Genomic DNA, 144,179 nt, shown 5'->3' with positions numbered 1-144,179 from the left:
AAACTTCCACTTTATATTTTGCAAATTTTTCATTTTAGATTGTTAATGAACATGTACTGATTTTAAAATTAGAATAGGTAATATATATTAAAGATAACATGTATTTTATTTAGAAGTGAATTGCATGTTTTTTTTTCTGTGGAAAGGGTGGCTTTGAAAAGCCCTATAATAAACTTGTGTTTCTATAATGAAAAACAAAAGCATGAACTCATTCTTCAAGTTTATCTTTTCATTCTATTTATTTGTTCTGTTTCTGAATTGGATTTCTAATTGTTGATATATTTTTAAAGTCACTTTGTCCAGTCTCATTGAAAACTGTGGCATAACCTTATGTGGCTGTCTCACTAACAGTACACATTGATGAAGAATCTATCATATATAAGTAGACGGATTTTTTTTTTTAAATCAAAGATTATCTATTTGTAGACCTTCTAACTTTTACACACTGAATTACAGCCAGCTAATTGATAACATTAGCCTGATTAATTTCCCAGTCAGTAGGTGTGCCGTGTGTTCAGAATAAATTTCATTTAATTATTAAAATCAGCAGTTGAAGGGTTATGTGCCATAGGGCTGGGGATAAAAAGTTAAATTAAACATGGTCACAGACTGATATGTTTTGGCTGTGTCCCTACCCAAATCTCATCTTAAATTGTAGCTCCCATAATTCCCACGTGTTGTTGGAGGGACCCTGGTAGGAGGTAATTGCATCATGGGAGCGAGTCTTTCCCATGCTGTTCTTGCGAGAGTGAATAAATCTCATGAGCTCTGATGGTTTTGTGAAGGGGAGTTTCCCTGCACACACTCTCACGCCTGCCACAGTGTAAGATGTGACTTTACTCCTGCTTCATCATCCACAATGATTGTGAGACCTCCCCAACCATGTGGAACTGTGAGTCAATTAATCCTATTTTCTTTATAAATTACTCAGTCTTGGTATGTCTTTATTAGCACTGTGAGCACAGACTAATACAGTAAATTGGTACTGGTTAGTGAGGCACTGCTGTAAAGACACCTGAAAATGTGGAAGCGACTTTGGAACTGGATAACAGGCAGAGGTTACAACAGTTTAGAGGGCTCAGAAGACAGGAAGATATGGGAAAGTTTAGAACTTCCTGGAGACTTGTTGAATGTCTTTGACCAAAATGCTGATAATGATAAAGTGACTCTTGTTATGATTTAGCAAAGAGATTGGTGGCATTTTGCCCTTGCCCTAGCGATCTGTGGAACTTTCAACTGGAGAGAGGTTATTTAGGGTATCTAGTGGAAGAGATTTCTAACCAGCAAAGCATTCGAGGGGTGATTTGGGTGCTGTTAAAGCATTCAGTTATATGTATCCACAAAGATATGGGTTGGAATTAGAACTTATTTTTAAAAGGGAAGCAGAGGATAAAAGTTTGGAAAATTTGCAGCTTGATGGCATGATAGAAAAAAAAAAAAAACAATTTTCTGATGAGAAATTCAAGCCAGCTGCAGAAATTTGCATAAATAATGAGGAACCACAAATTAATCATCAAGATATTGGAGAAAATGTTTACTGGGCATGTCAGAGGTCTTCACAGCAGCCTCTCCCATCATAACCCTAGAGGCATGGGAGGAAAAAATGGTTCTGTGGGCCGGACCCAGGACTTTGCTGCTTTGTGTAGTTTTGGGACTTGGAGTCCTGTGTCTCAGCCATGGTTAAAAGGGGTCAACATTCAGCTCAGGTCATTGCACCAGAGGAGACAAGTCCCAAGCCTTGGTGGCTTACACATTGTGTTGGGCCTGCAGGTGCACAGAAGTTAAGAATTGAGGTTTGGGAACCTCCATCTAGATCTCAGAGGATGTATGGAAATAGGTGGATGTCCAGAAAGAGGTGTGCTACAGGGGCAGAGTCCTCAGGAGAGCTTCTACTAGTGCAGTGCAGAAGGGAAATGTGGGGTAGGAGCCCCCACAGAGAGTCCCCATTGAGGCACTGCCTGGTGAAGCTGTGAAAAGAGGGAAACCATCCTCCAAACCCCAGAATTTTAGATCCACAGACAGCTTGCACTATGCACCTGAAAAAGCTGCAGACACACTCAATGCCAGTCTATGAAAGCAGCCAGGAGGGGGCTGTACCCACAGGAGTGGAGCTGCCAAGACCATGGGAACCCACCTCTCGCATCAGCAAGACCTGGATATGAGACATAGAGTCAAAGCTTTAAGCTCAATTTGGAGCTTAAAGATTTGACTGCCCCGCTGAATTTCAGGCTTTCATGGGGCCAGTAGCCCCTTTGTTTTGATCAATTTCTCCTGTTTGGAATAGATATATTTACCCAATGCCTGTACCTCCATTGTGTCTAGGAAGTAACTAACTTGGTTTTGATTTTACAGGCGCATAGGTGGAAAAGACTTGTCTCAGATGAGACTTTGGACTGTGGACTTTTGAGCTAATGCTGAAATGAGTTAAGATTTTGGAGGACTGTTGGGAGGGCATAATTGGTTTTGAAATGTGAGGACATGAGATTTTTGAGGAGCCAGGGATGGAATGATATGGCTTACCTGTGTCACCACCCAAATCTCATCTTGAATTGTAGCTCCCGCAATAACCACTTTTTTGTGGGAGGCACCCGGTGGGAGGTAATTGAATCATGTAGGTGAATCTTTCCTGAACTATTCTTGTGATAGTGAATAAGTCTCATGAGAACTGATGGTTTTATAATGGGGGATTCCCCTACATATGCTCTCTTGCTTGACACCATGTAAGACGTGCTTTGCTTCTTCTTCACCTTCTATCATGATTGTGAGACCTTTGCAGTCATGTAAAACTGTGAGTCAGTTAACCCTCTTTTCTTTATAAATTATCCAGTCTCAGGTATGTCTTTATTAGCAGTGTGAGAATAGAATAATACATTGACCATAAGCAGCTCATAAAGTTCTGGTTCCAGAGATATGTTATTTAAACATTATATTCTCAAGTGCTGAATGCCTTATTTTACTATGATATATGTATATTATTGTTAAAACAATTTATGCATCACTATTTTACACAATTATATTGAATCTACTGTGTCTGTCAGTGTCAACCTCTACAAAGTTATAAAATGAACTATAGAATATCTCATTCATTTAAATTACTAAAAAACTAGAAGGGTACAAAATATTAAAAATACACATTTCTTATTTAGATGCTTTTACATGTGATATAGTTTTATTGAGACACAATTCTTTTTTACATTTTTTATATATTTTTTTATTTTTTAAAATACCTTAAGTACTGGGGTACATGTGCAGAATGTGCAGTTTTGTTACATAGTTATATACATGCCATAGTGGTTTGCCACATCCATCAACCCATCACTTACGTTAGGTATTTCTCCTAACGCTCTCCCTCCCCTAGCTCCCCACCCACCAACATGCCCTAGTGTGTGATGTTCCCCTCCCTGTGCCCATGTGTTCTCATTGTTCAACTCCAAATTATGAGTGAGAACATGTGGTGTTTGGTTTTCTGTTCTTGTGTTAGTTTGCTGAGAATGATGGTTTCCAGCTTAATCTATGTCCCTGCAAAGGACATGAACTCATCCTTATTTATGGCTACATAGTACTGCATGGTGTATATGTGCCAGATTTTCTTTATCCAGTCTATCATTGATGGGCATTTGGGTTGGTTCCAAGTATTTACTATTGTGAATAGTGCTGAAATAAACATATGTGTGCATGTGTCTTTATAGTAGAATGATTTATATATCTTTGGGTATATACTCTGTAACGGGATTGCTGGGTCAAATGGTATTTCTAGTTCTAGATCGTTGAGGAATCACCACACTGTTTTCCAAAATGGTTGAATTAATTTACACTCCCACCAACAGTGTAATAATGTTCCTATTTCTCCACATCCTCTCCAGCATCTGTTGTTTCCTGACCTTTTAGTGATCACAATTCTAACTGGAGTGAGACAGTATCTCATTGTGATTTTTGATTTGCATTTCTCTAACGACCAGTGATGATAAGCCTTTTTACATATGTATGTTGGCCACATAAATGTCTCCTTTTAAGAAGTGTCTGTTCACATTCTTTGCCCACTTTATGATGAGTCTGTTTGTTTGTCTGTTTTTCTTGTAAATTTGTTTAAGTTCTTTGTAGATTCTGGATATTAGCCCTTTGTCAGATGGATAGATTGCAAAACTTTTCTCCCATTCTGTAGGTTGCCTGTTCCCTCTGATGATAGTTTCTTTTGCTGTGCAGAACCTCTTTAGTTTAATTAGATCCCATTTGTCAATTTTGACTTTTGTTGCCATTGCTTTTGGTGTTTTAGACAGGAAGTCTTTGCCCATGCCTATGTCCCGAATGGTATTGCCTATATTTTCTTCTAGGGTTTTTGTGGTTTTAGGTCTTACATTTAAGTCTTTAATCTATCTCAAGTTAATTTTTGTATAAGGTGTAAGGAAGGGGTCCAGTCTCAGTTTTCTGCATATGGCTTGCCAGTTTTCCCAGGGTCATTTATTAAATTGGGAATCCTGTCCCCGTTGCTTGTTTGTATCAGGTTTGTAAAAGATCAGATGGTTGTAGATGTGTGGTGTTATTTCTGAGGCCTCTGCTCTGTTTCATTGGTCTATATATTTGTTTTGGTACTAGTACCATGCTATTTTAATTACTGTAGGCTTGTAGTATAGTTTGAAGTCAAGTGGTGTGATGTCTCAAGCTTTATTATTTTTGTTTAAAATTGTCTTGGCTATACGGGCTCTTTTAAAGTTCCATATGAAATTTAAAGTAGGTTTTTTCCAATTCTGTGAAGAAGGTCAGTGATAACTTGATAGGGTTAGCATTAAATCTATAAATTACTTTGGGAAGTATGGCCATTTTCATGATATTGATTCTTCCTTTCCATGAGCATGGAATGTTTTTCCATTTGTTTGTGTCCTCTCCTATTTCCTTGAGCAATGGTTTGTAGTTCTCTTGAAGAGGTCCTTCAAATCCCTTGTAAGTTGTATTACTAAGTGTTTTATTCTCTTAGTAGCAATTGTGAATGGGAGTTCACTCATGATTTGACTCTCTGTTTGTCTATTATTGGTGTATAAGAATGCATGTGAGTTTTACACATTGATTTTGTATCCTGAGACTTTGCTGGAGTTGCTTATCAGCTTAAGGAGATTTTGGGCTAAGATGACGGGATTTTCTAAATATACAATAATGTCATCTGCAAACAGGAATAATTTGACTTCCTCTTTTCCTATTTGAATACGCTTTATTTATTTATCTTGCCTGATTGCCCTGGACAGAACTTACAATACTATGTTGCATAGGAGTGGTGAGAGAGGGCATCCTTGCCTTGTGCTGCTTTTCAAAGGGAATGCTTCCAGTTTTTGCCCATTTAGTATGATATTGGCTGTGGGTTTGTCATAAATAACTCTTATTATTTTGAGATACATTCCACTGATACCTAGTTTATTGAAAGTTTCTAGCATGATGGGCTTTTGAATTTTGTCAAAGGCCTTTTCTGCATCTATTGAGATAATCATGTGGGTTTTGTCATTGGTTCTGTTCATTTGATGGATTACATTTACTGATTTGCATTTGCTGAATCAGCCTTGCATCCCAGGGATGAAGCCAACTTGATTGTGTTGGATAAGCTTTCTGATGTGCTGCTGGATTTGGTTTACCAGTATTTTATTGGGGATTTTTGCATCGAGGTTCATCAGGGATATTGGCCTGAAATTTTCTTTTTTGTGTGTGTGTCTCTGCCAGGCTTTGGTATCAGGATGATGCTGGCTCATAAAATGAGTTAGGGAGGATTCTGTCTTTCTCTATTCTTTGGAGTAGCTTTAGAAGAAATGGTACCAGCTCCTCTTTGTACCTCTGGTAGAATTCAGCTGTGAATCCATCTGTTCCTGGATTTTTTTGGTTGGTGACTATTAACTACTTCCTCAATTTTAGAAATTGTTGCCTGTTATTGGTCTATTCAGAGATTCTACTTCTTTCTTGTTTAGAATTGGGAGGGTGTATGCTTCCAGGAATTTGTCCATTTCTTCTTGATTTTCTGGTTTATTTGCATAGAGATGTTTATAGTATTCTCTGATGTTAGTTTGTATTTCTGTGGGATCAGTGATGATATCCAATTTATCATTTTTTAATTGCATCTATTTGATTCTTCTCTGTTTTCTTCTTTGTCTGGCTAGCAATCTATCTATTTTGTTGATCTTTTCAAACAACCAGCTGCTGGATTCATTGATTTTTTTGAAAGGTTTTTCATGTCTCTATCTCCTTCAGTTCTGCTCTGATCTTCCATGTGATATGTTTCACTGAAAGAAAAAATGTTTAAGACTAACAGTGTAATAACTTGGCCATTACTTATTGACTTTCCTGCTATATAATCTTTCCTTGATCAAAATATTGCTATACATGTGGTTCATTTTCATCATTAATTTAACAAAGAAAAAAAGAATAAAATTCTATGTAAACCAAAGCATTGAATTCTTAAAAGTTACACCATAGAGTAGTGGAAGAAATTATGAGTTAATAATTTTCTGACCTTGGCATGGACAAGTCCTTTCTAGCATAAAAGTATGAGCAGAGTGGGGAAAGAAAGGGCAAAATACAAAAGCTGAATATTGTTAGGTTTGATTACAACCTAATTTTAAATTACTGTATGTTAAAATGCACTATCAAAATGGAAAGCAAACATTCTGCTGATGAAGTCTGTGAAACATATTCCGTATATAAATGGTTAATACACTAGTAGGTAAACAAAGCTTATAAATGCCTATGAAAGTCACATGAAGGACAGCATTTGTAGTAGAGATTTCCATCTAGAAAACTGCTGCAACTATTAGATGAGAAATAGCAAGTTCCTGAACTAAAACAGTAGAAATGGAAATGGAAAGCCAGCAGGATCTGTTGTTTGATTAAAGTGCAGGCTAGAAAGGGAAGTATCGAGATATAGGTACTGGCCGTTTACCTTTAAATCTACCCAAATCATATGGTATAGTATAGGTTTCCAAATGTACTGTCATGTCCTCATAAAATAGAGTATGCAAAAAATTAAGCAAAAAGAATTTCATGTCATTCCAAAACCACTCACATCCAAATCAATGTTTAACCATAATAACTTTTTCACAAATGGTTTCTGTAGTATGCACATCTAGCTAATTTAGACTAGTACTTCACGTCAACACCTGTGGTTTTCCCTTTAGGTACACTGCCAGGCTTTTCGCTACACTGATTGTCATCAGGGTAATTCCTGTTCCTTGTCCTTCTACGCATTATTATCCTGTCTGCCAGTACTCTACCAAATTAGCAATCAGCAACAGTTTTTCCCAGCACAAATTATGTCTTATGTCCCACTTCAATTTCTATCCTTTACCACCACACACACGGTGTTGATAAGTTTTGTGTTCATATATGACCCTTTCACCACCCATTTCATTATCTTGGCCGTCCTTTTATGATTTTTCTGCTCACTTAATCAAACTAGCTTACATCAGTGAATATCATTTTTATTTTTACTGATAAAAGGGTCAAATTTATAAAATATGCCTCTTCTAGATTTAATTCCTATTAGGTATAATATATTTTATTTGTATTGTTAACATTAACTGAGTGAATATCTTTATTGATTTACAAACATGTTCATAATATGTTGCTGAGTGGGGAAACAAAATCATGCAATTATGACACATTATTTAATTTTTGTTTTATGCACACAAATACACAAATGTTCACCAAGTCTAGAAAATAAAATACCAAAATAGTAAGAGATGTTTTATCTTGTAGGGGATATTATGGATTTTTTTTTTTCTGTTTCGGCCTATCTACATTACCTAATTTTTCATCAAAAAATGGACATTATTTGTAGAACAAAAATCTTAAAATGAAGCACTGTAATAAAAGCAATATAGAGTTCTTTAGAGACTTAAGTTTACTAACATGGAGAAAAACTGATCTTATACTTCTTTTTTCTTATCTTTCTTCATAGTTCTGTTGATTGAGGAATAGATCTGGAGCAAATTCTGAAACTTTCAACTACTCTAGACTCCATACATTTACAAACTGCTTAAAAACAATCTTTTTTTTCTTTTGGATGTATTCCAAATGTGTTTGTGCGTGTGTGTGTGCGCGCGCGTGTGTAACATCACTGTTTATGCATGTTTGCGCAGTTATTCCTTATATACGGCATGCTTTATTTTCCTCCTCTTTCTGAGGTATGCCACAACACATCATTAAATTTTTAAAAAATTCATTGAACATTGAGTAAAAATGTTTGAGTAGTCTTAAAATGTTAACTATGTTTTGTCAACATGTACCTAAATAAATTTTGTAAAACTGGTTCAAAGATCAAAAACATGATTAATTTAGCACATACTGACACTTTTAAAAATCTATGTATCTCATTACTTAATCATAATTTGCATGACATGATCAGTATCTTTAGGTAATGAAAAGTTTAGGTAATGAAAAGTTATTATTTGTAGAATAAAATCCTAAAATTTTAAAAAACAAATTGAAGCTGTGTAATAAAAGTAATATATAGTTTCTTTAGAGACATAAATTTGCTACAATGGAGAAAAACTGATCGTGTGCTTCCCTTTTCTAATAATTTCATGCACATTTCCTAATTGATGAATAGGTCTGTTGTATTTTAATTAAAATTATCTAATGCCTTTTCCAGGGAATGGACTCAAGTTAATAGATTTATCATTTCTAAAGTTGTACTGTTTCTAGTAGACTTGTATTTAGTTTTCTCCTGAAAATCTGTATATGCTGTTTCATAGTTCTAGGTTTCCTCACCCATCCTTCTATTACATAAATATAATAGTATTTAAATAATTGTTGTAATGGGGAAATGTTAGAGCTTTGAAAGTAAAAATTCTGATATAATTTAAAAACAATTTTGTATCAAATAATTTATTATAACTGCTAATAAGTAAAAGAAAAATGCTCAATATGAAATGCATGTTAGGCTGTCTGTGTTCAGGAAATTGACTTAGAGAGCTGGGTCACAGATTGAAAAGTCATAGTTGGTGCTGAAAATATTAAGGGAATAAGGGGTTTTTCTCCATTAGCAAAATAGTGGTAACATTTAAAGAAACATAGCTTTTGATAATTTGGAACTAATGAAACTAGAATATGATTACATTTGTTTACTGCTAAGTATCCTTCCATTAATTATTGGTCAGTATTCAAAATAATTAGCACTTCCAGAAGATAGCAATCATGAGCAAGAAGAAAAGAGTAACTGCTTATATGACATGGAAGTTCCAATTCACAAATAAAAACTAAGCCAACCATCTGGATATTTCTAAACACCCAAACATCATCTAAGCAAAACATACAAATAATATGACCTAAACAAAAATTTTTTAAATGTATACTTTTCATCGAGTTGATTCTTCATTTCACAGCATATCCATTGTGTCTGTCCTATGTGTTAAAAATTGGAGTCATGAGATACTTCCTATTCCCTCACATTCCTGATCTTACTTCTTCTCTCTTTCTGGTCTCATTCACTACCAAAGTTCAATCGATCACCCACTATTGTCAATTCCAACTCAAAAATAATCCTCAAACCCTTTTAACTGAAGTTATCTGAATCCTGGAACTCCTCATGTCTTACCTTGACTGTTTCAAGAAACTTACAACTGATCTTCCTGCCTACAATATTCATTTTTTCCAAATTGTCTTTCACACTTGCAATAGACATATTTGCAAGCACATATTTGATCATCAAAGATTGTTTTTTATATTATCCTATTTTATTTATGTAATATTACATTGAAGTCATTTATTTTTACTTATCTTTCTCACTAGACTCAGCTCTTTAAAGGCACTGAGATTATGAATTATTTGCAATTGTCTCTCTAATGCCTGCATCTTAGTAGGCTCTCAGGAGTTTTTCTATGAATGAATGAACAGGCAATAAATTTCATACCTTCATGACTTTGCATGAATTATTCCCACTCCTGCAAAGCTTTCCTCCCTCTTATTGTGCTTATTTCTCCCTATTTCACTATAGCCAAGCTTCTTCTCATTTCAGGGCATTTGACACTTTCTTCCCTTCTGTGATGGTCTTGCCCTCAATTCCCATCTCTATAATCTACCTACATCTTTACAATTATTCAAATATGATTTTAAATGTCATTTCTGCAGATAGGACTTCCCTGACTATCAAGTCCACAAGACCCTGCCTCACCAAAATAGTCTTTCTCACAAGAACTTGTTTTTATTTAAAGATAAATTACTACAAATTTAATTTAAATATTTATTTTTAATTTTTAGAATTAAGAAGTTACTGTATTCCCACAGTATACTATAAGCTCCACTAGAGCAGGAGTCATGGTTTGTTCACTACTGTATGGTTACTCAGAACACTACTTGGCTCATAGTAAGCACTCAACAAATGTTTTCAATAATAAATATATGCATAATCGCACAAACGAATAAAAGCAGTTCTAGCCTCTTGACCAATGGTTTGTAGGCCTCAACTTAATCTACTAAAAATGGTAAATATACTTTAGACCTTTTTTTTTTTTTTGCCTAAGGAAAGGTCACATCCCTACAAATTAGCAAGTTGGTACTTTCTAGTTTCTTGTTTTCTTATCAGTTTCTCTTTTTTGTTACACTTGAGAAACCCTGGAAAAGAAGATGGAGGGTGGCCTACGTTTGCCTGAAGTAATGAAAGGTGCTAAAGAGAACATAAATAAAATGATGCAGATTATCTAAGAAAAAGGAATAGGCCATCAACTTAGATGACTGGAAAGCAGGATATCTCAAAAAGTATGCCACAGAGCAGGAAAGAGGTAGGTGTATGGCACTGAAGTAGTACTACTCCACTGGTAAGCTTAACAGAATAACTATTCTAGAGAAAGGAAGGGATGTCTCTCAAGTAGGTCACCTACTCTTCATGCTTAAACACATGAATATCAGTTATACAAACACTTGCTTCTTCACAGTAATCAGTGATCAATTTTAAATAAATTCTGTTCATATTTATCTCTTTTCAAATGAAAATAAATATTTTACCTGCTGTCATAGTCTCCAATGTGCATAAAAGTGTAGAGTATCTGAGAACTTTTTCTACTATTTTAACGGCAAGGGCAAGATTGTAGCTGGGATACATACTAAAGGTCAGTTGGACACAAAGATGGCAGATGTATAGCAGGGAACTACTCAGTTTCATGCTGCATTTCATTGTAAATTAATATCTTAACAATAATTTTTAATTATCTTCTTGGCACTGTCTATTTAAAGGTATCCAAGAAATTCAAATTAATTTTGCCAAGCTTTTGGTGAATGATTCTATTGGCTCTAGTGCAAAATCCAACCAGGAGGTGGCTCTTTTAGTAAATATAAACAGCTTTCAGGAAATAAACACTATTATTTTGTGGTGACTTTAAGATTTGCTTTTATGAAAATATTTTATACAAAGCAATTATGTAGTCAAAAGTGCCATTTGTTTTATTTTGAATTTTAAAACCAGCCAGCAAACATGGACATGGAAATGGCATCTATCTAATAGGAGTGGCCAGGAACTAGTTACTTTGGCTAGTTGAGTGTTTTGTTTAACTAAGAAGTTTCATTTCCCAGTCAACTAGATTTTGCTCCCAGAAGATCCAACAGCAAGAGAACTTGGGACTTCAGGGATAATGGTGGGTAAGCCCAGTCCTATGAGAAACATTGAAATAGGCCAGATATGCTTCTGTATATCTAAAGCTTAAGCCCCAAATGAGGGAACAAATCAGAATACAAGTATGCTAACAGTAAGAACAAAGAAAAGACAGTGACTACTGAGATTAGTTTTTCAAGAATTACAGCTTGTAAAATTACCTTCATAACATGGTAATACAATGCAGTTCTTAAGAGTGTAATTTTAGATATAGGAATCGAGAGGAGAGAAAGGGTCGTGTAAATAAAATTTTCAAAAACGTTTTCTTAAGCAGGTAAGATTTGTGATGGGCCTGAAGTAATGAGGGTAGTAATTGCTTGGACGAGTTGCAAGTAGAGAGGGTGACATTTTGGTAGAAAGCCCGCTTGAGCAACATTTTGAGGAATAGGAAGAAGACCAGCAAGAGCTGGTGATAGAGAAAAATGAGAGATAAAACATTAGAAGTTTTCAGAGAGCATCCATCTCTGAACAGAAAATCATAGACTAATTTTAAAGTGCAGAGTACTCTGTGGGAACCACACACATTCATCTCTGCCTGTACCCTTGAGAAGTATGGCCAGACCCACTCACTCTTGATGCTGATGTGCGTTACGTGACAAAAGCAAATGCAATTTTCTCATTTTGGAATTCAATAGAACAGTCCTGGATGCTGTTATAAACTCGAGATGTATCTTTCAAGTGAGTGAACTTGCCATCAGCAGAGCAGTAGTTGCTGTTTGAGAAAAAAAAAAAATCGAAACCAAAAAGGTCACTTGTTCTCCAGCCCGTTTCTCCTGCCCTGTAGTTTCCACCTCCTCCTCCCTGCAGCCCAAATAAAAACAAAAAACACTAAATTTACTTATATATTGATGTGGTAGGTCTCTAGGTGAAAAAAAAAAGTATCAGTGGTCTAAGAAAATAAAATACAGAGTATAAGCTGTGAAGGGCAACCTGTTTAGCTTCTCTGCTATAAGGCACACAGTTAACGGCATGGATTTTGAATTTTTATATAGTAGTCATTTATTTTCAACTCATTTAGATGTTTTAGCAGAAAACTTCTTATTTCTTATTTTCGTAAAGTTTTCTTACACAGGCTTGCTCCTTGTTTGAGTGAGACTTTTATCGCATTTCAACTTTCAATGATACCTCGTTTTCTTTGGAATAATTCTCAAATTTCAAAATGGAAACCTTTAAGAAAATATAAAGCATTCAGCATGCATCTGTAGCCGTATGTATTTCATAAGACCTGTGTTTCCCACCAGTCAGATCTGAATTTTTGCATAATGCTTCATGACTTAATTATGACAGATAAGGCAATGAGAAAGGCTGAAACCAGAAGACAGTTCAGAAACAAGCCATGACTTACCCTGTTGGGTGAGGGGTCAGAAGAGGGCGCCACAGCCTTTAGGAGCACCTCTGTCAAGCTCGTGCTAACCCTTTAAGTAGGAAGGCAGTCAGAATGATGAAACCACATTATTATTGTTTTAAAATAATTATTGGCTGTTCCTGTGTAGGCAGTTACAGGAAACGTTTCCTCAGAAGATGGAAATAATCATGCTTGAAACATATTTTACTATTTTTAAAGTTTCTACCTCTAACTAGAGTTCTCAATGCAGTTAGTGTTTAAAGATGGGAAGTTCCAATCTTTTGTCTGTGCCTAGCTAATAGAGAAATACAAAATAAAAATTCTCAAGCTTAATTATTGTTGTTATTTTAACCCAGAATACCAGAGATTAAAGGTGTCTTAGTGATTGTATTCAACTCTTTTATTTGATAGCATGAGAAACTGAGGCCCTGAGGAGCTACACATTGAGTGTCGATAGAGTTGGAAAAAGATTCCAGGATTCTAAGCCTTTTGTGATGCTTTTTCTAATATAGCAACTAGTAAAACCCGTAACAATTTATGTCTATGGTGGCAATATATAGAGGAATTTTTCTCATCAGTTAGTGATTCTTAATCAAGCATTTATGGATGAAATAGCATTTACATAGAATTATTTTAAAATACTTCAGTAAAAAGTGGGAGGAAGGACAGATAAATACAACAAGATTTGAAACATGTTCTTAATCACTGAAAGTGGGTTAGGGTTCACTACACCATTCTCTTCATTTGTGTGTGCGTTCAAATATTTCTATAATAAAAAGCATTTTTCTGTTTTTTGTTGTTGTTGTTGTTGTTTGTTTGTTTTTCTTTTTTGGAGGTCTTGTTCTGTCACCCAGGCTGGAGTGCAGTGGTGCAGTCCAGTCTTGGCTCACACACTGCAAACTCCATCTTCTGGGCTAAAGCAATCCTCCCACCTCAGCCTTCCAAGTAGCTGAGACTAGAGGTATGCGCCACCATGCCTGGCTAATTTAATTCGTGTTTGCATGTGTGTGTGTATAAAGATGAGTTCTCAAGCCCAGGCTGGTCTTGAACTCCTGGGTTCAAGTGAACTTCGCACCTAGGCCTCCTAAAATGCTAGGATTACAGGTGTGGGTCACAGCTTTTGGCATAAAGAGCATTTTCTGAAAGTAATATGTGTTAAGGGAAAGAATATGTAACAGGAAATTAAACCATTATGTATAGATTATGTATAATCTATGGATTTAAAATATCTATGATTATGACCATAATAAATATTTTTAAATAAAAGATTTCTTAATACCAATAAAAGTTTTATAAATACGCACCTGCTAAAGAGAGTGTGCCTTTTCACAATACTGTACACTGCCATGTGCAAACTTGAGGCCTTTTGTTTTTGAGAGAAATATAATTAAGTTCACACTGTGGAAACTAACTTTATTATTTGCACTGTGTTGCAAGATTCCTTCAATTTTATTCAGAAATATAAACATATCTAGGGTGGATGTGTATGTTTGTAAATACAGGTGGATACTTCTCAGGTGCAGGTGGGATACTTCTCAATACAGTTTGATTATGTAGCAATTGATTTGAGAGTGTGTTTCCAAAACAATTTGAACATCATCTGTGCATAAAAAATCTTCAAGACGAACCAATCACCAAGAAGCAATTCCTTTATTGTCATACACACATCTAGATACGCAGACGTGGAATGCTGATGGTCATCAAAAAGAACCAGGGGAGCATCAGTTAAATGGATTCAGGAAGGGAATTTGAGACTCTGGCTACAGAAAAATGTACTGAATTATATTGGATAAAGGTGATATATTTTAAACACTTGCAAACAAGGGCCATACGTGCCTACTGGCTGTACAACACAGATGACAACTAATAATTTTTGTAGCAAAAAGCTAACTTAAAATACAGAAGCAACCCCTCCCCCTAATTAATGAATTAATAAACAAAAAACTCTGAAAGCTGAAAATTTAGGGGTTGGAGAGGATCATACTGTGCCAATCATTTTTCTAACTGTTTCTCTGTGATTTTTCTGCTTCAGAAGACCAGATAGGAGAGTGTTTTCACTTCATAAAATGCAATGAGCGTCTCACTTTCCAAGATTAAATAGATAATTTGGCTTAAATCTACTAACACCCCAATACACTAGCATTGTTTTTTTTTTTTTTTTTTTTTTTCTACAAAAGAATAGGGTTTGGTACATTTTTTGGTAATTTTTGTTTTGGTAATTTTTTGTTCCAATTTTCATATTTCATAAATTCATATTTGTGTTTCTTGGTACATAAGGAGCAATATACCAAGAAAAGAATTAGCTCCATGGTACACTAACCATTTGCAAATAATAGTTCTTCCTATAAAGGTTTGCTCTCTGTTTTTGAAGGAAGTTTCTGGGCAAACAACATTTTGAGAAAGAAATTCAGATATGGGGAAGGAAAGATCATGGGGAGCAGGAGGCTTTAAGAAACTCGGCTTGTGCATGTGATTTACACATGTTGAAAAGTACGAAGATTAATGAAGCCAAGTGCATGGAAGATAGAAGAATATCAGATTTGAATTACAATTGGGTTACCCACTTGGGAGTCAGTTTTAGATTGGAGCTAGTATGAGGGAATAGGGCCAAAATATGAAATCTTGGATACGCAAAAGCTAAAATAAGATTGATGGATTTAGGAATTGTGTTCTATTTGGAATAAATGCTTACCTTAACTTCCTTTATGGACCACTGCAATTTTGGTTTAAAAGAAAGGATTATCACTTTAAAATTATCTTGTAGTGTTGGGAGTGCAAGCATTCTGTAAGTACTAGTGGAGAAGGAGGTGTTGTGTGGGAAATGAGAGAAAGAGGGGAAAAACTGATGTCCAAAAATAATATGGTACTTAGAAAGAGAATTATATTGGCAGTCAGGAGACCTGTATTTTAACCACAGTACTGATATTAACTTTATAGGCTACTGTAAGAAATTTCCTTTTCTCTCTGGGCGTTTGTTTCCTGATGTAATCATTTAAGATGATTATACTAAATGGTATAACCCTTTATAATTCTGCAATTCACGTTAAAGTTATTTGGAATCATTTATTGCAAATTTTGCTTGGCTTTGACTAATGTTCACTTATACCTGATAGCAACTAATAAAGCTAACACGTTAATATAAATTTTAGTTGGAGTCTCCTGCTACCATTCTAATCTTGTTAATGCTAAATGAAGGTTACACTTGATCTTGAAGCATTATACTGAGCACAACTTCTCACTGCCTGCAGCTGGAGATAAAAGTGGAGTAACTATACGTGATTGGGTTATTCACTAAATCCAGAAAAACACAACCTGGAAATGGCAGATTTGGAGTAATCTCCGGCATTAGCTTCTTTTCTTCTATGTTCTAAACTCCTCCTGGGTTATTATGGTTTCCAGTTAAAGCCTGATGTTCCTGTCCTAGTTGGCTTCTCTGCTGTCTCCTTCATGGATCCCTGAGATTTATGCAGCTGTTAGGGAAGTGATCCGTTTTTAGATATCTCTTCTGCCTATAGAGATTATAGACTTTGCACATCTGAATCCATCTATCTCGAGACTCTTTCCCCGGTCCAACTCTGTTCATCTCTTGCCCTATATTTTGGTTCCTCTCTTTAACTCACTATTAACATCTTACATCAACACCCCCTGTAACTGGCACTACAGGTTCAAATATGCCAGTAAATTTAGCAAGGAAAAATTATATGCCAATCTACTAAGCCCCAAGCAATAGCTCTTCTTTATAAAAAGCCACTAATGCATGACTTGTCTCCATGAGCTATATAGTAGGTTGGTGCAAAAGTAATTGCAGCTTTTGCCATTAGAAATAATAGCAAAAACCGCAAATACAACCAAATAGAAAAGAGATTGTCTTTCTCACATAGTGAAACATTCCTGTGACCACATCAATCTCATTTCTGCCAGGCCTTGCTGTGTAATTTCTGAAAAAAAAAAAAAAAAAAACTACCCTTTCTGAGAAATAGAAGTTATTTTCTATATATTCCAGGGACATAAAGCAAATTTAGACCTGACCCCGCCTGCCACAATTGGTATATGTGATTATTTAGCAGATTTTTGGACAAATACCTTATCCTAATAATTAACTTATTACTATTTATAATGTAATCAATTTTATTTCTTTGCAGTTACTATTATTTCTTGATGTCAGTTGTTACTTTTTTCCAAACACATAGTAATATAATGTTTCCTTCCAAAAGAAGTTAAATAACTTTAAATAAAATTTAAATTGCCTAAGTTAAAAAATATATGCATACCACTATACATATTAAGTGGTGATAAGCAAGTATGAAAAAAGCATGCAGGAGGTACAAAATGATTAAAATTTGAGAAATACAAGACCAGATAACCTCAAGGTTGCCCTTAGATTTTGTGATTTCATCAATTGTGACTTAATGAAGAATGAAATTATAAAGTTATTTTATCTCTACCTCCTTCTTCTCCATCTTCCACTCAGTGCTATGTGTTTTAGTACTGAGTCCTTACTTATTCCAAAAGTGTCAGCTCTGTCTAAGTCATTTTCAACAAGAGTTATTCACCTTCCAAATGAAAGAGTGTCTTCCCACATAATTACATTGCTCTTCTTGGAAATCACTGCAACAAATATATTTTTTAAAAATCTATTTTAAAATATACCTTTTTGGTGTCAGAACTTTAAGACAGACAAACCAGGCATTCTCATTTCACTATAAATGCTCATCTAAATGCCATCTTCAGCTGATGGGTAGAGTAAGCCTCAAATGATCGCCTAAAATCTGGGGCCTCATGGTTGTTTTACAAGCTGGGACATAGATTCTCTACTATTGTGGAATGTGTGAACCATGAATGGTAAGGATCCATTGGAGCATCTGAAGTTCAAAATAAAGCTAAAAGAAGAAGCTAATGTTCCAAACAAAAGATCCGTTATGGCCACCATGCAGAGGCAATTCCAAATGTCCCTCAAAGAAAGCAGGGCCGGGCTTGTGACTCATGCCTGTAATTCCAGCACTTTCGGTGGCTGAGGTGGTGGATCACCTGAGGTCAGGAGTTCAAGACCAGCCTGGTCAACATGGTGAAACCCCATCTCTACTAAAAATACAAAAATTAGCTGTGCATGGTGGTGCACACCTGTAATCCCAGCTACTCGGCAGTCTGAGGCAGGAGTATGACGTGAACCCGGGATGTGGAGGGTGCAGTGAACTGAGAACGCGCCACTGCACTCCAGCCTGGGTGACAGAGCGAGATTCCGTCTCAAAAAAAAAAAAAAAGAAAGAAAGAAAGCAGTGTACCAAGATTCAGTATTTTAAAAAATCCCTTAGGGTTTATGACACCCACCTACCTTTGCTTCACTAGGGTGAATGGAATTCTTTAACACTTCGCTCAGGAATCTATGATTTTTCAACCCATGTCAACATTTATCAAGGTTGCGTTTTTGTTGGATCTTTGAACAATAGAAATGAATGAGGGTCTTTTACATGTGAATGGCACCTCTACTTTTTTTTGTTTGTTTGTTTGTTTTTGAGACAGAGTCTCACTGTGTCACCCAGACTGGAGTGCAGTGGCACAACCTCGACTCACTGCAACCTTCACTTCTTAGGTTAAAGTGACTCTCCCAACTCAGCCTCCTGAGTAGCTAGGACTACAGGCACAAGCCCCCATGCCACACCCAGCTTTTTTTTTTCTTTTTTTTTTTTTGACAGGGTTTTACCATATTGGCCAGGCTGGTCTCGAACTCCTGATCTCAAGTGATCTCCCTACTGCCTCGGCCTCCCAAAGTGCTGGGACTACAGGCATGAGCCACCACCCTGGCCCTAGTACCTATAATTTTATTTACTTCTTAAGTTTCACACAACCTAGGAAGGTAGGCAGAATAGGTACTAGTATCCTTATTTAGGAGAAGACAAAATTGAGAACTAGCCAGAGAGGTACTTGTGATTTATATTTTACATTAGAAGCAGAGTAGGCGGCATAACTCTAGAGCTAAGATATTTTGGTGTCCTATGAGATCCTAGGTTCTATCTGGACTAGTTTGTCACTGGAAGTAGCACTAGAAAGGGTTTTAGAGAATACAACAAAAGGTAGAGGTAATAGTCCTGAACACTTCCTTCAATGTTCAGATATATCTTGAAAAGCATGCACAGTCTCATTCTCCCAACCTAACCTGAAAACTGAGCACCTCTGGAAGAAGCTTCTTTGCTATCCTGGTGTAAACTGGTAGAGGGAATCCATCTGAGGTTTATATAAGCAAAACTTTTGACCTACCTAGTTTGAGAATATGACTAAATAGACCATTGCACACTATTTTGTTTTGTTTTGTTTTCAGATGATGAAACCTCAGATTTTCACTTTCAATAACATATAATATGGCAATAAATTCCCTCCAAACATTGATAAAGCCAGAAGAGTTAAGAACAACATATTTTCAGCTATCCTTTTGTCTCTTATCAAAACAGATTCTAGCATATCACTGGTAACCAAAGGAGAAAGAAGACCAGGCCAGAATTAGAGATTTAGGAATCATCAGTATTGAGGTGGTAGTTGAAATCATAAAAGTAAATGTGTCTAGCATGAATAGGCAGCATGAGGAGAACAATAATTGCCTGGGAAGTAATATGGGGAAGAACAATATTTAAGTGCTGAGCAGGGGGGGAGTTTACCCAGAAAAAGAGAACAAAAGGAAATAGACAAAAGGTAGCAATATCAGTATAGCTACTTAAGAAAACTAAGGAAGCAAAGCTCCAAAAAGTGGTGATGAACAGTGTAAACCACTTTAAAAACGTCATGAATAACGATGACTTGAGGAAACATCACATTATATATTAATTGGGAAGCCGCTAGTGACCATCAAGTGAGTATTTTCTTTAGAAAATGTTGAAGCCAGGTTTTAAGAGACAGAATAAGAATATGGATGCAGTGGGTAAAGGTTATTTTAGATGTTTGGGTATGAAAAAATATGACAAAATTATGATAATAATTTTAGAAATTATCAGTGGAAAAGAATTTCACTATGTTTAATAATTTATAAATATTTCTTACCTTAGAAATCAAAACACAATGATAGTTTGATGAGGCAACATGGTAAATGTAACTTACATTTGTCTGTTTTTAAGCGAATAAACAAAAGCACTTAAGTGTGTGCTTTTTGCATTTAGTTAGGAGAAAAGAGAAATGAGTTCATTGACACCTTGGGGTGGCATAGGATTGTATATAAAAATATTCTTCCTTTCATTTCCCACTAAGACTGAGTAGTGCCACCCACACTGTTCTTTTACTCTGGGGACATCTTTTCACAGTTCTGATGGTACCATTTTAAAAAACCTTCTGAATGTTCTAGTTATTTCTGTCACCTCTTGATGACTCTCTATTTGCCTCTGTTTACAAGTTTTAGTGAAAAAGGAGGTTAAGTGAAATAAATGGATCAGTGCTGATGTGACTAATCAGTAGTCTAGAAATAAAAAATAGTTATTTCCAATTTGGCCCCGGTATCTTAAATTTCATTAACAAATCCGTGACTTTGCATGTGTATTCATATAGAGTGTATACCTCTTCTTTAATTTTTATTTTTTGCATAGCAGCTTCTCTCTGTAGCGTTCAGTGATGAGGATCTCAAAATAGCCACCTATTCATATGAGGACCTAGAGAAAGTCTGACTAACACAATTTGTCCCCTATCTCACACTTTCTCTTTCCTCTTCCTTGTATTTCCCTGACTTTTTGGGGGGTTAATTCCCAAGTTGAATCATAGTCTTTCAACGCCTGCCAGTTCCAATTTCTCTTTAAGTGTGACTGAAATCTGAATTCATGCAATCCCCAATCTGGGGTGAAACATGTTCATGGCCTGGGCAAATGATCAGGTAATATTTCATAGGCAGCAGTGAGTATTATCCAAGAATGTAAGGCATTCATGAGAAGCCTGAATTCAGCTTAGCTTGAGTTTTATAAGTGGAGACTTCAGGGATTTCTTGGCTTTTCCTCATTAGAAAAATATATATGTTTCAAATCACTAGTAATCCCCAAATGCAACTTATGGGCACTTGTTTGTTGAAAACCATTTCCTATTCAAGGAACTCAATACTTTCATTTAATCATAAAATTTCCCACCATCTGTAAGCCTCTTATCCTTCATTTTAAAATTTTCAGTAATTCTGCTTCATGTGTAGATAGTTGGTGATGTATTTCAAGTGGTAATATTGATGTTAAATAACTTTTGCGTTATTTCTAAGATAATGATAATCATATTACATTGTTATGCCATTCAAAATCTCATGCTGCCACATCAGAAGGGGTGACCACTATTTTCCACAGGAAATATTCTAAACACTTTATATGGGAAACTTAATTTGTTCAATAAGTACCCTTGTATCCACTTTCACGGTTTACTTATCCTAAAGGCAAAACTCCTTGCTGACGGTCAGGCTCTTAGATCTGCTCAATAAGAATCATAGCTCAGCTACTAAGTCCTTAGCACCTATATGCAGGCCCAAGACTGCAACCAGAAGAAATAATAAAAAGAACTCTGCCTTAAAACCTGAGATATTTCTTTGTCCCCTTTATTTATACCAACTTTATTTATACCAACTTTATTGACTTAGATGTGCCTATTATTGAGTTTTTGTTTAACTGATATTTATGTCATACCACCTTTCAAAAATATTCCTGCTTTCTTGTCCCTTAGCCACCATTTAAATACTATCAATAGATAAACAAGAAAAGCCTCAATCGTTTGTGATAATTTCTCCTTGCAATTAAATAAAGCAACACAAGCAAGAAATGATAAACAATAATAAAGTCGGCTCATAGACAAGGCCAAATTATTCTAACTACTTTGTGCATTTCATTTATGACTAAGGTGAGTGAGAGGACTATCAGAATTGCCTATCTTTAGACAGTTTTGGTTTCTCTGTTTCATATGTTTTACTATTGTATTTGTATAGGGAGTATTCAAAGGAAAACACTGTTATGCTTAGTTTACACATTTCCAATATCCCAAAGTTTACTCAGAGAGAGTGACAACATTAAAACTTCTCTGAAAGAAGAATCTGAGGAAAGTTGACAACATTTTGCTTATCAAAGATTTTACTTACAAATGCAAACATATGCCCATTTGTGGAGATTCAACTAGCTGGGGTAAGATTCCTTGAGCACAACAGAATACAGAAAAAACTGGCTACATAAAGAGTGCCTTAATCTGTCTAGAACAAATGGTAATCCACCAACTAGCTTGCCTGTGAATACAAATATTACAGTTAAATCCCAATTCTAGCAAATTAGAACAGAAGATCATGGATGCCAAATTCTCTCCACAAACCAGGAAATAATAACCAAGGGAAAATGAACCTTGAGTATTTGGATAAAATAGTATTCTCAAAAATCATTTGAAGCATGTTTTTCCTCTGTTTAAGGAAATGCAATCTAAAGGAACATCTAGATCATTCATTGTTTTAACAGTCAAAGACTAAGCAAGAGGAAGAGTCTCTGCTGAGTTCATTACAAAAGGTTCATTCTCTTGTCAAATTGCAATTACTTTTAAAGCCACCCCACCAAAAATATCCCCACCATCTTAATTCCCACCCACCTACTCACTAACATAGAACAGCATCTCACAAAAATATCTAGACACTTAGGAGAGGAAAAGAGTGGGACTGGTTCGGCATCCACTTCTTTCTACTGGACTATGAAACTTTCTTTCCATTTGCTAATTATAATGGTTGAGAACACAGACTTCGGTACCAGACTGATGTCAAAATATGTCTCGGCTCTCTTTCTTAGCAGTGTGACTTTTGGCAAGTCATTCAACACCTCTGTGCCTCAGTTTCCTCATCTGTAAAATATAATAATAATAGAAACTAATTCATAGGGTTATTATGAATATTACATTAATTGAAATATGTGTTTGTTATTTTAATGCATGTAATCCCTCATCATGTACTCTTTGTGACTTGGGTTTCATCAAGGCCAAGAATATTTGTCTGGTTGGTTACATTGAAGTTCAAAGCAATCCCTAATATGAGGAACATTCGTATGCATGCTGTGTTCAAGTGGGATGTATAGAAATTAGCATGGTTTGTGTAGTGGATGTACACGAATCCCTCTTAATTATATGTGTGTTTTTATGTGTGTGTGTGTGTGTGTGTGTTCATACTTTTTTGTTATGGCTATAACTGAAATTCCTAGGCCAATTGACAAGTGTGGTTTTTTTTTCACAAGAGTAAATTTTTAAGATTATTATTTTTCTTTTTCCTTTGTATGGAAACTTCTACTACATTGTTAGTTTCCTATGTTCTCAGCAGACAAGTGATTTCAAACCTAATTTAATTCGATTATTTTCTTTAACTGTTGCTGGTTCAAGTTCAAAATTAAAGCACAGCTTTGTGGGCTGTGAATTTCATTAACTTATGTTCTAGGTTTCTTTCAGTGCCCACACAGACTCCCACACTCTATCGCCTTCCCCTCTGAGTCCCCAGGGACCCACAGCTCTGTTTCAGAGAGAAAAAAATAAAAAGGGCTTGCGCTTTCATTTTACACTTGTGAAACAGCCAACTTCAAACCACTATTGCCCCACCCCCACTCCCGAAAGCCAAGGATGAAAAAAAGTCACTCATTTTTTGTCTGCTTTTGCCTTGTTTCATATGGATCAAGTTGGGTTTGTTTAGCTTTGAAACTCCTAATGTTGCATTACTGCTGCATTACTGTTCGTTGAACTGCTCCCACCCCTCTGTTCTGTTGCACACAGACAGGAAGGTAGATAAGCCATGCCTGTTAGACACATGGTAAAACAGTTTACAGCTGCTGAAGCCAAAGCCTGCATTCTTGTTCAAATGTGGTTAAGCTGGGAAACTGAAGTGTGGGTGTCTATGGAAACAGTCGCTCAAGAGATTATGAGATGAGACATAGAGAAACCAATTTGTAAAGGGGATATGCTAACTCCATCCTCCTCCTCCACTTTGTGCTTATCAAGTGGCAGTACAGACTAGGAGGGCCACCTTCAAATTTTCCTTCAAACACACTTAGCTGCTGTGTTACTGCTTTTCCCTTGGTGGAATACTTTGGTTCTGAGTGCTCAGGGCTATAAGCAGATTTTACTGGCTGCAGGCTTCGGAAACCTACCTCTCTCCACAAAGACACAATCCCTCTGACCATCATCCTTTCAAAGCATTGACTCCAAACTTATTTGGTGGTGCAAGGAGCCTTCTGAATTGTAGAATGGAAAGAGCATTAGTGTTACAGTTAAGAATTTTTTTCTCAAGTCCTAATTTAGCCAATCATTAGCAGTAGCTAAGGGAGTTATACAGACCATGGAAGTCAGACTGCCTGGGATCTTAATCTCAGCTCTGCAAAATAGTAGTTATATAACCTTAGGCAAATTACTTAACCTCTTTTTTACCTCATTTTTTTCATCTATGAAATAGTTACAGTAATAGGTCCTATACCTCACAGGGTCATGTGAGAATTTAATGAAATAATACATATACCTCTTCCAAGATAAGATGGTAACATTTTAATAAGTAAATGTTATATTCTTCCTCCATCATCATCATCATCATCATCATTTCTATATTACTATCTGGGGAAAATCAAACAATCTTGCTTCTCCTTAGTGAACTTAGTTATATGTTGATTATCATGACCTATGGATGCTGTGAAAATTTCAAAATTTACTGGTTCCTAGCAAACACAGTAGTCTCTGAAATGTCATATGAACTAAAGCATGATAATAATTTTTTGTTGATTATTATTAAGTATAGAAGCTAGCAAGTGACTACATGCCTTTTTTTCTGGAGTGAAGTCAAATCTAAAAGTGAGAACACAAGCACTTATTTCACAGTTCTTTTGGTAAAATGAATCCTAGTTATCCCCTTCATTGGCATTTCTTCCATGATTCTTGCAAATTTACCCATTAGATTCCAGAGACAGTCATGTCTTCAGAGAATCAGTTCAGATCTTCTAGAGTATACAGGACTTGGCTGAAAGATCTTTTGATCTTGGCATGAAATATCAGAGACAATTCTAAGATGGGTTTTCTTTAGGTGATTTGATTAAATAAGCCTCTGCATTATCTATGAAATCTCAAAAAAAATTTAGAAACTTTGTAGACTCTTCTTGATTGTCCTATTAATTCAATGGTCATGGTTTCTCTGTAGGCATTCCTTCACCAGAATAGTCAAAAGATCCTGAAATTAAACTCTAATATCACAGCTTTTTACAGTCTGTGGATGGGGCTCGAAGAATCTAAGCTTTTTCTTTTTTTGTAGTATACTTTTGTCTATTGACAAAATGAGCTGGATGTGTGTGGACTTATGTTTTAATGTTTGACTCAAGTGAAACTTTGATTGTTCAAAGTTCCTAAAAAAGGTGACTTATCATCATCTTCATGATTACTTGCACAATTGTACATAAGGCTTCACTGCCAAGATCTAGGGAAAGGCATTACTTGCCGTCATTTCTTCTTATTCAACCTTGTGCAGCTAAGAACAAAGAGGACCAGTAGCTATGTTGTATGGTCCATGGGAGTTTTTTATTTTTTTTAACTATAATTTTTTTATTTTTATTTTTTGTGGCTATATCATAGATGCATATATTTATGGGGTACATAAGCTACTTTGATACAGGCATACAATACAATATGCAATAACTACATCAGAGTAATAGAGTATCCATAACCTCGAGCATTTATTCTTGCTTTGCATTATACACACCCTAATTGTACTCCTTTAATTTTCTTAATGCACAATAAATTATTGTTCACTGTAGTCACCCTGTTCTGCTATCAAATACTAGATTGTATACATTCTATCTAACTATACTTTTGTGTCCACTAACCATCCCCTCTTCCCTTTTCTACCCTCACTACCCTTCAAAGCCTCTGGTAACCATCTTTCTACTGTCTATCTTCATGAGTTTGTTTTGTTTTTTAGCTCCCACAACCAAGTGAGAACACTCAAAGTTTGTCTTTCTGTGCCTGGCTTATTTCACTTAATATAATGTCCTCCAGTTTCATGTAGTTGCAGATGACAAAATCTCATTATTTTTGTGGCTAAATAGCACTCCATTGTGTATATGTACCACATTTTCTTTACCTGTTCATTTTTTGTGACACTTAGGTTACATCAAAATCTTGATTGTTGTGAATGATGCGGTAATAAACATGAAAGTGTAGATATCTCTTTGATGTACTGATTTCCTTTCTTTTGGGTATATAGCTAGCAGTGGGATTGTTGAATCATATGGTAGTTCTGTTTTTAGATTTTTTTTTTAATTTAATTTTTGTGGGTACATAGCAGATATATATATATATTCTTTGACCCAGGCATACAATGTTTAATAATCAATCACATCAAGGTAAATGGGGTATCCATCACTTCAAGCATTTATTCTTGTTTAACAAACAATCCAATTATACTCTTTTAGTCATTTTGAAGTGTATGAGTAAGTTATTATTGACTGTAGTCACCCTATTTTGATATAAAATGCTGGATCTTATTCTTTCTAACTAATTCTGTACACATTAATCATCCCCACTCCATCCACCACGCCCAACCTCTCACTACCCTTTCCAGCCTCCGATAAATGTCTTTCCACTCTCTATCTCAATTAGTTCAATTATTTTAATTTTTAGTTCCTACAAAAATGTGAGAACATGTAATGTTTGTCTTTCTGTGCCTGCCTTATTTCACGTAACATAATGATCTTCAGTCCTATCCATGTTGTTGCAAATGACAGAATCTCATTCTCTTTTATTAATGAATAGTACTCCGTTGTGTATATATATCATATTTTCTTTATCTGTTTGTGTGCTGATGAACACAGGTTGATTCCAAATCTTGGCTATTGTGAACAGTGCTGCAACAAACATAGGAGTGCAGATACTGTCTTCTTGTACTGATTTCTTTTTTGTTGTTATATACGTAGCAGTGGAATTGCTGAATCACGTGGTTGCTGTAGTTTTATTTTTTTGAGGAACCTCCAAACTGTTCTTCATAGTGATTTCCTGTGCTTTGGATAAAAGCCATTTTAACTGGGGTGAGATGATATTTCTTTGTAGCTGTCATTTACATTTCTCTGATGATCAATGATGTTGAGCACCTGGTCATGTATTTGTTTGCCATTTGTATGTCTTTTTTTGAGAAATATCTATTCACATCTTTTGCCCATTTTTTAATCAGATTGTTAGGTTTAGGTTTTTTCCTATAGAGTTGTTTGAACTCGTCATATATTCTAGTTATTAATCTCTTGTCAGATGGATAGTTTGCAAATATTTTCTCCCATTCTGGGGGTTGTTCCTCACTTTGTTGACTGTCTCCTTTTCTGGACAGAAGCTCTTTAATTGATATGATGCCATTTGTTCATTGTTTCCTTTCTTGCTTGTGCTTGTAGGATATTACATAAGAAATCTTTGCACAGTTTAATAACCCGGAGAGACTCCTCAATTTTTTTTAGTAGTTTCACAGTTTGAGGTCTTAGATTTAAATCTTTAACCATTTTTTATTTGATTTTTGCAAAAGGTGAAAAATAGGGTTTTAGATTCATTCCTCTGCGTATGAATATCAGTTTTCCCAGGACAATTTATTGGAGACTGCCCTTTCCCAATGTATAAATATTCTTGGCACCTTTGTTGAAAATGAGTTCACTGTAGATGTATAAATTTATTTCTGGTTTCTCTATTTTGTTTCATTAGTTCATGTCTGTTTTTATGCTAGTACCATGCTGGTTTAGTTACTGTAGCTCTAGAGTAAAATTTCGAGTCAGTTAATGTGATTCTTCCAGTTTTGTTCTTTTTGCCCAGGATAGTTCTGGATATTCTGAGTATTTTGTGATTCCATATAAATTTTGGGATTATTTTCTCTATTTCTGTGAAGAATGTTATTGATATTTTCATGGGGATGTCATTGAATCCATAGATTGCTTTAGGTAGTATGCAAAGTTAAACAATACTGATTTTTCTTTCAGATTTTCAAAATAGCCTTTATTCTTAAAAAGTTAATATGTGCATTATAAGAAACTAAAAAACACAAGAAGCAAAGAACAAAGTTATTCACAATCACCAGCAGTTTACGGTTTGCCATGTCTTTCTAGGTCTGTGTATATATAGATAAAACATTCAATTTTATGAGATTGAGGTTGTATAGTATGTGCCATGCTTTTTCACACACATGAATATTTACCAATTCAAAATTCCAGACCAGGTGCAGTGGCTCACACATGTAATCCCAGCAATTTGGGAGGCCGAGGCGGGTGGATCACTTGAGATCAGGAGTTCGAGACCAGCCTGGCCAACCTGGTGAAATTCCATCTCTACTAAAAAGACAAAAATTAACTGGGCATGGTGGTGCATGCCTGTAATCCCAGCTACTCAGGAGGCTGCAGAAGGAGAATTGCTTGAACCTGGGAGATGGAGGTTTCACTGAGCCAAGTTTGCACCACTGCACTTCAGCCTGAACGACAGAGTGAGACTCTGTCTTGAAGAAAAAAAAAAAAAAGAAAGCTTCCAAAGCTATATGAGAATTTTGATAACCAAGAATACACTACACCAAGTCAGTATGTTAGAAAAAAGATATTATCCTGCCTTTCTTGAAACAAAAATTTTATAGAAAGCAAAAATGGCAGCATGCCTCTAGATAAAAATATTGGTAGAGTTCTGATTAAAATACTTCATTCTCTTAATGCCCAATTTAAGATAAAACATAAAACAACAGAATACACTAAATATGATGTTTCTAAGATAATTTATTAGCAGAGCTAATTAGTTCATTAAAACATTATCAGAAAGATATGTTTCCATTGAATTACTTAATGTATTTTTATAGTACAGCCCAAAGAGATTAACATATATCAATGGCTATCATCAAAATGTTAATATGAACACATCTGCATACTTCTCTCTCTTTATGCTTACTTCTGTCCCTCTATTGTCTATCTAATAAAGAAATCCTGACATACACTTCTCAGAGGTAGTTTAACAATTCTATGTCCAAGATGCATATTTTCTATTAAATATAACAAAAAGTTATTTACAAATTGGTTAATTCACTAGCTCTACTTTTTGTCATACGTTTTCACTCAGGACATTCAGAAAGATTACATGTTGCAATAATGTACTTTGTCCACAATAAACATAGGAACTTTGCTAAAAATGCTAATGTAGACCTACGGTTATCATCTAAAACCATCTTTAGATATAGAGTTACTACAGGAGAGATTTTTCCTTCACGCTTGATCTTCTCCATCTTCCACCATCCCAGTGGCTAAGTATGGGACTATGTCTAACTCCAAATGGTAGGCTAATGAAGTTTACTCCCAGAAGACGGGTCTTTCTAAAAACTAACAAAAGGACATTTCTAAATGGATTTTTTTTTTTTTTTTTTTTACTACTCTACTTTTAACATACTTTGAGCATTGGGAATTGTTTATCTTTTAAAACACAACAATATTAACTAAAATGCACATATAGAAAAATGGTTAAACCATTTAAACTAATCTAACTCACAGTCACAGAATCCTTCTCCTTGCATGCTTTCTTTTTTTTTTTTTTTTTGAGACGGAGTCTCGCTCTGTCGCCCAGGCTGGAGTGCAGTGGCGCGATCTCGGCTCACTGCAAGCTCCGCCTCCCGGGTTCACGCCATTCTCCTGCCTCAGCCTCCCGAGTAGCTGGGACTACAGGCGCCCACAACCGCGCGCGGCTAATTTTTTGTATTTTTAGTAGAGACGGGGTTTCACCGTGGTCTCGATCTCCTGACCTTGTGGTCTGCCCGCCTCGGCCTCCCAAAGTGCTGGGATTACAGGCGTGAGCCACCGCGCCCGGCCTATGCTTTCTCCTCCCTCCATCCACCACCTAATGAACAGCTAGCTTACTCTTCAAAACATCAAATTTAACAATTTCATTTCCAAAAACAACCACTCCTAGGAAATTAAAAAATGCATAAAAGGTGTTACTTTAGCCCTCCACTTTAACCTATGTTAAATATCTAGAAAGGCTATATGTTTCTAGAAAGGCTATATGTTTCCAATAGCACTTCAGTTTTCCACTAAATACAGAGTAGCACTATTTAGTGGAATAAATGTTGCACATGTATAACACAGGCTATAGTTTGAAAATGTCTTCTAAATAGAAACATCCTGGCCTAGACTCTTTTCCCTTCCCACTTCTATCCACCCAATGGACAGGAATAATCATCTGTAATGCTTAGAGGGGATTTTTAACAATTTCACTTATGCAAGTGCTTTTAAGAACAGTCTTTCCTATAAATTTTAACACAACATGCACTAGATGTATTAATTTACTTACTCTACTTTTGTCATACACTGGCAACCTCTTTATTATTTGTATGTTGCAAATTAGGACTTATTTGTGTATTTATATACACTATATACACAACACAGTAAAACAAATGCAGACATAAGGGACAATGGTCGATCGTGCCTCATCATAAAAACACTAGTATAAAGCTCTTTGTACTTTCTTCTTCTTCCCAGGAACAGCACAAACATAATAATGTATACTTCTCTGAGAAATGGCTTCATCAATTTTCAAATGACAATATTTCATATGAATCAAAATGATATCTACACGATGTGTTCTTTACTGACTCTAATCTTAACATATTGTGTGCATTTCTAAATATCTAGAAAGACTAAAGTGAACATTTAGAATGGGAGAACATTCCCCCTGTTCTCTGTATGAGAATTTCTCCCATACAGAATGGGAGAAAATTGTTGCAATCTACCCATCTGACACAGGTCTAATATCCAAAGTCTACAAGGAACTTAAACAAATTTACAAGAAAAAAAAAAACACATCAAAAAGTGGGCAAAGGATATGAACAGACACTTCTCAAAAGAAGACGTTTATGTGGCCAAGAAACATGAAAAAAAGCTCATCATCACTGGTCATTAGAGAAATGCAAATCAAAACCACAATGAGATACCATCTCATGCCAGTTAGAATGGCCATTATTAAAAAGTCAGGAAACAACAGATGCTGGCAAGAATGTGGAGAGATAGGCATTCCTTTACACTGTTGGTGGGAGTGTAAACTAGTTCAACCATTGTGGAAGACGGTGTGATGATTCCTCAAGGATCTAGAACCTGAAATACCATTTAACCCAGCAATCCCATTACTGGGTATATACCCAAAGGAGTATAAATCATCCTACTACAAAGACACACGCATATGTACATTTATTGCATCACTATTTACAATAGTAAAGACTTGGAACCAACCCAAATATGGAATACTATGCAACCATAAAAAAGAATGAGTTAATGTCCTTTTCAGGGACATGGATGAAACTGGAAGCCATCATTCTCAGCAAACTAACACAGGAATACAAAACCAGACACCACATGTTCTCACTCATAAGTGGGAGTTGAACGATGAGAACACTTGCATGCAGGGAGGGGAACGTTACACACTGGGGTCTGTCGGGGAGTGGAGGGTAAGGGGAGGGAGAACATTAGGACAAATACCTAATGCATGTGGGACTTAAAACCTAGATTATGGGTTGACAGATGCAACAAACCACCATGGCACATATATACCTATATAGCAAACCTGCACGTTCTGCACATGTATCCCAGAATGTAAGGTAAAATTAAAAAGAAAAAAAGACTAGTGTTTCAAATAAAGACTTAAGTTTGTCCACTATATACCGAGTGGTTTTGAATAAATGACACACTTATAACACTGGTTACATCGGGTGTCTTCTAAACAGAAACATTCTAGTATAGATTCCTTAATTTCTTCCAACTTTTCTTCACAACCAACCCAGTGGATACAGGCACTTGTGTCACTTAGAGCTGATGTTATCATTTCATTTCCATTTCTTTTCAGAATACAATCTTTCTATGAATTTTAAGACAAAGTGTACAAAATGTGTTAGTTTACCAACTCTATTTTCATCATTTATTGGCAACCTCTTTAATATCTACAGAGTAGATATTATAATATTAGGAATCATTTGTTCAGTGTATATACAATATATACAGTATACCAAAAATAAATGAAATGAACACAACATACAGGGTGATAGATAAACTTAAATTTTCTAGTGCACACTAGCAAAAACACATTTTTCAATATATTTCCTCCCACCTCCCTCAAGTCAGTGAACAAGTACAGAGAACACACTGTTCACAGGGTTGGTTTAACAATTCCACTTTCAAACAGAGTATTTTCTATCAGTTTTTGTTTACAAAAACTGTTATCCTACTACTTCTAATTTAAATACATCAAGCACTTCTAAATATCTAAAATGGATAAATATTTCACATTGACTTGTCCACTATGTACACAGCACTGTAAAACTATATGCGTACAACAATGGTGATAATATGAGGTGTCTTCTAAATATGACCATTTTGGCCTTGAGCCATTCCCCCTTCACTTCTTTCTGTCTTCAAACCAGTGGGCAAGTACAAGCTTAAGAGTTATTGAACAAATTCATATCCAAAAGTCACTTATGGAGGACAAGCTTTCCTATGAATTTCATCACAAAATGCGCAAAATGCGCTGACTTTACTAAGACCTTTGTCATACACTGGTAAACTCCTTAACATCTAGAGACTAGATATTGCAAGATTAGGACTCATTTATCAATTATATATACTATAAGCACAAGCAAAAGAAAATGCACAAAACATATTGGAAAATGGTGTGTGAAAATGTCCAAATATGAACACAACCATATATTACCTTTTGCAGTTTGTTCTAAACAAGTATAGACGGTACTATACTGCTCACAGAGGCAGTTTAACAATTTGAATTCCAAAAGACAATACTTACTATGAATTCTAGCAAAAATATATTTACAAAGTGATATTTTACTGCCTCTACATTTAATATATGTGAGGCACTTCAAATATCTAGATAGACTAAATGTTTCAGGTAAGATATTAATTTGTCGACTATATACCCAACTTTCTTGAATAAGCTGCACACATGCAACAATAGTTATAATTTGAAGGAGTCTTACAAATATGAACATTCTAGCCTATAAACCCTCCCATTTTCATCAACCCAGCAAGTAGTAGTGCTTAAATTTTCAGAAGACATTTTTTCCCCTAGGAATTTTAAATCAAAATACACAAAATATATTAGTTTACTAACTCTACTTTGGTCATACACTGGCAACCTCTTTAACATCTAGAAAAACAAGATGTTGTAAATTGGGGCTTGATTTTTCTTGATATATACTATTTACTCAAATAAGTAAAACAAAATGCACAGATATAGGGACAATGGTTAAATTTTTTTTTTTTTTTTTTTTTTTTTTTGAGACCAAGTCTCACTCTATTGCCCAGGCTGGAGTTCAGCTGCACAATTTCAGTTCAATGCAACCTCCGCCTCCCAGGTTCAAGGGATTCTCTTGACTCAGCCTTCTGAGTAACTGGAATTACAGGCACCCACCACCACACTTGACTGATTTTTTTATTTTTAGTGGAGACAGTGTTTTACCATGTTTACCTCACTATAAGCACACTGGCATCAAGCTCTGTGCACTTCCTCCTCCTTCCTCTTCCCCGAACTAGTGCATAAACATAATATGTATTACTCAAGAAGTGGTTTGGTCATTTCCCCCCAAAAACAACATTTCATGTAAATTTTAACAAAAATATAATTACAAAATATGTTATTTTACTGCCTTTAATTTTAACACATATAAGGCACTTCAGAATATCTAGAAAAACTAGGTATTTCAAAAAAGTATTTAGCAATGTCAATCATATATACAGTAGTGAGGAATAAAATGCACAAAAAAACAATGGTTGTGATATAAAAATGACTTCTAAATATGACCAATCTGGCACACAACCACCTTCTCTTCCTCCTCAAGTCTTCTGCTCCATGTCCACTGAACAAATGTTGACATGTCGCTTCTGGTGTTGCTTTCAGAAATGGTCTAACAATGCCATTTCAAAAATTCATTCTCAAAAGACATTTATTTTCTATGAGTTTTTAAAAAATGAGAATTTACAAGATGCATGATTTTCTCACTCTACTTCATCATAAGTCGGCAACCTCTTTACACCTAGAAAAGTAGATGTAGCAAATGTTTTCTTTTAAAAGGTTTGGGTGAAAGTTGAGAACAACTTTTACATATTATATACACAGGCCTTCTATAAACAGCCAGTAAATCTTTGCAAAGAGGGTTGGGGCATTTCCAATTGGCCAAATGTGGTATGTCATTCTATAAGTTTTCTCTTATAAGACAATGGTCTGGTAGAATGAAGACCCACCACCCAACCGCCTGCTGACCATTCTACCTGTGATCGTCTGGGAGTCCACTCACCTTCCTAGCCCATTAATTCCTTTGTTCCTTGTCATCAGGACTATGTAGGTCTCGCCCAATTGGGACAAAGCAGTCATGCAAGGACTCGGATCCCCAAGGCTCCATGGCCTAAAGAGGTGGGTATATTTGTATCCATAACCCACCTTCTCAGGCCCTCCAAACCCTAAGGGTCCCTCATGGCGTCTGGGCCACCACTAGTCTTCTCACTCCACCACCACCCAAAGGCACCTAGTTTTTGACCCACATCCTTGTCGTGTTCTAGATAGTAGAGGTAAAGCTCCCAGAATTTCCCCATTCAGTTTGATACTAGCTGTGAGTCTTTCATGTATGCTGTTTGTTGTGTGGAGGTATGTTCCTTCTATTCCCAGTTTTTGGAGGGTTTCTATCATGAAGGGATGTTGAATTTTATGAAGTATCTTATGAGCATCAATTGAATGGATCACATGATTTATTTCTTCATTGTATTTATATGGTGTATCATATTGATTGATTTCCATATGTTGAACCTTTCTTGCATTGTAGGGAGAAATCCCACTTGGTCATGATGAATGATCTTTTCACTTTGTTGTTGAAATTGATTTGCTAGTATTTTGTTGAGGATTTTTACATTACTGCCCATCAAAGCTATTGGCCTACAGTTTTCTTTCTTTTGATGTGTCTTTTTAGAATTTAGGTATCAGGGTAATATTGGCCTCTTAGAATAAGTCTGGAGGTATATCCTCCTTTTTTGTTTTTTTTTTTTTTTTTTGGAATAGTTTTTGAGTAGAATGGGTATTAATTCTTCTGAAATATTTGGTAAAACTCAGCAATGAAGCCATCGGGACTCAGGCTTTCATTTGCTAGAATTTATATTATCATTTTGTCTCATTACTTGTTATTTATTTATTAATGCTTTGGATTTCTTTATGGTTCAATCTTGGTAGTTTGTATTGTCTAGATATTTATCCATTTCTTTTAGGTTTTTAGATTTATGAGCATATAGCTACTCATAGGAATCTCTAATGATCGTTTGATTTTTTTTGCAGTATCAGTTGTAATGTTTCTTTTTTTGTCTTTCATTTTATGTATTTGGATCTTCTTTTTTCTTAGTCTGGTGAAGATTTGTTGATTTTGTTTATATTTTCAAAAAACAAACTTTTAATTTTGTTGATCTTTTGTATATTTTTGTTACAATTTCATTTATTTTGCTCTAATCTTCGTTTTTTTTCTACTAATTTTCAGTTTGCTTCACTCTTGCTTGCCTAGTTCTTTAAGATGCATGATTTTATTGTTTATTTGAAGGTTTTCTACTTTTTTGATGTAGGTGCTTTTTACTATAAACTGTCTTCTTACTACTGCTTTTGCTGTGTCTCATAGGTTTTACTATATTGTGTTTCCATTTTCATTTGTTTTGTTGAAATTTTTAAATTTCCTTCTTAATTTCTTCATTGACCCATTGGTCATTTAGAAGCATATAGTTTACCTTCCATGTGTTTGGTTAATTTCTAAATTTCCTCTTGTAATTGCTTTCTAATTTAATACATTGTTGTCAGGGGAGATGCTTGATATGATTTCTAATTTTTGGAATACTTAAAAACTTATTTTATAGTGCAATGTATGGTCTATCCTTGAGAATGATCCATGTGCTCAGAAGATGTTGTATTCTGCAACCATTGTATGAAATGTTCTATAAATGTCTATGAGGTCCATTTGTTCTATAATGCAGAATAAGTCTGCTTTTTTTTCTTTGTTGATTTTGGAAGGTCTGGATGGTCTGTCTAATGCTGAAAGTAGAGTGTTGAAGTCTCCCGCTATTATTGTATTGAGGTCTATCTCTCTCTTTAGCTCTAATAATACTTGCTTTATGTATCTGAGTGCTCATGTTGGGTGAATATATATTTATTATTGTTATATTCTCTTACTGAATTGACTTCATTATCACAATATAATAAATTCTTTTACTTTTCCTATAGTTTTCATTTTGAAATATACTTTTTCTGACGTAAGTATAGCAAATTCTGTTCCTATTTTCTTCCCATTTGCATGGAATATTCTTTTCCATCCATTTATTTTCACTCTACGTGTGTCTTTATAGGTGAAGCGTGTTTTTGTTTTTTGTTTTTTGTTTTTTTTTTTTTGGCAGTGGATAGTTAATTCTTTTATTTTTAATTATCCATTCAGCCACTCTATTTCTTTTGATTGGAGAATTTAGTTCATTTACATTCAGTGCTATTATTGATAAGTAAGAACTTACGCCTGCAATTTTGTTATTTGTTTTCTGGTTGTTTTGTGGTCTTCTCTTCCTTCCTTCCTTTCTGTTCTTTGTGTGAAAGTGATTTTTCCCTGTAGTATTTTTTAATTAATTTCTTTTTATTTATGTGTATCTCTTGTAGGTTTTTTTGATTTGAGGTTACCATGAGGCTTGCAAACAATATATTATAACCACTTATTTTTAAATTATGACAACTTAACTCTGACCTAAAACAAACTAAGAAACCAAAAAGCAAGCAACAAGAAAACTATTAAAAATTCTACACCCTAGAACTTAAAGTATAATAATAATAATAATAAATAAAGAATGAGAATCACACACAAAAAAATTCTACACTTTAGCTTTATCCCCCTACTTCTTAAAATTTTGTTGTTCCTGTTGATACCTTTTTATACTACATCTTAATAAGTAGTTGTTATTATTTTGAATAGATTTATCTTTTAGTCTTCCTACTGATGATACAAGTAGTTTGCACAGCACAATTACACTGGTATAATATTCAGTATTTGGCTGTACATTTACTATTAAGAGTGAATTTTGTACCTTCAGATGATTTCTTCTTGGTCATTAACATTTCTTTATTTCAGACTGAAGAACTCCCTTTAGCATTTCTTGTAGGACAAGCCTGGAGTTTATAAAATCCCTAAGTTTTTGTTTGTCTGGAAAACTCTTTATTTCTCTTTATGTTTGATGGATATTTTTGCTGGATGTGATATTCTGGGATAAAAGTCTTTTCCTTTCAGCATTTTATATATGTCATGGCGTTCTCCAGGCTTGTAAGATTTCCACAGAGAAATTTTCTGCCAAATGTATTGGAGCTCCCTTAAATGTAGTTTGTTCTTATCTCTTGCTGTTTTTAGAATCCTTTTCTTATTCTTGACCTTTGGAAGTTTGATTATTAAGTGTGCCCAGTTAGTCTTGAGTTAAAACATCTTGGTGTTCTGTAACCTTCTTGTACTTGAATACTGATATCTTTCTCTAGGTTTGTAATGTTCTCTATTATCTTTTTGAGTAAATTTTCTACCCAGAGCTCTCTCTCAACCTCCTCCTTATGACCAATAACTCTTACAATTTGAAGCTAAATTCCAGATCTTATATGCATGCTTCTCTCTTTTTTATTCATTTTCTGTTGCCTCCTCTATGTTTTTTCAAATAGACTGTCTTCAAGTTTCTGAATTATTTCTTCTGCTTAATTAGTTCTGCTGTTCAGAGTCTCTGATGCATTTTCAGTTTGTCAAATAAATATTTTAGCTCCAGAATTTCTGCTTTTTTTTTTTTTTCCCAGAGTCTCGCTCTGTTGCCTAGGCTGGAGTGCAGTGGCGTGATCTCGGCTCACTGCAAGCTCCACCTCCCTGGTTCACGCCATTCTCCTGCCTCAGTCTCCCGAGTAGCTGGGACTACAGTTGCCCGCCACCACACTCGGCTAATTTTTTTGTATTTTTAGCAGAGACAGTGTTTCACCGTGTTAGCAAGAATGGTCTCGATCTCTCTACCCTTCTCGGCCTCTCAAAGTGCTGGATTACAGGTGTGAGGCTCCGCACCCGGCCAATTCCTGCTTGGTTTTTAAAAATTATTTCAATTTCTTTGTTAAATGTATCTGACAGGATTCTGAATTTCTTATCTGTGTTATAAGGAATAACTTCCTCAAAACAACTATTTTGAATTCCCTGTTGGAAAGGCCACATATCTCTGTCACTCCAGAATTGGTCATGGTTCCTTATTGAGTTTGTTTGATGAGGTCACGTTTTTCCATATAATCTTGATGTTTGTAGATGTCTGCCAATGTCCAGGCATTGAAAAGTTAGGTATTTAATGTAATTTACACAGTCTTGACTTGTTTATACCCATTCTTTTAAAGAAGGTTTTCCAAGTATTCAAAAGGAGTTGACTGTTGTCATTTAAGTCTTTGGTTACTGAAGCCATATGTTCATTAGGGGGCACTCCAAGCCCAGTAATGCTGTGACTTTTGTAGACTCATAGACATACCATCTGGGTGGTCTTGGGTAAGATCCTGGAGAAAGGGGTGGAGCAAGATGGCCGAATAGGAACAGCTCCAGTCTCCAACTCCCAGCACGAGCGACACAGAAGACCGGTGATTTCTGCATTTTCAACTGAGGTACTGGATTCATCTCACTAGGGAGTGCCAGACAATCAGTGCTGGTCAGCTGCTGCAGCCCGACCAGCGAGAGCTGAAGCAGGGCAAGGCATCGCCTCACCTGGGAAGTGCAAGGGGGAAGGGAATCCCTTTTCCTAGCCAGGGGAACTGAGACACACAACACCTGGAAAATCGGGTAACTCCCACCCCAATACTGCACTTTAAGCAAACGGGCACACCAGGAGATTATAGCCCACACCTGGCTGGGAGGGTCCCACGCCCACGGAGCCTCCCTCATTGCTAGCACAGAAGTCTGTGATCTACCTGCAAGGGAGCAGCAAGGCTGGGGGAGGGGCGCCCGCCATTGCTGAGGCTTAAGTAGGTAAACAAAGCTGCTGGGAAGCTCGAACTGGGTGGAGCTCACAGCAGCTCAAGGAAACCTGCCTTTCTCTGTAGACTCAACCTCTCAGGACACGGCACAGTAAACAATAACAAAAGCAGCAGAAACCTCTGCAGACGCAAACGACTCTGTCTGACAGCTTTGAAGAGAGCAGTGGATCTCCCAACATGGAGGTTGAGATCTGAGAAGGGACAGACTGCCTGCTCAAGTGGGTCCCTGACCCCTGAGTAGCCTAACTGGGAGACATCCCCCACTAGGGGCAGTCTGACACCCCACACTTCACAAGGTGGAGTACACCCCGGAGAGGAAGCTTCCAAAGCAAGAATCAGACAGGTACACTCGCTGTTGAGCAATATTCTATCTTCTGCAGCCTCTGCTGCTGATACCCAGGCAAACAGGGTCTGGAGAGGACCTCAAGCAATCTCCAACAGACCTACAGCTGAGGGTCCTGACTGTTAGAAGGAAAACTAACAAACAGGAAGGACACCCACACCAAAACCCCATCAGTACGTCATCATCATCAAAGACCAGAGGCAGATAAAACCACAAAGATGGGGAAAAAGCAGGGCAGAAAAGCTGGAAATTCAAAAAATAAGAGCACATCTCCCCCGGCAAAGGAGCGCAGCTCATCGCCAGCAACGGATCAAAGCTTGACGGAGAATGACTTTGACGAGATGAGAGAAGAAGGCTTCAGTCCATCAAATTTCTCAGAGCTAAAGGAGGAATTATGTACCCAGCACAAAGAAACTAAAAATCTTGAAAAAAAAGTGGAAGAATTGATGGCTAGAGTAATTAATGCAGAGAAGGTCATAAACGAAATGAAAGAGATGAAAACCATGACACGAGAAATACGTGACAAATGCACAAGCTTCAGTAACTGACTCAATCAATTGGAAGAAAGAGTATCAGTGATTGAGGATCAAATGAACGAAATGAAGCGAGAAGAGAAACCAAAAGAAAAAAGAAGAAAAAGAAATGAACAAAGCCTGCAAGAAGTATGGGATTATGTGAAAAGACCAAATCTACGTCTGATTGGGGTGCCTGAAAGTGAGGGGGAAAATGGAACCAAGTTGGAAAACACTCTTCAGGATATCATCCAGGAGAACTTCCCCAACCTAGTAGGGCAGGCCAACATTCAAATCCAGGAAATACAGAGAACGCTACAAAGATACTCCTCGAGAAGAGCAACTCCAAGACACATAATTGCCAGATTCACCAAAGTTGAAATGAAGGAAAAAACCTTAAGGGCAGCCAGAGAGAAAGGTCGGGTTACCCACAAAGGGAAGCCCATCAGACTAACAGCAGATCTCTCGGCAGAAACTCTACAAGCCAGAAGAGAGTGGAGGACAATATTCAACATTCTTAAAGAAAAGAATTTTAAACCTAGAATTTCATATCCAGCCAAACTAAGTTTAAGAAGTGAAGGAGAAATAAAATCCTTTACAGATAAGCAAATGCTTAGAGATTTTGTCGCCACTAGGCCTGCCTTACAAGGGACCCCGAAGGAAGCACTAAACATGGAAAGGAACAACCGGTACCAGCCATTGCAAAAACATGCCAAAATGTAAAGAACATCGAAGCTAGGAAGAAACCGCATCAACTAACGAGCAAAATAACCAGTTAATACCATAATGGCAGGATCAAGTTCACACATAACAATCTTAACCTTAAATGTAAATGGACTAAATGCTCCAATTAAAAGACACAGACAGGCAAACTGGATAAAGAGTCAAGACCCATCAGTCTGCTGTATTCAGGAGACCCATCTCACATGCAGAGACATACATAGGCTCAAAATAAAGGGATGGAGGAAGATTTACCAAGCAAATGGAGAACAAAAAAAAAGCAAGGGTTGCAATCCTAGTCTCTGATAAAACAGACTTTAAACCATCAAAGATCAAAAGAGACAAAGAAGGCCATTACAAAATGGTAAAGGGATCAATTCAACAGGAAGAGCTAACTATCCTAAATATATATGCACCCAATACAGGAGCACCCAGATTCATAAAGCAAGTCCTTAGACACTTACAAAGAGACTTAGACTCCCATACACTAATAATGGGAGACTTCAACACTCCACTGTCAACATTAGACAGATCAACGAGACAGAAAGTTAACAAGGATATCCAGGAATTGAACTCATCTCTGCAGCAAGCAGACCTAATAGACATCTATAGAACTCTCCACCCCAAATCAACAGAATATACATTCTTCTCAGCACCACATCGTACTTACTCCAAAATTGACCACATAATTGGAAGTAAAGCACTCCTCAGCAAATGTACAAGAACAGAAATTATAACAAACTGTCTCTCACACCACAGTGCAATCAAACTAGAACTCAGGACTAAGAAACTCAATCAAAACTGCTCAACTACATGGAAACTGAACAACCTGCTCCTGAATGACTACTGGGTACATAACGAAATGAAGGCAGAAATAAAGATGTTCTTTGAAACCAATGAGAACAAAGAGACAACATACCAGAATCTCTGGGACACATTTAAAGCAGTGTGTAGAGGGAAATTTATAGCACTAAATGCCCACAAGAGGAAGCTGGAAAGATCTAAAATTGACACTCTAACATCACAATTAAAAGAACTAGAGAAGCAAGAGCAAACACATTCAAAAGCTAGCAGAAGGCAAGAAATAACTAAGATCAGAGCAGAACTGAAGGAGATAGAGACACAAAAAACCCTCCAAAAAATCAATGAATCCAGTAGTTGGTTTTTTGAAAAGATCATCAAAATTGACAGACCGCTAGCAAGACTAAAAAGGAAGAAAAGAGAGAAGAATCAAATAGATGCAATAAAAAATGATAAAGAGGATATCACCACCGACACCACAGAAATACAAACTGCCATCAGAGAATACTATAAACACCTCTACGCAAATTTACTGGAAAATCTAGAAGAAATGGATAATTTCCTGGACACTTACACTCTTCCAAGACTAAACCAGGAAGAAGTTGAATCCCTGAACTGACCAATAGCAGGCTCTGAAATTGAGGCAATAATTAATAGCCTACCAATAAAAAAAAGTCCAGGACCAGATGGATTCACAGCTGAATTCTACCAGAGGTATAAGGAGGAGCTGGTACCATTACTTCTGAAACTATTCCAATCAATAGAAAAAGAGGGAATCCTCCCGAACTCATTTTATGAGGCCACCATCAACCTGATACCAAAGCCTGGCAGAGACACAACAAAAAAAAGAGGATTTTAGACCAATATCCCTGGTGAACATCAATGCAAAAATCCTCAATAAAATACTGGCAAACTGGATTCAGCAGCACATCAAAAAGCTTATCCACCATGATCAAGTGGGCTTCATCCCTGGGATGCAAGGCTGGTTCAACATTCACAAATCAATAAACATAATCCAGCATATAAACAGAACCAAAGACAAGAACCACATGATTATCTCAATAGATGCAGAAAAGGCTTTTGACAAAATTCAACAGCCCTTCATGCTAAAAACGCTCAATAAATTCGGTATTGATGGAACGTACCTCAAAATAATTAGAGCTATTTATGACAAACCCACAGCCAATATCATACTGAATGGGCAAAAACTGGAAAAATTCCCTTTGAAAACTGGCACAAGACAGGGATGCCCTCTCTCACCACTCCTATTAAACATAGTGTTGGAAGTTCTGGCTAGGGCAATCAGGCAAGAGAAAGAAATCAAGGGTATTCAATTAGGAAAAGAAAGAGTCAAATTGTCCCTCTTTGCAGATACATGATTGTATATTTAGAAAACCACATTGTCTCAGCCCAAAATCTCCATAAGCTGATAAGCAACTTCAGCAAAGTCTCAGGATACAAAATTAATGTGCAAAAATCACAAGCATTCTTATACACCAGTAACAGACAAACAGAGAGCCAAATCAGGAATGAACTTCCATTCACAATTGCTTCAAAGAGAATAAAATACCTAGGAATCCAACTTACAAGGAATGTAAAGGACCTCTTCAAGGAGAACTACAAACCACTGCTCAGTGAAAGAAAAGAGGACACAAACAAGTGGAAGAACATACCATGCTCATGGATAGGAAGAATCAATATCGTGAAAATGGCCATACTGCCCAAGGTTATTTATAGATTCAATGCCATCCCCATCAGGCTACCAATGAGTTTCTTCACAGAATTGGAAAAAACTGCTTTAAAGTTCATATGGAACCAAAAAAGAGCCCCCATCTCCAAGACAATCCTAAGTCAATAGAACAAAGCTGGAGGCATCACGCTACCTGGCTTCAAACTATACTACAAGGCTACAGTAACCAAAACAGCATGGTACTGGTACCAAAACAGAGATATAGACCAATGGAACAGAACAGAGTCATCAGAAATAATACCACACATCTACAGCCATCTGATCTTTGACAAACCTGAGAGAAACAAGAAATGGGGAAAGGATTCCCTATTTAATAAATGGTGCTGGGAAAATTGGCTAGCCATAAGTAGAAAGCTGAAACTGGATCCTTTCCTTACTCCTTATATGAAAATTAATTCAAGATGGATTAGAGACGTAAATGTTAGACCTAATACCATAAAAACCCTAGAAGAAAACCTAGGTAGTACCATTCAGGACATAGGCATGGGCAAAGACTTCATGTCTAAAACACCAAAAGCAACGGCAGCAAAAGCCAAAATTGACAAATGGGATCTCATTAAACTAAAGAGCTTCTGCACAGCAAAAGAAACTACCATCAGAGTGAACAGGCAACCTACAGAATGGGAGAAAATTTTTGCAATCTACTCATCTGACAAAGGGCTAATATCCAGAACCTACAAAGAACTCAAACAAATTTACAAGAAAAAAACAAACAACCCCATCAAAAAGTGGGCAAAGGTTATGAACAGACAGTTCTCAAAAGAAGACATTCATACAGCCAACAGACACATGAAAAAATGCTCATCATCACTGGCCATCAGAGAAATGCAAATCAAAACCACAATGAGATACCATCTCACACCAGTTAGAATGGCGATCATTAAAAAGTCAGGAAACAACAGGTGCTGGAGAAGATGTGGAGAAATAGGAACACTTTTACACTGTTGGTGGGATTGTAAACTAATTCAACCATTATGGAAAACAGTATGGCGATTCCTCAAGGATCTAGAACTAGATGTACCATATGACCCAGACATCCTATTACTGGGGATATACCCAAAAGATTATAAATCATGCTGCTATAAAGACACATGCACACGTATGTTTATTGCGGCACTATTCACAATAGCAAAGACTTGGAATCAACCCAAATGTCCATCAGTGACAGACTGGATTAAGAAAATGTGGCACATATACACCATGGAATACTATGCAGCCATCAAAAAGGATGAGTTTGTGTCCTTTGTAGGGACATGGATGCAGCTGGAAACCATCATTCTTAGCAAAGTATCACAAGAACAGAAAACCAAACACCGCATGTTCTCACTCATAGGTGGGAACTGAACAATGAGATCACTTGAAGTCAGGAAGGGGAATTTTACACACCGGGGCCTATCATGGGGAGGGGGGAGGTGGGAGGGATTGTATTGGGAGTTATATCTGATGTAAATGACAAGTTGATGGGTGCTGACGAGTTGATGGGTGCAGCACGCCAACATGGCACAAGTATACATATGTAACAAACCTGCACGTTATGCACATGTACCCTAGAACTTAAAGTATAATAATAAATAAATAAATAAATAAATAAATAAATAAATAAATAGATAAATAAATATAAAATCAAGATATATATCTCAAAGGTAAAAAAAAAAAAAAAAAAAAAAAAAAAAAAAGGATCCTGGAGAACTTTCTGAGTTACAAGGCACTGTCTCTTATTGTCTTCCTTTACATTTCCCCAAACAAATGGAGTCTCTCTCTCTCTCTCTCTCTCTCCATGATGAGCCACCTGTAGTTGGTTGGGGGGGAGGGGTGGTGGTGACACAAACACTCCTGTGGCCACCACCACTGGGACAGTGCTGAGTCACAGTTAAAGCTAACGCAGTACAGGGTCTCACCCACAGCCTGTGGCAACTATTGCCTGGCTACCATTAATGTTTATTCAAGACCCAAAGCTCTTTAGTGAGCAGGTGGTGAAATCTGCCAAAGCAAGGTCTCCCTTCAGGGCATGAGTTCTCTTCTGGCTTTGAGTGGGTCTAGAAATGTTGTCCTAAAGCTTTTGGCCTGAGTTTGGGGCTTCAGGGCTCTATAGGGTTTTATCTTACTATGACTCTGCTGGTTTCCAAGTTGCAAGACAAAGTCTTCTTTACTCTTCCTTATGCTTTCCTCAAGCAGAAGGTGTCTCTCCTGGAGCTATAAGCTCTGCTCCCTGGAGTTGGGGGAGAGGTAATGCAAGCACGTTCTTGGCCACCATAGCTGATGTCTCACTGGCTCCCATGTATCCCAAGCCCACTGGCTCCAATCCCAGTACAACACCAGGACTTACCCAGGAATTTTGGTTCTTGTAACCTAGACTTCCTTTCAAATTTATTTAGGACCCCAAAGAACTTTAGTCCATGGTTGTGGGGCTAGATGGAACTCAGGTTCTGACTGGTAGGATGGATGATTCCCCACTGGCTAGGTCTGGTCTGAATGCTCCCTCGATGGTTACCAGGTGAATTCTGCTCTGGGTTTGTTGCCACTGTAACATGGCAACACTGAATTCCAAAGTAAAGTCTCACAATCACTTCGCTCTCCCTCCCTCAAGCACACAAATTATCTCTCCCAGCGCCATATGGAACTACCATGGGATGAGGGAGGGACAGTGTAGGCAATTCAAGACTGTCTTTTCTACCTCCTCAATGCCATTTTGCTTAATATGATGTCAAAACTATGTATTGCTATAACTCACCTGTATTTTGGTTCTCATTTATGTGTTTTTCCTGTAAATAGTTATTCAGTTTCGTTTTTCTGTGGGGGGACAATCACTGGAGGATTCTATTCAGTCATATTGCATTGCCTTTTACTGTAGTGCTTTTTGTTTGTTTCTGTTTAAAAGTGTTGCACTGTATCGTGTTTATAGAGTGCTTCACTAGAAGTCACTGTGAATATTCTCATTCATAAAAGTTAACTGGGCCGGGTGCGGTGGCTCATACTTGTAATCCCAGCACTTCGTGAGTCTGAGGCAGGTGCATCATTTGAGATCAGGAGTTCGAGACCAGCCTGACCAACATGGTGAAACCACATCTGTACTAAAAATATAAAAATTAGCGGGGCGTGGTGGTAAACCTAGCTACTCAGATAGCTGAAGCAGGAGACTTGTTTGAATCTGGGAGGCAGAGGTTGCAGTGAGCCGAGATCATGCCACTCCACTCCAGCAAGACTGTCTCAAAAGAAAAAAAAAAGTTAACTGACAGAAAACCTATCCACATATTCTCAAGCAGCTAAAAAGACATGTTGGCAACCCTTCCAAGGATTAGATTGTTTTTCCACCCTCAACATGATACTTTATTTGCTTCTCCAGAATATTTCTGTCTCAGAAAAAAGAAAACGAACTACCTTGCATTTCCAATGGAAACAGCTTGTGGAATGTTAGAAAGAATGAGTAAGGCAGATTCACTGTTTTACCCACGTACACAAATATAAACACTTGGGGAAGGTTTCTCATCCAAATAATTTTGAAACTTCCAAAACTTTTACTCATGTCTGAAAGCTGTGCTCACTAATAATATCTTGCCTTTTGCTATAGACTTACTGTTAATGTTTCCTCAAAATTCTTATGTTCAAACTTGAATTTCCAATGTGATGTTATTTGGAGGTAAGCCTTTGGGAGGTAATTAGATTTAGATGAAATAAAGAGGGTAGTGCCCCATCATGATGGGAATATATATATATATATATGTGTGTGTGTGTGTGTGTGTGTATATATATGTGTGTGTGTGTATATATATGTGTGTGTGTATATATATATATATATGGAAGACACCAGGGGCTTTTCCTTCTCAGCCACGTGAGAATACAATAAGAAGACAGCTGTCTGCAAATCAGGGAGTGGGCCTTCATCAAACTGAATCTACTGCACCTTGATTTTGGACACCATAGCCTCCAGAACTGTGAGAAAGAAATGTCTATTGTTTAAGCTACACAGTCTATAATATTTTGTTATAGCAGCCTAAACTGAGACATCCTTACATGCTGATTTTAATGTTTTACACACACATACACATACACACACACATACAACAAAACAACAACAAAAAGGAGGAAAAGTATTGTTTAGATTATTTTATACTGAAGGGACGGGACAACTAAAACTCAAGCGAGTTTGGAAAATTGCCTAAGGTCATACAGCCAATGGTGAAAGAAATGTTACCAGGTCAGTAAGGGTAGGAATAATCTCTGTTTCAGATATCAGTGCCTTCTTTAGACCTGAAGGTTAAAGATAAAAGTGAAAGCCCCAGATGACTTAAGCCATAGACTAAAGAGAGAGATACAGACACAGAAGAAAAGAGGGAAGAAGAAGGGAAAATAAACACAAATGCAGGTGGGGAAAGAGGCACATGCATTGAAGAGTTAGAAAGCCAATGGTCATGGCCTCAGTCAGAGTTATCCCTCTGGCATTTAAATACATATTTCACCTTGATCACAGGCTATCCTATCGACTGAAAATCCTTACAGACCTAGTACCCCTTATATATGTACATTTTTGCATAACAGGCAACTTTCTTCAAACTACCATCTATTTCATAAAGTAAATAAAAGCCAATCTCAATGAAACCTTCTTCAGTGATAGATAACTTCTATAAGAATGCGGTCCCATTGTTAAAAAATGTTGGTTTTATATTGTAAGCTGAAAACGATCTCCACCTAACTTCCAGATATTGATCCTATTCCTTCCTTCTAAAGAATCAGCTTCCTCCACTCTTACACATGACAGCCATTTTTTATATGAGAACAGCAGACATGCTTTTCTCTCCCCTTCTCCAGCATCAAAGTTTTCACTTCCCAGGATATTCATCATTGGTATTATAATATATTCTTCATGAAGTCTGCTTTCAGCCCCTTACTATGATCACATTTCTCTGGATGCTTGAATTTATTTAAGTCTGTCATTAAATGTGACATCCAAATTTATCTGACTAACATGAAGTGGAACAAGAATACCAGATTCTTAAGTATTTTGCTAGCTTCTGGATAACCACATTACACTGTAGAGTTGTCATACTCAAAGTTATTCCTTAAACATGAGTTGTTATCAAGCCAGCTATCTTCATATCAAACTTGTACAATTATCTTACTGAACCTAAATGTAGTATTTACATTAGTTAAAATTTGTTTAGTTTTTGTTTTTCCATATTTCATAATATTTAAATAATTCCAAACTGATTGGTTCCTGTTTCACAAATACTTTTAGCAGGCATTGTTATTACAGAATAATTAGAAGTATTAGATTAGGGAAAGGAAAGTAGATGCTAATGCAGAATCATGAAATTACAGCTGATGAAAATTTTAAAAAGAAACACTCCAAAAATCAAACATAGGAATTAAAGAAGCAATCTTAGTCCTTAAGCATTCACTGTAGGAGTAAAGGGCCCTACATACCTCATGGTGTTTTGCTGTATTTATAGGTCACACGGTAACAGGTTTGAGCCATTAGGACAGCCTTCTCTTATGTTAACTGTCCTGTATTAAATAAGGCAATAATATAACAGTCTTGGCAAATGGCCTTGCTTAAAAATATTTTAGTGCCTCTAGTGGGTTGAATGGTGGCCACCAAAAAGATACGCCCACATATTAATTCCTAGAACTTGTGAGTGATAAGTTATTTGGGAAAAGGGGTCATTGCATATGCTATTAAATTAAACATTTAGAACTGAGGAGATTATCCTGGATTATCTCAGTGACAAGTATCTTTACAGGATTAAAAAAAGAGGAAACATATACATAGAGAAAAGGGCAATATAAAAATGGAGGCAGAGAGTGGAGTACTTTAATGAGGCTGTGAGCCAAGGAATGCTAAGAATTGTGGGAATCCATTAGAAACTAGGAGAAATAACCATGGAATGGACTCTCAGCTAGAACCTTGGGAGAGAGTGCAAACTTGGAGACACAGACTTTGAGTTTGTGGCCTCCAGAACTATGAGAGAATTAATTGCTCTTGTTTCAAGCCACTGAGTTTGCGGTAATCGGTAACTCCCTGTCTAGAAAACTACTATAGTGCTTAAAGTGCTAAATATCACTACCTGGCAAATTTATTTACAATGCAAATTGTTTAAAACTATATAAATGAACAATTATAGGTAAAGAATCAATATAATAATAATATGAATTACACAATCTGAACAACATAGTATCATTATTATTTTAACCAATAAAATGAACTTACTCAACATATAATGAAACAATATTTACTCATTTATCTGTGCAACCATTTATCCATCTATACATTCATCAGTTTAGCCCACCATCCAGTCAGTATTTATCTAAACATTGTTGAGTTTAACTTTAAATGAAAATTATTGCATGCGTTTATCCATCAATGTTGTTGATCACAAACATATTTTATAGGTTGTGATAATTTCGATCACCCAGATGCTTGCAAATACCTGAATATTAAGAGTTATGTAGGGCAGAGCAAGATGGCTGTGCAGAAGCCTATACCATTCATCTCCCACAAGCAGGAAAACCAAATTTTAACAACTAACTACACACAAAAAACACCATCACAAAAACTAAACACCAGGTAAGCACACACAGTACTTGAGTTTTACTTCATATCACTGAAAGAGGCACTGAAGAGAGTAGGCAGTCACTCTTGAATGGCCAATGTCACCCTTTACCCAACCCCTGGCAGTAGCCACATGGCAAGAGAGAATCTACCCTTGTGGGAGGGAGAGTGCAGCAAGTAGGGTACTTTACATTCAACTTAGGGCTACCCTGTCACTGCAGAGAGAAAACCTGTGCTAGGCTCAGCAGGCACGCACGCACAGAAAGTACATTTTGACTAACCCTAGCCAGAGGAGAATCACCCATCTCAGTGGTCAGAAGCTGAGTTTCTTGGCAGGTCTCTTCACCACAGGACAAAGTGCTCTGGAATCCTAAGTAAACTTGAAAGGCAATCCAGGACACAAGGACGGCAATTATTGGGCAACTAATGGTGCTGGGTTGGGGTTAGAGCCAGTGGACTAGGGTGACATGTGACCTAGAAAGAGAGCAGATGAGGTGACTAAGGGAGTGCTTGAGCCCCACATTCCCAACCCTATGCAATGCTTCTAGCAGTAAGAAAGGTAATTCCTTCTTTCTGCTTCAGGAAAGGAGAGGGAAGGGTAAAGAGGAAAAGTAAAGAGGACTTTGTCTTGCATCCTGGATATCAGCTTAGCCACAATAGGACAGGGCAGTGGGCAGAGTTGTGAGATTTCCCTTCCAGGACCTACCTCCTGGATGACATTTCTAGACACACCCTTGGTCAGAAGGGTGGAACCCATGGCCTTGATGGGAAGGGCCAAGTCGTGGCAGGATTCATCAACTGCTGACTAAAGAACCCTTGGGCCATGAATAACCAGCAGCAATACACAGATAGTACATGGACTCACTCGGCACCAGGTAGCACTCTGTGGGACTTGGGCTCTGGGACACGCTTGCTTCAGGTGTGACTCAGCACATTCCCAGCTGTGGTGACTGTGGTGAAAGCCTCCTTCTGTTTGAGAATAGCAGAGAGAAAAGTAGCAGAGACTTTGTCTTCCACCTTAGGTTCCAGTTCAGCCATAGAAGGTAAAGAATTAAGTGGGATCTTGGCACTTAGGTCCAAGCCTAGACTCTTGGACAGCATACCTGGACCTCCCCTGGCCCATAGGGAAGCACACTGCCCTTAAGTGTGAGTCCCAGGCCAGGCAACATTCATCATAAGCTGAATGATAAGCTCTTGGGCCACATCACTGGTGGCCTGGGAGAAACCCCCATTGGCTGGTGGTGGTAGTGACCAGAGAGAGAAAGAGAGACTCCTTCACCTGTGGAAATGGGTGAGTAGAGTGGGAAGGACTTTGTCTTGTGGTTTGAGGGACAGCTTAGCTACAGTAGAATAGAACAACAGGTAAATTTCTAATGTTTTTGACTCCAATCTCTGGCTCCCAGACACCATCTCTGGACACACTCAGGTCCTGGGGGAACTCACTGCTCTAAAAAGAGAGATACAAACATCGGTGGCTTTGCCACCTACTGATTGTAGAGCCCTGCAATCTTGAATGACTATAAGTAGTAGACAGGTAGTGGTTGCAGTGGGCCTTGGACAAGCTCCAGTGAAGTGTTGGTTTCAGTTCTGAAGCCTTGGACAAGACCCAGTGAAGTGTTGGTTTCAGGTCTGAAGCAGCAAAGTCCCAATAGTGCTTTGCACATGGCTGCTTTTTTCCCCCCACCCCCATTTTCATGCAGTTCCAGCACAGAGATACTCCATTATTTGGAAGAAAGTAAGGAAAAAGTACAAGAGTCTTGGCCTGACAATCAAGAGAATTCTGGATCTTATCCAAGACCACCATGGTTGTACGACTATGAGTCTTGATACAGTTTGGTTGTGTCCTCACCCAAATTTCATCTTGAATTGTAGTTCCCATAATCCTCATATATCATGGGATAGGCGAGGTGGAAATAATCGAATTATGGGGGAGATTTCTCATATCCTGTTCTCATGATAGTGAGTTAGTTCCCATGAGATCTGATGGTTTTATAAGGGGCTTCTCACTTCACTGGGCACTCATTCTCTCCCATGCCATCCTGTGAAGAGGTGCCTTCCACCATGATTGTAAGTCTCCTGGGGCCTCCCTACCTGTACATAAATGTGAGTCAATTAAAGCTCATTTCCTTATAAATTACCCAGTCTTGTGTATGTCGTTATAGCAGCATGGCAACAGACTAATACAGTAACTTGGTATCACATAGAGTGGGGTGTTGCAATAAGGATACAAAAAATGCAGAAGCAACTCTGGAACTGGTTAACAGGAAGCATTTGTAAGAGTTTAGAAGGTTCAGAAGAAAAAAGAAAGATGTGGGGAGGTTCGTAAATTCCTAGAGACTTGTTAAATGAGTTTGACCAAAATGCTGATAGTGATATGAATAATGAAGTCCAGGCTGAAGTGGTATCAGATGGAGATGAGGAACTTGTTGGGAACAGGAACAAAGGTGACTCTTGTTATGCTTTAAAAAGAGACTGGCAACATTTTTCCCCTTCCCTAGAGATCCATGGAACTTTGAACTCGAAAGAGATGATTTAGCATGAAGGGCTGTTGAACTATGTCAAGGCCTTCTCTGCATTTATTGAGATAATCATATGGTTTTTGTCTTTGATTCTGGTTATATGCTGTATGACGTTTATTGATTTGCATATGTTGAACCACACTTGCATCCCAGGGATGAAGCCCATTTGATCCTGATGGATAAACTTTTGGATGTGCTGATGGATTTGGTTTGCCAGTATTTCATTGAGGATTTTTGCATCGATGTTCGTCAGGGATATTGGTCTAAAATTCTCTTTTTTTGTTGTATCTCTGCCAGGCTTTGGTATCAGGATGATGCTGTCCTGATAAAATGAGCTAGGGAGGATTCCCTCTTTTCTATTGATTGGAATAGTTTCAGAAGGAAAACCAGCTCCTCGTTGTACTTCTGGTAGAATTCGGCTGTGAATCCGTCTCGTCCTGGACATTTTTTGGTTGGTAGGCTCTTAATTATTGCCTCAATTTCAGAGCCTGTTATTGGTCTATTCAGGGATTCAACTTCTTCCTGGTTTAGTCTTGGGAGGATGTATGTGTCCAGGAATTTATCCATTTCTTCTAGATTTTCTAGTTTATTTGCATAGAGGTGTGTAGAGTACTCTCTGATGATAGTTTGTATTTCTGTGGGGTCAGTGGTGATATCCCCTTTATCATTTTTTTATTGCATCTATTTAATTCTTATCTCTTTTCTTCTTTATTAGTCTTGCTAGTGGTCTATCAATTTTGTGGATCCTTTCAAAAAACCAGCTCCTGGATTCATTGATTTTTTGGAGGGTTTCTTGTACCTCTATCTCCTTCAGTTCTGCTCTGATCTTAATTATTTCTTGCCTTCTGCTAGCTTTTGAATGTGCTTGCTCTTGCTTCTCTAGTTCTTTTAATTGTGATGTTAGGGTGTCAATTTTAAATCTTTCCTGTTTTCTCTTGTGGGCATTTAGTGTTATAAATTTCCCTCTACACACTGCGTTAAATGTGTCCCAGAGATTCTGGTACGTTGTGTCTTTGTTTTCATTGCCTTTCATGCTAAAAACTCTCAATAAATTAGGTATTGATGGGACATATCTCAAAATAATAAGAGCTATTTATGACAAACCCACAGCCAATATCATACTGAATGGGCAAAAACTGGAAAAATTCCCTTTGAAAACTGGCACAAAACAGGGATGCCCTCTCTCACCATTCCCATTCAACATAGTGTTGGAAGTTCTGGCCAGGGCAATCAGACAGGAGAAAGAAATAAAGGGTATTAAATTAGGAAAAGAGGAAGTCAAATTGTCCCTGCTTGCAAATGACATGACAGTATATTTAGAAAACCCCATCGTCTCAGCCCAAAATCTCCTTATGCTGATAAGCACCTTCAGCAAAGTCTCAGGATACAAAATCAATGTGCAAAAATCACAAGCATTCTTATACACAAATAACAGACAAACAGAGAGCCAAATCATGAGTGAAATCCCATTCTGAATTGCTTCAAATAGAATAAAATACCTAGGAATCCAACTTACAAGGGATGTGAAGGACCTCTTCAAGAAGAACTACAAACCACTGCTCAAGGAAGTAAAAGAGTACAAAAACAAATGGAAGAACATTCCATGCTCATGGATAGGAAGAATCAGTGACATGAAAATGGCCATACTGCCCAAGGTAATTTGTAGATTCAATGCCATCCCCATCAAGCTACCAACGACTTTATTCACAGAATTGGAAAAAAAAAATCTTTAAAGTTCATATGGAACCAAAAAAGGCCATGCATTGCCAAGACAATCCTATGCCAAAAGAACAAAGCTGAAGGCATTACGCTACCTGACTTCAAACTATACTACAAGGCTATGGTAATTAAAACAGCATGGTACTGGTACCAAAACAGAGATATAGACCAATGGAACGGAACAGAGCCCTCAGAAATAATACCACGCATCTACAACCATTTTATCTTTGAAAATCCTGACAAAAACAAGAAACGGGAAAAGGAATCCCTATTTATTAGATGGTGCTGGGAAACTGGCTAGCCATATGTAGAAAGCTGAAACTGGATGCCTTCTTTACACCTTATATGAAAATTAATTCAAGATGAATTAGATACTGAAATGTTAGACCTAAAACCATAAAAACCGTAGAAGAAAACTTAGGCAATACCATTCAGGATATAGTCATGGGCAAGGGCTTCATGTCTAAAACACCAAAAGCAATGGCAACAAAAGCCAAAATTGACAAATGGGATCTAATTAAACTAAAGAGCTTCTGCACAGCAAAAGAAACTATCATCAGAGGAAACAGGCAACTTACAGAATGGGAGAAAATGTTTGCAATCTACTCATCTGACAAAGAGCTAATATCCAGAATCTACAAAGAACTCAAACAAGTGTACAAGAAAAAAACAAACGACCCCATCAAAAAGTGGACGAAGGATATTTTCAGACATTTCTCAAAAGAAGACATGTATGCAGACATCAGACACATGGAAAAATGCTCATCATCACTCGCCATCAGAGAAATGCAAATCAAAACCACAATGAGGCACCATCTCACACCAGTTAGAATGGCAATCATTAAAAAGCCAGGAAACGACAGGTGCTGGAGAGGATGTTGAGAAATAGGAACACTTTTACAATGTTGGTGGGACTGTAAACCAGTTCAACCATTGTGGAAGACAGTGTGGTAATTGCTCAAGGATCTAGAGCTGAAAATACCATTTGACCCAGCCATAACATTACTGGGTGTATAGCCAAAGGATTACAAATCATGCTGCTATAAAGACACATGCATGCGTGTGTTTATTGTGTCACTATTCACAATAGCAAAGACTTGGAACCAACTCAAATGTCCATCGGTGATAGACTGGATTAAGAAAATGTGGCACATATACACCATGGAATACTATGCAGCCATAAAAAAGGATGAGTTTGTGTCCTTTGTAGGGACATGGATGCAGCTGGAAACCATCATTCTCAGCAAACTATCACACGGACAAAAAAAAAAAACACTGCATGTTCTCACTTATAGGTGGGAATTGAACAATGAGAACACTTGGATACAGGAAGGGGAACGTTGCACACTGGGACCTGTTGTGGGGTGAGGGGAGGGGGAAGGGATAGCATTAGGAGATATACCTAAAGTAAATGTCGAGTTAATGGGATGGACACACCAATATGGGATATGTATACATACATAATAAATCTGCACATTGTGCACATGTACCCTAGAACTTAAAGTACAATTTAAAAAAGAAAAAGAAAAAGATAATTTAGGGTACCTGGCAATGGAAATTTTAAAGCAGCAAAGTATTCAAGAGTAAGCAGAACATCAAAGTTTAGAAAATTTGCAGCCTGAAGATGCAATAGAAAAGAAATACCCATTTTCTGGTGAGAAATACAAGCCTTTGCAGAAATTTGCATAAGTAAAAAAGGAGCTGAATGTTAATCACCAAGACAATGGGGAATAGGTCTCCAGGGAGTGTCACAGACCTTCGCCTATCCAATCATAGGGCCAGAAGCCTAGGAGGAAAAAATTGGTTTCATGGACTAGGTCCAAGTGCCTCCCTGCTCTCTGCAGCCTTGGGACATGGTGCCTTGTGTCCCAGCTGCTTCAGCTCCAGCTGTGGCTAAAAGGGGTCAAGGTACAACTGAGACCATTGCTTCAAAAGGTGCATTCCCCAATGCTTGGCAGCTGCTACATGGTGTTGGGCCTGCCAGTGCACAGAATACAAGAATTGAGGTTTGAGAACCTCCACCTAGATTTCAGGGGATGTATGGCAATCCCTGGATGTCCAGCAGAAGTCTGCTACGGGGTGGAACACTCATGAAGAACCTCTGTTAGGGCACTGTAGAAGGGAAATTTGGAGTTGGAGCCCCCACACAGAGTCTCCACTTTGGCACTGCCCAGTGGAACTGTGAGAAGAAGACCTCTGTCCTCCAGACCCCAGAATGGTACAATCTACCAAAAACTTGTACCTTGCACCTGGAAAAAGCAACAGACACCCAGTGCCAGCCCCAAGATTATTTATTCCACCAACATCATGTCACAGATGGCAGAACTGAGGTCCAGAGAAGGAAAAAGACTTTCACAAGACCATCCCTTAAGATGGTCACAAAAATACTCGGTGGCCTTTATTGTCTCTAAGGCAGAAAATACCGTGGTTCCCAGTGTTTAATTTTCATAATCAAAATATACTCCGTTCTTATTTTCTGCTGGACAGAAAACTGAACATTACAGCTGTGGTATATGTGCTTGGTGTAAAATGAAACTTTTAACTACTCACAGCATCTGTAATGATGCTGGAGTTCCAGCTCTTAAGCTTGTTTGCTTCTATTTCTAGATGGCAATAAAACATAGCTCACAGGTCATGTGTGTGCTCTGACAAGTGGCTTCAAGCCCCAGGTGGACATACATAGGGTTTGCATAATTTTCTAGCTCAAATGATTGTGGAACAATTGATTATGAGGCATAAAAAAAGAGAGCATAGCCACATATAAGATTACATGGTTTACTAAGGACATAAAAGACAACAGATACTGTTGGGTGAGATAGGAAGATGAACACTGGGGAGGGATAACCTAAAAGCCCTGATATTCTAAGGGTCTTCTCGTGTGTGGGAAAACCTGAAAGAAGCCAGGCTTAAGATCAGGTCTGACACTCTCTAGCTCCTTTATGCCCTTCCCATTATAAGATAAAAATGATCTCATAAACTCCATTAATCTAAGGGATGGAGAAAAATGTGTTTCTCTTTCGGGTAACTAACATTAGCAAAGAGACATCTGGTCCAGAACAAGAGGTAACTGAATGAAATGGCTCCCTAAAATGAATTTTAGGCATAAGTGAATGAGATGTTTGGAGACAGGGAGATTTATTTTAAATTGACTTTGAGGAGAGACAAAAGACAGCTTTGTTTGGTGTAAACTCCAAAGTCAGTATGTTCCAGGGAGAAGAGATAGAGTCATGCTTGCAAGCATATGTCTTTTTTTCCCCCCTTACTATTGCACTGCCCACTCCTTCCCCTGCCGCTTCTGCCACAGCTGTTGAGGTAATATCAAAGAAGAAAGCGCTCTTGTCTAGTGATCATAGTAATACAAGCACAGTGTACGTTGATAAAAATTTTAATCGTGAACACCGGCATATGGGAATAGGGTGGCCAGGTGATTTGTGCTAAATCAAATAATTTTTTCTTTTAGTTTTCTGAATAGTAAAACAAAACAAAACATAAGTAAATGCTTTTTATTATTATACTTTCAGATTTTTGTGATCAATTTCTCTTTCATATGCACTCAGAAAGGGCATAGGAAAATTAAGCTTTAAGTTTCTTCTATTGTAAACTATTTAACAATCTATGAAAAAGGTATTATTTAAAGAAACACAGAGATATGTTTGTAATTGTGATATAATTCTATTTTCCTCTAATTTAACCATTTGCCAAGAAAATGATCAGCTATTAGAATTAACTATTCAATTTGAAACCTATGGATATACATGAAGGAGATATATTTCTGCTTAAATAGCTGCTTAACTCACTGTACCCTGGTGACTTCATATTTTTGTGATAATCCTATGAGTTGTAAGTATTTTATCTTCCTGAGCTAGTGTAATTGAAGTGTTTATAGCTCCTCTTGATTTTGTTTCCCAATTTGATGAAAATATTAGAATTCTTACAATGTGAAAAAAAAACAAAGAAGTGAACTTACTATTTTTCAATGTAAATATAAAGAGAGAATTGGGCCATTCAGAAATAACCTAGGTAATACTGGTTAGTGATTAGTTAAGTGCCAAAACAAAACAAAAGCTAAACTCTATCATCTTACTGTCTTTCCTGTTACAAATGCCATAATGTTAATTTCATGAAGACAAGGTTCTGGTTTTAGGGTTTCTCGTTTACCTCTGTAGCCTCACTATCTAGAGCACTGTTAGGCTGAGAATAGGTATACATTCAATAAATATTTATTGAATGAATATGGAAGAAGTAGTCATATCAGGCTGTAGAGAAGATTTTTAAATGAGAATATGATGAGGTGGCTGGCAAGATGGCCAAATTGGAACAGTTCAGGTCTGCAGCTCCCAGCGAGATCAATGCAGATGATGAGTGATTTCTGCATTTCCAACTGAGGTACCTGGCTTATCTCATTAGGACTGGTTAGACAGTGGGTGCAGCATAAGCTAAAAATCTTGAAAAAAGGTTAGAAGAATCACTAACTAGAATAACCAGTGTAGAGAAGAATATAAATGACATGATGGAGCTGAAAAATACAGCACGAGATCTTCATGAAACATACACAAATATAAATAACCAAATTGATCAAGCACAAGAAAAGATATCAGACATTGAAGATCAATTTGAAATAAAGTGCCAAGAGAAGATTAGACAAAAAGCAATAATAATGAAAAGAAGCAAACAAAGCCTCCAAGAAATATGGGACTGTGTGAAAAGACCAAACCTATGTTTGATTGGTATACCTGAAAGTGAGGGGTAGAATGGAACCAAGTTGGAAAACATTTCAAAATATTATCCAAGAGAACTTCCACAGCCTAGCAAGACAGGCCAACATTCAAATTCAGGAAATACAGAGAACACTACAAAGATACTCCTCGAGAAGAGCAACTCCAAGACACATAATCATCAGATTTAACAAGGTTGAAATGAAGGAAAAAATGCTAAGGGCAGCCAGAGAGAAAGGACAGGTTACCCACAAAGGGAAGCCCATAAGACTAACAGAAGACCTCTCTGCAGACCTAAAATCCAGGGTAGACTGGGGGCCAATATTTAACGTGCTTAAAGAAAAGAATTTTCAGTCCAGAATTTCATATCCAGACAAATTAAGCTATATAAGCAAAGGAGAAACAAAATCCTTAACAGACAAGCAAATGCTGAGATATTTTGTCACCACCAGGCCTGCCTTACAAGAGCTCCTGAAGGAAGCACTAAATATAGCAAGGAAAAAACAGTACTAGCCACTGCAAAAACATACCAAATTGTAAAGACCATTGACACTATGAAGAAACTGCAACTAATGAGCAAAAGAACCAGCTAGCATCATAATGAAAGGATCAAATTAACACATAACGATATTAACCTTAAATGCAAATGGGCTAAATGCCCTGATTAAAGACACAGACTGGCAAATTGGATAAAGGGTCTAGACCCATTGGTATACTCTATTCAGTAGACCCATCTCACATGCAAATACACACATAGGTCCAAAATAAAGGGATGAAGGAAGCAGGGAAAGAAAAAAAAAGCAGAGGGTGCAATCTTAGTCTCTCATAAAACAGACTTTAAACCAATAAAAATCAAAAAAAGACAAAGAAGGGCATTACATAATGGTAATGGGATCAATGCAACAAGATGAGCTAACTGTACTAAATATATATACATGCAATACAGGAGCACCCAGATTCATAAAGCGAGTTCTTAGAGACCTACAAAGAGACTTAGACTCCCACACAATAGTAGTGGGAGACTTTAACACCCCACTGTCAATATTAGACAGATCAATGAGACAGAAAATTAACAAGGATATCCAGGACTTGAACTCAGCTCTGGACCAAGTGGACCTAATAGACATCTACAGAATTCTTCACCCCAAATCAACAGAATATACATTCTTCTCTGCACCACATTGCATTTATTCTAAAATTGACCACATAATTGGAAGTAAAACACTCCTCAGCAAATGCAAAAGAATGGAAATCATAATAAACAGTCTCTCAGATCACAATGCAATAAAATTAAAACTCTGGACTAAGAAACTCGTTCAAAACCGCACAGCTCCGTGGAAACTGAACAACGTGATCCCGAATGAGTACTGGGTAAGTAGCGAAATTAATGCAGAAAAAAAAATAAGTTCGTTGAAACCAATGAGAACGAAGACACAACGCACCAAAATCTCTGGAACACAGCTAAAGTAGTGTTTAGAGGGAAATGTATAGCACTAAATGCCCACAGGAGAAAGTGGGAAAGATCTAAAATTGACACCCTAACGTCATAATTAAAAGAACTAGAGAAGCAAGAGCAAAGACATTCAAAAGCTAGCAGAAGACAAGAAATAACTAAGATCAGAGCAGAACTAAAGGAGACAGAGACATGCAAAACCCTTCAAAAAATTAATGAATCCAGGAGCTCGTTTTTCAAAAAGATTAACAAGATAGATATACTACTACCCAGACCAATAAAGAAGAAAAAAGAATCGAATAGACACAATAAAAACAAGATAAAGGGGATATCACCACCAATTCCACAGAAATACAAACTACCATCAGAGAATACTATAAACATCTCTATGCAAATAATCCAGAAAAAAATGGATTAATTCCTGGACACATGCACCCTCCCAAGACTAAACCAGGAAGAAGTCAAATCCTTGAATAGACCAATAACAAGTTCTGAAATTGAGGCAGTAATTAATAGTCTACCAACCAAAAAACCCCAGGACCAGACAGATTCACAGCCGAATTCTACCGGAGGTACAAAGAGGAGCTGGTAACATTCCTTCTGAAGCTATTCTAAACAATAGAAAAAGAGGGACTCCTCTCTAACTGATTTTATGAGGCTAGCATCATCTTGATACCCAAACCTGACAGAGACACAGCAAAAAAAGAAAATTTCAGGCCAATATCCCTGATGAACATTGATGCAAAACTCCTCAATAAAATACTGGCAAACTGAATCCAGCAGCACATCAAAAAGCTTATCCAACACAATCAAGACAGCTTGATCCCTGGGATGCAAGGATGGTTCAACATATGTGAATCAATAAACGTAATCCATCACATAAACGGAACCAATGACAAAAGCACATGATTATCTCAATAGATGCAGAGAAGGCTTTCCATAAAATTTAACACCCCTTCATGTTAAAAACTCTCAATAAACTAGGTATTGATGGAATGTAACTCAAAATAATAAGAACTATTTATGAGAAACCCACAGCCAGTATCATACTGAATGGCAAAAACTGGAAGCATTCCCTTTGAAAATCAACACAAGACCAAGATGCCCTCTCTCACCACACTCCTACTCAACATAGTTTTGGAAGTTCTGGGCAGGACAATCAGGCAAGAGGAATAAATAAAGGGTACTGAAATAGGAAGAAAGGAAATCAAATTGTCTCTGTTTGCAGATGACATGATTGTATATTTAGAAAACCCCCATGGTCTCAGCCCCAAATCTCCTTTTTTTTTTTTTTTTAATATATATACTCTTTTATATTGTATTTATTCTTGTAGTGGTGGTATCACATTGTGATTTTAATTTGTATTTTTTTTATTATGAAGATGTAGTTTACTGTTTTTAACATAATTAGGTATCTAATTTTACCAGATTACTTTTCTGCTTCTATTGAGATGATTATATAAATTTTCACTTATGTGTTTATTAATGTAGTGTATTACACTGATAGATTTACAAGTGTAAAAATGTACCCTTGATTTTCTGAAGTAAATGGCTTAGTCTTGGAGTATTGCTTTTTTAATCACTGAATTCTATTGTCTAGTATTTTACTTAGGATTTTGAACTAGATTGATGAAAGATATTGGCCAGTAGATTTCTTTTCTTTTCCCATTCTTGTAGGGATTTGGCATCATGGTAATGTAATCTCCATACAAATAGGTAGAAAGTGTATCATCCTTATTATCTGGTAGATTTTGTATAATATTGGTGTTTGGAAGAATTCACAGGTTAATCTATTATAGTTTGAAATGTTCATTATGGGAAAATTTCTTAAATTGAATTCATTTCTTCATGGGATTTCAAATAATTCAGATTTTTAATTTATTATTAAGTCCGTTTGGTAAGTTGAATTTTCAGAGAATGTTTTCATTTCATTCAAATTTTCAAATTTATTGGTTTAAAATGTTTCATATTCAATTGTTATAGTTTTAACATTTAAATGATTTATACTTATGTCTAATATTCCTAACATAGGTAATTTGTGTTTGCTTCTTAAAAGATTAGTCTTCCTAAGAGTTTTTTTCAGTTTTATTAAAATTAAATAAGAACAAATTTCTGATAATTTCCAAATATCCTTAAGCTGGTAAGCCACTTCAGCAAAGTCTCAGGATACAAAATCAATGTGGAAAAATCACAAGCATTCCTATACACCAATAATAGACAGAGATCCAAATCATCAGTGAACTCACATTCACAATTGCTACAAAGAGAATAAAATACCTAGGAATACAACCTGTGAGGGATGTGAAGCAGCTCTTCAAGAAGAACTACAAACCCCTGCTCAAGGAAATAAGGAAGGATACAAAGAAATGGAAAAACATTCCATGCTCATGGATAGGAAGAATCAGTGTCGTAAGAATGGCCATACTGCCCAAAGTAATTTAAAGATTCAATGCTATTCCCATCAAACTACCATTGACTTTCTTCACATAATTAGAAAAAAACTAAATTTCATATGGAATCAAAAAAGAACCTGTATAGCCAAGACAATCCTAAGCAAAGAAAAAAGCTGGAGGCATCACGCTACCTGACTTCAAACTATACTACAAGGCTACAGTAACCAAAACAACATGGTACAGGTACCAAAACAGATATATAGACCAATGGAACAGAACATCGGCCTCAGAAATAACACCACACATCTACAACAATTTGGACAAAACTGGACAAAAACAAGTAATGGGCAAAGGATTCCCTATTCAATAAACGGTGTTGGGAAAACTGGCTTGCCATACGCAGAAAACTGAAACTGAATGCCTTCCTTACACCCTATACAAAATTTTTCTCAAGATAGATTAAAGAATTAAATGTAAGACCTAAAACCATACAAATCCTATAAGAAAACCTAGGCAATACCATCCAGGACAGAGGCATGGGCAAAGACTTCATGACTAAAGCACCAAGAGCAATGGCAACAAAATCCACAATAAACAAATGAGATCTAATTAAGCTAAAGAGCTTCTGCACAGCAAAAGAAACTAACATCAGAATGAACAGGCAACCTAGAGAATGGGAGAAAAATTTTGCAATCTATCCATCTGACAAAAGGCTAATATCAATAATCTACAAGGAACTTAAACAAATTTACAAGAAATAAAAAACTTCGTGAAAAATTGGGCAAAGGATATGAGCAGACACTTCTCGAAAGAAGATATTTATGGGCCAACAAATATATCAAAAAAAGCTCATCATCACTGGTCATTGGAGAAATGCAAATCTAAACCAAAACAAATTTACAAGAGAAAAACAAACAAACCCATCAAAAAGTGGGCAAAGGATATGAACAGAAACTTCTCAGAAGACATTTATGTGGCCACCAAACATATGAAAAAAAGCTCATCCTCACTGGTCATTAGAGAAATGCAAATCAAAACCATAATGAGATACCATCTTAGGCTGGTTAGAATGGTGATCATTAAAGTCAGGAAACAACAGATTCTGGAGAAGATGTGGAGAAATAGGGACACTTTTACACTGCTGGTGGGAGTGTAAATTAGTTCAACCATTGTGGAAGACACTGTGGGGATTCCTCAATCATCTAGAACCAGAATTACCATTTGACCCAGCAACCCCATTGCTGGGTATATACTCAAAGGATTATAAATCATTCTACTATAAAGACACATGCACATGTATGTTTATTGCAGCACTATTCACAATAGCACAGAGTTGGAACTAACCCAAATGCCCATCAATGATAGACTGGATAAAGAAAATCTGGCACATATACACCATGGAATATTATACAGCCATAAGGAAGGATAAGTTCATGTCATTTGCAGGGACATGGATGAAGCTGGAAACCATCATTCTCAGCACAATATCACAGGAACAGAAAATCATACACCACATGTTCTCACTCATAGTGGGGGTTGAACAACGAGAATACATGGACACACAGAGGGGAACATCACACACCAGGGCCGTTGGGGGGTGGGGAGTTAAGGGAGGGATAGCATTAGGAGAAAAACCTAATGTAGATGATGGGTCGATGGGTTCTGCAAACCATCATGGCACGCATATACCTATGTATCAAACCTGCACATTCTGCTCATGTATCCCATAACTTAAAGTACAATAATTAAATGAATAAATAAATCCAGAACAGTAAAAAAACTAATAATGGTTTGTTCTATTGGGTTTGAGATAATCCTCACAGAAACGCAGATGTAGGAAGTAAAACCATGGCCCAGAGATCAATAATAATTTAATGTAGTAATATAGTAATTCAAAGCATTCCTTTATGATCTTCCCCGCCCCAGAGTCCATGATCCTTCAGTCTGTGAGGGTTTTCTTCATTAACCCAAACAGCCATCAATGCCCACTTCTTGACTTCTAAGCATAACATGGCATAGGGGCTCAGATAGAAACTTGAAAAAAAAAAAAAAAAAAAAAAAAAGAATGTGATCAATGATAGGGTAAATAATTTAGATACAAATATTCTGTTTCTCTCCTGGCCCTATTCCCATTTAAGGAATATTGTGTGGAATTAGTACCTCTAAGTACTCATACAGTTCTGGTAGTCTATGGCTTCCTGTACCTGTAAAACTTCCTGTACCTGTAAAAGGGTACAAAGTAGGAGTCATCCCCTAAGGAAAGTAACAAAGGTAGAGGTATGAGTCCTAGTGGTTGTTCCAATTCAACTATCCACAGTCCCCTAGGGGATTTAGAAAGAAACTAGGAGAATGAACATGTGGCCTCAAATTTTGCAGCAAAATTCTTTGCCAAGTCAAAGGGTTCTAATATGAATATCAAAGTTCCAACTTCACATATGGAACTAATAACTATTGGGTAGTAGGCTTAGTACCTGGGTGACAAAATAATCTGAACAACAAACCCCATTGACATGACTTTACCTATATAACAAACCTGCACATGTACCCCTAAAACTAAATGTTTAAATAAAATAAAACTTTAACACACAGAGACACACACACACCACCAGAAACTTCCAATGCCCTTGCATACAGATGTCTCTTTGTATCCTCAGAGCGTTTCCATAAAGCGGAGAGGAATAGTGGTAACAGAGAGTTAAATCATGAATGAACTCCCATTCACAATAGCTCCAAAGAGAATAAAATACCTAGGAATCCAACTTACAAGGGATGTAAAGGACCTCTTCAAGGAGAACTACAAACCACTGCTCAGTGAAATAAAAGAGGACACAAACAAATGGAAGAACATACCATGCTCATGGATAGGAGGAATCAATATCGTGAAAATGGCCATACCGCCCAAGGTAATTTAGAGATTCAATGCCATCTCCATCAAGCTACCAATGAGTTTCTTCACAGAATTGGAAAAAACTGCTTTGAAGTTCATATGGAACCAAAAAAGACCCCACATTGCCAAGACAATCCTAAGCCAAAAGAATAAAGCTGGAGGCATCATGCTACCTGACTTCAAACTATACTACAAGGCTACAGTAACCAAAACAGCATGGTACTGGTACCAAAACAGAGATATAGACCAATGGAGCAGAACAGAGCCCTCAAAAATAATACCACATATCTACAACCATCTGATCTTTGACAAACCTGACAAAAACAAGAAATGGGGAAAGGGTTCCCTATTTAATAAATGGTGCTGGGAAAATTGGCTAGCCATGAGTAGAAAGCTGAAACTGGATTCTTTCTTTATTCCTTATATGAAAATTAATTCAAGATGGATTAGAGACTTAAATGTTAGGCCTAAAACCATAAAAACTCTAGAAGAAAACCTAGGTCCTAGGTAATACCATTCAGGACATAGGCATGGGCAAGGACTTCATGTCTAAAACACCAAAATCAATGGCAACAAAAGTCAAAATTGACAAATGAGATCTAAGTAAACTAAAAAGCTTATGCACAGCAAAAGAAACTACCATCAGAGTGAACAGGCAACCTACAGAATGGGAGAAAATTTTTGCAATTTACTCATCTGACAAAGGGCTAATATCCAGAATCTACAAAGAACTCAATCAATTTTACAAGAAAAAAACAAATGTCATGTTTTTCTCTGGAATGTCTACTTCCTCTTCAGGTTTTAAGGATATTATTGCTGGATATACAATTTTAGGGTAAAAGTGTTTTTTAATTTGATTTTTTTTCCTCCTCCAGCAGTTTAAATATATCATGCCACTCTCTTCTGGTCTGTAAGGTTGTCACTGAAAAGTCTGTTGTCAGGTGTTTTAAATCTTCCTTGTGCAGCATTTATGTCTTTGATCTTGCTACTTTTAGGATCATTTCTTTACCCTTGTTTTTTGGATGTTTCATTATTAAACATTTTGAAGTAGTCTTATTTGGGTTAAATTTGCTTGGTGTCTTATGACCTTCTTGTACTTGGATATTGATATCATTCTCTAGGTTTATGAAGTTCTCTGTTATTATCCCTTGGAATAAACTTTCTACCCCTATATCTTTCTCTATGTCCCTTTAAGGCCAATTACTCTCAGTTTTGCTCTTTTGAGCCTATTTTCTGCATCCTGTACACATGCTTTATTGTTTCTTTTTTTTGGTGTGTTTTCTGACTTTGTATTTTCAAATAGCCTGTCTTCGAGTTCATTAATTCTTCTGATGATTGATTATGTTATTGAAAACCTGATGCATTCTTCAGTATGCTAATTGCATTTTCAGCTCCAGAATTTCTGTTTGATTCTTTTAAATTATTTGAATAACTTTGTTAATTTTATCTGACAGAATTCTGAATTCTTTCTTTGATTTTATCTTGAATTCATTTGAGTTTTCTTTTCCACAAGACAATTATTTTGAATTCTCTCCTGGAAAGGTCACATATCTTTGTTTCTGCAAGATTAGTTCCTGCTGGTTTATTTAGTTCATTTGGTGATGTCGTGTTTTCCTGAATTATCTTGATACTTGTGGATGTTCATCTATGTCTGGACATTGAAGAATTGGGTATTTATTGTAGTCTTCACAGTCTGGGCTTGTTTTTACTCATCTTTTTTGGGAAGGCTTTCCAGATACCCATAAGGACTTGGATATTGTGATATGAGCTGTATCTGCTTTGTAGGACATCCCAAGCCCAGTAGCACTGTGGTTCCTGCAGGGTCATAGAGTTGCTGTCTTGATAGTCTTGGAAAATATCTGAGAGAATTCTCTGGATTACCAGGTGGAAACACTTGTTTCTTTCCTTTAATTTCTCCTAAACACTCTCTCTGCTGTGAGCCACCTGAAGTTGGACTGGAGTGACACAAGAGTCCTGTGGCCACTAGGGCTGTGCTGGGTCAGATCTGTAGCTAGCACAGCACAGCACTGTATCTTATTTGTGGTCTGCTGTAACCACTCCCTGTCCCATGAGTATGTTCAATCAAGACCATGGGGCTCTACAATCAAAAGGTGGCAACACAAGCCAGGCCTGTTTTCCTTCAGGGTGGTGAGTTCCCCCAGTCTCTGAGCAGTCCAGAGGTGCTGCCTCAGAGTCAGTGACTAGATTCAATAATCTTAGAAGTCTACCTGGTATTCTGTTGTACTGCAGATGAGCTGGGATTCAAACCACTAGATACAGTCCTTCCCACTCTTTTCTCCCCCTCTCAAAGGCAGAGGAACCTCACTCAATGGCCACTACCACCATAGGTGCATGTAGAGTATTTTGAGGCTACAGTTAATGTTCCCTTAAGACCCAAGGGCTCTTAAGTCATGCTGCTTGACCTGGGACTTATATTCTTCAGTGGAGTGAGTTCTCCTTTGGCCCAGGGCAGGTCTAGAAATGCCATCCAAGAGCCAAGTCCTGAAATCAAGGACCCCAAGAGTCCACTTAGTGGTGCTTTATTTCTCTGTGGCTGTCCTGGTACCTAAGGCTTGACAAAGTCCCCTTTACTTTTTCCTCTGATTTCTCAAGCAAAAGGAGTCTTGTCCCATAGCCACTACAGGTGTGAATGTGCTGAATCTCTCCCGAGACCAGCAAGTCTCAGACTCTCACCCAAAGCCATCAATATGTTACCTGAGTATTTCTGTTGGTTATTCAGGGCCCGAGAGCTCTTCACTTAGCAGATGATGAATACTGTTAGAATTGGGTCTTTCCCTTCAAGTCTAAGGGAATGGGAGAAGTAGAAAATTACAGTTTTAGTACACAATTAGAGTTAAATTTGTGCAAATTAAAAAATAAATTGTTAAGACTCTACAATGTTAAGTACAATCTCCATGGTAACCACTAAGGAAATATAAATAAAATATATATATATATAAAAAAAGAGAATAAAAACATGGCACTACATTTAAAAACTACTAAAAACAAAGGAAGGCAATAATGGAATAAATGAGAATCAGGAAAAAATAACAAAATGGCAAGTATAAGTTCGTCTCTATTAGCAATTTGTTTACATATAGATTACATTTTCTAATCAAAAGGCATAGATTAGATAAATGCAAAAATAAACACCATCCAACTATATGCTGTTTACAAGATACTCACTTTAGATCTAAGAATTTGTTATAGGTTGATAAAAAATGATGCATTTACATTTCTCTAATGATCAGTGATGACGAACTTTTTTTATACATTTTTTGGCCACATAAATTTCTTCTTTTGAGAAATCTCTGTTCAAATCTTTTGCCCACTTTTTGACGGGGTTGTTTGTTTTATTCTTGTGAATTTTTTAAGTTCCTTGTAGACTCTGGATATTGGACCTTTGTCAGATGGGTAGATTGCAAAAATTTTCTCCCATTCTGTAAGTTGCCTGTTTTTGTTTGTTTGTTTTTTTGTTTGTTTCTTTTTTCTGTGCAGAAGCTCTTTAGTTTAATTAGTTCCCACTTGTCAATTTTAGCTTTCGTTGCAATCGCTTTTGGTGTTTTCATCACGAAGTCTTTGCCCATGCCTATGTCCTGAATGGTACTGCCTAGGTTTTCTTCTAGGGTTTTTATGGTTTTGGGTTTTACATTTAAGTCTTTAAACCATCGTGCGTTAATTTTTGTATAAGGCGTAAGGAAGGGGTCTATTTCAGTTTTCTGAGTATGGCTACCATCTCACACCACTCAGAATAGCAATTATTAAAAAGTCAGGAAACAGGGCCTTCCACGGTGGCTCATGCCTGTAATTCCAGCACTTTGGGAGGGCAAGGTGGGCAGATTACTTGAGGTCAGGAGTTTGAGACCAGCATGGTGAAACCTCATCTCTACTAAAAATACAAAAAATTAGCCAGGTGTGGTGGGGCATTCCTGTATTCCCAGTTACTTGGGAGGCAGAGGCAGGAGCATTGCTTGAACCTGGGAGGCAGAGGTTGCAGTGAACCAAGATTGTGCCACTGCACTTGAGCCTGGGCAACAGAATGAGATTCCTTCTAAAAAAAAAAAAAAAAAAAAAAAAATACCCTTTGACCCAGCAATTCCTTTACTGGGTATATACCCAAAGTGTTATAAATCACTCTGCTATAAAGACACATGCATACATACATTTATTGCAGCAGTATTTACAATAGCAAAGACATGGAACCAATCCAAATGCCCATCAATGATAGACTAGATTTTTTTTTTAAATGTGGTACATATACACCATAGAATATTATGCAGCCCTGAAAAAGAATAAGATCATATACTTTGCAGGGACATGGATGAAGCTGGACGTCATCATCCTCAGCAAACTAACACAGAAACAGCAAACCAAACAATGCATGTTCTCACTCATAAGTGGGAGTTAAACAGTGAGACTACATGGACAGAGGGAGGGGAACAACAGACATGGGGGCTTGTTGTGTTCTGGGAGGCAAGGAGAGGGAGAGTATTAGGACAAATACCTAATGCATCTGGAGCTTAAAACCTAGATAGCAGGTTGATAAGAGCATCAAACACCCATGGCACATGTATACCTATGTAACAAACCTGCACATTCTGCACATGTATCCTGGAATTTAAGTAAAATTAAAAATAAATAAACAAATAAATAAATATTTTAAAATAAATAAATAAAGATGAAAAAAGGTAATCCACAGAAAGTATAGAGTGAGCTGCTGTGACTATACCGATATTAGTAAAAATAGACTTTAAGTCACAGTTACAAGAGAGAAAGAAGAACATTGTATATTAATAAAAGGTCAATTTACCAAAAAATGTCATAATTATGAACAAATATGCACCAAACATCAGAATTCTGAAATATGTAAAGCAAACTTTGACAAAATTGAGGGGAAAAATAATAAGCTGTACAATAATAGCTGAAGGGATGAATGTCACAATTTCAGTAATGGATATAACATCTGGTCAGAAGATCAAATAAACAATTTGAACAATGTTATAAACTAACCATATTTAACAGATATATCCAAAAAGCTTCACCCCACAATGGCAGAATACACATTTTTTTGAAGTGAACGTAGAACATTCTCCCAGTTTAGAACTTATGTAAGGTCACAAAAGAAAGCTTAATATTTTAAAAATATATTACATTTAACCAAATATTTTTACTGATTACTATAGAGTTAATGTAGAAATCAATAACAGAGTGAAGGCTAGAAAATTCAAAATTATGTGATAATTACAAGACATACTCTTGAACAACCAATGAGTCAAAGAATAAATCACATAGAAAATGAGAAAATATTTTGAGACAAATGAAAACAGAAATGCAATATATCAAAACTTATGGAATTCAGAGAAAGCAGTGTTAAGAGGGGATTTATAGCTTTAAATGCATGCATTATAAAAGAAGAAAGTTATCAACCAACAACCTTAATGTAAACATTAAGGAAGTAGAAATAGAAGAATAAACCAAATCTAAACCTAACAGAGAGAATGAAATAATACATATCAGAACAGAGATGAATAAAAGAGAATAGAAAAGCAACAGAAACATTGTGAAATCAAAACTTGGCTGTTCAAAAGGATCAGCAAAATGAATAAGGCTTTAGGTATATTGACTAAGAAAAAAAAAGATAAAATATAAAAAGAAGTAAAATCAGAAATTAAAATGGTGACATTGCTACCAATTTTACAGTAATAAAATGGACTATAAGAGAGTACTACGAACAATTATAAGTCAAAAAGTTGGAAAACCTAGGTAAAAAGTCCAAATTTCTAGAAGCACACAACCCACCAAGAATAAACTATGAAGAAATAGATAATCTGAACAGGCCTACAACCATCACAGAGATTGAATCCATAATCAAACACCTCACAACAAAACAAAGCCCTGGACCATATAGCTTCACTGGTAAGTATTACCAAACATTTAAAGAAAAATCAACATGGATTTTCAAGAAACACTTCCAAAAAGTAGAAGAGTAGGGAATATTCCCTAACTCATTATATGAGGCCAGCATTAACTTGATACCAAAGCCAGACAAAGTAATTATAAGACTGAAAACTACTGAGAAATAATCTTTGTGAATATAGGTGTAAAGTTCTGCAACAAAATATTAGCAAAACATACTCAGAAACATATTAAAAAGGTTATACACCATAAAGAAATAGGATTTATTCTGGGACTGCAAAGGCAGTTCAACACACAAAATTCAATTTTTTAACCAAAATGATCTACTGGTGCAATTGAATCCCTAAAAAAGCCCCAATGGCATTTTCTGCAGAAATAGAAAAATCTATGCTAAAATTTAATGCAATCTGGAGAGAATCAAACAGTCACAACAATCTTGATAAAGAAAAACCAATCTGGAAGTCTCACACTTTCTGATTTATATATATATCAAAACCACAGTACTCAAAACAACATGCTACCGGGATGAAGACAGACAAATAGACCAATAGGCTATATTAGAAACCTCAGGTATAAGCTCTCATGTATATGATCAAATAATTTTAGACAAGGGTGGCAAGAACACTCAGTGGGGAAAGGACAGCTCTTCAACAAATGGCTTTAGAAAAACTGGACATCTACACACAAGAGTGAAGTTTGATCCTGATTTTATATAATATTAATATGTAAAAATAACCCTAAATTGATTAAAGACCAAAACATAAAATCCAAAACAATAAAACTCTTGGAAGAAAGCCTAGGAGAGAAGCTTTATGATGTTAGATCTGGCAATGATTTCTTACCATGACATGGAAACTATAGACAATAAAAACAAAGATGGTCAAATGAGACTACATCAAAACCAAAAATTCCTCTGCATTGAAGGACACATTTAACAAAGTGAAAAGGCAAACTATAGAATGAAAAATATTTTAAAATCATATGTCTGATAAGGGATTATTATACAGAACATAACAAGAATTTCTACAATTCAGCACCACCACAAAACTTGCTTTAAAAATGGGTATAAGACTTGAATAGGTGATATACAAATTGCCAAAAAGCATATGAAAAGATATTCAACATCACTAATCATCAGATAAATGCAAATCCAAACCACAGCAAGATATCACCTCACATCCCTTAGAATTACTACTATCAATGAAACAGAAATAGCAAGGGATGGTGAAAACGCAAACAACTTTACTGTTGGTGAGACTGTAAAGTAGTGCAACTGCTACGAAAAGGAACATGGAAATTTCTCAAAAAAATTTTTGTAAAAAATTACCCTAATATTCAAGAATCCTCTTTTTCAGTATATATCCATTTTGAGTACATATTGAATACATATGAAAGAGGTTATTTTCACAGCCATATTTATAGCAGCTTTATTTACAATACTCAAGAGGTAGAAGCAGCCCAAACGTCCATTGATGGATGAATGGATAAACAAAATTTGGCATAACCATACAATTCAGCCTTTTAATGGAAGGAAATCCTGTTACATGCTATGATATAGATGAATCTTGAGGAATTATGCTAAGAAAAATAAACCAACTACAAAAAATAAATAAATAAATAAGGTATAAATCCACTTACATGAGGTATCTAAAGTAATATAAGTCATGAAAATGGAAAGTTGATGGTGGTTAACAGGGACTAGGGGAAGAGAGAAATAGAGAGCTGTTGTTCAATGGATATAGAATTTTAGTTCTACAAAATGAAAATATTCTGGAGATTTGTTGCTCAACAATGTGAATATACTTATAACTCACGAATTTTACACTTAAAAATGGTTAAAATTATGCATTTTATGTTTTTACCCATAATTCAATTTGTGTAAATATAAATTATTGTTGTTACATGCCTCTTCAACAGAATAAAGGAAAAAAATCACATGATAGTCACAAATGATGCAAAAAAATACATTTGGCAACAGTAACTACCCTGTTATTATGAAAACATTCAACAAATTAGGATTGGAAGGAGACTGTTTGAACATAGTAATAGCCCTACATAAAAATACCACAACTAACAACATGCTCAGTGTTGAAAAATTGACCGTTTTTGTTCTAAAATCAGGAACAAGGATGCATTATTTCCGTGCTTCTATTCACATAGTACTGGAATGTCTAACCAGAGCAATTAGGCAAATAAATAAAGAAATAAATGGCATGAAATGTGTGGTGAAAGAAGTAAAATATCTGTGTTCAGAGATAGCATAATTTTATACATAGAAACCCTAAGTATTCCACACAAAAAAACTCCAAAACTGTTTAAACTAATAAATTGAACCATAGTGGCAAAATCAACATGCAAAAATCAATTTTGCTTCTCTATATTGCCAATAAAACATTCAAAAAGTCAATTAAGAACAATTATTTTTACAGTAGCATTGAAAAGAAACATTACTTAGTAATAAACTTAATCCAGGAGGCAAAAGGCTTGTACACTGAAAAACAAAACAAAACAAAACAAAACATTGGTGCAAGAAGTGGAAAAAACACAAATAAATGTGTAGACATTTGACATTCATGGATTGAAAGACTTATATTGTTAAGTCATTAATACTAGCAAAGCAATCTACAGATTCAGTTTGATCCCTATTAAAATGATGTATTTTGTGGAATAGAAAAATCGAATAGAAAAATCAAAATGTATCAAATACCTTAATGTAAGAGCTAAAACTATAAAACTATTAGAAGAAAACACGAGGTAAAGAGTCACAACATTGAACTTGGCACTGATATCTTGGATATGACACCAAAAGGACAGGCAACAAAATAAAAATATGCATAAATTTTATTTTATGAAAGTTAAAAATTTTTGTGCCTCTAAAGACACTATCAACAAAGTGAAAAAGCAACCCACAAAATGAGAGAAAAATATTTGTATAACATATGTCTGTTAAAGTTTTAGTTTCCACAATATATTAAGAACTTCTACAACTCTACAGGAACAACAACAACCCAGTTAAAAATGAGGGAAGGCCTTGAATAGACACTTCCAAAGAAGATATATAAATCGCCTATAAACACATTAAAAGATGGTGTCAACATCAGTAATCATCAGGGAAATGCAAGTAAAAGCCACAATGAGATGTCCCTTCACACCCATTAGGATGGGGATTATGAAAAAAAAAAGAAAAAGAAAATAAGAACAGTTGGAAAAGTTGTGGAGAATTTGGCACACTTTTGAAAATGTAAATGGTACATCATTTACAAAAACTGTACTGTGCTTCCTCAGAAAATTAAAAATGGAACTATTTTATAATCCATCAAGTCCATTTCTGAGTATGTATACAAAATAATTGAAAACTGACTCAAGCAAATATTTATTCATCAATGTTCATAGCAGCATTATTCACAGTGACCAAATGATGGAAATACCCCAAATGTCTACTGACAGATTAATAAATAAACAAATTATGGTATATACATGTAGTGGGATATTATTCAGCTTTAAAAAGCAATGAAATTCTGATACATGCTACCATATGGATGAATTTTGGAAATATTGTGCTAAGCCAAACACAAGAGGATAAATATTGTGTGATTCCACTTATATGAGGTACCTAAATGGACAAATTCATAGACACAGAAAGCAGAATTATGATTACCAGTGGCCAAATTAAGGAGGGTATGGAGAATTATTGTTTAATGGATGCAGAGTTTCAGTTTGGGATGATAAAAAGTTCTGAACCTGTATAGTGGTAATGGTTGCACAACAATATTAATGTGCATCATGTCATTGAATTGTACACTTTGGTGTAGTTATAACAGTAAGATGAATATTATACATATTTTATCACAATAAAAAATAGGTATAAGCATTTTGAAACATTCATTTGACGAACATTTACCAAAATGCTATTTTATGCCAGTCACTATGCTAGGTAGGTACTTCATTGAGAATTAATGGTCAGTTGTTATGAGTATACAGCTTGGGATCCAAACCTGATTCTACCACTAGCTAACTCTGTACTTTAGTAAATACTTTTTCCTCTATGAGTCTTAGGTTTTTAATTGTAAAATAAAGAAGTTTGATAAAACCAGACTTAAAATTTGCATGAGAATAATTCAGAGTACTTGGTAACATACCAATTCCTTGTCCCTATTCAAGGGATCATGATTTGGGGAAGGGCAGTCTTTGAAATAAATTTTAAACAAGTAGCCCCAGAGCATTCTGATCCTGGTAGGTTACAGGCCACACTTTGACAAATACTCTATCAGATAACCTTAGGATTACTTTACCTCTAAATTCATATGAATCAATTTCATCCACCGTCAGTCCATAGTTTCAGAAACTTCCCATCAATCACCTATTTTCTTTAGAGTACCATCTCTATTTTGTAACCTGCTACCACTGTTAACAAATTCATATTCATTAGCAGGGACTACTTCATCAAATTAAATAAACCTGAGAGATCTGGCACCAAGACAATGAGAAAGCACAACAGGGCATATAGCAGGGCCAGGGTTACAAAACAGCAATGGACATCTGGGAAAGCAGAAAAGGAAAGCACCAATTACAATGAACAATTATTTATTAGACCTTTCTCCCATCAATCCTATCCTGGATAAGTGAGATATAAAGACTTATTGAAAACCCAGTCTTTTTGATGTCTCCCACCTGAAAAAAAAATATATGATTTTAAAAAAGACAGAGTTTGAGTTAAGAGCAATGTTAAGTTTTAGGGAACCAAACGTTGGAATATCTTGGAAGACAATACTTCCAATTAAGTTCCCAGGACAATGAGACCCATTGGAAGGTTTTTGTGATATATTTAGACAGGGAATATATTTTTGATGATTTAGCTAGGCCAAAAAACTCTACCTCATATTTAGATGAGTATTTATTAGTGTTTTATCTGAAAACAGAGTCAATAGTCTTCATAGTTTCGATAGGTCTTAAGTTATTCTCTATATATATGCAGATTCTCTCTGCTCCTGCTAAGTCACCTGACCGCAAATAATTCCTTCTCCTATCACTGGTTGGGATCAGGTGTGTGTGTGGTGAGGTGAGGGCAGAATAAAAGAAAAATACAAGAAGGAAGGAGGAAAGGAAAGAAGGAAGGAAGGCAGGAAAGAAGGAAGGAAGCCAGGAAAGAAGAAAAAAGGAAGGAAGGAGGGAAGGAAGGAAGGAAGGAAGGAAGGAAGGAAGGAAAGAAGGAAGGAAGGAAGGAAGGAAGGAAGGAAGGAAGGAAGGAAGGAAGGAAGGAAGGAAGGAAGAGAGGGAGGGAAGAAGGAAAAGAGAAGCAGAATTTCCAGTGGTAAAGGAGCTCAAAGTGTAATACTTTTACTTAGTGTGAAATTTTCTGTTTCTCAAGGGAAAGGGGGTGACCATTTACATGCCAGGAATCTCACGGAATTGACGCCATCTACAGGACAATGGTCCTAAAGAGGAAGTGACTCACCAGAAGAGGAGGATTGAGGGGCAAGTTCTAGTATTCACAGAGGCACAGTAAGCTTAACCCTAGAGAGTTTAGTAACAATTTTTCATTTAGTGGATGAAGGCAGTGTTAATAAGTGCCCAAGATACAATCCATTGCTATTTTGTCTATACAATATGTTATTTCAAATTTGTGGCCAAGTCTCCTTGGAAACTAATTTCTTTGGGGCACTCAGCCCAGGCTTGAGGACTCATGATAACTTTAAAGCGCTAATAGCCAAACATGAGTCCCATCGTTGCGCCCTTTTAGGTCTGAATTGGAATAATTTACTTAAGATCTGTGGAACAGTGGTTCCCAAATGCCAATCACACAAAAACTTTCATATGAATGGGAAAAATATAAACAATATAGTGAGTGTTTCTGCAAGGCTAAATGTATTGTATTTAAACAACTTTTTTTTTTTTTTATTCTGAGTTTAGGCTCTTTCTTTAGGGAAGGTTGAGAGATTAAAATGCTCTTTTTAAAATAAAATAATGGTGATAGTCAATGTACCTGGTCAGTAATTTGCTTTATCATAACCTACTTGGCAAAATACAACCTTATGTCAGCCCCTCCTACTTTTTCTTTGTGAAACGTTTTTTGTACTGTGAAATCGAAGTCTGGGGATACTTTTGCAAGGATGATCACTGATTTGCCTGAATATATTCTAAGAATTTGAGAATCCTTACTTCAGAAGGAAATCAGAGGCAAACACAGTAGTTCTTTGCATTTCCTTTCCATAAACTGTAAGGGGGCAGGTATGCATTGCATCTTAAGGTGGCAATGATGACACAAAACACTAAACTCTGAAATGCCTGATTTGTGAGTTTTAACAGCACTGCCTAACTTTCTATTGGTATTTTGCCATCTGGAGTAACTTCTTGGTTTCCATAAGCAGCGAAGACATAGAGAACAGGAATATCTTTACTCCCACACATCACAGCATATAGAAAACCTTCAGTAACAACTTCTGATTATACAGGTGATCAGATAATTTCATAAGACCACAAACCTTGAATACTAGAATGGTCCTTAGACATTATAATTCTGTAATTTGAGCTAACATATAAATAAACTGAGGCCCTGAAGACAGTCAGTGGGTTTTTCTAAGCATAAATAGTAAAGCTGTTAATTGTGATAATAGCAATTCAGAAAGATTAGTTTATTGGGCCCAAGTCAAAAGCGTTATATCAAATAAAAACAAATTATACATGATAGTTTAAAATTTTAGTTTTTTGTTTTGTTTTGAGACAGAGTCTTACACTGTTGCCCAGGCTAGAGTGCAGTGGCGCAATCTCGACTCACTGCAAGCCCCACCTCCTGGGTTCACGCCATTCTTCTGCCTCAGCCTCTTGAGTAACTGGGACTACAGGCGCCCGCCACCACGGCCGGTTAATGTTTTGTACTTTTAGTAGAGACAGGGTTTCACCGTGTTAGCCAGGATGGTCTCGATCCCCTGACCTCGTGATCTGCCCTCCTCGGCCTCCGAAAGTGCTGGAATTACAGGTGTGAGCCACCACGCCCGGTCGTGTTTAAAAATTTTTTAAATTTCAGTTTGAATTCCTGTGAATAAGAGGTTTTTAGTTTTTTGTTTGTTTGTTTGTTTGTTTGTTTGTTTTAAAGTAGTATCACCTCATTTGCTCAGATAAGCCTGTTTTTTACTACAATGATCCAGATAACTGGTGCAAATCTATGTTAGACTAGACTCAGGCTTGAAAGAAGAGATAGAAAGGGAAAAAATTCCTAAGACAACTTACCCTCAGGATCATAGACTCAAGACCCACTTTAATAACATCTTTCTTAACTTCATTTTAACCTTTATGTAACCTCTTTAATAAACAGATGAAAATAGTCTTACATCCCTCTTTAATGTCATTTATAGTTTAAAAATAGATTAGGCTGGGCGCACTGGAGCATGCCTGTAATCCCAGCACTTTGAGCAGCCGAGGTAGGTGGATCACCTGAGGTCAGGAGTTCGAGACCAGCCTGACCAAAATGGTGAAACCCCGTCTCTACTAAAAATACAAAAATTAGCCAGGTATGGTGGCGGGTGCCTGCAGTCCCAGCTACTCGGGTGGCTGAGACAGGAGAATTGCTCAAACCTGGGAGGCTGAGGCTGCAGTAAGCCGAGATCAAGCCACCGCACACTCCAGCCTGGGCAACAGAGTGAGACTCGGTCTCAAAAAAAAAAAAAAAAAAAAAAAAGAATAAATATCATGATTAGAAATGAATAAAAGTAATACCAATTTTAGAAAAAAATTTTGTTTTTACCTTAAAATATAAATGCATATATAAATATAAATGTAGTCTTCTCTTAGAATCCACGGACAATTAGTTTCAGGACCTCCTCCCAGTGCCAAAAATCAAGGATACTTAAGTGCCTTATATAAAATGGCATAGCATTTCATATAACTCACACACATTTTTCCATATATTTTAAATCATCTCTATATACTTGCAGTACCTATTATAAGGTAAGTACTATGTAAATAGTTATACTGTATTTTTATTTGTCTTAATTTTTACTGTTATATTGTTATTTTTACTGCTTTTTTCCTCAAATATGATCAACACATGGTTGGTTGAAACCAAGGATGCAGAAACCACAGATACAAAGGTCGACTGTATAGTTAAGTTTGACCCTGTGTAATCTAGATGGTAAGCTCCCAGTACCTAACTAGTACTTGCCATTAACTGATGCTCAAAAATATTTGTTTATGGATGAATGAAAAATACATGAAACCGTGACAGAAAGGCCAGATTAACATGTGCTGAGAAGTAAATGCGTTGTAAAGAAGCAGAGACAGCCTTATTAAGCAAGCTCTGTAGTTATTATCTTTACATCCTGTTGCCTAACACAAACCATGTTACATGGTACTTATTTAGTATTTAACTATTTGAGTAATTAACTAATAAGAAGAGTGGACATCAACAACTTTTTCTATCATAGTTAATGTTGAAAATATAACATAATGTAGTTTATCATAAATATGAAGTCTATTGCTTAGTTTTATATTTAAGTGCCACTTAACAATAGTGATACATTCTGAGAAATACATCCTTTGGAAATTTCATCTTTGTGAGAACATCATAGAGTGTACTTACACAAACCTAGATGGTATAACCTACTATACATCTAGGTTATATGGTATCGCCTATTGTTGCTAGGCTATAAATCTGTATAGCGTGTGATTGACAATATCGTGGGCAATTGTAACACAATAGTAAGTATTTGTGTATCTAAGCATACTTAAACAAATCATTGATCAAAATTTTGTTATATGGCATATGACTGCATTTTCACAGCCAGAAAGAGAAAAAAGTACAGCTCTGCAAATGATATACATTAGATATATTATATTACTAGGCATTCCTTTTCTAAATATCTGTATTTCTCTAGCAGTTTTAATGATCCTCTCTCTCTCTCTAATCTCCCAAACATGCATTTTTGCACCCATCTTTTTCATACACCCATTTTAGAGGAATCAGCTTAGTCATTCCCAGAGGTCTCTCTAACTGAAAATCTAAAATACAGCCAGTGACACAGGTTGTGATGAGGTTAACCAGCAGACAAGGAAACTGAAAAGGGCTTAAGCCTCAATCTCATCCTATTCTGACTATATTTGTTTTCCCAAACTTCTCTTTAGGGGTGAACTCCTCATCATACTGCTAAGTAAAATTCAAATTATCTTTTCAGAGCTGTTACATACAAGCTACTGATTTGGGGTTAACTATCTCATTAATGATTTGTTAGCAAATAATCACCATGTTTAACTCAGAGGCTGAACTGGGCAGTGGCGTTGGTAGTGGTGAGAATTTCCTTGTCCCCACCAGGTCAGGTTCAGGCCTCAAATCCTGTAATATGGTTGGTAACAGGAGAAAAACTGAAGTATTTTGTACTCACTCAGAAATAAGGGGTTAGAATTATAGTTGGTAAAGAACAACCTAGACTGTCATTTAATTTCTACCTTAAGTCCAGCATTGACTGGATTTTTTTGTAATGATTTTTACATGCTTTTGGCTAGGTCCCATTGGAACAATAACCAGGCTGGAAGGATTGGTAAGGAAGTAATAAATTTCTCTCCTGGGCAATACCTTCGAGAAAACCAATTTTCTCTTTCTGTTTGGGTTTCTGTGTAATATTGGCAGGTAAATCATGATGATTTTCCTAAGCTGATTCCCCAGAACACAATTTTGGCTCAGGTATGGGCTTTAATGAAATCATGCTTAGACAGTTTTAAAATACAAACACATGTGACAGCTTAAGACCAAGACAAATGACTCATTTTCATTAAGGGGATATTACATTTTTAAGGTACACAAAAGTCAAGTATGCTTCTATTTTGAAAGACTAGTATTTTCATCCAGAGCTGTGCCTTTTGCAAAGAAAATCAAATTTTGTTTCTTAGCACTGAATCAACTGGTAGAATTTACTTAGACTACTAGTTACTGGTTAAACTACCAGTTTCATCATGTTTGTTTCATCCATTGACTTCAGTAATCTATTGGCAATGGCAATGATCAAATAAATTAACTCTTTTAATTTTTGCTCCCTGTGTTAGAAAGACTGTTTACCTAAGAAAAAATATAGAAGTTTATTTATAACAACCTCTCTGCTGGCTTTAACCAACAGATAAATGGGGATGGTCTTGCTATTCTTAAGTCCTACTTAATTGAGAGTCAAATATATAGTAATACTGAGATTAGCCTGCTGTGACACCAATTCTCTGACACCAACTGTGTGCCCTATAATTCAGTTGAATTCTGACACTAACTACCCAGATTTAATGCAGAGCCCACAGGAGCAAGTCCTTCACAAGACCACTACCACCTCAGATGCCAGCTGCAAGTTTCAGATATGCCCAAGCCAATTACGCTTCTCCTTGGTAGTCTACAAATTTAGGGCTTTCTGTAACCTCCTTGGGTTAAATAATTCACTAAAATTACTCACAGAACTCTTAAAAGTGCCACACTGTGATTACCATTTTATTATAAGTAATAAAAATGAACAGCTATATAGGGCAAGGCCAGGAAGTATCCTTAGTGCAGGAGCTTCTATCTCAGTGGAGACATAGTGTGCCAATCTCCTGGTATATTAATATGTTCTCCAACCAGGAAGCTCCTCTGAGCCTTGATGTCCAAGATTTTATCTGGGTTTTATTATGTAGGCATGATTGATTAAATGACTGGACATGTGATTGAACTCAATCTCCAGCCTGGACAAATTTACTAATCACATTGTTGGACTTTCTGGTGACTAGCCCCCATCTGGAAGCTATCTAGCTGCCCTCTTTCCCTTGAGTTACTTCTTTAGCATAACAAATACACTGTTATCACTCAGGAAATTCAAAGGGTTTTTTAAATTCTATGCAGAGAACTATGAGCAAAGACCAGACATATTCTTTATTATGCCACAGAAACACAAGGAGGTACATATGACACAAAAAAAGTTGAACATATTTCCTCTTAGATATGATTTGAATGGCACCTGAAAATTTTGTAAGACCTTAGGTTAGCACCATGAATCTGAACTGTTATTGTATGCTATGAACCATAAACTATCAACTGATGTAGCATTTCATAGGAGTGCTGGATAACAGATTTCTGCTTGTTTAGATTTATTATCTATGTATGCATTCAACATACATTTTTTGTATGTTTACTATGTTGCAGGTAGTGGGCTAGGCATTGCAGACACAAAATGAACAAATCTAATATTCAAGTGGGGCAGACATACAATAAACAAATTTTAAAAATAATTACAAATGAAAAGTCATGAGGGAAAAATTCAAGGTAATGTATTAGAAGTAAACTTGTGCCTCTAGGGGTGGGGAACTCTTTAGCTAGGGTGTCAACTTTGAGAACTGAAGGACTTTTAAAACTGAAGGAAGAGACAAGACAGCTATTGGAAGAACATTCTAGGCAGAGGGAGCAGTTACTGTAAAACACTTTTGAAGTGATTTTAATTCCTTTGAGCAATTAAGTTTGGGGGCAGTGCTATGCTGTATATCTGAGTTGACTCATCCATAGGAGGTTAGAAAGGGAGTGTTGCCTCCTCTCTGGGGACAGAGCGAAGAAAGCGTAGGTGGGACACCGACCAATGCAATCATTCCATATGTCCTCGTCTTTGATTTCCCAGCTTGCTGATATTAAACCTTGTTCATACACTGCCAGGGCACCACTATCATCATATTTTCTAGAGGCTACTACTCTTTTTGCTGTAAGTATAGGTGATATTGGATGGTTTGGATAACCAAACAGGGGAGAAAAGGTGTGGCTTTATTAGAGGAAAGTGGTGGTTTTAAAAAATGGAATGAACATACTAAGGTCTACTGGAGTTTGCAGTTTAGATGGCATCTTTAGGGCAAATGACATTGCTGGTGCCTTTGACATCCCTAGAATGATAGGGACACACTCTGTCCCCATATTTGTTCTTCATTTCTTCCATAATAAAGTAATATCTAATAGCATATGGCCACCTGAATAATGACTATAATTTCTAACCTCTCTTGCAGTTTGGCAGGGCTACATAGCTGATTTTTAGCTAGTAGTTTGCAAGCAGAAAAAATATTCACAATTTCTTGTCATCCACTTAAAGGGAAGAGGCATGCCTCCTTTTCCCCATTTCTCAGTCATACTAGCTACAATGTCCATGTGATAAGATATGATTAAAAGAAAACTTTACACAAATCAAATTTATCAGAGTTTGAGCAAAGAGCAATTTGTGAATTGGGCAGCACTCAGAAACAGAAGACGTTTAAGGAGTTTTGCTTTAGTAGTGTGAGTAGCAAGCTTTTATAGGTTGAATGTGGAAGCAAGGTAAAGAAATCACTTGATTGGCTACAGATAGGAATTTGCTTTATTTGAGGTTGAAAGTCCCTAGTTATAGGGTTTTGGCAGTTTCTGATTGGTTAAGTTTAAACTTCATTTTGCTGTTACATTGAGCTTCACTTTGCTTATGTAGGAGCCCAAGACACTAGAGCCATTTCTGCATAAGGATCTCTCATTTATTTATTTATTTATTTTAATTTTCAAAAATGTTTGCAGATGGCCAGTCGTGGTGGCTCACGCCTGTAATCCCAGCACTTTGGGAGGTCAAGGCAGGTGGATCATGAGGTCAAGAGATCGAGACCATCTTGACCAACATGGTGAAATCCCATATCTACTAAAAATACAAAAATTAGCTGGGTGTGGTGGCATGCCCCTGTAGTCCCAGCTGCTCAGGAGGCTGAGGCAGGAAAATCGCTTGAACCTGTGAGACAGAGCTTGCAGTGAGCTGAGATCATGCCACTGCACTCCAGCCTGGTGACAGAGCAAAACTTCATCTCAAAAAATATACATATATATGTTTGTAGGTACACAGCAGGTGTATATTTTTATGTGGCACATGAGATGTTTTGATACAGGCATGGTATGTGTAATAAGCACATCATGGAGAATGGGGTTTCCATCCCCCCAGGCATTTATCCTTTGAGTTACAAACAATCCAATTACACTATATAAGTAATTTTAAAATCTACAATTAAGTTATTGTTGAGTATAGTCACACTGTTGTGCAATCAGATAGTAGGTCTTATTCATTCTGGTTTTTTTTTTTTTTGTACCCATTAACTATCCCCACCCTCCCCAACACCACCCCCATCACACTTCCCTGCCTCTGGTAACCATTCTTCTACTCTCAATGTCTATGTGCTCAACTGTTTTGATTTTTAGATCCCACAAATAAGTGAGAATATATGATGTCTGTCTTTATGTGCCTGGCTTATTTCACTATAATGATCTCCATTTTCATCTATGTTGTTGCAAATGGCAGAACCACATTCTTTTTATGCTGAATTTTACTCCATTGTGTTTATGTACCACATTTTCATTATCCATCCATCTATCGATGGACACTTAGGTTGTTTCCAAATCTTAGCTATTTGTAAACAGTGTGCTGCAACAAACATAGGAGTGCAGATATCTATTTGATAAATTGATGACCTTTCTTTCAGTTATATACCCAGCAGTGGGATTGCTGGATTTTATGGTAGCTCAAGTTTTGCTTTTTTGAGGAACCTCCAAACTCTTCTCCATAGTGGTTGTACTGACACCACTATGTACATTCCCACCAACAGTGTATGAGGGTTGCCTTTTCTCCACATCCTTGCTAGCATTTGTTATTGCCACTCTTTAAGGAAAAAAAAAACCTCATTTTAACTGGGGTGAGATAATATCTGCTCATAGTTTTGATTTACATTTCTCTGATGATCAGTGATGTTGAGGACATTTTCATATGACTGTTTGTCACTTGTATGTCTTCTTTTGAGAAATGTCTATTCAAAATTTTTGCCCATTTTTGAATCAGATTATTAGATTTTTTACTATAAGGTTGTTTGAGCTCCTTATATATTATGGTTATTAATCCGTTGTCAAATGGGTAGTTTGCAAATATTTTCTCTCATTCTGCGTGTTGTCTCTTCACTTTGATGATTATATTCTTTGCTGTGCAGAAATATTTTAACTTGATGTGATCCCCCAATTAATTTTTTAAACAGTATCTTGCACCATTTAGATTAGAAGAATACCCAAGAAATGTTGGTGTTACAGTACAGAAGTCTATGTCCAAAACATCTTGCAAAGAAAAGCCACCATGCTGGCTAATACTTTTCCATGAAAGAGAAATATATTTGTATGTAGTTTAAGCTACATTTCTGTTAACCACAGTTGAACCCATAGCCTAACTAATCCATTCTTGTCAGAAGAAATTGAAAGGTAGAAAATGTGTAATGCTTGAGGGAAACTTTATAGAAGTCTACCCACCTATCTATGAGCAGTATTCACAGAGTACAAATAACTATCACATAAGCTTCAGAAACATTGCAGAGTGCACATTTACATAGATGCATTCTAATACTACTCTATGAGTATTGTTTAGTGGACCATTTTTACTACAATGTGGAAATGTAGTCTGTTAACATTGGTATTTTTATATTCAGTGGAGCTAAGTCTACTGGACTCCTTCTCATGGGAGCCATAATTTGGACCAAGGAGACCCTGAACTGAATTCAACATTAGTCTTCATTACATTTCTGCAGTAGAAGAAACACCTACCTAAAAAAAAAAAAAAAAAAAAAAAAAAAAAAAAAGACTCAGGTTGATAAATGATATTTTCTGAGTTTAAACTTGATCAGATTAATCAAAGGGAAATTCTTCTACTTTTCGGAATTTAGTGTTTGATGTAATTACTGAATACATCTAAAATCAGTTTTATTCTTCGGCACCTTTTGATCATACATTAAACAGTTCATTTAAATGATACTGTGACTTACTACAGTATTCATAGATTAAATTATATAAGGGGAATGCACTTTAATATAATCTGGAGTAGGGGATTAGATGCAGACATAGAAGAAAGAAGACTGGGCCATGTGTTGATATTGCTTGAATTTCAATAATGGGTGTTCATTGTATTTATTGTTCTTCTTATGAAGATGTTTGAAGTTTCTCATAGTAAAAAGTTTACCGAATTACTTTTTTCATAGTATTATCTCCTTATATACATTTTAGTAAAAAAGTTAAACTCGTTTAATGACAGAGGGCAGTAATGTGATTTCAGAACATTTTTAAGCTGAAATTATGTTATTATGGGTTTTACTTTATGCAAAGATGGTGTGGGTAATTTATAGTATGACTGCTTCCTCTATGCTTCCACGCCAGTGTCATAACTTGAACCATCATTTCTTCAAACTCTTTTTGTTTATTTTTGTCCTTTTATTAGAGTAGCATTTTAAAAGATAATGAATGTTACAAGTCTTCTTACAAGTTGTAGATACTCAACATTGCTTAGAAATGTCTGAAAAATCTCACTATTATGGGCCAGAATCAAACTTCAAGAACTCTTGCTTAAAAGTAAATGCTGGAGTCAGAAGGGGAGGCCTAATGACAGCCTTCCCTATGGAGCAGTTGTTCTATTATTCTTTAAAGAGATACAAGAAGGCAAGTGGAAGGTGTTGAATAGGGCTATGCCTGTAGCTGAATCAGAAGATATGCATTACAGTAAGAAGTAGGATGAAGATAATTATTCAACAAACAATAGAAACAATATAGTATTGGCATATTTATATTACTTGAATTATTTGGCAAAATGAAGTAGTGGTTAAGGCTGAAGAAGTTCTGCAGAAGAGGAAATGGTCTGTGAAGTTCAGTAAAATTACAATTCGCTCCCCCCATCCCCATACCACATCCTTTAATAACTAAGAAATAAGCAAGTGAAAATAGCCACATTTACTTGAGAGTTTATCTCATAGGCCTTCCTCCCCTACCTCCACCACTCCATCAAAATATGGTGGCAAAGACAGTGAAGTTGTTTCTGGACAGACTTCAGGAGGGCACAGAAGAGGTCTCTATAAAATGTGAGGGCATTTGAAGCATGGGGCATGTCTGGTATCTATATCCCATTATTTTATTCAGGTTTACCAAAGCATCAAAAATTCTTCCTTGGGAAACCCTTCACCACTTCCTAGGAAAATATTTTTGCAACAGCCAAAATGTGTAATTCCTAAAAATTTGGTTATTATAGAAGATATTTGGGGTCTTGGAAGTGCTAGGGATATAGGTGAGATGATGAGGGAGTTACTGAAGTAGAAGAAAGAGAGCCAGGCTGAGGAAAGGGTCAGAGACAATTTTCCTGACTTTACACATTTTTTTTGTTTAAGTAGATTTGTTTTGAGAACAGCACGGGGGGACAGTAGAGGATGAGATTTTATTTTCCCCTGACAATCCAGAGAAAAACTCAGACTGCCACATCTTAACAACCCTTAAGACTAAGAAGAAAATATTCTCTCTGTTCCATCATTACAAATGTATTGCTTTAAGTAGTTCTCAAAAACTTGGTCCACAGTGAAGATGGGGAATAATTTTTAGCAGAATATGAATATAAAACGTCTATCTATGGACGGAGTGAGTGGAAAGAGTGGGATAAAGTTGGGGATGTGGCTTATCTTTCCTTTCAAGAATAGACTGCACCTCTAAAAGAGAGAAAAAGCGAGAATAGAGTCTTAGGGGACTTTTATCCATGCATGTGAGAACACTAACAAAGATCATCAAGTCTATCAGTGTGTTGAAAGAAGTGACTAAGTACACATTGACTTCTGGACGCAGAAAATTTCTATGCAATTACAAAGATAATCTTTATTATTAAAATGAATATTATAAGTTATAGCCATAAATAAATTCCAAGTGCAACATTTTCACAGTATCTTGGGAATAAAATCAAAATGGGACATAAAATGTAAGTTGCGCAAGAGTTCCACAGATGCACCCTCTCAGCCCAAGGCAGCTTGTTCTGTTGATCCTGGGGCAGATGGCTTCTCTTTGTGGAATTATCAGTTAATAGAATTGGCTGCTTAACTGAGTGACAATGAAAACATATAAACCATTTGAATTCAATAATAATAATAATAATGACAATATTTTTACATAGAAATCACTACATATTCAAAGTTTTTCTTATTGGAATACTTATGCATTTTTGAATCAAAATTCAACAACTTTATATAGGAAATGTGGAATTATTTATCTTGAAGTATACGTTACTATGGTTGAGGGTGTTTTCTCTCTGCACCACAATTTCATGGAACCCAGAGAGTGATAAATGAGAAGTCTGGAGGAAAGATAAGCCATGGAATGGAGAAGCTCAGAGAAGAGGCTGCTGTCTGGATCGTAGCTGCAGCAGTACTCCTAAATTAGTAAGCTACTAGTTTAGACTTTCCCCTGAAAGTCAGGCCCAGTATAGGAAAGGAGAGTGGCAAAATGAAAAGAAGATGAGCAGACATCTGAGAAACTGATAGCCATGTTCATGGATACATTTCTTAATTTCTTAAAAGTCAGCATTCTCATTATGGCAAGCAAAGTAGGTGTTTGCTTACTATATACAATATGAAAGGCAGTGCTGTAGGACCCACTTTCTTCAAAATATCTTTCCCTCCAGTCTGTCTGCTTCAGTAGGTATTAGCCCTCCACTGAAAGTCACCACTTTGGTTTAATGCGTAGTCCTAAAGCCTGGAATTCAGATATTTCTGGGTAAATTAATATTAAGCTAACATTAGCTATTAGCACCATGGTGTGAATGAATTGATCAGGTTGCTGCCTGGGAGAGCAAGGGAATCAAGCAGAAGACAAAACATATTGATGGGATCGGGGGTGAATAAAGTATATCAGAGCACTGAATACAAACTTAGATGAGCAGACCTGGGGAAAAAGGGTGTCCTCAGCTCAGCAGCATAAGAACACTGAATACTTGTTCTTTTTTGGAATGATGTAAATGGGCTGCCTAACAAATGGGTCCTACCCTCAACCATTCTTCTAAGAAGGTCAATCATCTCCTGAAAATATTTTCCTTCCTCTTTAAAAAATATGTAATCAAAGTGAAATCAATATGTTAGTCAAATCAAATCAATCATCTTCCAAAGTGACCTTAAGAAGTGTAATTCATGCTAATCGAGACAATAGTAAGCACAAATGGTGTAGATGAGACTCTCACATTACAAGTACCCAGTTATTTCACAATTCCACAAAATTGTTACTTGCAATCCTATTACAACACTAAATTATACTAAAAAAAAAGACACTTTAAAGCAAAGAGACAAGACACAGTTATAGTCACGCTATTTAAAATACAATTTAACACTTACTGAAAACTTATTTAACACATCAAAACATATACCTTACAATGAATTGTTAGAAGACACATAGATACACTTGCTAGCAGCACAAAGTCAGTTTTCTAATAGGGTATTATCTTAATAACAACATATGTGTAAAATCAACACTTGTCCAAAGAAAACTTTAGAAAACCTTCCATCAGTCTAGATATTAGAATTCATTTTGATGTCACCAGTTTTCCCCTGATGTATTAGTATCATAACTGTATGCCTGAAACAACCCCTTTCCTCTAAATATGATAACGCCTTTGATTGGGTTCTACATTCCTTCTGTGAGACATAGAAGTTATCTTCATTATATAGCACACAGATTTTAAGTAGAACTTTCTTAAAGTTACAGCTTTTTGCTAAAACATGTTTCAAAATATTATCATACTTACAACCTAAGATTTAATTATGACTAATATCCTGGGTCTGTTTCCCGCAAAACAGTACCAAACAGGTAGTAGGCAAGTCATTGGCCATTGGTTGCCCAAGGCTGACCAAATTAGTCTTCTATACATTTTTCAAAAGGTAAAATAACTGCCTTCCCTAGCTGCTAAGAGCTAGACTTTGGAGGCTTTAGAATGGTATGTCTGGGGCAAAGCTAGACCAAAAAAAATCAATGTGGATTCTAGGGTCCATGTGACTGACCGCAATATGTATGCAATGATGGGGCAGAGAGACTTACTCTGGCTTGGGTAAGTAACTTGGCAGTCTAAGCTAAATGTCCTTATATTAGAGTAAGAAATAAAATGTGATGAGAATTTTAAAAGGATTAGCCAACTTTGCTTCATCTTTTCATTCTGACCTAGGTTTAATGATTCATTAGTGCACTACTTCTTCCATAGGCTCAGAAAGTGCAGGAACCTGTCAACATTACCTCAATGTATCTCTAGAAGCATGATTAAAAAATTCCTCTACTAGGCAGGTCCATACATCTCCAGAAATGTTCTTTAGAAAAAGTGTAAGAGAGCCAGAACTGTGATTGTCACCTTTCTGCTTTCTCCTGGGCTTAGAGGCCATTTGAGTCACCTTGTGTGGACTTTGACAAACTACCTGTCCTAGGTAGATGCAACACGGCATCTTTTATAGTCACAGAGGGTTATCATAGGTAAATATGTATATTGTTCTTAGTTTAAATATGCCAGAGGCCTGAGTTCAGATTTTCATTCTGTGAACGGGTGTGACAAATAATGTTTCATGTTGACACAAAAATGAAGAAAACAGCTATTTTAGTCTTCAAACTCTGAAACGGAATCACACTTGAGAGATAAAAATGATCTTATGTTTACAACATTTTCTTTACACAGGGTAATATATCATCCATCCCACTAAAATATAACCAAACATACGAAAAAGGCATGTAAACTGTGATTACTAATATAAAAAGACACCTACATCTCCTCTGAATATAAAGACTCAGTATCTGCTGTAACAAAACTGAATGCTTATGGTGGCTCCAAGCTAATACTCTTTTTGTGCCTGAGGGTCACAGGTAAAAGTACTGACTAGAGTTGAGAGCATATGTTTGTAGGATGTCACAGAAATTTGATATTTTAAGATTTACAGACTTGATGAAAAATTACTACATGGATATGTCAACATCAATAATGGTGGATCATAATGCTCCACATAGGTCCTGCTTTGAAGAAGTGAATTCCCCACAGCAGTAAAATAGAGCAGAACTGAAAAGCTGTGTTTTTTTGTGAGTTCTTCCCCGTGGCTTGGGTATTGCAGATATGTTCTGAGGTACTTGCATTTCAGGTCATATTCAGCTTGGTTTTTCTTTTAGCATAATTCAGTTGTCACAGTGGAAGCTGTATGGTTACTCACAAAGGATTTTGCATGGAGTTGGATGCTGTCATGCAAATCTTGTCTTGAAAGCCGTCTTCGGAACTCATTAGTGGAAAAGTAGTATATGACTGGGTCAAGACACGAATTCAGACTAGCAAGACACAATGCCACAGAATGAAATATTAGAATCACCCTTCTGGCTAGGCAGCTTTTAATTTCATTGGACTTCACCAGGAAATCTAAAGGAAAACTGAAATGATAAGGTGCAAAGCAAATTAGGAATACCCCCGCACAGGTTAGAATCATCTTCAAGGCTTTCTGTTTCTCTCCAAGATCTTGGGCCATGGGATATTTATCTTGCAGTGATAAAACCGTCTTCCAGGTACAATACAGGACAATCAGAAGCGGAGTTACAAACCCAATCAACTCGCCAATGGTCATCATAACAACGGACTGGGCCAGGTTGACATTCCTGGTAGGAAGATCCACAAAGCATTTGGTCCTATTGCCAGGGGTATCATCACTGGTTCTGAGGAGTGGGAAGAGTACACAAGCAAGGCAGATGATCAGCCAGCCAGCAATGCTGATGTACAGGTCATATTTCTGTTTGCAGTCATGGAAGCGAAAGGGATACATGAGAAACCAAAATCGTCGCACACTGATGCAGACCAAGAAGTAGATGCTTGCATACATGTTGACATACTTCAGGTAGAAACAGAACATGCAGAGACCAGGCCCAAATGGCCAGTCATGATTCAAGTAATAAAAGATCCTCAGTGGCAAGGAAAGAACTTGTAGTAAGTCAGCAATGGCTAAGTTTATCATAAATATCACAGCTCGTTTTGTTTCTTTCATATAACCATAGAATACCCACAGGGCTAATATATTCCCTATGAGACCTGGCACAAGAATGACAGTGTATGTCACTGCATAAATAAAGTAACGAAGATCTGTATTGTCTCCATCTGGCCCGGTACATGTGTAATTAGCAGGCATGATTCTCTCTAGAGAAACTATCTTTGCCTAATGGTGGTTCAAAACCTAAACTCACAATCAACTGCTGTTCCTTCCAAAAGATTGCTTGCCAGTGGGTTGGAGATACCAAGTATAAAATAACCTTCCTTTTTTTTTTACCACGTCAGCCTGAGTCTCTACATATTATTCAAGGATTTTTCAAAGAACTATCTGCATTTTTTATTTAGATTTCTCTAGAGTAACTACATGAAAGTCTAGTGTACAAGCACAGATGACAAGCTGTTACAATTTCCCTCTTGTTTATTTTAAGGCCCTCTGGGACATCATGAGAGCTGATTCTCTCCCATTTGGAAAAGGAATGTACCATATAGCAGTTCCTCAAATTCCTATATGATGATAGCCTTCTCTTTACAGGTGTCTGGCAGGCCGTTTTTCTTTTTTTGGCTCACATAGAAGAAAGGATTGCTTTAGTGCACAATGAGTCCGCCACTCTTCAGGGATGATTAACTTGGAAAGATCAGCTTTCTGGGACTTTTTCAGCTATATGTCAAAATCTAAAAAGTAGGAAACAAAGGCAGAGCTGCAAGCAAAATAAAATAAGTCAATTATTTCCTGGCCCAGCTTTGAAAAAAAAGAAAAGCCTATGTTCAGAAAAATACTCTAGTTTGAATGAAAAATTCTTATGTAAGGGAAGGGTATATGGTGCAGTTTCTACAAGGCACTTTATAATCACAGAAAAATATAGCTTGAAAGAACATGAGAAGTAATCTAGCCCCTTGTTTTATATAAATATATATATATATAATTTATATAAATATAAATTAATTTATATTAGTAATATAAATCAAAATACATGAACGAATGACACTTGGGAGCTTGTTACAAATTCAAAATCTCAAGCGTCACCCTGGACCTGATGCCTCAAGATCTGTGTTTTAACAATGAACTCAGATGATTCTTCTGCGTGTTAACATTTGAGAAACTATGATTTGGATTACTGCTTTACTAATCTTACTGATTATCTGAATCATCTGGGGAAGGTTAAAAAATAAAATAAAAGCTTCTGGGTGTTTCCTCCAGAGATTCTGATTGAGTACTCGTGGGGTACAGTATGCCATTTGTATCTTTTCAAAGCTCTCCATTTGGTTTTGATATAGCGAGCCCAGCATTTGTCCTTGAACCATCATTTGATCAAAATCATTCCTATATGTCTAAAAATAAGTGGACAACCAGCTTCTCTTTAAATAATCCCATTTACTGGAGTCATTTATTCACCTCTTAATTACCTGAGACAGCAGATATAGCCCCAGAACAGAGAATCAAAATCCATAGAAAGTTGACTCAGTTGGGTCTATGACCCTTGTTCTGAGGTAAATAAAGTTTAGCTTAGGTGACTGGATAGTTGCCCCAAGGCTACTGAAATCTAGGAGGACTTAACTAACTTTAAAGATATGTGTGGGAAGAACAAAAATGAAATGGGAATTATGAAACATCCTGCTTTGAATGATCAAATCCATGTGGTTTGAAGTGTGCTTCATTGAGCCCCCGAACAAATTATTATTGTTATTTTATTTCAATTTCATGGTAAGTGAAACAGCACATTTTGTTTACATTTTAGGTTGTGAAGCCCTGTCCAGAAACCATCCCATCACAGGTAACAAGCAACCACTTGCTCAAAATTCAACTTTATATTACAGTCTGGTTAGGTGCACACTTTATTAAGCCCAGAAAAAGCAGACCTAGTGTGCTGCAAGTGACTGCAAATGATGTGAAACTGAATAGCTCTGTGCACGTATATCAGAGGAAATTGTACCATTATGACACATGAGTAATCACAAGTTCTGGACAGAAGAGAACAGAACAATTTCCTCCTAATTCTGATCAGCACACAGGCAAATCTCAGGGCTTCATTTTTATTTTTGAAAATCTTCAAAGTAATAAAATGCTTTCAAAAGTATTTGCCTAGTTAGTTCTCCTAGGAAATTCACCAGTTTTGCCCTACTGAGTATTCTATCACTTTTTTTAAAAAATCAGTTTTAAAGAGAGGTGCTCCTGGATGTCACTTCAAACCAGGCTCCCAATTTATCTTAGCTTCAACATCTACAAGTTCCCCCAGGTCAATTTCATGAAGAGAGGAAACACATATGTGTAGACAGACAATACAGTTATTGTGAACATTGCCTTTTTGCCAGGAAGTTATTTTACTTAGCTAAGTCTAAATTTCTCTGCTGAGATCTGAAAACCATTTCCTCTTAATCAGACTGCATTCTGTGTCTCTGCTCTGAGAAGTACTCTTTTAATTACTTGGAGACAGCAAGAAGGTTGTTACTCAGCCTTACATCACCAGTCATATTGCCTTTTCTCATATATCTTAATTTGTGATCATTTCATATTCTGGAGAATAGGGAAACCAACTGGTATTGAGGACCCCACAGGCTATTCAACCTGTACGAAAATTAACAAGACCTTTAGCTACTATTCGCTTCCCTGCCCCTACCATCCATTGGGAAAAAAAGAAAAAAAAGTTAGGCTGTGTATTCTTACACTGCTTTTACCTCTCAGGGTCTATTTTTATTCTTTCCCTTTTACTTAGGCAGGGTTTTTCAACATTTGGCACCTAGGCTAACTGGAGTGCTTATTAAAGATGTGCATTCCCAGATGGACGACTGAATCTTATTTGTCAAAGAGTAGAGCCAAATGATCTACATTTTAACAAGCGTCACAGATAACCAAATTGGACAGCCTTAAAATCCGAGAATCTTCATTGAGTGATAAAGGGCAATACCAAAACCAGTTCAGTTATTTTGTTAAGCTACATAACCAAACTGAAGTTTTTGCGGGAATTCGCTGTTTTCCTATCTTCATTGCCTGTGTTTTTGACTTTCTCTCTGCTTAAATTGCTCTATACCATCCTTACCTGTTGAAATCCTGTCTGTCCTCCAAGGCCACTATCTTAAAATGCTGCCTTCTTCATGAGACTTTTGTGATATCTTGCCTAGTTGTGATCATATCTACCTGTGAACTCCCAAAGCACTTTGTGTCAGAAATATGTCCCTTTCTTATTCATTCCACAAAATTGTGAGCAGCTTGCCAGCAAAGACAGTGTTTTCATGACCATTATAATCTTTCACCTCCAAAGTGCACAGCTACTTTACATGTAGAAGAAACTCAATTAGATTCAACTAAATTTAGGTCTAAGTTTAGATCTAAACCAGAGCCTAATGTAATAAGAAAAACCCTTTAGGCTGGGCACAGTGGCTCACACCTGTAATCCCAGCACTTTGGGAGGCCGCATCTGGCGGATCACAGGATCAGGATAGAGACCATCCTGGCCAACGTGGTGAAACCCCGTCTCTACTAAAAATACAAAAATTAACTGGGTGTGGTGGCGCGTGCCTGTAATCCCAGCTACTTGGGACACTGAAGCAGGAGAATCGCTTGAACCCGGGAGGCAGAGATTTCAATGAGCTGAGATCGAGCCACTGCACTCCAGCCTGGCAACAGAGCGAGACTCATTTCAAAAAAAAAGAAAGAAAAGAAAGAAAGAAAGAAAAAGATCCCTTTAAGTCTATACATACTATGGTCTTTTGCAAACAATATTATACAGCCCCATTTTGTTGACTACTGTTTAACTTGTGATTCATAGTGGTTCGCAAACCTTGTTTATCTATACACGGTTAAAAGACTAGTGAAAATATTAAATCACTTATGATGGATACTATGAAACACTGAGCAGACAGTTTAGGATTACATGTAGCCAAATATCTGGCTGGCTATCAGTGTCTTCTGTTTTTAGTACTCCAGGTGTGTATACTCCAGCTCTTAAGAGACAAGTCACAATTTTACAAAGTTCCATTTTACACATTAAATTTCAAATATTTCCACTTAGTTGAAGTGATGAGAAGATCACAAGTTAATATGTTACAGTGGGAAAGCTGTATGTTTCCTGTTCTCCGTGCTGACAGGGCTGTGGGGATTTTCCTCCAGCTTTTCTGAATGTTCACCTTGTGTCTCAGAGAAAACATGAACATTTGGACAAGAAACAGGATTTTTAAAGGAAAGTTATGGGCTTCCAAGCTTACATAAAATAAACTAAGGTCCAAGATAATCAGATTCTTCTGGCCCCTTTCACTTTTTTGCAGTCCTCTTGCAATTTTCTCCTTGAGAGTGTGCCCTATCCACTATTCCACACGATTAATAGCCTGTGAAAAGGGAGGAGTAAACCAACCTTATGGGGTCTGGTAGAAAGACCAAGCATGGAATGGAAAATGAAACCAGTTATCAAGGTCTCACTCCAGGCTCTGGCCAGAATTGTTGGTATAGGTAGCTACCCCATATGGTGTGATTTTAAGGGACTGAAAATCCTTATTTTAAGAAGAAGGAGGGTAAACATTCTTTCCTACTTGGTTTGGGCCCAATTTCCTTTTTGCTTGAGGATAAGCCTTTTGTCCTAGAGAGTTTAGGCTGCAAATGCCAGACTCACACCTTTAAAGATGGGGCCCAGGAACTTAAACCTGGCAAGCTTTCCCTGGAAATGTCAGTGCTTCACACAAACTAAGAATTTCTGGAGCATGTACAATATATCCCAGTAGATCCCAGAGCTTTTGCATCCTTGGCCTCTGTGCTCAGTTACTATATCAGCTTTTTGTTTCTTTTTGTCTTAGTGCTTCGTTTTATTCCTCCTCATTTACTTGTTCTTTACTTATATTTGGGAGTCATTTTCTTCACAATATATTATCCAATATATTATTTAAAATTTCATTTTAAAGAACAAAAAATAATACAGAAGTCTCTAAGCAGACATTAGGGTTTTCAGAAACTTTTAGAAATAATCCTAATTAAAATGATTTAAAATTTTAAAATTTAAATATTAAAATACAAGTGACAAAAACGAATTGTTGGCCTCTCAGTAATTACTCTATAAAGTGCACACAGAGCTTTCAGAAAATACACACAAAAATATGCCCATGAAACATTTTGTATATCAATAACTACACAATTAATTTAAAATACGGGTATCTCATTCTTACATTTTAAATGACAGACACTAGATTCTGTCCTTAGATTAAGTTTTGAGGAAGGTATGGATGAGAGGTGCAAAACATTGACCACTCTTATTACAGATGATTGAAAATAAGCCTCCCTTAGTGGCACAGTTTTATCTTTTGCTAGACTTGTATTAATTTTCTGGATCTTGGTAGCATGTTTCCTCTCCTACTCCTACTAAACAGGATTATGGTTCGTTGTTTCTCAATTTTCTACCATTTTTCCTATACTTTTGATTGAAAAATCAAAAAATTGATTTTCCTATCATCAATTAGGCAAGACTTTGGAAGAATTCACTTTATCCCTCAATTCAGAAAATAAGCCTCCTTTGTCATTGAGCAGTAACGACATGCAAGGAAGCAGTATTGTGGGCCTATATTTCTCCTTCCCGTGTCATAACCCTCCTGATTAGTAGAAACAAACCAAACATTTTGGCAACTTGTGGTTCTCAGAACTATCCTTTTGATTAGTAACACTGGAGTGTCATTAAAAATAAAGATGTCTGGAGTCTTTAAGTAATCTTCCACCAGTGATGACAACTCTATGTCTGGCACAAGCCACCTGGCTTTAGTGGAAGCAGAAGGTGACACATAATTTCTAATGCATCTCCTACATGGTCTTTTTCTTTTGTAAGCTACTACAGTTGAGAACAGAGCTATAATTGTAAAATGTTAGAGTAGTAGGAGGTACCCTGGAACTATCTCCAAAGGAAGGTATAGGGGTGTGGTGGGGGCGGGGAGAGATTCCTAGATTAACCTTAAAGACTTGTGGTAAATCTATTGTACCCATGATCCAAGTGCCCAGGTAATAACATATTCATTTGGAGCTCACTCTACTACAAGTCTATAATAAGGATGCTCCAAGTATGAAATATCAAAATCAAATAATAATGTAGGTCCTCATTAGAACTGTTGTCACATTTTTCTCAGATAGCATCATATATATTTATTGGAAGGGAGTGGTGAAAACCATTCATATGGGACTATTTCATATGACTCCCTCTGTTCTTCCCACAATAATCTTTTAGGTACTAGATTCACAAAGGCCCACACATTTTGCTCTCCTGTACGAGATGTATAAAGTGTCCTAATGATAGCAGACTTCATCCCAAGTCTTGCCTGAGATCATGTGGGGCCCTAGAGCTTAATGTATGGACAATATTTGAATGGAATGGTATATATTTGTGTCCGCTGCACAATATTCTGTTACTAAATAAATTTTCAGTAATTTACATTATTTGCAATATTTGGTTCATTTTTGGAGACTCTTTATTTCATAGGATAAAAAGTAATACAATTTGATGTTGGGATCTAATGAAGGAGGACTGGCAGGTCAATGTTGTCTGCTTTTGTTTTTTGGCTTTAAAAACAGAAATATATTATCTCTTCTTTTCTTGTAGTCTACAGTTTTAGTTAAAAAGTATCTAGGAAACTGAGAAAAATCCCTTCTTCCCAATCTTTCCAGATGTTCTTGCAGAAAGACAATGGACCTCCATTCTGGATTAACTCAAAGGACACAGTGTTGTCTCCTACCTAAAAGTAATAGACTAGTAAATATCCTGCTGGCAAAAGTAAACTTTCTGTACCTTTTTAGCATAATATCAGTAACACTCAGCAGTATTTCAGAAGGCAAAAACAAATTCACGTTTTCTCTTTTTATAAAATTTTGACAAGAGCAATCGCCCTACTTACTTTTTAATACGTTAAATAGCAAGATTTTCTTATTTTAGACTGACATATTTCTGCAATTGCCTTTATCAGATACAGGTTGAACTATCTTATTAAGTTGTGTAAAATCTTTCAAGTGTCCACACTACAATGGCCTAAAAAATCTAACATTCTAAGCCTTGTTCTGCCTTATAGCCTGATTTATTATTACACCTTTTCAAATGCCCTAGGCTTCCACCATGCCACACTGTTCTAGCATACAGCATGTACCTCAATGTCTCTGTCTGACTGTCTGACTTTAACTTGAACATCCTTATTTTCCAGCTTCCCAGCAACACTTTATCACCTTGATGGGTGGGAAAATTTTGATTATCTAATAGGAGATATTTTGATTATCTAATTTCTTCCCATAAATCTTCCTTGAATCATTTACATTGGAATTGGCCCTTCTTCCTTTAAATTCCCATAGCATCTTGCATGTACCTGTGCCATAGCCTGATATGGTTCAATCTCTTTAATGATGTAGATAGTTGTCTACACAACCACTAGATTGTAACCTCTTTGAGAGTAGGAACACTGTCCTATTAATTTATGCATTCCTTGTAACAATTAGAATAGTTCTTTACTAAATGCCCATTAGTAGATCTTTAAGAAACACCTGTTAAACAGATACTACATCTGCATGTTTACAGAATCATTATTTTAAATTGTCCAGTTCTGTATCATCTTTGCAGTAGAGCACTTAAAGGCCATTCAAGTTATAAAATCTAAAGGCATATTTAGTAATTGTTAGCTATTGTTTTATTTAATGATATTGGCCACTGAAAAACATTTACATTTGAAAATCCCAAAGTCATTTTTTTAAAAACTTTTTTTAAAACTGATAATTGCATTCAGATTTTTTGTCTTTACACGCTTGTCTCTCCTCTCCTCTCAAGCTTATCTGCCGGGAAATTTGCTCTTCCTTACTGGTAACCTGCCAATGGATAAAAATAACTGCTTTGAACACTGCCCATTGAACTGATTAGGATTTCCTGCATGGTTTCCCCCAAATAATCACAATGTGTTCATTTAAGTGTTTGTGAAGCAAACTGAAATAACTTTAGTAACAAGCAAAATAAACCACCTCCTTTGCAGCAACAATGACCCCTCTAGCTTCATGTCCATTTAACCTTTAAAAAAATCTTCCAGCTAGAAAATTACCATCTTTATCTGCAATCCATGAGCTAAGGCAGAGTACACAACTCAAAACACAGTTATTGCCTCATTTAAAAATCTCAACTCTTGTGGAGATACATTTATGCAGCCACATCGGATTACAATCAAAGAAAGTAAAAACGAAAGCAAGTCAGTTAAAAAAAAAAAAAAAAAAAAGCATCACCTCCTCTCCACACACATGCACCAAAATGGAGTAGACCACACTTCTTTGTGGCAATGTAGTGCTATTTTTATTTTCCCTGTCATAGCTTGCTGCCTTCATATGGCAGGAAATGACAAGTCCCTGCCCACCATAGCTAAAGGACTTGGCAAGTACCCCCCCAAAAAAGTTGAACAGACACTGGCCTCCAAAACCTGCAGTTTAGAAAAAAATAATATTTTTAAAATTAAATGTACCTGCTGGTTTGCTCCCTTTTATTTGTGCCACGGGCTAATTGTTTATCCCCTACATCATTATTCACTCAGAGAATAAGGCTAGATTCCTGAACACCAGTGGCCCTATGGAATTAATTTGGGCTAGGGTGACTTTATATGTAAGTTAAGCATTGGCTTGCTATTTACTTATATCTAACTTCCTTCCCTTAAATATATGGTGTGAAAATCTAAACAGAGAAAGTATTTCTAAACCATAACTTATGACCATAAATAAAATAATTGTTAATGATGTTATTTGCAATATTTGGTTGCTTTTTAATGATTTTATTTCATTAGAGTGAAAACTAAGCAACTAGCCAATTCTTGAAATTGATTTAAATCAAGTTCAATGTATTTTTTGCCTGTTTCTTTTGTAAAATTTAAACAAGTTTTGGGGGAATGATGTTTACCTCTAAGCTATGGCAAAGAGCCTGAGTTCAGATGTCCCTTTGGCGTACCTAACAACATGAGTATTTGTCAGGTGCAAAGAGATTAGAAACATAACTCTGACGTTCAGAAACCCAATTGTTTGTTTCAGCGATTGTATCAGTAACAGTTTAATTACAAATATGCACTTTCTGGTTATTTTTATTTTAAAATAACCATCAAGTGGTTATATACTTTCATCATTTGTTCTGTGATAGGCCTCTAGTCTACTTACCTACTTAGCTATCTATCTGTCATTTAGACAAGCTTTTCCAGATAGGATCAAGGAAGGTTAAAACAAATAGCTAGCAATCTTAAGTGGAAATTTATCTAAAACTGGGACACTTCTATTTCCCTGCCCTTCCCAACATTAGGAACATCACTGATAACACCAATAGCTCAATGTTTCAACTCTGAAGTATTCTTTAATTCCTCCCTTCTCTCTTCAATGCCTTCTATTTAGACTTCTACTGAGTTTGTCTGACCTTCTCCATAATATTAGTCTGATTTAACTTGTGCTTTGCCTATTTTCTTGCTCTACTTACCTAAATTATTTAACTCTCAAAACCTCTGTAGGTATGCTATCATCACATTCTATATACCACACCAAGGTATACATCTTCATGAAATCTCTTTTGCCTGAGAGGATGAGTAGTAATCTTCATTTGGAACCTCTAAATCTGAGAGAAGTTACCCAAGAAACACATCCTACACACCACACACAGTTAGTACTTTCTATACTTCATAAGTGAGTTCAAACTTTTAGGACATGGGATTCCCCACAGTGATAATGTTTTCTTCAAATAATAAATTTTTTAAAAATCAGGAATCCAAATGAGTTTGTCTCTCCAAACCTGTCACTGTGAAGGTCTATATGCGTATTTCAATTTTTGGAATTCTCTTTTAGAATTACACTCAGAACATGCATCATATTCTTTAGAATAATTTTATGGGTGACAAATCTTTGATTTTTAAGGGTAGGTAAATTATTGGGAAACAATCAAAAACCATTAATAGCCAGTCTGAACAGTGAAGTTAGAGATCAAGTAGAAAAAATGTCATTTTTATTCAAAAGCATGATATGACGACATTGTTTAAAGACATTTTTTCTTGATTAGATCAAACTAATTCCAAAGACAATTTCAAAGAGTATGAGAATATTTGGTGAAATACAGCATCATTAAGATAAGCATACAGCCTTGTGAAGTCACCTTCAAAATGATGACATTTATTTGAAAGTATAAGTTGTGGTCTTTACTTAAATTAGTCATAGACTGAGAATGAGAAGTCTTGAATTCTTATTCTACCTCTGCAATTGAATGCCTGTGTGACCCTGAGAGAGTAACTTAATTTCTGTGGGTCCCCATTTCTTCTCTAAAATAAGCATGTTAAACCGATAACTTTTAAAGGGAATTTTAGCTCTAATATTTTGTCATTTTACTTCTGGGTTTTAAATAGCCTTGGTTCTCCATGCCATATACATTTATTCATATGTATGGGTATATAATATTATATAATATCCAAATATTTGATAAATAATAAGGCATGATTTACAGTAGGCAAGAAGAGCATGGACTCTGGAGCCAGTCTTACTGGATTCAAACCTTGTCTCTGCCACTTCTTAGTTGTGAGGCTTTGGGCCGGTTATTTAAATATTTCTGTGCCTCAGTTGCCTCATCTGTTAAGTGAGATGATAATAGTACCTACCTCTATGAATATTTAATGAGTTAATATTTATAAAGCTCTATAGTAAGTACTATATAAATATATAAAGTAAACAAATTCTTAGCATTTTATGCAGTGGAAGATAACTGTGTGCATACACAAATGTTGTGGCCAAAGGTTGAATGCTATCTAAGGTATCTAGGAAAAAATAATTTAATAAATTTTCATGAATATCTTTATACATCTACGAATAAATGTTTTGCTGTTTTGGTTTGTTTTGTTTTTTTGTTTGGTAGTAGTAGTGGTTGGGTCTCTCTCTTTTACTCTCTCTTTCTGTAACTAGACATCATACCTTGATTAGGGATTTTCATGTCTATTAATAAATGGAAATGCACTTGAATTTCCCCCAGTTAATTTGAATTTTGTATCATAACAGGATTGCAAAGATGAACCGGCAATTTCTCCTGTTAATACCTCCAACAGAGGTATAGTACTTCATTTTAGCCAATAGATTATTACTTTTTCCTATGTTTAATCTTTAAACATTTTTCTGGGTACATAGTAGGCATACATATTTGTGGGATACATGAGATATTTTGATACAGGTATGCAATATGAAATAAGCACATCATGGAGAATGGAGTTTTCATCCCCTTGAGCACTTATCCTTGGAGTTACAAACAATCTAGTTGCAGTCTTTACATTACTCTATAATGTACAATTGATCATAGTCACCCTGCTGTGCTATCAAATAGTAGGTCTTATTCACCCTAACTTTTTTTTTTTGTACTCATTAACTTTTAACAATAGAAATATGCCACTGTCGGCTGGGAGCAGTGGCTCACGCCTGTAATCTCAGCACTTGGGGAGTCTGAGGTGGGCGGATCACGAGGTCAAGAGATCGAGACCATCCTGGCCAACATGGTGAAACCCCATCTCTACTTAAAATACAAAAATTAGCTGGGCGTGGTGGCACATGCCTGTAGTCCCAGCTACTCAGGAAGCTGAGGCAGGAGAATCGTTTGAATCCAGGAGGTGGAGGTTGCAGTGAGCCGAGATTGTGCCACTGCACTCCAGCCTGGCCAGCCTGGCGACAGAGCAAGACTCTGTCTCAGAAAAAAAAAAAAAAAAAAGAAAGAAACAAAATATGTCACTGTCTGTGTAGGCTACCCTACCTAACATGAATCACTAATATATTAATATATGAATGTTACAAACAATATGCTTCAGACAGGTGCCTACTTTTTTATCCCTGTCTCACTGAGCTTTCAACTGTACTCATCCTGATTACATCAGGGGAAAGGGCTCAATTGGTCTTGAACAGAGGTTCATTTCCCTTTCATGAGAAAGTCTCACTAGAAAGAAATAATGGGGTGGCCTAAACGAAAAAACAAAAAAAAAAAAGAAAAAAAAAAGAAAAGGAAAAAAATGGGGCCGCTTTAATTTGGCTTCCAGATACCCATAAACCCATATATTAGTTTGGTGCAAAAGTAATTGCGATTTTTGCCGTTACCTATATTAACTGCAAAAACCACAATTATTTTTACATCAAACTAATATTAAATACTTGTATAAATCATGAAGGGGATATGTGCACTACAGGAGTTTTATTAGCTGTTAGAACTCTTACCTCCTGGTTTGAACTATAACATAATGCTACAATGATTGGGGTGTTTTTTCCCCCATGTTTAGGTGAACTGTACAGTCATTTGTTCATGATTTTTCAAACTAGGCTCAAGCATTAGACATGTTCCTTTACAATGATTAGATATAAAGGTTTGTGCTTGGGCAATACACTTCTTCTAAAAAGAGATTCCAGACAAAGAACTAAAAAGCAAACAGCATAAACACTTGCTGCTCTGAAATCTGCATCTTCCAAATCTGCCCCTAACCTAATACTTACCAATCAATGAATAGAAATTTGCCAAACATTCAAGTGATTCACCTATGGCTACTGTAATTTTTCTTGTCCACAAACAGCATCAGCTTTCTCAACATACACACATATTATAATATTGTATGCATGTAGAGTGGCCAGTGTGTGCTGAGTGAGATTATATTATATAAGTTTAACATTGAAAGCATGTATTTAATCTGTGCATAGACTTACTTTCAAAATGGGAATAAACACTGTGTACCCTAGTTTCCCAAATCACCTTTTGAAGCTAAAAAGTAGGTCAAACAGCCCATAAAAATCAGCGCCAGGACTAGTGTTAGATGAGTGAGGCACTTTCCTTGGACACAAAATTTAAGGGGTTGAAAAACAACTCAGTGATGAAGAGAAATAGTATTTCAATGCAGTATTTTTTAAATTGAAATGGATAGAAATATTCACAGTAAACAAAATGTCAAGATAGTAAATAAAGACAGGATCAGTATGACTGAGTATTTTTTCTTTGTCTCAGGCAAAAAAGACTCAGCAGAGCACTATTGAAAAGAATGCCACATTTTATCAAATACTTCAGAAACTACAGCTTTTCATGTTCTGTAAGAGTGTACATCTTGATTGCTAGAACCAGGATATTGCCTGGTAATGGTAATCTATCAAGTAGACCAGCAAATGTGCAACATGTGGCTAGCAAAGGCTCTAATTATCTGTCCAGGACCCACAGGGTAAAACAGTATCATTTTAGGAAAGATGCCAAAATAGAAGTCAAGATCATATTTGACTACCTGCTGTTTCCTTCGGTGCTGATGGAACTTCTTAATCAGAGCAATAGGGTCTCCTGACGAAGCATTGGAGAATCTGGCTCGATTAATTCATTCATGCCTTAAAAGACATAGAAAAGCAGTGGTCAGGTGCAGCATGGAGAAGACGCTCAGAGAGGGCTGGGAAATTTCAGCAAGTGGATGCTGAGATCTCAAAAATCAATTACCACAGGAAAAGGAGAGTATATTGAGTTACACTTAGTCATTAGTGGTAGTGAAGTAGAGTGAGTGAGAATCCCTTTAGCAGTTGGCATCTCTTTTTGACATGGCAGCTTTTGGAAAGAGTGAGTGAAGGTAGGAATGTCGGTGGAAGGGTTCATGTGTCACTTCCTGGTCACAAGGAGCCCTTAACTATGGTGAACTATGTTAGAAAAATCACACAGCCTCTTGTTAAACTCATAATAAAGTTGAAGTGTAAAAGCTGTCTTTTTCTCAGTTAGTGATCTTTTCTAAATAGTTGGCATGACCACAACTGTTTCATTGATTATTAAGTACATGTGGAGGGAGATCCAGCTGGCCAGTGGTTGTCAGCACAGCTGATGCTAGGAGACAAATTAATTTCTACACAAAGCTGTCTTACATGTACCCTTAAAATGCTTGTAGATAGTTTCTTGTGTACAGTGATTTAGGGACACCAAAAACCATACCCCAGCTTCCTCTGCTCTGCTTTACCTAATGATCACTTGCTGAAGCTTGTCATCTTGCCAGAAATGTCCCATTATAGATTCAATCCTTTAAGAAACTATGTGTTCAGAAATCTACTGATAAAGTGAAAATACTACAAGAAGGGATTATGTATTAGACTATTAACTGTAATCAATCAGCTAAGCTAGATTTTCCTTTAGAAAGTGGAAGAAATGAAATACAAAGAATACATTTTACTTGGTAGAATGAATTAAAGGAACATAGAGTGGGACAGTTTTAGGTGGGTGACATATTAGGATTACTTGAGATGCCAGATCATAAGGGTTAGCAAAGGATCTTGCAAAGGGAAGGAGAAGAAGAAGGCAGGAAAGACAGAGGGAAGGCATCCAATGCAATATTTTCCACCTACACAAATTTGCTTCAAGTTAATCCTTTTAACACGATGATTTTTATTTAGAATGATAACTTTTGAAGGAATCCTTTGAAAGAGACTTGCGTTCTAATGCCAGCTTCATTTGAGTAATCTTCAACCAGTCGTTCTGTTTTTCTCTCTCTCTCTTTCTGTTTCTTCCTCATGTAAAATGAACAAAATAATAAGGCCTACTCCTGGCGAACATTGTTAAGATTACAAGAGATATCATAAGTAAAAACCAATAAGTCCGGGTTTGGCACATAACAAGTGCTCAATAAATACTACGTATCCTTTTCTTCTTTCCTCTAGCACCTAGTAAGTAGAGTACTAGACACATTAAAACACCTTAATAAATCTCTTTTAATAGAGGAGGAAAAAATAGTGATCAGGATTTAACACACAGTAAAGTTAATTTTAAATTATTTTTGTCTTTGAGAGAGGGTAACAGAGTGGGAGAAACAGACCAAGTAGAAGATGGGAAACCAAAAGGCAGGTCCAGAGGCCCAAGAATCCAAAGCAGCTCGTCATGGGGACTAGGAAAGAAAACCTAGGCCATAAGTTAAAGTGACAAAGTTATATTCCTTGCTGATAGTTTGTTGTTTGTGAAGACAGAACCAGAACAGCTCAAGCACCATTTTAGTGTGTCAGATATTTGAGATCAAACTAGAGTAATAGTCTGCAGGGACAGAGTTTAGTGACTGAGCAGGATCATAGATTAATCATAAACACCAGACAAACGTAGCTGGCTAGAAGCAGATTTTATTGAAATAGCGAATATTCTTAGGTACTTTTTAATTTTTAATCATTTGATTTGTTATACTTTATGAACAGGAGTCAGTTAAGATATCAAAGAATGGATTTTGTTTTAGAGAGTCACTTCATTATTTTTTTTTCCAGGATAGCCATATACTTTAAAACTAATCTGCTTTACTTGCAAGCTTTTACAAATCCCAAGATAGGTGATTTAGGCTGAGAGAAAAAGGGTGTATGGAAAAGAGCACTAATCAGAGACATATGACACCTACCTTTTAGTCTTGATCTTATCACTAATTAGTGGTATGACCTTGGGAATGTCCCTTCTATCTCTTGATCTCAGTATTTCATCTGTGGAATGAGGGAGCTACTAGATTATCCCTAAGGTTACTTTGCACTTTTATAGTCTAAGTCTAGTAGAAAGGTTGATTAGACAGATGGACCCAATTCTTGATAAATATTGGGGAAGATGCAAAGAAACCCTGTGTTCTTCCTCCCAAGTGCATTATCCTTCAGGCCTGACTGAATCATCACACCACAACTTTAACTGCCTGGGCTCTATATCCAATCCAAGACCCATAGTCGTAAGCAGGCTTTTCTAGTTGGCACAGATTTGTTCCTCTCACGGACTACTTCCCATCAAAATATCCCTTATAGCCAGTGTTTCTACTTTTATGCTTAAAACTATTGAGATGTGATAAGTGGATTTAAGCTAATACATTAATGAGACAGAACTAGAAAATAGTATCCAGGACATTCACAGGGAGTGTGTAGGAATTTTCCTAGCAGCCTTTCTTAAATAAAAACATAGGTACCATTGCAGTTCTAGACCAAATGGAGCACAGTAGCATGAAAGGAGAGTAGGGGAGAGGTTATAGTCAGCTTGAATCTCTCATATCATACACTGGAGCCTTTTCAACAGCCTATATATGGAGTAATTAAACAAGTTCAGTCAGTGCATATTTAATGAGCACCTTGGGTAGCATGTCGTGTCCATTGATAAGTTCAATGGTGATGTAGATAACGATTAATGAGCCTTATAATATTTTCTCATTTTCTGGAAGAACTGATTCAGCATTTTAAATAAAAATTAGACTTTATTAATCTTGATTAAACCTTCACTAATTTTGTATTAAGTTCTATGAATGCTCTGCTTTATACAAACAAGGCAGCTGAGGCCCAAAGAAAGTAAAACTCATCCTGAGTTATATAACAACTTAATGGCACAATCAGAACTAGAACCTAAGTTTTAATTCAAAAGGCTTTTGTTCATTTCCTCACATCACACTTCCTCCCTACTACACATTCTATACTATGTGTGTAGCTATTTCTCTTTCCTTCATATGGTCAGACTATCTAAATGTAACCTTTATGTTGTTAAAGACTGTCAATTTTTTACGTCAAATACCAGTGCACAAATCACCAGCAACAAGTGTCCCTTTGTTTTTTTTCTACAATGGTATAGAAACCAATATTCTTAACTGTATGCAGAAGAAACCACAACCTATTCCTGTCCGTTCCCCATCTCTCTCTCTCTAATTCTACCTTACCCCATGCAGAAACAAAGATATTCTCTTTACATTGAGTTCATTCATTTCTGTTGGCATTCAAGACTGGAAGAAAGTGACTAAAATAAGACAAATGTTATTTTTACTCTTTGGCCCATTTCCTGCTGCTGCAGTTTGCTAAACTATCAAGCTAGGACAAAAGAATGGAGTGATGAGATGAACAATACCTTGCTGTAAATCAAGTAATCATGCTATATATCGCAGAAGATAACAAGAAATGAGACATGGCCCCCGCCCTGGAAAATCTGGCAGAAGTGACACAACAGAAAAAAAGAGAGATGTGTAAAATCAATTGCTAGATTGGGCAGGTCAAATGTTAAGCTTGTAGAAAGCTGCCATATATTTAGAGTAGAAACATACAACATACCTTAAAGTGGTTGGACTATTCCATACAGCATTTCTAAAAACAGCAATTCACTGATCCATAAAAGTTATGCCTCTATTTCTCATTTATTCAGCTGCAAGCCTTAGAACTATTTTGCTCCTCATAAGCACTTCAATCTGCAAGCTTAACCAGGCATAATGCTGACATGTGCAAAGGGAAATTTTTCAGGTGAAAGGCAAGTAAAACTCAATGTTCCTAGAGTGATTTCAATCCATTAGCACAAGGCATTTTGCAAATTGCACAGAGGAGCTCTGGCAAAAGAAACACAAAGTTCCTGTTCAGTATCTACATGGGGATCCATACCCTTAAGAGAGAAGTGTCCTCAATTATACCATTTTCTCAGATAGAGAAACTGAAAAATGAGGGAGCTTAGTGCCTTGTTCAGGATATACCTCTAATCAGTCCCAAAGGAGCATAAGTTCAAGCTTGTGATTGGTGCCTGCTGAAAGCATAATTTAGAAGAGAGTTTAGAAATTGATGTCCCAAGGTTCTTCCTCTATTTCCTCTTGGATAGGGAGCACAGACAGAGGAGGCGAGTGTGTAGAGAGCAAGAGAATATGTTGGGAAATAATTAGCATTATCAGGAGACAGACGAGCCTAAAACTTTGTTATTGTGTTTTTCTTCTTTTAACTCAAGATTCGATAACTCACTGGATCAGATGGTTACCACACTGAGCTCCTAAACTTAAGTATGCGATTAGATTCCAGTTAATTCTCTCTGTAACATAGACACAGAGTATGCTCTGAAACAAGAACAGGTGTCGTATAACTCCAAGTCCTTGATCGTAAGGAAAAAGCTTACTCACAAATATAAAAATAGTTCTATCCTCTTTCTGATGGTTGATGTGTAAACTTGATTTGCATATGAAGGATCCCATGTTTTCCCCCAAATTCGAATTCCTTATAGCCAATATAGAATGCACTAGGAAGCCAGCAAACAAGTAAACACATAAATTAATCTATTGCTGCAGAACTGTTTAGGAGAGCCTCTGTGTACAATTTTTTGAGCCCTTTCCTTTTGTTGATACTAACTTGCATCTAAAACCACACATTGTGTTCTAATTTCTAACACAGGCTTATATCTGGAGTTCAGAACCTTTGCTCTTAAACCTTAGCATGCCATAAATTAGATTACACAGAATAAAGCAAAAATTCTAATATGATATTCTTTTTCCATTATGTCAGCTTAAGTGTAGATGAATGGTGATTCTGTTTAAGGCAAAAAGTTCCATGAAGTCACACATCTTCTTCCTAAATCTCTTTTGTATAATCAGAATTAATTTGTGTTAGCTTATCCTCCTCAAGTAAGTAAGTTATAAGAGGCAGTGGTTATATCTCGTAAAAATAGAAAACACATCATAAAGAATGGTTGAAGACAAATAAAACATTTAATTTTTGCTTTTTACAATTCTCAATTTTATTCATTTCATTCCCTATTCCCTGCCTCCTTTTCCTTGTTCACCTAGCCTAAATTCAATAAAATGACAGCCTGTTTTGAAATGGGTACATCCTGAATTCTTCTATTACCACCTCTCTTGATTCTCAAGTGGAAAGGGACAAGATAGTGAGTTATAGCTTTATCATATAGAGAGAGCATAATATAAAGAAAGAGCTTTGACAATCAACAGAATTGGGTTTGAAACTCAACCAAGATAGGTATGTTTATCGCATAGATTGTGGTGGTGGTTTCCCAGGTATATATTTATCTCCAAACTTACCAAGTTATATATATTAAATATACATAACTTTTTGTATGCTAATCATACCTCAATAAAGTGGTGTTGAAAAAACAGTTGCGTATCATTGGACAAGTTATGTAATTTCTTGAACATTAGTTTCTTAATCTTTAAAATAGAGAAAATAAATATAGTTGTTGTCAAAATGATGTAAGGCATCTTGCCCAATGCTTAGCATATCATAAGTGTACAATTTTAAAAATATATATTACTTTTGATGATAGGACACTAAAAATAAAAGAGCCAGTAGTAGATAAGCTCAAAAAACCTGCTAAATCTTAGTTTCTGAGTAGCTGCTTAGATATTTTATAGCTTTTTCTAGAGTTATTACTAAAAATATACCTGATTTAGAATAGAGTATAAGCTCTACAGGAAAAAAAATCTGTATCAAGGATGGTTTGAATCTGATGCTGACCCTTAGTTCATGATGAGACTTTGGACCTGCCTTGAAACTCATGTATGGAGCTGTGAGAAGGCTCTGGGAACACATACATGTACGTCCAAAATCCAAAATCATATTTGAAAACTATTATTTTCCCTTTGCTAAAGAAACTAGACTGAACTCCCAGAGATACGGGAATAGAAAAAAGCCAAAGACTCAGAATTCCCCATGAAGAAAATAAAGTCATTACGCTTATGAGTGAGACTGAGCAAACCAAACCTAATTTTCATTCTACAATAAATTATTACAATCTAAATGTAATTCCTCACTCAGGAAAGGGTTGCATGAAATTAAATTTTTATTTTTAAAACAAATTTTTAGATACGAAACCAAATCAATTCTTTTTAATTAATGTGCTGAAATTTTGCAGGAAAATATAAAGAACTGATCACCACTTCTTTTTTTTTATTATTATTATACTTTAAGTTCTAGGGTACATGTGCATAACGTGCAGGTTTGTTACATATGTATACTTGTGCCATGTTGGTGTGCTGCACCCATCAACTCGTCAGCACCCATCAACTTGTCATTTACATCAGGTATAACTTCCAATGCAATCCCTCCCCCCTCCCCCCTCCCCATGATAGGCCCCGGTGTGTGATGTTCCCCTTCCCAAGTCCAAGTGATCTCATTGTTCAGTTCCCACCTATGAGTGAGAACATGCGGTGTTTGGTTTTCTGTTCTTGTGATAGTTTGCTAAGAATGATGGTTTCCAGCTGCATCCATGTCCCTACAAAGGACACAAACTCATCCTTCTTTATGGCTGCATAGTATTCCATGGTGTATATGTGCCACATTTTCTTAATCCAATCTGTCACTGATGGACATTTGGGTTGATTCCAAGTCTTTGCTATTGTGAATAGTGCCGCAATAAACATACGTGTGCATGTGTCTTTATAGCAGCATGATTTATAATCCTTTGGGTATATACCCAGTAATGGGATGGCTGGGTCATATGGTACATCTAGTTCTAGACCACTTCTTAGAAGTATTTCATATTATTTGACCCAATATGACAAGAGGGTTAAAGCATGCAAATGTTAAATAGATTAAATTTAAAATTTTCAAAGCAACATCATACAGTCTTTAGAGGGTCTATATTTGGGTGATTTACTATCGATTTTCATTTCTATTGTGTGTCCAAAATTTTTCCAATGAGTGTCCAAGTGTGTCACTAAATGAAAATTATGAAGAGAAGATTGCATCTCTATGTATTGTGTTCAAGAAGCCCATACAACAGAGGTTCCACAGCATTTGAGGAGGAGCCAGCCTGATTAACCACCATGCCCATATTCTTCAGATATTGATTTAGCCTATAGTTTTACTCTGGCCATTAATGTTTGGCCCATGTACCAGTCAAGGAATAACTTATAACCTGAGGTGATCAACTTTAATAATTTTTCTCTATTGGACTATGCCACAGATATTTTCAAATTTAATGATTCCCAGAGATCAGTTGGTTTTAAAGTTTCTGAGTAAATTTTCCCCTGGAAAAGACCCAAACAGACACAAAGATAATATTTCTTAATGTAAAATTCTTAAAACTGTAACTTAGAACTAAAGCAGTCGTTAACAAGTAATTATACATCAAATATAATCCAGGTTATAGTCTCTATTCTGAAAAACAGCCCTTTTCTCTCCGCAGGTTACAGAATGCCCTCATAGGGTTTACTTAAACAAACTTCCTGAAAAAAAAAAAAGAAAACTGAGGGAGGTTTAATCTATTCTCTATAATCAAAAAACCTTTCAGCAAGATGTCAGAGCAAAATTGGGTATCCCCAAATCCAATATATGATCACTCACTCAGGATAACTTGGGCCACAAATCTGCCTTCCCTAAATAAACCGGATGGATTATCTAGACGAACCAGTTTACAGTCTAGTCTGTTACATTCATACTCTGCTTCAGCTAAGTAGAATTATTTTTTTAACCCTAATAAACTTTTAAAAGTCATAGCATTTCAGAGAGAAAGGTATTACTATACCAGATGTCTTCATATGCACTGTGACTGCTTTCGATACAAAACTCTATTTCTACGGTCAGTAGTTCTTCTTCAGAGAGACTAATGCTAGGTCAAATCACTGAACTTTCCTTTGTTAAATTGAGTTAGTTTTATGAAGTATTACAAAATCAGAACTACGTAGTTTTAGCCCTAACTTTCTTAGAAGAGAGAGAAGTTAGCAGGTAATTTATAATTAGAAGGTATAAACATAAAGGGGGAAAAAAGGTAAAAATAAAAACAGATCCCAATAAAAACTGGACCAAAGAACACAGAAGCAGAATGCTATTGTCATAAGGATGTGGGGAAAAAAAGTTAAAGAAATATTTCTTTAGAAAATTAAAGGAGTAAGTCCTTCAGTATGAAAATTAATAGGGGCCATGAAACTATAGATTAAAATAAAATGCAAATTTAAAAAAATAGACTCTGTGGGCTTTTTCGTCTCAGAATATATTTTGCTTATAATATTTAATTGTAAAAACGTATCTGAGAAATAATAAATCAGTCTATCTTCTACATGTTATTCATTTTTCAGCACACCATTTGGCCTGACACTTCAAATAGAGTAGACACCTAAAATAACACACTTTTAGTTTTAAAGAAGAAGTAACTTGTAGGTCATCAGCATTACCTAAAACAGATTAAATACTTTGAACAGTAAAGGATTTCATCACCGTCATCCTTTACTTAAGTTGTTAGAATTATTTTATCATACAGAAATACGTCACTGGGGCCAAGTGCAGGGGCTCATACTTGTAACTCCAGAACTTTGGGAGGCCAAGATTGGGAGATTGCTCAAGGCCAGGAGTTCCAGACAAGCCAAAACCCTGTCTCCACAAAGAAAGTACAAAAAGTAGCCTTGCATGGTGGTGCGTATCTATAGTCCCAGCTCTTTGGGAGGCTGAGGTAGGAGAGTCATCTGAGCCCGAGGGGATCAAGTCTGCAGTGAGCTGTGATCATGCCACTGCATTTCAGCCAAGGTAGTAGGGTGAGACCCTGTCTCAAAAAAAAGTCATTTATTTATAAGAAATATCTGGTAACATGTGATTGACTTATAAGAAATACTTGAATCTCATCTGCCAAGTAAAGCTGAAAAAATTTTTAGCTAAATAATAATAACAATATTAAAGCCTTTCATCATTGCTGAGAATGTAGATAAAATCTTATTTTCTGCCCTAAGTAGCGTGACATTTTGTAAAAGCTTTTTAAAGAAACAAATATTACGTCAGGAAGTAGGAAAGGAGTTGATGGGCATTTTTGACTTGGTGAGACATTTGCATATATTTTAGGTTTCCAGTGAGGTAGTATTTATGCTATCCAAGACACAACTGAGTCTGAATTGGCAACCCTGGCTCCCACGGTGGGAACAAGTCATGCTTTTGCATGACCCACATAATTGAAACTGATAATGGTTAAATTTTAGTTTCCTCACTAGATAACTAAATTTAGTGAACTTCTTGACCCATAACCAAGTTTCCAGAGTCTATACAGACTTGATTTTGGCTAATATCTTGCATATCTGATTATTTGTCAGGAGCTCTGTCTGCATCTTGATCTCTGGCTGCTGCTAATGCAGCTGTTGCTGCAAAGTAAAGTGATGCCTCTGGAACACACTCTTTGTTAATCTTTCCAAGACTATACCAGAAGAACCCACTTTAATTTTCAGATCTCAGATAGCCCTTTGTTATATGACAAACATTAGTAATATTCAAGCCACTAATTACTGCATTCCTTTTCAGGATTCACATACTATGACATACTGTATGTATTTATCTTCCTCATGCTCTCACCTTAGTTGATCAACCGCATGTTCCTGTTTCTGTCAGACAAGATACCCTAAAATCTTCACTCCTTTCTCAAATCTGGAATCTCCTACACCTCAGGACCTCCTGGATACTCTCTCTTGTCTAATGAACTGGCTGCATTGTTGCTCTGACACTCAATACAGCACATACACTTCTAGTATATGGCCAGGTCTTTCTTAATCTTGTATTACAGCATCTAGCATCAATTTGCACTTTGATTTTTGTTTGTTTGTTTTGTTTTGTTTTGTTTTGTTTTCTATGAGCACAGTAGGAAAAACTCTTTCCTATTATTGGAAGGAAACAGTGGTAAAGCCCAGCAACTCAAGGTCTGTTACAATATTAGGGCCTTTGGGGGAAACCTGAAGTGTGCCTGATATTGAGAGATTCTTGAATGCTCTCAAAATGAAATCTTTTAATATTTCCCAATGAATAATGAATTCCCAATGAATAAGAGACCTGGATTCTACCTTTGTCTCTGTCACAGACACACAGTGGTACTTGACCCAGTCACTTCACCTCTATGAGTCTCATTTTTTCCAACTGCACAATGTACACTATAAACCTACTTTACTTTCCAAAGCATAAAAGTCTCAGATGTTTGCCATTGCTCTGAAAGTGACCAGAGCTGAATCTGTTTCTGACAATTTCTTATTCTCTGACTAGGGATCTGGAGACTGATTCTTGAGACCTATAGCATACAAAGAAGGTTTTGGGTGGGGAGTCACTTTAATGGGCAAGGGAAGAGGTACCTACTGTGCCCCACTTTTATCAAGATTGGGTGGAAATCAGGAAAAGGAGTTTACTTCCCTTTTTGGTTCTGGGTAGCTCATTGGTGCCAAAGTATCTATGAGCAGAATGCAGGTGTGTTTCTTTGTCCTCTTCCTTTCAGTTACCTAGTACAAAGGGCCATAATAAAGTGCATTCATTCCTAGGGGTCTTCGGGTGAAATTCAGTGAGATATTGGGAGCAGTCTATGACTCACTTTGTGTTTATTCATCTTTACATTATTCGGCATCATATTAATCTGGCCCCAACAAAATAGATACACTAGATAGTTCCTATCTCATACACATATTATTACAAACATAGCAAAGTAGAGCAGTACACGTGTTCACAAGTGCAAAGCACATTATCTGTAATTAAAAGTATATCCTCCTTGAACACAAACTTCTTGGCATACCCAAATGTTTGCTAGTGTGACTGGTATAATCTTGCCCTGGGTGGAAGAACTTTAATCCTCTCTATAAGTTTAATGTTTTTGTGTTTATATCTGATATTTACAGAAGCTAAAGGAAAAATGAAATACTCTTTGCTGAATGATCCAAAGCTCTCTAAAGCATATAGTTCTGCTTATTGAATAAAATTATAACTTTTTCTTTTATGAAAAATTTTGAACAGTATAAAATAAAGTCCATGTACATTACTGTTGACAGGAGAGGATGGAGCAGGAAAGTTATTTGAGATTTAATCATGGGTCATGTTGTAACACATCCCTCCTCATTTCTATCTCTCTCTCACATAGGAATTCATGAGTTTTTTCTTTTAGTCTCTGAATGCAGTTCCTAGCAGTTACACACCATTTATAGTGTCATCATATGGTTTAAAGTCCAAAGGCACCGTCCTAAACATTTCCTCTTGGAGCACAAAAAGGAGACAACATGCAAACAAGGAAATAATTTCACTTACATTTTGTCAAAGTCAATTTTGAGTATCTAGAAATGTAAATTAAATTCAAAATCATTTTAACCGTTGTTGATTTTTTAATGTGCTGATTACTTACTTTCGTAGATAGAGCTTATCTATGAAAAACAGAGCAACTGTGCCTGTTATCTTTCTTATTTCCCCTTTCTCTCATTATAAACACGTTTTCTTAAACGTGTTTGAAAGCAGAATCTTTATATCTATCATTAATTACAACAATTAACTTTTACAGTGAAAATAAGTAACTTACACAAGCTGATAGGAACATGCATTTATATTAGCTAAGGTCCTGAAATATTATATCTCTCATTTTTCAAATAATCATTCATTTTGAAAAGGACACAAAGTTAACCAGTTTAATTATGCAGCAGATAAAAATAGCACCCCCAAAGAGTTATAGCAAAGAGTAGATAAAAATTATCCTGCACCTTTATGTAAGCAACTCTACTTAATACAAATGGGTTAAATTGCAAATGTTCATAGGACTATTTTATTCAATATCAATTGAGCTAAACACATTATTAAAAATATCTCCATGTCAAACTTAAATTTTCCCAAGTTTAAAGTTGCCTCCCTCCTCTGGCAGCCCATCATACACTTGTTTTTGTTTCTTCAAATACCAAGGAAATGACATTTAAGGATGGTCCAAGTTCATTATATCCATAACCATCCTTAGACTTGACAAGTTATACAGATCTTTGTGTGAAGAGTCCAGTTCTAGATATTAAGGGAAAAATGCACAGATGAGAGCTAATTATGCATAAATAATTAGAACCTACCATTTCAGTTTCTTTCTGTTTTCTTCAGAGATCTCCAAAGAATTCATGTGACGCCCACTCCAACAAGGATGCTACTGATCTGTGCATCAATTTAAGCTCCCTGTTCTGAAAATGACCAATCCAATTCTCCTTCACTAGCCAAAGAAAGAAAGAAAGAAAGAAAGAAAGAAAGAAAGAAAGAAAGAAAGAAAGAAAAGAAAAGAAAAGAAAAGAAAAGAAAAGAAAAGAAAAGAAAAGAAAAGAAAAGAAAAGAAAAGGAAAGGAGAGGAAGGAAGGAAGGAAGGAAGGAAGGAAGGAAGGAAGGAAGGAGTGAATACGGGAGAGAAGGAGGGAGGGAAGAAAATAAATAAAAGTAAAAATAATACAAAATAAAAGAAAGCCAAAAGAAAAATTATGAAAGCAAAAGGAAAAATATAAAATAAAATTATCAGGAATATCTAACCACTATCATGTTGAACATAGTAGTAAGATGTCAGAGTGAAATATGCAAGCCACTCTCTGTGTACACTGAACATTTCCGTTTTCCAGGGGGCAGCCAGCGTGCTCTTTTGCTTTCATTCTCTCCGCCCCCGCCCACCCCCGTTAATGATGCAGGGCTACACTACAGGCTGCATGTAGAGCCTGCAAAGCTTCACACTTAGGAAAAGAAATTCTTCTTTCTATTTCTAGGGCCACAGTTCATTGTCTTCTGTGGTTGCACTCAGCTTTGAGCTCATGATAACACACAGCCTATTTGCCTATTGAGTCCTTTGCTGAAGCTAGGAGCCCTCGAGTTGCTTCCATAGATAGTGGACCACCGCAGTCTTAGGGTGATCCTTTCTCACAGCCTCTCACTTGCATTCAGTTACCAAAGCGAAAATTCTCAAGAATGTTCCCTAGAAAACTGCCAATAGAAGAGGTAAAGGTGAGCATGATCTCTGCCTAGGGCATTCTTGAATACACAAACCTCTAAAATTCTCACATTGAATTAAATACCGCACTCCTTAAGAGGAATCTGGAGCTATAATCCACCTTCCACTTCCTGTCCACCCACTTCCCATTGCCCTCAGAGTCCCTGTTACCAAGAAATGCAGGTAAATCTCCATTTCTTCTTAGTAGTTAGGCAGGATCCAATGAAAAGAGGTTGGTTTTCTGCAGCCCAGACCCATTGCCACAGGCTCTTGAAGATGGTATTCCAAGGAGTCACAGAGTTCCAGACCCCTGAGACCAGTGCCACACTGTATTAGGCACTTAACACCCCCCTTCCCCACTCCCAAAGGTAGATGAACAGGAAGCAACTTGAGGTAATACCCATGACTTGGGTAATATCTCTAGATCAGAGTAAAGGGACTTTTCACATAGGCCATGGAAGAAGAAAATATGTTATTGCAGGTCCAGTCTCATGCCAGGACATACCTGTGTGGTACATTATAGGGAATACCTGGAGGGCTCTCCACCTCAAAATATCACCTCCACTTTGCCTGAAACACCAATATTCTAGAGGCAAGAATTTATTTCTTCCTTAGGTCTTGATTTTAAAATTCTCATTCTCCTAGAAATACACTTACTTGAAAATGTTGGTATGAATGAGTTTAGAACTGTAAAGGTAGGAGTACATGTTGAGAACAGGATATAAAGGAAAACTGAAGAGATCCAAGGATAGGAAAACTGAACTGCCAAAAGCAAAATAACGATTTTGTCATAGGCTAGCTTTAGTGAGAATTGTCTTGAGCAACTGGAGAAAAATATAAGGGGAAAAAGGGTTTTTGTTTTTGTTTGTTTGTTTTGTTGTTGTTGTTGTTGTTGTTTTAGGACAGCTTCTTGCTCTTTCACCCAGACTGAGGTGAAATGGCCCGATCTTGGCTCACTGCAACCTCTGCCTCCTGGGTTCAAGCAATTCTCATCCCTCAGCCATCTGAGTAGCTTGGGATTACAGGCATGTGCCACTACTCCTGGCTAATTTTTGTATTTTTAGTAGAGATGGGTTTTCACCATGTTGACCAGGCTGGTGTTGAACTCCTGGCCTCAAGTGGTCCACATGCTTCAGCCTCCCAAAGTGCTGGGATTATAAGCATGAGCCACTGAGTCCGGTCAAAGAGTAAATTAATCTAAATGTGTATTGGGCCAGACACATTTACAACAGACAGAAATATATTGCCCTGGCATTGTCTTCTGATTCTGTGTTTTGGGGTCTGGCAGATGACGTGGGTAATACTATGTTTGTTTGTTTATAGAAATATTTTTTCGACCTCCTTTAGTGTGTCTAGAGTTTATTGTGATGCGCTCTTTCCTCACACAGCCTTAGCTCCATTCAGCAAACATATATTGAATAACTCTTAAGTGTAGAGCAGTGGATCAAATTCAACTGGGGAGGTGAGATAAAGGACAGAGTGGCAGAGGGCTGATGGCACTTAGGATACCATGTCCCAGCAACTCTTTAGAATCCAGTTAAGCAGATAAGATATATATATATATGCAATTGCCCCCAAATATAAGGCAACATGAATATAATAAGGGCCTAAGAATGTCATATCTAGTGCTGTAAGATTTCAGAGAAGTCAAGGATCTCAGAGAACTATAGTAATGGGTACAATTTTATTATAGAAGTTAGGCAAGTCTTCCAGGAGAAGAAGGGTTTGGGCTGCGCCTATTAAGAACCACAAGATTTTAGTAAGTAAAGAACAGAAATATTATTTGTATTTCTTAAAACCCATAGCTCTTGATGTGTTTTACTGGCTCACCTCTTGGTATCCTCATTTTCCTCCTGCTTGCTTCCACCAAATAAGCTTTGGATGCAGGCATGTCTTTCTCCTTTTGTGCAACACATCTTTTGAATTTTCAGCCTCAGATAGAACTCACAGGAGCCAAACTTCTTGTGTTTTGAAATAAAACACCCAGTAGTCAAATTCCCTGAGTGATACTCTCTTATCTTCTCTATTTACATCAGGAAACTTGAGCCTGACTAGAACCAAAGGAAATAATCCTACAGGAACTTCTGAACTTTCACTCCAAATTTATTCAGTTATAACATATCAGAGTTGAAGGGGATATGAGTGATGTTATAGTCTAAGCTCTCATTTTAAAGATGAAGAAAGTAAGAAAGAAGGAACCCAGTTCAAGTCTTATAGTTAATTAATGATAAAGTTGGGATCTGAAGCAGGATTTTTTGACTCTCAAGAGAATGTTTTTACCAAAATCGTTTCCATCTGGCCAATGTCTCATGGCATCTATGAAACAGGTGACTTATTTGTAGTTACATTACTTGTGGCAAGGGTTTTTCTTTAGTTACAGAGGCAAGGTCAAATATTAAGTGGATTCAAAAACTATACTTCATGACTCTGCATATATATATGTATATATATGTATATATATTTGTGTATATATATGTGTGTGTATATATAAATATGAAGGAGACGTTTTGACTCATTTAGATCTTCTTAAAAGATCTAGAAAAAGAAAAAGAAGAAAAAGGTTAAGTCTTCTTAATTAAGAATAGAGACCCAGATAATTATTTTATTCTTTCCCTGTAGAGCAACTCCGAAATATAAAATATATTAAAGTGGAAGCAAAGTAAAATTTCAGCTCTTAATATTGGTTTGAGGAAATAATTTCCTTTATAATGAATGTTTCATTATTATTTAATGTTTACCTTGTGATTCTAAAATTACTAGGTCTCAAGTTGACTTCTTTGTTACACTGTAAATAAAAGATTACATGGTACAGCATAGATTATGATTAATGTAATTTTTCTAAACAAATTCATACCATCAGGCCTACAATTTTAAATACAAGGGATCCTCCCATTCCAAGAATTTTTAATATTTTTAATAGTTATGATTTAATCATGACTAAAATTTATTTAGCATTCTGTAATATGCAAAGTGCTTTATGTCTGGCTATGCAATTACGTAGAATTAACTCATCAACATCAATAAAATATAAGAGTGCTACAATTAAAGAATTAAAAAACATTTTAAAGATCAGATATTCAAATTATTTTGGGTGGGAGTTATGAGTTAAAGTACTAATTGTATTCTTTCCTTGTTTAAGTAAAATATTTTTTTGTGAATGACAAAGGTATTTTATGGCCTGAGAGTTGGCAATGTGCCAGGCATTGTGTTTGATATGAATGTGTTTTACAATCATTTTATTTATTCATCAAAACAATGCTATATGTTAGATTTAGTTCTGACCCCATTTTATAGTTGAAAAAACAGGCTCAGAGATGTTAAGTAACTTTCCCCAAATTACACAACTTTGATAGTAAAAAAAAAAAAAAATGCTCAGTATGGATTTGGAGTTTTGAAATTAAGGAGATTTCAAGCCAAAAATGTCACTGCCAATACTCAGGTTACAGTGATACCTTTGGTAAAGTGCAATATTGCAACAGAATTTTATTAATCATTATTTTTTTAAAAATCAGAAAATAAAGGAGGAACTTATTAACATAGATTCAGCGAATTCACAGGGCTAAGAGAAAAATCCCCAGGCTTGGGATGATGCGGTTATGGCAGCATTAGAGAGATCCTGTATTACTCAGTACCACAATTTCAAGCAGTTACAGGGTAGACCACCTGGTAAACTCCTTCCTACCTTGCCAAAGTTTTCAGTTCTATCTGCTACCAGTATGTTTTGTTTTCCCTTAAGGGATAGTCTCTGAATTGATTACAGAAGATGGTGGGAAACAGAATTTATTTTGCAGAAATACACTAAGTCTAGGAGCAAAGTGAAGGGGAATAAGTGGAAAGTTGTTTCTATACCAGATAAATGCTCCAGTGTCCAAACGCAAAACACCACTTTACTCAAGATCATGATTCTTTGCAAAACCAATGTAGTAAATTTTAACTTGCTAATTGAATTTCTATTTTTTTTTGCAAAAGATAAAGGAAGGAATAAATGGTTCAAAATACAGTGCCCAAAATAAAAATTAATGATGTGACTGTATGTTAGGGCAAGTTTGCAGCCTGAAAGGAACCTAATATATTATTGGAAAAATGTCCAGAATATATTATACTAAAAATTATAGTTTAGGTGCAAATGAACACTGGATTTTCCAATCGAAAGTAATACTCAGGGGAATAGAGCAAAGGAGTGTTGTTTGGATATACATACTAAGACAAAAATCCAAGCCAGGAATGGTTTTATTTTTATTGATTTTAAGTCCTTACAATTAGCAATAAGCAGAACTTGGTGATAGGAGATTCAGCTAGAACCCACAAAAGTCACTTTATACAGCCTGCATTCCTGTATGCACACGTGGACAAGGCCCTACAGAGAAAGAAACACTGTTATGAATAGACAGAGTGGAAGGTCATCTGTCACACACAATAAAATACTCAATGCAAGTGTTATAACCCACAAAAACCCACTCACATACCTGCCACTGGTTTGAAAAGCTAATATTTCAAGTGTGTTCTTTTTGACTATTCCCCTTCTGTGCCCTTTTTGCAGAAGTAAACTCTGTTGGGAAGGGTAAATGTGTAGCCTCAAATTCCTCATTAAGATTTTATTTTATTAGTAGTTAGTGTAACTTTATCAGGTAAATCCACTCTCAGTAGAGACCCTGACAATTTCAGTACAATTAACAAGAAAGGAATACTAAAGAGAAATGAGAAGAGTATGGAGAAGTATTTACCACACAATTTTTCTTAAGCCAAACATGCTGACCACATTAGAGACTTGTGGAATATTGGAAGTAAAAGGATTCTTAGACATCTTACTGGGCATAGGTTTTTACTGGTTAGCCTTGTGTACATTTCAGACGGTCCTTGAATCCCTGAAAGCATTTATGAAATCTGTGTGCACTCTTATGAGCATTTTTCTTAAGACAAAGTTCATAGTTTTAATCAGATTCTTAAAGGAGTCTGGGATCAAAAACATGTTAAGCGTCACTGGACTAATGAACATTGCCACCTCAGACTCTCTGCTATCAGGAAGTGCAACCTGGCAGGAAGGGCCTAGCATAAGGGTTTTCAGATAGTAACCCCCCGAATAGTTACAAACCGCTGATCTGTCCAACTTCCTCATTTTACAGGTGATGAAATTGAAGTCCAGACAGTTACAAACTTTGTCCAAATATGGCATAATCAGAGTTAGTTCAGTGTTAATTATTTTGAGAGATGATCTCTCATATGTACATCTTTCTAATTGCCTTGATATTTCTTCTGAGAGTCACCGTCGGTGCTAAAGTGAGTACTTCTTGTTTTAGATGCAGGCTTATGATGATACTTTCAGACCTGAGTAAAGGCAGGAGAGGATGGGTGATAAAAAAGGAAAGAAAATATTGACTGCATTGGCTATATCCATGATATTTAACGCCGAGACCAGATCGGTCGGGGAGACCCTAACCCAGCAGCGCTAGAGGAATTAAAGACACACACACAGAAATATAGGGATGTGAAGTGGGAAATCAGAGGTCTCACAGCCTTCAGAGCTGAGAGCCCTGAACAGAGATTTACCCACATATTTATTAACAGCAAACCAGTCATTAGCATTGTTTCTATAGGTATTAAATTAACTAAAAGTATCCCTTATGGGAAACGAAGGGATGGGCCAAATTAAATGAATAGGTTGAGCTAGTTAACTGCAGCAGGAACATGCCCTTAAAGACACGGATCACTCATGCTGTTTTTTGTGGCTTAAGAATGCCTATAAGCAGTTTTCTGCCCTGGGGGTGCCAGGTGTTCCTTGCCCTCATTCCCACAAACCCACAACCTTCCCCCTTGGGCGTTAGAGCCATTATGAACATGTCACAGTGCTGCAGAGATTTTTTTTATGGCCAGTTTTGGGGCCAGTTTATGGCCGGATTCTGGGGGACTTGCTCTCAACAATTTAATGTAATTTTAAGCTTAAAAATCTCAAATTGTACAAAAATGAGTGTGTGTGTGCATGTGTGTGTGAAACAGAAACTCCGTGTATGTATTTTACTAAAAAAGATTCTATTGCTACCATAATCTTCTTTATAGTACATGATCCAAAAAAAGTTAGAAATTACTGACCTTATTTTAAGATAACTAAGTCCCAGAGAGAAGACACCCACTCATTTTCTATAGCTCGGAAGTGGAAAAGTCAAGACTAGAACCCAATCTCTCAAATTTGGTTTGGTTGTATTTACGTTGTCCCAGACAGTCTCTTTCTTCACTACCATATCTCTCTAAATAGTATACATTTTGGCCTTTCCCCTATTTAATATTTGGGAAAGGATCTGATCAGATGTCCTTAAGACTAGGTACATCATTGACAAAATACAGAAAGGAGTTTTTAAATAATAAAGGATTTTAAAATGAGGAATATTTTTAAAGGGCTTATTTAAAAAGTCTTTTCTGTATTTAGTCTATGGTGTCTCTAGCCCTTTCTGTGCAGGGAAGTCTTCTGAGCTCTAAATCATTCCACTGATATATTTTCAAATAACTCTAACCACTATTGCTGGGGTAAAAGGTTTAAGCTACACAGGTTAGGTTTTTAATTATAGACACTCTAAAATGAACTCTATTTAATTTAGACAGAAAGTGATTAATTAAAGATGATTAGATAAATCACCAAATCTCTAGGAGAGACAAAGAACCAAGCTTAAATGTCACTCAGACAGAAACAACTTAGCCAAGATCAATGCCCAGTCATACCATGAGAGTATTCTAGCAAAAACACTAGTATAGTCAATATCCACCATTCAATACTTATGACATTTGGGAATGCATGTAATAGTTTTCCCAGATTCTCTAAAGGAATGAAATGACTCACTCATAATTATTTCCAGAATATTCAATCTTCCCATAATGGCTCCAGCCTCATATTGCTTTCTTCCATCTCCAGGTATCATAAATATTTCTTCACTTGACCAAACCTGAGTAACTTGATTATATGGCAGATGCATATATATATATATATATATATATATATATATATATATATATATGTATGTATTTTGTATCCATGTAATGTATATTTTAGTTTTTCTGACTTAATAGTACAAGAAGCCAACCTAGAAAGGTGTTGAAATGAGTGTTGGGGACCCAGTATAGAATGTTTTCCATGAGAGCTAAGATTGGTCAACTCTACTTTACACTGCAGCATGTAACAGGGGCTAGGATTAGTGGGAGAATAAGAAAATCTTTCAAGAAAGAATTTAAAATCAAAATTGACTTGTTGAGAACCTTAGGGAACTCCTCAACCATCTACCTTCATAGTGAATTGGTCTGATAGAAAACTTTTTGGAATTTTAGCTTAATAGGATTAATAAAATAAATATTCAAAAAGGTAAATTAACTTAAAGCCATGTCTGCAGTCCTTAAATTGGAATATCTGTTTTTATAAATAATTGTCTGTACTTCTGCATGTGCCCACAAAGAATTGATTATGTCCGCTGGGTGAGGGGGCTCACGCCTGTAATCCCAGCATTTTGGGATGCCGAGGTGGGCGGATCACGAGGTCAAGATATAGAGACCATCCTGCCCAACATGGTGAAAACCCTTCTCTATTAACAATACAAAAATTAGCTCAGTGTGGTGAGGCATGCCTGTAGACCTAGCTATTCAGGAGGCTGAGGCAGGAGAATCACCTGAACCCAGGAGGCAGAGGCAGAGTTTGCAGTGAGCCGAGATCACACCACTAAACTCCAGCCTGGTGACAGAGCAAGACTCCATCTCAAAACAAACAAACAAACTAAAACAAAACAACAACAACAACAAAACCAGAATTGGCTATGTCAGGAATGTAAGAGATGAAAGAGGCAAAACCCCACCAACTCATGAATGCTTGCCTGGTCCTGTTTCAAAAGTACAGTGAGGTAAAAATAAATTAACAGAAGAAATAGAATGAGGATAGATAATTGGGGGCTATGTATGAAGGGAATACAAAAAGACTGAGAATTGAGGAAAAAGAAAGAAGAAAAGATGAATTAATGGTGGAGATGGTGAACAGATCCATTTTAGCCAGAGTGAAGAATAAGAGAGGTTCATAGGCAACATTCTCTGTATCTGTGCAGACTCTGAAAAGGGACAGATATTCTTGGATGATTAAGGAGGTAGAGCTGACCATAGGCTACAGTGTATTGATTTTTCCACCTTGTACCCTAGCTCTGACTTAAAGGGTCAGAGATCAGTATATTTTAAAGATGCTTTTTTTGGGACATATGGAGGTGAAGTATTTTATAGGTATAGTCTCCGTATATTAGTTAAATACAGTAGAAAATCAAGAATGATCAGGAATAAGCAATTCTTCCTTGGGTTAGAGAACTAGGCTAAGTTGGTTCTATTGCTCCCTTCTAATCTCAAGGGTTTACTGAAGCTCCTTTTTTGGGGGAAAAGGAAACTAATTTGAAACTTTCGATTAGAGTAAAATAATCTCACCCAAAACAGCTGTTTATATTTCAAGTCTTTTGTGCACATCACCAGTCTCCATCTTTAAAATCTGGAATGCATCTACATGTTTTGAGCACATTTTCCCAGTGTTTTTGCTTTGGAAATTATACTCAGCAAGAGATGATATCTTTGATGTTGACCTGCTTTCTAATTTTTAGTAGATCAAAGCTACTTGAAACCATTTATCAACATTTATTAGCATTTACCATTTTATTTTTGTTTCCCGTCACCTAATAAACAAAGGTCATGTCTAGAGACCCAGATAGAGCACAAACTCAGTTCTTTTCTGTTAGCCCGACAAGATGCTAGTCCCACAGTAGTAACTAAGATGCTCCCCTTACCCCATGTAGGAAATAGCTGAGTCCATGGTTTCCCATCCCAAAAGGCCATAGTTTCTGTCAAGTTATTAATCAGCTATTCAATAGGGGAGCTCCAAACCATCTGCCAATTTATGGAGCCTCCCCATGTATCCATCTCATCACTGTTCTTTTTGTTCTGTTTTCTATATGTCTTCTGTGAGCGAAAAAAAATAGTAGGCACTCTAATTCACAGGGATTATTATTACATTGACCCAGTCATCCTTTGACCAATCCCAGATTTCAGTCAGGACTCTTTCATATTCAAGTGACTGAAATCCAATTCAAATTGCGTTTACCAAACAAAAATATGTTGGCTCATCTACCTAAGAATTTCAGGACTTCAAGCATTGCTGGATTCAGGTGCTCAAACAATGAAAACTGAAATATGTTTCTTGTCATATCTTGTCTCTTATTTCCTCTGTCCAATAACCCTACAAGACAGCAGATTACTATACTCTCTTTATACATGAGGAAAATTAAGCACAAAGCATTTAAATGCTTAGAGGACTCTTCAAGGTGATAGCTAAGTAAGGTATGTATTAGATACTTCCCATCTTTTCAGACCTACATTTTATTATGGAGCAACCAGCTGCACACAGATATAAGCTGACAACACTGTGTCTCAATTATACCATGGGTCTCATTTTTTGCCTCCGTATTTCTCTGTGCTACAAGAAAGGCCTACCAGCAAACTTGGAACTGTGATGGAGTTTGGTAAGTTGTATCATTGCAGATCCAGCAGGATCTTAACAAGGGCTGGCTACAGTAAAATCGACTTTAAATAATAAAAATGTCTTACTTGACTCTCATATCAAAAAAAAAAAAAAAGTGAACGATCACTTAAAAACAGGAGAGATGTGGGTAAGCAGTATCACATGTAAAAAAGATTGATAAATTACAGCTGACTCTTAGCTCAAGCTCAGTGAAAAATGATCAGTAGCCACCAAAACCCACAAAAAACTAAATATTACCTTAGTGTGCATTAATGAAAGCAAACTGTCTAGAACAGTGGAGGTAATAGTTCTATCCTATTCTGATATAATCAGACCACTCCTAAAATAGCTTAAGAAGTTCAGGCAGCTACATTTCAGGAGAGAATACAATAAGAAAGCATCAAAAATGGTTTAAAAAAAAAGTCTTGACAAGATAAAATAGTTGAAAAAAACTGAGGATGTTTAGTGTGTAGAAGAGAAGAATATGGGAGTTTTGAATGGAGCATATCATAATTACCTATAAATAATTCAGTGTCTGTTAGACAAAATAATAATAATACCTTATTGAGTAAATACTATACACCAGCTACAGAGCCAAGTCCCTTAATGTGAACAGATTTATCAACACAATCCTAAAGGGAAGAATTATAAGCTGTGTATGCAAACTCCCAAAAGACATATACTTGCTGAATGTAAGAAAGACCATTCAAATTATTATTTTTGTCAAAAGCTATTAATAACAAGGACAGCATAGGCAAGCAAATACTTGTCCTTCTCATGAACATATGAAAACAGAAGCTAGAGTATTTATGATTGGGATTGCTATGGACTGAATTGTGTGTCCCTCCCCCAAATTCATTATGTTGAAACACTAACCCTCAATGTGACTGTATTTGGAGGTGGGGCCTTACAGGATGTGATAAAAGTTAAATGAGATCATAAGGGTGGGGTCCTAATGTGAAACAGCTGGTGGCCTCGTAATAAAAGGAAGAGGCACCAGAGCTTGCTTGCCTGCTCTCTCTCGTTCGCTTTCTCTCTCTCTCTTCCATGTGATGACGTGGTAAGAAGGCAACCATCTGCAAGCCAGGAAGAAAGCCCTCATCAGAAAATGAACCCTGCTGGGACATCGATATTGGACTTTCTGGCCTCCAGAACTTTGAGAGAATCAATTTCTGTTGTTTAAGCCACCCAGCCTGTGGTATTTTGCTACAGCAGCCTGAGCAGACTAAAATAGAAATATTATAGAAGAGATTTAAGTAAAGGAAGAAAATTTAGGCTACATCACATTCTCAAAATGTTTGAAAAATCTCTGGGGGATCCACAAAGGCAGGACTCCAGGCCATCAACTCACTGGGTTCCATGTTAAAATGTTTTACATAGATAATTTTTATGTAATATTTTATTTGAATAAATATTTTGAATAATCTTAAACTATTTGAAAAAATAGTTGAATTTATTAAACTTTTTTATCCTTTCCAAACTTGAAATCATATGGTCATATAGCACTGTGGCTAAAATTAAAGTGTCTGGAGTTCTACTTGTATTCCAAACTTGATTCTGTTACTCATTAGCTCTTTGATCTTGGACAGGCAATTTAACACCTCAATGCCTTATTTTCCTCATTTGTAAAATGTAGATAATATAGAATCTACTTTAAGGTGATGTCATGAGGTATAAGCAAGTTAATATAAACAAAGCACTTAGCAAACTTTAATACATGTTAGTTATTATTAACATTATTATGTGAAAAGCTACAATGTTAGTGTATAGGAATTTACAAATTCACCCTGTGATTAGTTTCTCATTCTTCAGGTATCCATCACTAATATAATCTCTTTGCTACCATATACAGGGATCTCATCACCTTCCTTCTGAAAAGGACAAGACATGTATTTCAGTAGCACATGACTGTGAAGGAACTAAAATAGTTAGTAATTCTAATGCTGGATGTATCTTTATTGGGGAAAAGTAAGAAAATCTACTTTGCTTCACTTTCTGTATTTGTATATATTCACCAATGTGATGTGTCTTAGAAAGTACTAAAGAATTCCCTTCTCCAAACCATTTTCCTATCCCTGCCTATTATTCTTTCCTGTCCCACTAATTGGAATTCTATTACTTAGGTCAGGAACTGGTAAAGTATGACATACAAACCATATCTTGCCTTTATATACCATAAATAATATGTTTAGAGCATACAATTCAATTATGTTTACAATATTTACAGAGTGATGCAACTATCATAATAATGAAATTTTGGAACATGCACAGAAGGCTAAAAATAAACCACAAGCAGTCACTCCATATTCCCCTCCCCTCCCCACTCCTGGACAACAACTAATATACTCTCTGTCTTTATAGATTTGTTTTTCCATTCTGAACATTCCATGTAAATGGAATCATACTATATGTTGCCTTTCTGTAACTGAATTATTTCACTTTTGTAATGTTTTCAAGGTTCATCCACATTGTATCATGTATCAGTACTTTGATATGTTTGTTGCCTAATAATATTCCATTTTATGGATAAACCATATTTCTTTACATCATTTGTCAGTACATGGATATTTGCATTGTTTTCACTTCTGAATTATTATGAATAAAGCTGCTGTGTTATGCCATTTTTGCATTGCTATAAATAAATACCTGAGGTTGGGTTATTTACAAAGAAAAGAGATTTATTCAGATCATGGTTCCTCAGACAGTACAAGAAGCATGGTGCCAGCATCTGCTTCTTGTGAGGGCCTCAGAAAGTTTATAATCATGGCAGAAGGTGAAGGAGGAGCAGGTTTCTCACATAGAAAGAATAAGAGCAAGGGTCAGGGAGGTGCCACACACTTTTAAACAAGCAAATCTCAAGTGAACTCATTTATCACCTAGGGGATGGTGCTAAGCCACTCATGAGGGATACACCCCCATTATCCAAACACTTCACATCACGCGCTACTTCCAACACTGGGGATTGTATCTCAACATGAGATTTGGAGGGGGCAAATATCCAAACCATATAATTCTGCCCCTGGCCTCCCAAATCTCATGTTCTTCTCACATTGCAAACTACAACAATCCTTTACCAATAGTGCCCCCAAAGTCCTAACTTGTTCCAATGTCAAGCATAAAGCCTAAGTCTCATCTGAGAATCAGCCCCTTCCACCTATGAGCCTGTAAAATCAATACAATATTTTTACTTCCAAGATACAATGGTGATACTGGCATTGGATAAACATTTCCATGTCAAAAGGGAGAAATCAGCCTAAAGAAAGGGGCAGTAGGCCCCATGCAAGTCCTAAACCCAGCAAGACAGTCATTAAATCCTAAAGCTCCAACATAATCCTTGACTCCAGACTGCATCCCTTGTTAGAGTTAAGTGTCTGTGGCTTTTAGAGGCAGAGGGTGCAAGCTGCTGGTGAATCTACCATTCTGGGGTCTGCAGGACAGTGACTCCCTTCCCACAACTCCACTAGGCAGTGCCCTCGTGGGTAGTCTCTGTGGGGGCTCCAGCCTCAAATTTATCTCCAACCTATGAGAGCACAACAAGGGCTGCAGCCTGCAAAGCTACAGAGGAGAAGCTGCCCAAGGACTTGGGAGCCTACCGGTTGCACTAGTGTGTCCTAGATGTTGGACATGGAGTCAAGGATTATGTTGGAGCTTTAAGATTTAATGGCTGTCATGCTGGGTTTAGTATTTCTGTCATTGCTCCACCTCTGTGACAAGCTTCTGCCTGAGCACCCAGGCTTTCTGATACATTCTCTCAAATATAGGTGGAAGCCACCACGGTTCCTTCATACTTGGCATTCTGAGCATCTGCACACTTAACACTATGTGGAAGCCACTAACGCTTATGGCTTGTGCCCTCTAAAGCAGTGTCCTGAGTTGTACCTCAGGTATTTTGAGCTATGGCTGGAGCTGAAGCAGCAGGGATACAGGGTGCAGCCTCCTGTGGTGGTGCCCCAGGACTGTTCAACAAAACCATTCTTTTCTCCTAGGCCTCTGAGTCTGTGATGGGAGGAGTTGCCTGATAGATCTCTGAAATGCATTTGAGACCCTTATCCCATTGTCTTGGCTATCAGTACTTGGCTCTGTTTTTGTCATGCTAATCTATCTAGCAAGTGGTTGCTCCACAATCTACTTAGACTTTTCTCCTGAAAACAGGCTTTTTTTTTTTCCTACCACATGACTAGGCTGCAAATTTTTCAAACTTTTATGCTCTGCTTCCCTGTTAAATAGAAGCTCCAAATTTAAGTCGTTTTTTGCTCCCACATCTGAACTTAGACTGTTACAAGAAGTTAGACCACATTTTGAAAATTTTACTGCTTAGAAATTTATTCCACCAGACACCCTAACTCATCACTCTTAAGTTCAAATTTCCACAGATCCCTAGGGTATGGACAACAGTGCAGCCAAAATCCTTGCTAAGGCATAATAAAGGTGATCTTTGCTCCACTTCCTAATAAGTTTCTCATTTCCATCTGAGACCTCATCAGCTTGGACTTCACTGTCGATCGACTGTCAGCATTTTGCTCACAATCATTTGACCAGTCTCTAAGATGTCCCAAACTTTCCCTCAGCTTCTTGTATTCTTCTCAGCCCTCCAAACTTTTCCAACTGCAGCCCTTTACCCAGTTCCAAAGTCACTTCCACATTTTCAGTTATCCTCATAACAACATTCCATGCCTGGTACAAATTTTCTGTGCTGGGCCATTTTTGTGTTGCAATAAAGAGATACTACAGAAAAGAGGTTTCATTGGCTTGTGGTTCTACAGATAATAAAAGAAGTGTGGTGCCAGCATCTGCTTCTGGTGGGGGCTTCAGGAAGCTTACAAGCTTGGGGGAAGGCAAAGGCGGAGCAGTCATCTCATATGATGAGAGCAGGACCAAGAGAGAGAGTGGGGAGGTACCACACACTTTTAAACAACCAGACCTTGAGTGAACTCACTCATCATCAAGGGGATGACACTACACCATTTGTAAGGGATACAGCCCCATGATTCAAACACCTTCCACTAGGTCCCACCTCCAACACTGGAAATTACATTTTAACATGAGATTTTTAAGGGACAAATATACAAACCATATCAGCTTCTATAAACATTTATTTGTGTATGAGATTTTACATGACTATGTTTTCACTCACTTAATGATGGGAAAATGTTCTCAGAAATATGTCCTTAGGCGATTTCATCATTGTGCAAAACTCATGAAGTATACTTACACAAACCTAGATGGTATATCTGATTTGTTTTATGCGACCACCAGAGCAGGCGCCAGAGAAAAGGCAAGTAGGCAAGGTAAAAAGAAACTTTATTAGCTAGCCAATGTGAAGGAAGAAAGGGCGAGGTTCACCGGTCTCAGGCGGTGGAGGCCGAGGAAGTCACTCCCGCATTCTCGGGTGAGGTTCCTAGGTCCGCATATGAGGAGGGACCGAGGAAGTTCACTCTGGCATTCTAGGGCGAGGTTCCTAGGTCCGCATATGAGGAGGGGCCAAGGAAGTTCGTGCGGCGCACCTGCGGGGAGCAGCTTTTCTGTCTAAGGCTTGGGAGTGGGAGAGCAATAGGCGGGACACCGGCATGTTGGGGGCGTTCTGTAGGTGCCACCAGGTAAGTTTTGGTTTCCTCCATCGGACGCCATGTTGCACCTGCGCAGTTGGTCTGTATTTTTCCCGGGCGCGGGCTGCATTTTCCCGTGCTGGGGTAAGTTGGTGATGAAGAACCCAGAAATGCGCCATCTTAGTCATCTTTGTCCTCTCCCCCTGTCCAGACAATATCCTACTACACAACTAGGTTATATGGTATAATCTATTGCTTTTAGGATATAAACCTGTACAGCATGTTACTGTGCTCAATACTGTAGGCAATTGTAATGAAATGGAGAGTATCTGTGTATCTAAACACAGAAAACGTACAGTAAAAATATGGTATAAAAGATGTCACACCTCTATAGGGCACTTACCATTCATAGAACTTGGAGGCGTAGAAGTTGCTCTGGGTGAGTCAGTTAGTGGTAAGTGAATGTGAAGGCCTAGGATATTATCATACACTACTGTAGTTTATATGAACTGTATATTTAGGCTACACTAAATTTATTCAAAATATTTTTTCTTCAATAAGTTAACCTTAACTTACTGTAACTTTTTTACTTTACAGACTTTTTAATTTTTAAACATTTTGACTGTTTTGTAATAACACTTAGCTTAAAATACGAACACATTGTACAGCTATACAAAATTATTTTCTTTCTTTATGTCCTTTGTCTATAGGCTTTTTTTCTATTCTTGTTATTATTTTCTTTTTTACTTTTCAAACTTTTGTTAAAAACTAAAGTCACAAAACATGCACATTAGCTTGGACCTCAAAAAGGTCAAGATCATCAGTATTATTGTCTTCAATCTCCACCTTTTGTCCCACTGGAAGGTCTTTAGGGACAATAACATGCATGGAGCTGTCATCTCCTATGATAACAATGCCTTCTTCTGGAATACCTCTGAAAGTACCTGCCTGAAGCTGTCTTACAGTTAATCATTTTTCTAAGTAGAGGTATATGCTAAAATAAAGACAGTATATACATCCTAAAATGAGTAGAATATATATATTAATCATAAAACAGTCATCTGTTATAATTATTAAATATTATATAATTTACATAATTGTATGTGCTATACTTTTATATGACTGGCAGAGCAGTAGGTTTGTTTACACTAGCATCACTGAAAACATGAGTAATGCATTGCACTATGATGTTAGGGTGCCTATAATGTCACCACGTGATAGGAATTTTCAGCTCTATTATAATCTTATGAGAATACATTCACATATGTTGTCTATTGTTGACTGAAATATTATTATGTGGTTCATGATTGTATATAAAAAGGTGGAATTGCTGGATCCTATGTGTTAAACCTTTAACCTCTTGAAGAATTGGCAGACTCTTTGCCAAAGTAACTGCACTGTTAAACAATCCCTCCCGTAATATATAAGGGATCCAGTTATTCCAGATCCTTGTTAACACTTGTTGTCTCTCTTTTGCATTATAGTCATCCTAGTGAGGGAGAACTGGTACCTTCTTATGTCTAGATTTGCATTTTCCCCAGTGGTTAGTAATACTGAGCATAATTTCATTTGGGTATTGGTTATTTGTTTATCTGCACTAGAGAAATGTCTATAAATGTTCTTTGCCAAATTTTTATCCATTTGCTTGTCTTTTTCTCTTGAATTATAGGAATTCTTTATATATTCTGGATATAAGACATGTAGGAGGTATATAATTTGTAAATGTGTTCCCCCAGTGTATGAATTATCTTTTTGTTTTCTTGATTGTGCCCCTTGACATTTAAAGATTTTTCATTCTGATAATGTCCAACTTGTCAGTGTTCTCTTTTATCATTTATACCTTCCTCTCTTGTAACCAAGAAGATATTAAACAAAATCATGATATATTGCTATGTTTTCTGCTAAGACTTTATAGTGTTAGCTATTACGTTTAGGTCTATGATCCATTTTTATTTCATTTGTTTATATCTAATACTTTTACATGTGAACATCCAGTTCTCTCAGCACCATTTGTTTAAAGGGGCTATTTTTCTGCAGTAAATTGTCTTGTCCATAGATGTACAGGTTATGTCCAAACTCTTGAACCTATTTCATTGACTAATATGTCTATCCCTGTGCCAGTGACACATTGTCTTGATGGCTATTGCTTTCTATTAAGTTTTGAAACCTCGAATTGTGAGTTCTCCAAATTCACTCTTCATTTTCACGATCATGGATGACTTTTCTTTATTTAATTTACCTATACCTTTTTTCATGATATTTTGCAGTTTTCAGTGCACTTCTTTGTTAAATTTGCACTTCTTTGTTAAATTTATTCCCAAATTTCTTTATTGTTTTAAATGTTTTACAAATTATTCATATTATATAAATTGTATATAAATAATTATAAGTGAAATTGTATTCTTAATTTCATTTTTACATTGTTAATTGCTAGAGCATAGAAGTATAATTAATTTATGTATAATGAACTTGTATAAGGCAATCTTTCTGAACTGGTTTCTTATAACAATTATTACCTCTAATAATTTTGTAGTAGATTCTTTTTCTTTGTACAGGTTTTGTCAATTGCGAATATGGTTTTTAAAATTTTTAATTTTTATTTTGGGTTTGGAGGCTCATGTGAAGATTTGTTACATAGATAAACGCATGTCATGGAGGTTTGTTGTACATATTATTTCATCACACAGGTAGTAAGCCCAGTACCTAATACTTATATTATCTGCTCCTCTCCTTCCTCCAACTCTCAAGTAGAATACAGTGTCTTTTGTTTCCTTCTTTGTGTTCATAAGTTCTTATCATTTAGCTCCCAATTATAAGTGAGAACATGCGATATTTGGTTTTCTGTTCCTGCATTATTTTGCTAAGGGTAATAGCCTCCAGATCCATCAATGTTCCTGCAAAAGACATGATCTCATTATTGTTTTATGGCTGCATTTCAGGTTGTACATGTACCATATTTTCTTTCTCCAATTTGTCATTTTTGGGCATTTAGGTTGATTTAATTTCTTTACTACTGTGAATAGTGCTGCAGTGAATATTCAGATGCATGTGTCTTTATGGTGGAATGATTTATACATCCTTCTTTCTAATCTGGATGACTTTTCTTTTTTTTTTCCTATTTTCTTTGACTAGGACCTCCAGGATAATGTTGAATATAAGTGGTGAGAGTGGACGTCCATATCTTGTTCCCAGTCTTGGGGGAATGACATTCATACTTTCACCCTTTCATCATGAATATAATTTTAGCTGTGAGTTTTTTTTAATGTTCTTTAACGTGTAGAGAAAATGTCTTCTATTTGGTTGGGCATTTTTGTCTTAGTAAGGTATTGGATTTTGTCAAATGATTTTTTTTGTGTCTATTGAGATGTTTATGTGTTTTTCCCTTCAATTGATATAATATATAACATTGATTTTCAGATGTTAAAACAATCTTCCTTTCTGGGATAAATTATATTTGTTAATAGCTTATAATCTATTTTATATTTTTTGAAATTCATCTGTGTCTATATTTATAAAGAATATCAGTTCGTTGTTTTATTTTCTTGTGATATCTTCATCTGGCTTTGAATGCAGGGTAATGTTGGCCTCTTGGAATGGGTTGGGAAGTGCTTTCTTCTATTATTTGGAAGAGTGGGAAAAGGACTGGCATTAATTTTTTAAACATTTGATATAATTCGCCAGTGAAGCTATGATGTACTGAGCTTTGCTTTGTAAAAAGTTGTTGATTATTTTTATTTTTATTATTGTTATTATTATTAATTCACACTCTAACTTTGTTATATAGGTCTATGCAGAGTTTCTGTTTCTTCACAAGTCAGTTCTATAGTTTGTGTCTTGCTAGGAATGTTTCCATTTTATTGAAGTTATCTAATTTGTTTCTAATTTGCCATAGAGTTCTTCACAGTATGCTTTTATAATCCATTATATTTTCATAATTGATTGCATATTTTATCTGCAATTTTAGTAATTTCAGTCTTTTTTTGATTAGTATACATAAAAGTTTGTCAATTTTTATTTTTTCAAATAACCAACTTTTAGTGGCATTTATTTTCTCTATTGTTTTCCTATTCTTTCTTTTATTGATTTCCACTCCTACATTTCTAGTTTTCTTCCTCCTGATTGCTTTAGGTTTAGTTTGATCTTCTTTTTCACTGCCTTAAGGTGAAATATTAGGCTATTAATTTGAAAATGTTTTTACATATAGGAGCTTATGGCTGTATATTTCCCTCCAAGCACTACTTTAGCTCCATCTCATAATTTTTGGCATGTTTGTGGGGTTGTTGTTTTATCTCTCATTCAACTCCAAGTAATTTCGATTTTTTTCATGTTATTTTTCTCTCTGACCCACTGGTTATTCACGAGTCTGTTGTTTAATTTATACATACGTTTAAATTTACAAAATGTTCTTCATTGTCTATTTATAAATGATTCCATTGTGATCAAAGTACATACTTTGTATAGTTTCAATAATTTTAAATTCACTGTGGTTTGGTGTGTGGCCAAGCACAGCTTTGTCCTGGAGAATATTCCATGCCTACCTGAAAAAAAAAGTTCTCTGCTGTTGTTTGTAGGAATTTTCTATAAATGTCTATTATCATGTTGCTGACATCTTCTATTTCTTTGTTGATATTTTTTTGCCTAATTATTTTATCAGTTATTGAAAGGGGAGTATTAAAGTCTCCAACCATTATTCTTAAAATGCCTATTTCTCTCTTCAATTCTTTCAGTTTATGTGACATGTAGTTTACAGTCTTCTTGTTAGATACAAATATGATCATAATTGTTATAGTTTACTGATGAATCGACCCTTTTCATCACTATGAATGTCCTTCTTTATCTTTAGTGACAATATTTATGTTAATGTCTGTTTTGTCTGATCTTAGTATAGCTCCCTAGCTCTTTTTTGGTTAATGACTTCTATGGTATACGTTTTTCCATTCCTTTACATTCAACCTATTTGTAGCTTTGAACTTAAAGTGTGTTTCCTGTAGACAGAATATATTGGGATATTTTTTTCTATTTAATTAAATCTGCCAATCATTTTATTTTGATTAGATAGTTTAATCCATTTAAATTTAATGTTATCATTGATATATTTGGATATTTGTTTGCAACTTACTAATATTTTGCATGTCTCCTGTATTTTGTGTATCTTTCTTTCTTTTAATACTATGTTTTGTATCAAATATTTCTGAATTTATCACTTTAATTATTTTACAGATTCTTAATGATTCTTACCTATATATATTTTTTTAATTTATTTATTATTATTATACTTTAAGTTGTAGGGTACATGTGCATAACGTGCAGGTTTGTTACATATGTATACTTGTGCCATGTTGGTGTGCTGCACCCATCAACTCGTCATTTACGTCAGGTATAACTCCCAATGCAATCCCTCCCCCCTCCCCCCTCAACGTGATAGGCCCCGGTGTGTGATGTTCCCCTTCCTGAGTCCAAGTGATCTCATTGTTCAGTTCCCACCTATGAGTGAGAACATGCGGTGTTTGGTTTTCTGTTCTTGTGATAGTTTGCTAAGAATGATGGTTTCCAGCTGCATCCATGTCCCTACAAAGGACACAAACTCATCCTTTTTGATGGCTGCATAGTATTCCATGGTGTATATGTGCTACATTTTCTTAATCCAATCTGTCACTGATGGACATTTGGGTTGATTCCAAGTCTTTGCTATTGTGAATAGTGCTGCAATAAACATACGAGTGCATGTGTCTTTATAGCAGCATAATTTATAATCCTTTGGGTATATATCCAGTAATGGGATGGCTGGGTCGTATGGTACATCTAGATCTAGATCCTAGAGGAATCGCCATACTGTTTTCCATAATGGTTGAACTAGTTTACAATCCCACCAACAGTGTAAAAGTGTTCCTATTTCTCCACATCCTCTCCAGCACCTGTTGTTTCCTGACTTTTTAATGATCGCCATTCTAACTGGTGTGACATGGTATCTCATTGTGGTTTTGATTTGCATTTCTCTGATGGTCAGTGATGATGAGCATTTTTTCATGTGTCTGTTGGCTGTATGAATGTCTTCTTTTGAGAAATGTCTGTTCATATCCTTTGCCCACTTTTTGATGGGGTTGTTTGTTTTTTTCTTGTAAATTTGTTTGAGTTCTTTGTAGGTTCTGGATATTAGCCCTTTGTCAGATGAGTAGATTGCAAAAATTTTCTCCCATTCTGTAGGTTGCCTGTTCACTCTGATGGTAGTTCCTTTTGCTGTGCAGAAGCTCTTTAGTTTAATGAGATTCCATTTGTCAATTTTGGCTTTTGCTGCCGTTGCTTTTGGTGTTTTAGACATGAAGTCTTTGCCCATGCCTATGTCCTCAATGGTACTACCTAGGTTTTCCTCTAGGATTTTTATGGTATTAGGTCTAACATTTAAGTCTCTAATCCATCTTGAATTAATTTTCGTATAAGGAGTAAGGAAAGGATCCAGTTTCAGCTTTCTACTTATGGCTAGCCAATTTTCACAGCACCATTTATTAAATAGGGAATCCTTTCCCCATTTCTTGTTTCTCTCAGGTTTGTCAAAGATCAGATGGCTGTATATGTGTGGCATTATTTCTGAGGACTCTGTTCTGTTCCATTGGTCTATATCTCTGTTTTGGTACCAGTACCATGCTGTTTTGGTTACTGTAGCCTTGTAGTATAGTTTGAAGTCTGGTAGCGTGATGCCTCCAGCTTTGTTCTTTTGACTTAGGATTGTCTTGGAGATGCGGGTTCTTTTTTGGTTCCATATGAACTTTAAAGCAGTTTTTTCCAATTCTGTGAAGAAACTCATTGGTAGCTTGATGGGAATGGCATTGAATCTCTAAATTACTTTGGGCAGTATGGCCATTTTCACGATATTGATTCTTCCTATCCATGAGCATGGTATGTTCTTCCATTTGTTTGTGTCCTCTTTTATTTCACTGAGCAGTGGTTTGTAGTTCTCCTTGAAGAGGTCCTTTACATCCCTTGTAAGTTGGATTCCTAGGTATTTGATTCTCTTTGAAGCAATTGTGAATGGAAGTTCATTCCTGATTTGGCTCTCTGTTTGTCTGTTACTGGTGTATAAGAATGCTTGTGATTTTTGCACATTAATTTTGTATCCTGAGACTTTTCTGAAGTTGCTTATCAGCTTAAGGAGATTTTGGGCTGAGACAATGGGGTTTTCTAAATATACAATCATGTCATCTGCAAACAGGGACGATTTGACTTCTTCTTTTCCTAACTGAATACCCTTGATTTCTTTCTCTTGCCTAATTGCCCTAGCCAGAACTTCCAACACTATGTTGAATAGGAGTGGTGATAGAGGGCATCCCTGTCTTGTGCCAGTTTTCAAAGGGAATGTTTCCAGTTTTTGCCCATTCAGTATGATATTGGCTATGGGTTTGTCATAAATAGCTCTTATTATTTTGAGGTACGTTCCATCCATACCGAATTTATTGAGTGTTTTTAGCATGAAGGGCTGTTGAATTTTATCAAAAGCCTTTTCTGCATCTATTGAGATAATCATGTGCTTCTTGTCTTTGGTTCTGTTTATATGCTGGATTATGTTTATTGATTTGCGAATGTTGAATCAGCCTTGCATCCCAGGGATGAAGCCCACTTGATCATCGTGGATAAGCTTTTTGATGTGTTGCTGAATCCGGTTTGCCAGTATTTTATTGAGGATTTTTGCATCGATGTTCATCAGGGATATTGGTCTAAAGTTCTCTTTTTTTGTTGTGTCTCTGCCAGGCTTTGGTATCATGATGATTTTGGCCTCATAAAATGAGTTAGGGAGGATTCCCTCTTTTTCTATTGATTGGAATAGTTTCAGAAGGAATGGTACCAACTCCTCCTTGTACCTCTGGTAGAATTCAGCTGTGAATCCATCTGGTCCTGGACTTTTTTTGGTTGGTAGGCTATTAATTATTGCCTCAATTTCAGAGCCTGCTATTGGTCTATTCAGGGATTCAACTTCTTCCTGGTTTTGTCTTGGAAGAGTGTAAGTGTCCAGGAAATTATCCATTTCTTCTAGATTTTCCAGTTTATTTGCGTAGAGGTGTTTATAGTATTCTCTGATGGTAGTTTGTATTTCTATGGGGTCGGTGGTGATATCCCCTTTATCATTTTTAATTGTGTCGATTTGATTCTTCTCTCTTTTCTTCTTTATTAGTCTTGCTAGCGGTCTGTCAATTTTGTTGATCTTTTCAAAAAACCAACTCCTGGATTCATTGATTTTTTGGAGAGTTGTTTGTGTCTCTATCTCCTTCAGTTCTGCTCTGATCTTAGTTATTTCTTGCCTTCTGCTAGCTTTCGAATGTGTTTGCTCTTGCTTCTCTAGTTCTTTTAATTGCGATGTTAGAGTGTCAATTTTAGATCTTTCCTGCTTTCTCTTGTGGGCATTTAGTGCTATAAATTTCCCTCTACACACTGCTTTAAATGTGTCCCAGAGATTCTGGTATGTTGTATCTTTGTTCTCATTGGTTTCAAAGAACATCTTTATTTCTGCCTTCATTTCGTTATGTACCCAGTAGTCATTCAGGAGCAGGTTGTTCAGTTTCCATGTAGTTGAGCGGTTTTGATTGAGTTTCTTAGTCCTGAGTTCTAGTTTGATTGCACTGTGGTCTGAGAGACAGTTTGTTATAATTTCTGTTCTTGTACATTTGCTGAGGAGTGCTTTACTTCCAATTACGTGGTCGATTTTGGAGTAAGTACGATGTGGTGCTGAGAAGAATGTATATTCTGTTGATTTGGGGTGGAGAGTTCTATAGATGTCTATTAGGTCTGCTTGCTGCAGAGATGAGTTCAATTCCTGGATATCTTTGTTAACTTTCTGTCTCGTTGATCTGTCTAATGTTGACAGTGGAGTGTTGAAGTCTCCCATTATTATTGTATGGGAGTCTAAGTCTCTTTGTAAGTCTCTAAGGACTTGCTTTATGAATCTGGGTGCTCCTGTATTGGGTGCATATATATTTAGGATAGTTAGCTCTTCCTGTTGAATTGATCCCTTTACCGTTATGTAATGGCCTTCTTTGTCTCTTTTGATCTTTGATGGTTTAAAGTCTGTTTTATCAGAGACTAGTATTGCAACCCCCGCTTTTTTTTTGTTCTCCATTTGCTTGGTAAATCTTCCTCCATCCCTTTATTTTGAGCCTATGTATGTCTCTGCGTGTGAGATGGGTCTCCTGAATACAGCAGACTGATGGTTCTTGACTCTTTATCCAGTTTGCCAGTCTGTGTCTTTTAATTGGAGCATTTAGTCCATTTACATTTAAGGTTAAGATTGTTATGTGTGAACTTGATCCTGCCATTATGATATTAACTGGTTATTTTGCTCGTTAGTTGATGCAGTTTCTTCCTAGTCTTGATGGTCTTTACATTTTGGCATGTTTTTGCAATGGCTGGTACCGGTTGTTCCTTTCCATGTTTAGTGCTTCCTTCAGGGTCTCTTGTAAGGCAGGCCTAGTGGCGACAAAATCTCTAAGCATTTGCTTATCTGTAAAGGATTTTATTTCTCCTTCACTTATGAAACTTAGTTTGGCTGGATATGAAATTCTGGGTTTAAAATTCTTTTCTTTAAGAATGTTGAATATTGGCCCCCACTCTCTTCTGGCTTGGAGAGTTTCTGCTGAGAGATCTGCTGTTAGTCTGATGGGCTTCCCTTTGTGGGTAACCCGACCTTTCTCTCTGGCTGCCCTTAAGATTTTTTCCTTCATTTCAACTTTGGTGAATCTGGCAATTATGTGTCTTGGAGTTGCTCTTCTCAAGGAGTATCTTTGTGGCGTTCTCTGTATTTCCTGGATTTGAATGTTGACCTGCCCTACTAGGTTGGGGAAGTTCTCCTGGATGATATCCTGAGGAGTGTTTTCCAACTTGGTTCCATTTTCCCCCTCACTTTCAGGCACCCCAATCAGACATAGATTTGGTCTTTTTACATAATCCCATACTTCTTGCAGGCTTTGTTCATTTCTTTTTCTTCTTTTTTCTTTTGGTTTCTCTTCTCGCTTCATTTCATTCATTTGATCCTCAATCGCAGATACTCTTTCTTCCAGTTGATCGAGTCGGTTACTGAAGCTTGTGCATTTGTCACGTATTTCTCGTGTCATGGTTTTCATCTCTTTCATTTCGTTTATGACCTTCTCTGCATTAATTACTCTAGCCATCAATTCTTCCACTTTTTTTTCAAGATTTTTAGTTTCTTTGCGCTGGGTACGTAATTCCTCCTTTAGCTCTGAGAAATTTGATGGACTGAAGCCTTCTTCTCTCATCTCGTCAAAGTCATTCTCCGTCCAGCTTTGATCCGTTGCTGGCGATGAGCTGCGCTCCTTTGCCGGGGGAGATGCGCTCTTATTTTTTGAATTTCCAGCTTTTCTGCCCTGCTTTTTCCCCATCTTTGTGGTTTTATCTGCCTCTGGTCTTTGATGATGGTGATGTACTGATGGGGTTTTGGTGTAGGTGTCCTTCCTGTTTGATAATTTTCCTTCTAACAGTCAGGACCCTCAGCTGTAGGTCTGTTGGAGATTGCTTGAGGTCCACTCCAGACCCTGTTTGCCTGGGTATCAGCAGCAGAGGCTGCAGAAGATAGAATATTTCTGAACAGCGAGTGTACCTGTCTGATTCTTGCTTTGGTAGCTTCCTCTCAGGGGTGTACTCCACCCTGTGAGGTGTGGGGTGTCAGACTGCCCCT

At 36.5% G+C, this 144,179-nt stretch overlaps 1 protein-coding gene and 1 long non-coding RNA gene across 4 annotated transcripts; both read right to left on the bottom strand.

Moving 5' to 3' along the window:
- Positions 1-22,012: 22,012 nt before the first annotated feature.
- On the bottom strand, positions 22,013-24,149 carry LOC141409469 (uncharacterized). The gene is made up of 2 exons (XR_012430368.1): positions 24,062-24,149; positions 22,013-22,775 (listed from the first exon to the last, which is right to left on the bottom strand). It is a non-coding gene; the product is annotated as an uncharacterized lncRNA (long non-coding RNA).
- A 26,362-nt stretch (positions 24,150-50,511) lies between these two features.
- Positions 50,512-118,033, bottom strand: GPR174 (G protein-coupled receptor 174). 3 transcript variants are annotated; one of them, XR_010584453.2, is made up of 4 exons: positions 117,546-118,033; positions 105,285-105,381; positions 68,050-68,138; positions 50,512-50,617 (listed from the first exon to the last, which is right to left on the bottom strand). XR_010584453.2 is itself a non-coding variant. In XM_005594012.5 (3 exons), the coding sequence occupies exon 3, from the start codon at positions 92,194-92,196 to the stop codon at positions 91,195-91,197; it is 1,002 nt and encodes a 333-aa protein (XP_005594069.1). In that variant the 5' UTR covers positions 92,197-92,755; positions 105,285-105,381; positions 117,546-118,033; the 3' UTR covers positions 87,867-91,194. The 3 variants fall into 3 exon arrangements, 2 of the variants coding, with proteins under 2 accessions (XP_005594069.1, XP_073886300.1); XM_005594012.5 differs by lacking the exons at positions 50,512-50,617; positions 68,050-68,138 and adding an exon at positions 87,867-92,755; XM_074030199.1 differs by lacking the exons at positions 50,512-50,617; positions 68,050-68,138; positions 117,546-118,033 and adding exons at positions 87,867-92,755; positions 106,375-106,513.
- Positions 118,034-144,179: the final 26,146 nt, after the last annotated feature.

This window comes from Macaca fascicularis, chromosome X (assembly GCF_037993035.2).
Source record: "Macaca fascicularis isolate 582-1 chromosome X, T2T-MFA8v1.1".
NCBI lineage: Eukaryota > Metazoa > Chordata > Mammalia > Primates > Cercopithecidae > Macaca > Macaca fascicularis.
This window is presented reverse-complemented; position numbering and strand designations above follow the sequence as displayed.

Bases quoted from the DNA above. Each gene is read 5' to 3' on its own strand.
- GPR174 (XM_005594012.5), bottom strand. From the start codon at position 92,196: ATGCCTGCTAATTACACATGTACCGGGCCAGATGGAGACAATACAGAT.